Raw genomic sequence first — 144179 nt, forward strand, 5'->3', positions numbered from 1 at the left:
CTACTGTTGTTTTCTATTATATTTAATGTTAATTATTTTTGTATGTAAGTAAACACGTGGACATAGTTTTAAAAAAAGTCAAAAGGTGCTAATAGTTTATAACAATAACAGCAACGACAAAACCAGCAATCCTCTGTCCTTATCACCCTCACCTATTTCTTGTGTCTTATGGGAAACTAATTTCAACTCTTTAAGCTGTTTCTTGTTTTTACCTTAATATTTGTACCTATTATGTTTATGCTGCAATCTCTTTATTCACCAAATTTAGACATTGTCAATAAACTACCTACTGTGGTAGTTCTATTAAAATCTTCCTTTCACTTCCCTCATCCTGAAAACATAATACTATTTCAACTTTTGGTTAATTCCATATTCATTATATTGGTTTTTACGACCATACAAATGTTGTTTACTGTGGAGCCTTGTTGAACACTACTGGTATAATCCCTTTCTTATACAACCACCAACCTCCCCTTCCCCAAATAAGTTAACACTTGTTTTTTCCTCCTCTTAGTTTTCTTTGAATTTTTGGTCAAAGTTCTAGGAATTTTTACATTTAACGAATTTTTTTGATAATTTCTTCTAATAATTTTCTTTTTTTGGCCTGAGGGAAAGTGGGTGGAATTCCTATTACTCGGATGTAGAAACTTCTGAATTTGCGCTGTAGTTTTTTAAATTGTTATCCTTGATTGTAGATTTAAACAATTCTACTTCCCTGAGGATTTTCTCTACTTATCAAATGCTTTTAATTATATTTTTATTGAAATAAACTTTTTATTTTAGAATATTTTTAGACTTATGGAAAAAATACAAAGATCATAGAGAATTATCAAATGCCCCACATCTAATTTCCTCTATTGTTAACATCTCCCATTAGTATGGTACATTTGTCACAAGTAATGAATTAATATTGACATATCATTATTAAATAAACCCCACACTTTATTCATATTTCATTAGTTTTCTCCCTAATCTTATTTTTGTATTCCAGGATTTCATCCAAGATACCATATTAAATTTAATTATTATATCTCTTTAGGCTTTTCTGGGCTGTGACATTTTCTCAGATTTTCCTTATTTTTGATGACCTTGAAACCACTCGTGATGGCCTTGAGGAGTGCAGATCAAGTATTTTATAAAACGTCCCTCCATTTGGGTTTGTCTGGTGTTTTATCTCACAGTTACCCTGGAGTTAGAAATTTGGGGGAGGAGGATCACAGAAGCGAAGTACCGTTTTCCACACATCAATCACATCGAGGGTATACGTAATATGATTTATCACAATGATGCTAACCTTGATCCCCTGGCTGAGGCACAGTTTGCCATGTTTCTCTACTGTAAAGTTGCTTTCTTCTCCTTTCCATTTTATGCTTTTTGAAAGCAGGTCCCTAAGAAAAATCTCCACTCAAAGGATGGGAATTATGTTTCCCCTCTTTGAGGGAGTAGGATCTAAATACATTGTTTGGAATTCGCCGTGAGAGATTTGTTTCTTCTTCCCCATTTAGCTAAATGTTCCATCACTTATTTATATCAGTGTTGTCACATGGATGCTTATTTTATACTTGCGTTATGATCCAACAGTATATTTGGGAGTTCTTTCTGTTGACTTTGTGCCCCTTTGACATAGCCCATCATTGTGCTTTTTGGGTTGGTTGGTTGGTTTGTTTTAGCTCTTCCTTGCTTCCTGGCACTACAAGATGGTCCAGGCTCGTCTGTATATTGGTTCCCCTGCCCTAGAATCTGCCAGTTCTCCAAGAAGCCTTTATCCCTTTTATTGGAGAATAGTATTAAAAAAACCACACTGGAGCACTGGGTGTGTTCACTGTTACTAGGGTGTCATGGCTTCTAGGTCCTCTCAGCAGACGGAGCTAGGAAATACGTGTATATATACTGACCACGTAGACACATATATCTACAATTATTTCTATATCCATCCATCAGTGTCCATTTTAAGCTAAAATGAGCTCACACTGATGTCTCGGACTCTAATCCTGCACTGCATGTTTGGTTATAGACTCCCCTCATCCTTGCTTAACTGTAAATTCCTGCTTTAACATTAAGAAACAAGGAGCCCCCATCTGCCATTCATTTACTTATTTGTTCAATTCTGATGTACATTTATAGCAGTTTAAGAACCGTTAACTCGCACCTCCATGAGAAATAACTTTATCAGCAGAATACAACGCTTATGTATAGTTCCTTAGTCTTTAGTCTTGTAGTTGTTGGTCATTTTCCAAGTTACTTAGGTTACTTTTTACCCACTTCCATCAGCAGGATTGTGTCATGCATTTGTAATACAATTAGATTCTTTTGTCACCGTGTTTATTACATCCTGGGATCCTCCACCCTCTTAGCTGAATTTTATTTTAATTTGAATTCATATAGATTCATTCACTGAAATTTACATTTTTTAAAAATTTTATTATGAAGAACACTTACTATGAGATCCACCTTCTTAAATTTTTAAGCGTGCAATACATTATTGTTGACTATAGGTGCAACGTTGTACAGCAGATCTCTAGAGCTTATTCATCTTGCTTCACTGCAATACACTCATTGATTAGTAACTCTCCATTTTCCTCTTCCCCGAGCCCTTGGCAACCCCTATACCACTTTGTGAGTCTATGAATTTGACTATTTAGATTCGTCACATAAGTGGAATCCTGCAGTATTTGTCTTTCGTGACTGGCTTATTTCATTTAGCACAATGTCTTCAAGGTTTATCTATATTGTTATATATTCCAGAATCAAACAGTTTGATTTCTTTTATATTTGGCTTCTTTCATTCAAAATTATGTTTATGAGATTCATCTATATCATTGTCTCTATAGTAATAGTCTATTTATTAGTACTTTGGTATAGGATTCCATTTTACTTATATGTCACAAACATCTATTCTATTTGTAGATACTTGCATTGTTTTCACTTGGAAACTACCATGAAGAATGCCTCTATGCACATTATTCTACATGTCTTTTGGTCAACATATGTATGCATTTGTGTTTGGAATAAACTTACAAGTGGAATTGCTGGGTAATAGGATAAATTTATGTTCAGATTTAGTAAATAATGCCAAACAGTTCCAAAGTGATTGAACCAATTTACACTTCCATGAGTAGTCAGAATATGAACACATCCCACCCATTGATATTGTCTGCTGTTTTAAATATTAGCCATTCTGGTTTGTGGGTTTGTGTTTATGTGTGTATGTTTACCTAATTGTGGCTTTAATTTGTGTTTATCTGGTAACAGAAGAGATTAAACACCTTTTCTAATGCTTACTGGACACATGGTTATCTCTTTTGTGAAAAGATGTTCAATGTATTGGATTTTTCTGAAGTTTCTTATTGAGTCTTAAGAATTCTATATGTATTTTGCAAAAAATCTCTTGATGGGTATATACATTGCAAATGGCTTCCATTTATGGCTTATTTTCAGGCTCTTTTTTCTTGGTGATTTTTGATGAATAGAAGTTTTTAATTTTAATAGAGTCTGTTATATCTATTGTTTCGTAAATAGTTAATGCCTATTTGAGGTTCTGCTTAAGAAATCGACTTACTAATAAAGTTTCCAGAAACTTTACAGTATTATCTTTCCTATTTCGATCTATCTGAAATTTACTTTTGTATGATATCAGAGAGGAGCAAGTTTATATTTCTTTTTATATGGAAATCCAATTAATCCAGTATTCTTTATTAATTAGATCACATTTTCTCACATCATCATATGACACTTTGCCATACATCTGGTTAACATGTATGTAAGGGTCTGTTCTCCATCACCTTTGCTCTTCCATTGGATGAGTTGTTTAGGCTTGTGCCGATACTGTAGCTTTATTAAAAAATAATATCTCGATATCTCTCAGTACAAATATTTCAACTTTGTCTTTTCTATCTAAGAATTTCCATATAAATTCCATATATTGCCCATATAAATTTTAAAAAGAGCTCATCACTTTCCTTTAAAAAAACTGCTTGGATTTATTTGAAATGCCTTTGAATATATAGATTGGTTGGGGAAGAACTGGCACCTGTATAATCTTGTTTGTTCTAATCTATAAGCACTTTATTCCTGCATTCACTTGTCATCTTTAATTTCTCTCTATAATGTTTTTAGCTTTATGTATAGAGATCTTCAATACCTTCATTGCATTTATTACTGTTTGATGTTTCTTTCATGCTCTTGTAAACAGTACAGCTTTTATTTTATGTCAAAATTGATTTTTGCTTATATGGAAGAAAATACAATTGGTATTTTTGTTTTGACCTTGCATTTTGATACCTTGTTTAATTCGCATTGAAATTCCATAGGCTATCTGCAGATTATTTTTGAATGTCTGATGCATAATGTTATCTGCCTATAATGACAATTTTTGTTTTTCTTTCCCAATGCTTAAACTTTCTATTTATTTATTTGTGTGTGTGTGTGTGTGCCTTATACTGACTAGAACCATAATTACCATGGTGAATAGGATTGGGGATAGCAATCTTTATCCAGTCTCAACAGGAAAGAATTCTAAAAATAATTTTTACGTCTAGTATTTGTTGTAAATTTTTTTAAAAAAATAATCTTTATCATGTTAAGAAATAGCTCTCTTATTTTCCTAAAAATGCTGAGTGGTTGCATTTTTTTGTAATCATGAATTGAGGTTGGATTCTATCAAATACTTTCTTTGTATTTATTAAGAAGATCATGTGTTTTTCTTTTATATGCTATTAATGTGGTGAATTATACTGATTGAATTTTTAATGTTGAAATAATTTTGCATCTCTGGAATAAACTTCACTTGGATAGATATGATATCTTAGTTTTGAATTTGATTTGTAAACATTCTGTTTAGAATTTTTTTCAACTATACTCATAGAATAAATTGCGTCTATTTTTTTCTTAAATATTTCTGTCAATGTTGGTGTTCTTTAAAGTCGTCTGATATCTTTTGAAATGACTTTTAAAAATTGTGTTGGGAAATGTTCTCTATCAGTTCTCTGCAAGACTTTATGAAAGATGGGTGTTATTTCCTCTGCTAAATTTTGAAAGAATTTGCTAGTGAAACCATCTGGGCCTGAAATTTTCCTTATGGGAAAGAATTTAATTAGAGATCAATTTCTATAGTACTTATAGGAACATTCAATTTTTCTATTTCTTGTGTCAGTTGCTCTTTATTAGGAATTTACTCATTTATTTTAAATTTTCAAATTTATTGACACAAATAGATTCAGATTATCTTCTTATTTACTTTGAATGTCTATAGATCAATAGTGATATTGACACTAATAATATGTGTTTTACCTCTTTTTCTTGGTCAATCTCACTGAGTTTTATTATTTTTATTGGTCTTTTCAAGGAATTAACTTTTAACTTTTTTGATGTTTTTTATCCTATATTTGTTTTTTATTAAATTGAATTTTGCTCTTATTTTTATTATTTTTTTCTTCTAGTTTAGTTGGTTTCAATTTGCTCTTTTATTTCCACTTTCTTTATATAATGCCTACATTATTGATTTTCAGTTTTTTCTCTTTTCTAATATATACCTTTAAGGCTGTAAACTTCTCTCTAAGCACAGCTTTAGCTGCATTTCAGAGGTTTTGCTACATGTAATTTTCATTATCATTCAGTTCAAAGTAGCTTCTAATTTATATTATGACTTGGAAATGTATTTTTTAATTTCCAAGCATTTGGAGATTTTCTGGTGAACATTTTGCTCATGATTCGTAGCTTACTTCCACTGTGATAAAAGAATATGCTATATGATATCAATGCTTTGAAATTTTCACACATGATTTATGGCTCAATATATGGTCTGTTTTGGAACACATCCTGTGCACACTTTAAAAATATGGAGTCTGCAGTTGTTGGGTGTGGTGTTCTATCTTTGTCAGTTAGAGTAATTTTGTGAATATGTATGCAAATCTCATTTAGGCTTACTGATTTTTATATGAGCTTTTAATTAGGAAGTAAGAGAAATGTGTTAAAATCTTCAGCTATGATTTTTGATTTGTTCATCTCTTCTTTCTGTGCATTCACTTTTGCTTTATACATTTTTAGGCTATGTTCTTGGATATATGCAAGTTAAAAATGCTATTTTCCCATGTAGAGTGAACTCTATATCACCATGAAATGTCTTTCTTTATGTTTAGTAATACTTCTTTCCCTACAATCTAATTATCTGCTATTAGATTAGTTACATGTGTGGGGTTTTGAGGGGAGGAGGTTAGTGTTTGCATGGAACATTGTCCATTCTTTTATTTACAATCTTCTCATCCTTTATATATTAAAGTCTACCTAATATTTATTCTTCACTTTTCATAATCTAAATATTTTATAACACTTTATTTCCCTATTGACTTTTATGCTATGTTTTCATGTGTTTTAATTCTTACCTATGCTAAACCTCACAGGACATTTTTTACTATAGTTTTAAATAGTTAATAGTCACTTAGCATTAATCAAATATTCACCATTTTCTCTTCTTCATTAATGATATCCAACTGAGATCATTTTTCTTCTGCACAAAATCCTCTTTTAAGAATTTGTTTCTCTGTAGATATGCTGGTGGTAAACTCTCGGAGTTTTTAATTTTCTAAGAAGTCTTATTTTGCCTTTATTTCTGAAATTTATTTTCACTGTGTATAGAATTCCACATTGATAATTATACTTTTTAGCATTTATAATATCATTACATTGTCCTCTGATTCCCATTTTTTATTGAAAAAGGAGCTGCCAGTCTTATAGTTTCTCCTTTGAAGGTAATATATTCTTTTCCTCTGGTTGGTTTTAAGATTTTCTCTTTTTCCTTGGTTTTCAGAAGTTATACTATGATATTCCTACATGTGATAGTCTTTATACTTTTACATTTGGGGCTTTAATAGATCTTCTTGAATCTGTTGCTTGATATTTTAAAAATCAGATTTGAAAATGTTCTAATCAGAGTCTCTTAAAATATTGCTTTCTCCCTTTTTTAGTCTCTCTTTTCATTTTGATACACAAATTACATGTGTTAGAATTTTTCATTATCTCTCACTTGGCTCTTATGCTTTTTTCTGTATTGATTACATTTTTGTCTCTTTTTCTGTCTTCTTATCCTTTTTGAAAAATGAAAAAATTTCTTCTCTTATCTTTCTGAGAATTATTACAAACAATTCCCAACTTAGAATGGTTCAACTTACAATTTTTTTTACTTTATTATGGTGCAAAAGTGATACACATTCAGTAGAAACCCTACTTTGAATTTTGATCTCTTCCCGTGCTAGCAATATGTGGTTCGATACTCTTGTGATGTTGAGCAGTGGCAGCAAGTCGCAGCTCCCAGTCAGCCCTGCCATCAGGAGGGTAAACAACCAATGATACATTTACAACCATTCTATACCCAGACAACCATTCTTTTTCACTTTGTCTAGTATTCAATAAATTAGATGAGATAGTCAACACTGTATTATAAAATACACTTTATATTAGATGATTTAGCCCAATCGTAGACTAATGTCAATGTTCTGAGCATGTTGATGTTCAGTAGGTTAGATGTATTGAATGTATTTTTGACTTACAATACTTTCAACTTAGGATGAGTTTATCAGGATGAAACCCCATCGTACGTACGTTGAGGAAGATCTGTATAGGAGGTTTTTTTTTTTTATATGTATATAATTTCCTTCTACTCCATGTCTTATCTCTCTTACCTTCAAATTTATTTTTCCTTTTTATTTTGCTCTTCTTTTTTTCTTGTTAGAAGCTTTTGTCAACTGGTGACTTTTAGTGGATTAACGAATGGATGAATAGATGGATAGATGATAGAAAGACATTTTAGAGTGAAATACTAAAATGTAGATTGGAGACAGAATGGATGTTAGAACGTATGTCTTATAGGGGAATGTCTTGTGGACTTGTGAGCATCATTGCAGAGTGGCAACTGGGTGTCCAACTTTTTCTTTTTTAATGAAATGCTCCCACATATCAATATCTATAGCTCATTTCTTAGAAATTTTCAGTTTATCAGAAAATATCCTCTTGCTTCTTTTTGTGTAGGAAGGAGGTATGTACATATCTTGTGGTTAGTATTCTGGAGCTGCTTGAGGAAGGGTAATGTTGTTATCTCCATTTAGAATACAATTTTAATTTAATGACTCTGTTCTTTCAAGAACCTCACACCTGTCTCCTGTGTTTGCTGTCCTTAGACCTGAAGCCATTTTGGCTTAATTGCTCTGGAGTGAATACTTCCCAACTCCTATGAGATTGATAAAAGAGTAGTTGTCTCTTTTTGCTGTGTAGATCTGGTACCTGGGAGCTTTGAAGCACCTTCTATAGATCTTTAAGTAAGCCTTCTTTCCATCTCTACTATTTATCTCACCCTCATTTTCCTTGGTAAATTTTGCCTCTAATTTTTGATCCCATACAGGGTGCCACAGGGAAATCGACTTGCTATTGTTAGTCCGTGTCTTTGTAGGCACTTAGTTTCAATCTTTCTCCACTTTGCTAAGTCATTTATCATTCTTCCATCTACAGAATACAATAATAGGAAGTGTAAGAAATTCCCATTATTTAGAACCAAGGTCCTTGGAGATATTGCTTTCCTCTAATCTAATTAGAGCAAGAGTGCCACAGCCATGCCAGCCCCATAGATGCCCATGGGGTTTTCTTCTGTAGTTCATTCCTGACTATCCCCCAGCTTTCCCTGTGCTGCCTTCTGACTAGTCCTGGGTATTGTATTTTTGGTTCTTGAACAGACTCCAGATAGGGGATGGAGGTGGACCTGAGGTTGGTTTTTCATATCAGGCAGTTTGAGAATCCTTGAAGGTCAGAGACTCTATAACATAAACCTGCAAATATAAAAAAAATTAACTTTATTATTAATCATACCCAGTAAGACTTGTACTTGGTATCTACTAATTTCTGACACTGAATATAATAAAAGGTAAGATAATCATATTAAAAAATTTTTATAGATTCAAACTGTATTTCCTTCACTTAGCTAAATTAGTGAGTTTCTTCATTAATCATACATGTTTATTGGGCACTTTCTGTGTGGTGGGCACTGGACATATAAGGAAGAATAAAAGAGGTGTGGTTCTTGCCATTATATTGAGGGACATTGGTGGATTAAAAAATATTACATATGGATTGTAAGTGTGTTCTGAAACAATATTTTTCTCCTAAATTTTCAAACGAAATGAGGACTCACCAAAAACTTTCCTAAGAGATTATAGGATTGTTCTGTTTCTGTGTTCATCACTCATCTAGCTTTACTTTCATGTGGTGATTTGCAAACACACAGAACTCGGGTGATACACACTTGCGTTGTCAAAACTTTTAGTTTTCACTCTCAATTTGCTTTGTTTGTGTTTCATATATTTCTGAGGTTGGAGTGAGAAAGCATTTTAAATAAAAGTATTTCTGCAATAAATGATTAATTGCTTTTTAAAAAATAAACAAAGAAGAGTGAATAGTAAATGGTAAGTAGTTTCGCCTTAGTATGCCAATGGTCCTGAAATAAAAGCCTTAAATTAAATTTGATGGTCAACAATTACATCAGCAACTAATATTCAGAAATTGGCTAAGAGATAAGTTAATCTAGAAAGCATGGCAAATATTCAGTTGTAAATTATATTTCAATATCCCAAATACTTAAACTAAGAAGAAAATTACCTTTGATAATGCAGATTTATCATTTGTGATTGACAGTCAATCCTGTTCCCATTCTGGGCACAGTGGTGATGGGGTGTGGTAGTGAGAGTAGGGAGCCTGAGATAAGCTTTCTTGTGATATTATTCATGTTGAATAATAAATAGTCACTACTTCATGAAAAAAATACAAATAATATCAATTTTATGTACGTATATACATACACACATATATCACTCTTAGTAGTGTTTCTAGAAGTGTGGTCCACAAATGACCTGTATCAAAATAGCTGGGATGCTTGATAAATACTGATTCCTAGGCTTCACCCCCAACTGACCCAGTCAGAATCTCTGAGCCTGAGGCCAAGAAATCTGCCTTTAGACAACTATCCTGAGTAGTTCTTATGGGCAATATCATTTGAAAACCACCTGTGGGATAGGATAGAGGAGGACGGGTGAGCTCATCAATAGAATTGCTCTATTTGCTGAAGTAAAAAAATCCTGAGAAAGTGAATACGGAACATGCAAATCCCTATAGTGCATCTGGTAGACAAATTGTAATCTCTTTCCTATTCACACCTCGTTTTCTTTCTCAACAATGCTTTCTGCGGTAATCAGGAACCATTCACAGAGCTATTCCTTCTATTATTTATTTATTTGTGCCTATCAGCTAGATGGATAGAGGAGCTGGCTTGGGAGCACACCCATGACCTACTTTGCCATGCTAGTCTCTCTTGCCTTCACTTTCCCCCATGGGAGATCTGCAGTGGACCATTGATTTTGAGTTGGTTTAGACTAGAGATGGCAAAATTAGCCTTACTTTAGCCTGTAAAATTGTATTCACTACCAATGAGAAAGGGCATTGTGAAATACAAATATGTTTATCTTCACATTCTCCTATTACACTAAAGATTTCAGGTTACCAAGAAATAGGAGAAAATATACTCTTCCTGCTCTACTCTCCACAACACGGACAACCAACATCCTTGAACTTGAGTTAATTTTCCTTAGAGAACTTTACTTTTCCTCCTCTTATTTTTAGCTTCTGCCTTGTGGCCTTTATTATTGAACTTGTGAATTATAGTCTTCTGAAGCAACGGGAGCTTTAGGTCTGCACTGAGAGTTTCCTTATGGCTTTTACAGACATCTAGTCTCACTAAACCCTGCTCCTCACATTTCTAGAGCAAGCGATGTCTGTCCTCTTCTCAGCACTTTCCTGCCTCCCTGGATATATGCATCACCTGAGCTCATCACATCCTAGCCTCAGGGTGTATTTCCTAATGAAACTGTAAAATGGACAGGCCATTCTATTGTGGTTAAGAAACCAAAATGAGTTTTTACATTTGTGTGAAGAACACCAAAGCTCTTCTGTAGTGCTGACAGAAGGAGGGGTGGAGATGGATGGCAGGGGATGCTGTTTCATAAGTGGATAGAGGCAGAGGTGAGATAAGTTGGGTTTAACTCAATTTTAGGCACAGTTTAGAAAAAGCAGCAGGGCTGGATAGAGGACTAACTGCCTACTGAGACTGTAGGCATCTAAAAATAAGTCCTCTTTGCCCTTGTAATTGAACCTGCAGTAGAGGCAGTGAAGTAGAATCACTAAGAATTTGGACTCTAGCATCAGATTACCGAGGTTTAAGATTCTGACTTGACCATTTACAAGTTGTGGCCCTTTGGTCTGTGGTTTTATATCTTTGTTTCTCAGTTTCCTCCTCCATGATATAAGAGGGGTTGATTTCACTGATTTACAAGGGTGTTGGGGGATTAACTGAGATAGTGAGTTTCAGCATCTGGCACCTAATAAATGCTCAATCAGCAATACCAATCATACTTATTAATGAGCGAGAATTACACACACAACTTGATGCCAATAACAAAGCCTTATACCTCATTTGTTTTGCTTGATTTAGAATTTGGATAATAGTTTCTTTTAAATATATTTAGGTTGGGCTATACGAAATTGCTGATATTAAGTGATTCTGACCAGAAAAATTGTGACGTCATTTGGTTCAACAAATAGTTAAAGCTACATATATATCAGTCTTGGTATATAGTTCTTTTAAGAGCTCTGTTAGGTAAATATTATAATTTTTAATTTAGAAAGTAAAGCTCAGTGAAGTGACTTCCCCAGTGACACAAGATAGCAAGGGGGAGAGAATCTTGCTTCTAACTTCAGTCTTTGGATTCAAATCCTACTTTCTTTTTACCACATAAAGAACTTCTTAAATAGTATGAAGAAACTATTGAATTGAAAGATATATATTACTGAAATTTAATTTTGCTGAGATAAATATTTTCCCCTTGCCCAGAGTATATTTTGTCATGTATTAAGAGTTATACAGAGAAACAGAAACAATAAGATGTATATATATATATATATACAGAGAGAGAGACAAAGACTTATAAGGAATAGGCCCATGTGATTACAGAGGCTGACTCATATGAGCCTGTAGGCTAAAGACCCAGGAGGGCCAATGGTGTAGCTCCAGTTTGAAGGCATAGCCTGGAGACCCAGGAAAGCTGAAGGTACAGATGGAGTCTAAAGGCAGTCTGCTGGATAATTCCCTCTTGCTCAGTGAGTCAGTCTTTTTGTTTTATCCAGGCCTTCAACTGATTGGACGAAGTCCACTCACATTATGGAGGGCTATCTGCTTTACTCAAAATCCATCAATTTAAATGTTAAACTCATCCAAAAACATCCCCCAAGTTGACATATAAAATTAACCATCAGAAGTCCACCCCTTGTCAACTTAGCACCTGTATACATCTCCTTGAATCATATGTAATCTCCATGTAAAGAAAATAACAAGGTCATACTTCTGCTTAACAGGACAAACTATCCTGCATACAACTGAAAAAATACAAGCTCTTTCCCCAGAAGAATCTTTGTTTACTCTTTTCCTTGATATTTCATAACTTAAATACTATGATGTAAAGTTAACAATACTTAACTACCTTACGTCAAAACATCTTATATTACACGATAAAGGGATAAGAGAGGGAAGAAAAAGATATTTGATACATATGCACAAATATTCATAATGAAATAAGTAGGACATATTCATGACAATTGCAGTCATCATTGCCATAACTGGTCACATGGTCACAACTGATATTTATAGCTATCCTCTTCCACTATCTATTCCACATTCCCTTTGCCTTCAGCAAGCACCTCAGCTGGTCATGCTTCTTTACTTAGTGGGATGAGCCAAACCTTCATTTCTGAAGAGTCTGGGCAATTAGTAGTCCTGCCTGAATTAGGCAGTTGTAGTTTTCCAGACTTCAATTACAGGACATAGTAATACTAAGAGATAGCCAAGGGTATCTTATTCTCTATTCTGGACATACTCTTCCTTACCTTCATTGTAGGGTAGCAATTCAATTTCCCCTTGGTAGTCAGGATCAATCACCCTAGCCAGCACAGTAACTCCCTCCTACCCCTACTGATTCAGAGGCATGTGGAGTCCAAAGTGGCCAGGCCACAATCTTAATTTCCAGTTCAATGGAATCATTGTTGTGTCTCCTGGTGGAAGCATTCCACCCTTTGGAACTAAGACCTCTAGGCCAACAGAGCATAAGGTTCCCAGGATAGGAAATGAAAATTTTGCTGGTAGGTCACTAGGAGTAATGGTGAATGTTGCTGCTCTCATTTTTACCCCTAGATTCGTGGACCCACAAATCTTGGCTAGAAGAGAAAGAGCATCACATATTGGGTGCTGATTCAGAGCATACAGAGACACCTGGAGAACCTTGCCCAAGCCCTGAAACCCATATTGGCACCAGCTGGCACTGTAACTGAGTTGTCAAAAGTGCATTCCATTGTTCTGTTAATTCCATCTGCTTCCAGATTGTGAGGAACATGTTAAGACCAGTGAATTCCACAAGCATGGGCCCATTGCCACACTTCTTTTGCTCTGAAGTGATTTTATTGATCAGAAGCAATGCTGTGCGGATTACTAAATTGTAGATAACATATTCTGTAACTCCATGAATGGTTGTCTTGGCAGAAACATTGCATGCAGGGAAGGCAAATCCATATCCAGAGTAAGTGTCTATCCCAACAAGAACGAAACATTGTTCCTTCCATGATAGAAGCAATCCACTGTAATTAACCTGCCACCAAGTCACTGACTGATCACCCAGGAGAGTGGTGCCACCTCAGGAACATAGTTTTGGTCTCTGCTGCTGGTATATCAGGCACTTTGCAGTGGCTGTACCTGGGTTGGCCTTGGTGAGTGGAAGGCCACGTTGCTAAGCCTATGTGTAACTTCCATCCCTGCTACCATGGCCACTTTGTTTGTGAGTTATGTCTGTCTTTGGACAAGGGCAGAGATGGCTGAGTAAAGAGGCTGACTGCTCTCCATACAAAGGTCATCCTATCCACTTAACATTAAAATCCTTCTCTGCTGAGGTCACACTTAGGTGGGCATTGACAGAGGATGCAAATATCTTTACATTTTTCAACCGTTCAGAGAGATCTATCCACCTACCTCTTCCCAAGACTTTTTTGTCACCAATTTTCTAATCACGATCCTTTCAAGTCCCTACCTATCTTGCCAAACCATTGACTATAGCCCATGAATCAGTATGTAATTCCACATCTGGTCATTTCTCCTTCCAAGCAAAATGAACAACCAGGTGCACCACTTGAGATTCTACTCACCTAGGATTTCCTTTCACCACTATCCTTCAGGGATGTCCCAGAAAGGAACTATAGTCCTGTAGCTGTCCACTCTCAGGTGGTGCCTGTATATAGTACAGAACTATCTGTAAACCATGCCTGAGTTTTCTCTTCCTCTGTCAATTGATCATAGGGATCACCTCATGAGGCCATCGATGGAGGCTGGGAGAGAGAAAGCAGTGTGGTAGGAGTGGGGATCATGGGCATTTGGGCCACTTCTTCATGTAACTTACTTGTTACTTTAGGGCCTATCCAGGCCCAGTCTCATATACACCATTCTGTTTGATGATGGAGTGCTGCCGTGCATGCCCAACTGTATGGCTTGATGGGTCAGATAATCCCCAGTTCATGATGGGAAGCTCAGGTCTCATGGTAATTTGATGACCCATGGTTAAGTGTTTAGTCTCTACTAAGGCTCAGTCGCACACCAAGAGCTTTTCCTCAAAAAGAGAATAGTTACCTAAAGAAGATGGCAGGGCCTCGCTCCCAAATCCTAACGTCCTGTGCTATGATTCACTTACAGGGGCGTGTCAAAAGCTTCAAACAACATTATCTGCCACTGCCATGTCATCTACCATTGGATCTTCTGGATCATATGGCCCAAGCGGCAAAGCAGCTTGAACATCACTGTAGACCTGTTGCAGAGCCTTCTCTTGTTCTGGGTCCCACTCAAAACAGAAGCTTTCTGGGTCACTCAGTAAATGGGCCAAAGTAACTTACCCAAATGAGAAATGTGTTGCTTCCAAAATCCAAAAAGGTCCATTTGATGCTGTGGCTCTGTTTTTGTTGTAGGAGGGACTAGAGGCATCACCTTATCCTTCAGCTTAGAAGGGGTGTCTCAACATGCCTCATACCACTGGATCCCTAGAAATTTTTTTGAGGTAGAATTCCCCTGAATTTTTGTTGGATTTATTTCCCACCTCTTGGCATGTAAACATCTTACCAATACATCTAGAGTGGCTGCTGCTTACTGCTCACTAGGTCCAATTAACATAATGTCATCAGTGTAACAGATCAGTGTGATATCTTGTGGAAAGGAAAAGTGGTCAAGACCCATGCAAACTAAATTATGACATGGGACTGGGGAGTTGCTATACCCCTCAGGTAGAACAGTGAGTGTATTACTGGCCTTGCCAATTGAAAGCAAACTGCTTCTGATGGTCCTTATTGACAAGTATAGGGGAAAAATATTTGCCGGATCAATAGCTGCATACAAGGTACGAGGGGATATGTTAATTTACTCAAGCAATGAAACCACATTTGACACAGCAGTTGCAATTGGAGTCATCGCCTGATAAAGCTTATTAAAATCCACTGCCATTCTCCAAGATCCATCTGCCTTCAGCACAGGCCATATAGACAAGTTGAACATGGATATGGTGGGAATCACCATCCCTGTAGCTTTCAAGGCTATGATGGTGGCACTAATCTCTACAATCCCTCCAAGAATGCCATGTTGCTTTTAGCTTACTATTTTTCTAAGTAGAGGCAGTTCTAGTGGCTTCTAGTTGGACTTCCCTATCGTGATAGCCGTCACTCCTCAGGTCAGGAAACAATGTGGGAATTCTGCCAGATGCTGAGTATATCTATTCCAATTTTGTATTCTGGAACTGGGGAAATAACCACTGGAAGGGTTCAGGGACCCACTGGACTCACTGAGAGACAGACCTGAGCTAAAACTCCATTGACCACCTGACCTCTATAAGCCTTTACTCTGACTGGGGGACCATGGTGACATTTTAGGTCTCCTGGCATTAATCTCAGATCAGAGTCAGGGTCCAGTAATTTCTGAAAGGTCTGATTATTTCCTTTAATCCAGTGAACAGTTACCCTGGTAAAAGATCACAAGTCCCTTTGGGGAAGACAAGAAGAAAGATTAACAATATAAATTTGGGGCAATGTACACAGGCCTTCCTCAAGGGGACTCAGTCTCACCTTCATTCAAGGAGTTCTAGGTTTGTAAACTGGCTCAAGTCTGGGAATTAACTGAAGGGCTATGACTCTCTGCTTTTATGATTCAGGTTAGACTTTCTTCACTCTGCTTAAAACTTTTCTGCTTAGATAGATTAAGTAAGAATTTAGTAGGTTTCCTGTTTATTTCACTTCTAGGAATACCATAATTAACTAGCCAAGCCCTAGTTCTGGGCAATTCAGACTATTCTGATTGCTGTTTTGACTCTGCTGTCCATTACAGTAACTATACCTACCTTGCTTTTGGCAGTCGAGGTTGCCACTTGCCCTCTGCCACTCCAGGGTCCCATTACTCTCATTGCATTTAGGTTTCCTAGTTCAGTGGCCACAGTTCCCACTGTGAGGTCTGGTCTACAGAGAAGAGCAATCACAGAGCTCTTCAAGGATGGGCGCTCCCCTCACAAATTTATTTCTCACAGTCTTGGTGAAAGTTGTGTCTCTGGACCCTCCCTCGGTGGGTGAGTAGGTCTTAAGTGACAAATCCCTTCTAAGATTCCAGTCTCCCTAAGCCATTAAATTCCTTCCTCTACAGGGAACTAAGGCAGGTCTGGCATTTCTGGCTCACTCACTGTGGGCTCATTTTGGCCCATGTTTCAGCCAGTTAGCTAAACCGTTGGAGCTGTTTCTAACTCTTCAAGCTGCAACATTAAATGCAGAATCTCTGCTTGGTGAGCCCATATCAATAAATTCAACCTGATCCAATAGTTCCTTCTGGTATTATCCTGCACACTTTGTATCCACTCCCACATGTGTTCCCTGGACTTCTGTCTGTATAATTAGAACACTCAAGTAGTTCTTTTGGAGTGTGGTACACCTCCTTGTGGGTCACACTTTGTGCCTTACCTTTAGGGGCCTGCTGGGACCAGAGTATAGTTACAGGTCCAGAAGCAAAGAGGGTTGGTGGGGGTGGGTCCTGAGGAGAATTGGCATTGTCTTGCATGACAACTGCCTCAGGGCAGGCCACTGCAGGTTCCTCAGTCAATGCAGGGTTTATCCTCTCAGAAGGGATGGAGAGCCAGAGCCACTACCACCAGAGGTGGGAAGGCCACTTCCACTCATCAGAGTAAGACTCATCAGAATTTGGGGGCTTAATGTCCCCAGCATCATCAGGGTCTCCCCACATATTCCGATTCCAACTTTCAGGACCCCGTTCTTTCCCAATCAGTGCCTTCACTTTGACAGTAGACAGACCGTGAGGCTGAGAATTCAATTTGCTTTGTAAGGCAGCCACTCGCAGGATGAAATTCGGGGCTTGGTTCTCAACAATCAGCTCTGCAGCTACAGAAAATAAGGGTTTCTTTCAAGACAGACACGGAGGCTTTAGATCATTTATGTGGTGCTTGAGGTAGAAATTCGAATCTCTAAGCTCATCTTTTTCCTTCACCACTTTGTCCAGTGACGTTATGAGCAACCGGCCAATCTCATTATACTTGTTAATTTGCCACAAACGTTTGAAAGTATTATATACATGGTCACTCAGATCCTCGTATCTTATGCATTTGATCAGAGTATCTCTATGGATGGATCATGCCTTGGACTATCAGGACTCTCTTAACTACTTCTGGAAATAGAGTCATTAGCTTCTTTATATCTAATTAGATTAGAGAGCTAATTCCAGAAATCCGAGAACCAATTCAGGAAATCCATCCTTCAGATTCCATTCCTCCAGAACCACTCTCAGTACCACGATTTGTGTTAGCCTGCTAGGGCTGCCATCACAAAATACCAGACTAGGTGGCTTAAATAATGCAAACTTATTTTCTCATAGATTAGGGTGCCAGCTGGATTGTTTCCTGATGAAGCCTCTCTCTTTGTCTTTCAAATGTCTGCCTTTTAGCTTTATCCTCACGTGACTTTTTCTCTGTGTGTGTGCGCTTCTGGTATGTCTTCCTCTTCTTATAAGGACAACAGTCCCATTGGATTAGGGACCCACCCTTAGAACTTACTTTAACCTTAATTACCTCCTTAAAGGCAGTATATCTAAATATAGTCACATTGGCAGTTGGGGCCTTAGCATACAAATTTGGGGGAGACACATTCAGTCTACAACATGTCTACATGGAGCAAATGTTCTGTAAATAATAGAAGAGATAGTGGGTAAAATCCCTTTTCAAGAAATCAGAGGTCTGGAAATATTTACATCTCTTTGTTCTCAAGTATAGCTCAGGCATAGTTGAGGCCTCCTCATTTGCTTAGACTCCCTGAGAATTGCAATTCTAACAGTTGAGTAATACTAACACTAATAATAATATGGTGATAACCATTATAGTCACTTGTTGTTGTTTAGATTATTACTTTTTTTATTGTGGTCATAATAGCTTATAACATAGAGAGATTTCAGTTGTATGTTATTATTTGTAATACAGCATATAAGTATGCCCATTCTCCCCTTGTGCTCACCCTCCACCCCCTTCCCCCAGTAACCGTTAATTTGTTCTCTTTGTCCGCAAGTTTGTTTATATTGCACATATGAGTGAAATCTTATGGTGTTTGTCTTTCTCTGTCTGGCTTCTTTTGCTTAACATGATGCCCTCAAGCTTCATCCATATGGTTGCAAATGGGACGATTTCATATTTTTTATGGCTGAATAGTATTCCATTGTATATATATAGCACATCTTCTTTATCCATTCATCAGTCAATGGGTACTTGGGTAGCTTGCACATCTTAGCTATTGTGAATAATGCTGCGGTGAACATAGTGGGGTACATAAGGCCCTTTGAATTGTTGATTTCAAGTTCTTTGGGTAGATAGTAGTGAGATAGCTGGGTCATATGGTATTTCTATTTTTAATTTTTTGAGAAATCTCCATACTGTTTTCCATAGTGGCTGCACCAGTTTGCATTCCCCCTAGCAGTGGATGAGGTTTCCATTTTCTCCACAACCTCTCCAACATTTGCTGTTTTTTGTCTTGGTGATTATAGGCATTCTAACAGGTGTAAGATGATATCTAAGTGTAGTTTTGATTTGCATGTCCCTGATGATTAGTGATGTTGAGCATCTTTTCATGTACATATTGGCCATCTGTATATCTTCTTTGGAAAAACGTTTGCTCATGTCTTCTGCCTACTTTTTGATTAGATTGTTTGTTTTTCTGTAGTTCATTTGTGTGAGTTCTTTATATAGTATGGAGATTAACCTCTTATTGGATATATGATTTGCAAATATTTTGTCCCACTTGGTGGGTTGTATTTAATTTTGGTCTTGGATTCCTTTGCCTTCCAGAATCTCTTTAGTTTGATGAAGTCCCACTTCTTTTTCTGGTCTGAATAAATGTGGTATTTGAAAAGATCCTTTTAAGTCTGATGTCAAAGAGTGTACTGCCTATACCCTCGTCCAGAAGTTTTATGGTTTCAGGTCTTAGCTTCAAGTCTTTGGTCCATTTGGGTCTATTTTTGTGCATGGGGAAAGATAATGGTCTACTTTCATTCTTTTGCATGTGGCTGTCCAGTTTCCCAGCCCCATGTATTGAGGAGGCTTTCCTTTCTCTATAGTATGTTCTTGGCTCCTTTGTCAAAGATTAGCTGTCCAAAGATGTGTGGTTTTATTTCTGGGCTTTCAATTCTGTTCCATTGATCTGCGTGTCTGTTCTTGTACCAGTACCATGCTGTTTTGATTCCTGTAGCTTTGCAATATATTTTGAAGTCAGGGATTGCAATGCCACCAACTTTGTTCTTGTTTTTCAGGATTGCTTTGGCTGTTCGGAATCTTTTCTTGCCCCAGATGAATTTTAAGTTCCTTTTGTCTATTTCTGTGAAGAATGTCATTGGGATTCTGATTGGAATTGCACTGAATCTGTAGATTGCTTTAGGTAGCATGGACATTTTAACTATGCTGATTCTTCCAATTTGAGTGCATGGAATATCTTTCCATTTCTTTATGGCCTTATCGATTTCTTTCAGTACTGTCGTATAGTTTTCTTTGTATAGGTCTTTCACCTCCTTGGTTAAATTTATTCCTAAATATTTTACTCTTTTTGTTGCGATTGTAAATGGGATTGTATTCTTGAGTTCTTCTTCTGTTAGCTTGTTATTTGAGTATAGCAAAGCTACTGATTTTTGTAAGTTGACTTTGTACACTGCAACTTTACTGTAGTTGTTGATTATTTCTAATAGTCTTCTGATGGATTCTTCAGGGTTTCCTATGTATAAGATCATGTCATCTGCAAACAGTGAGAGTTTCACTTCTTCATTGACTATTTGGATTTCTTTTTCTTGCCTAATTGCTCTGGCCAAAACCTCTAGTACTATGTTGAATAAGAGTGGTGAGAGTAGGCACCCTTGTCTTATTCCTGTTCTCAGAGGAATGGCTTTCAGGTTTTCCCCACTGAGTATGATATTGGCTGTAGGTTTGTCATATATGGCCTTTATCATGTTGAAGTACCTTCCTTCTATACTTATTTTATTGAGAGTTTTTATCATGAATGGATGTTGGATCTTGTCAAATGCTTCCCTGCATCTGTGAAGATTATCATGTAGTTTATGTTTCTCATTTTGTTAATGTGGTGTACCACACTGATTGATTTGCCAATGTTGAACCATACCTGTGTCTCTGGTATGAATCCCACTTGATCATGGTGTATGATCTTTTTAATGTATTGCTGTATTTGATTTGCCAATATTTTGTTCAGGATTTTTGCATCTATGTCCATCAGCGATATTGGCTTGTAATTTTCTTTCTGTGTGTTGTCCTTGTCTGGCTTTGGTATCATGGTGATGTTGGCCTTGTAGAATATGTAGGTATATTTCTGTCTTCCTCAATTTTTTGGAATAGTTTGAGAAGAATAGGTAATAAATCTTCTTTGAATGTTTGGTAGAATTCTCTTGAGAAGCGATCTGGTCCTGGATTTTTGTTTTGGGGGTTGTTTTTGATAACTGTTTCAATCTCTTTACTTGTTATTGGTCTATTCAGATTCTCTATTTCTTCTTGAGTCAGTCTTGGGAGGTTGTAAGAGTCTAAGAATCTGTCCATTTCTTCTAGATTGTTCAGTTTGTTGGCATATAGATTTTAATAATATTTTCTTATAATCTTTTGTCTTTCTGTGGTGTCCATTGTAATTTCTCCTCTTTCATTTCTAATTTTATTTATTTGAGCCTTCTCTCTGTTTTTCTTGGTGAGTCTGGCTAAGGGTGTGTCAGTTTTGTTTATCTTCTCAAAGAACCAACTCCTTGTTTCATTGATCCTTTTTAAAGTCGGTTTTGTTTCAATTTTGTTTACTTCTGCTCTAATTTTTATTATTTCTCTCTTTCTGCTGAATTTGGGCTTTGTTTTTTCTTCTTCTTCTAATTTTGTTAGGTGTAGTTTAAGATTGTTTATTTGAGCTTTTTCTTGTTTGTTAACATGGGCCTGTATTGCTCTAAATTTTCCTCTTAGGACTGCTTTCGCTGCAGCCCATATGTGTTGGTATGGTGTGTTTTCGTTTTCATTTGTCTCCAAATAGTTTTTGATTTCTCCTTTTATTTCTTCGACAACCACTGGTTGTTCAGTAGAATGTTGTTTAGTCTCCAACTTTTTGTTCCTTTCCCTGCTTTTTCTTGTAGTTGATTTCTAGTTTCATAGCATTATGGTCGGAGAAGATAGTAGATATGATTTCAATCTTCTTAAATCTTTTGAGGTTTGCCTTGTTTGCCAGTATACGGTCTATCCTTGAGAATGTTCCATGTGCACTTGAGAAGAATATATACTCTGCTGTTTTGGGATGGAGTACTCTCTCTATACATCTATTAAGTTCATCTGGTCTAGTTTTTCATTTAATTCCACAGTCTCCTTGTTGACTTTTTGTCTGGATGGATCTATCCATTGAAGTAAGTGGGGTGTTGAGGTCCCCTACTGTTATTATGTTGTTGGTGATATCTCCTTTTAGGTTTGTTAATAGTTGCTTTATGTACTTTGGTGCTCCTGTGTTGGGTGCATATACGTTTATAAGTGTTATGTCTTCTTGATGGAGAGTTGCTTTTATCATATATACTGCCCCTCTATGTCTCTCTTTACTTGTTTCATCTTGAAGTCTACTTTGTCTGATGTAAGTTTGGCAACACCTGCTTTCTTTTGTTTGCCATTAGCTTGGAGTATTGTCTTCCACCCCTTCTCTCTGAGCCTGTTTGTCTTTGGAGCTGAGATGGGTTTCCTGGAGGCAGCATATTGTTGGGTCTTGTTCTTTAATCCATCCTGCCATTCTGTGTCTTTTGATTGGAGAATTCAGTCCATTTACATTTAGAGTGATTATTGATATATGAGGGCTTACTACTTCCATCTTATTGCATGTTTCCCAGTTCTTCTGCATTTCCTTTGTTTCTTGTCCTGTGTATATCAGACTACTGATTTGCTTAGGTAGTTTTCTATGTTGGTTTTCTTCATTTTCTCCTTGTTTATTGTATACGTCTCTGTTCTAATTATTTGTTTAGTGGTTACCATTAGGTTTGTATAAATAGTATCACAGATGAGATAGTCCATTTTCTGATTGCCTCTTATTTCCTTAGACTATACTGATTCCGTCCCTTTACTCTTCCTCTTCTAAGTTATTTTTGTTATACTTATTCCATCTTGTGTTGTGAGTTTGTGGTTAAGGTGATGATATAATTTTTATTTTGCTGTTTTCCTCTTCTTTATCCTTGATGTAAGAGTTAAGTGCTTACCAACATTATTTGATAGAGAGCTGTTGATTTCTGATTGTTGCATACCTACCTATTCATCTCCTTGCTCGGGGCTTTGTAGTCCCTTTCCTGTTTTTTTTTTTTTTTCTTTTCAGGTATGAGGGCCTTCTTGAGGATTTCTTATAGAAGGGGGTCTTGTGGTGATGAACTCCCCTAGCTTTTGCTTATCTGGTTAAGTTTTTATTTCTCCATCATATCTGAAAGAGATTTTCACTGGATAGAGTATTCTTGGCTGGAAGTTTTTGTCTTTCAGGATTTTCAATATATCATTCTACTCTATCCTAGCCTGTAAAGCTTCTGCTGAGAAATCTGCTGAAAGCCTGATAGGGGTTCCTTTGTAAGTTATTTTCTTCTGCCTTGCTGCCCATAATATTTTCTCTTTGTCATTGACTTTTGGCAGCTTTGCTACTATATGCCTTGCAGTAGATCTTTTTACATTAACATAGTTGAGAGGTCTGGTGGTCTCTTTTATGTGGGTTTCCACTTCCTTCCCCAGGTTTGGGAAATTCTCTGCTATTATTTCTTCGAACAAGCTTTCTGCTCTATTCTCCTTCTCTTTCCCCTCTGTAATACCTATAATCCTTATGTCACATTTCCTAATTGAGTCAGATATTTCTCTGAGAGCCTCTTCACTTCTTTTCAGTCTTGATTCTCTCTTCTCCTCCCTCTGGAGCATCTCTGTATTATTTGTCCTATAAATTGCTAATTCAGTCTTCCACGTTATCGGTTTTGTTGTTTAGGGATTCCAGATTATTTTAAATCTCATCTACCATGTTTTTCATCTCCAACAATTCTGACTGGCTTCTTTAAAGTTTCAATTCCTTTTGTAAAGGAGCTCCTGAATTTGTTCATTTGTGTTTCTGTGTTTTCTTCTAACTCATTGAGTTTTTTATAATGGCTATTTTTGAATTCTTTATCATTTAGGTTATGGATTTCTGTGTCTTCAGGGTTGGTTTCTGGGTACTTATCATTTTCTTTCTTGTCTGGAGATTTAATATACTTTCTCATACTGTTTTATGATGTGGATTTTTGCATCCATGTGGCATTATTATCTGGTCACAGCTGCCACCTCTCTCCACTGGGTGAGAGTCAGGTGCTGTGTAGTCTAGCCCTAGCATGACCAGGAGTTCCAAAGCTCTGGCCACAGGCTGCATTTCTCACAGTGCAGTGCTCTCGCCAATGGCAGATCTAGAACACTGGGCAGGAGGAGGGGTGCTCTCCTTCCTCTCTGCTTCCCTCAGCCTCCATTTCTCACTCTGTGCTGAGCTCTGGGCAATAGCAGAACTGGAGTGCCAGGCGTGGTAAGGAGCACTCTCTTATACCTGCTTGCCTCCCCCAACCAATGCCTCTCTCTCTGCATGGTGCTCTGGACATTCATGGGGCTCCATCTGCCACTGCTTTTCTCTCCGTGTGGTTCTCCCAGAGATCATGGGGCTGGAGGGTGGACCTAGAGCACTGGGTGGGTACAGGGCAACCTCTCCCCAGCTGTGCACCTCCCCCAGCCTATCCCACTCTCACTGTGCTGCTTTCCTGGCAAATGTGGGGCTGGAATGTGGGACAGGAGCACCAGGTGGGAACAGGGCACCTCTCCCCAGCTGTGCACCTCCCCAAGTCTGCCCCCCCTCACTGTGCGCTATGCCTTGGGCAATCATGGGGTTGGAGATCTGGATGGGGACTGGACATATCTCCCCAGCTGTGCACCTCCCTTAACAGGCTCCCTCTCTCACTGTGCCACTCTACCAGTGAATGTGGGGCTGAAGCACCAGGCAGGAACAGAGTACCTCTCCGCAGCTGTACCCTTCCCCCAGCCAACCCCCTCTCACTACACTGCTCTCCCAGCCAATATGGGGCTGGAGCATTGGGCAGTAACAGAGCACCTCTCCCCAGCTGTGCACCTCTCCTAATCAGCCCCTCTCTCACTATGCCACTTTCCCTGCGAACATGGGGCTGGCGTGCTGGACAGGGACAGGTACCTCTCCTCAGTTGCTCCCCTCTCCAAGCTGTGGCCCCTCTCTCTCCACAGAGCTCCTGCCCAGCAGCTTCAACTTCTTCCAGAGGTTCCAGCCACACCACCACTTTCAGGTTTATGGCTGCGTGTGTCTCCCAAATGTCTCCTGTGGTGTATGTGTGTCCTCTGTTGGTGTTTGAATGTCCTTTTGCTTGTATTTTAGAAGGGAGAGTCCAAGGGAAGAGCTCACTCTGCTATGGTGCTGACATCACTCCTCTCAATATAGCCACTTCATACTCAGGTTTTATTTTGTGCCACACATGAGGCCAGGAATGAACAAGTAGAATTTGAAATTAAAAATACAATATCACTTACATTAACACTCTAAAATGTGAAATGCTTAAGTATAAATTGAATAAAATATGTACAAGATCAATATAAGGAATACTAAAAAGTTCTGATGGAAGAAATCAAAGAAGAATTAAATAAATGGAGAGATATTCCATCTTCATGGATAGGAAAAATCAATATTATCAAGATATCCATTCTTCACAACTTGATCCATAGATTCAATGTAATCCCAATCAAAAGCCCAGCATGTTATTTGGTGATACTTACAAACTGATTCTAAAGTTTAAATGGAGAGACAAAAGAAGCAAAATGACCAACATAAAATTGAAGGAGAAGAAAGAACAAAGTTGAAAGACTAATACTACCTGACTTCAGGACTTACTACAAAGCTATGATAATCAAGACAGTGTGGTATTGGCAGAAGAATAAACAAATAGATTGATGGAACAGAATAGAGGGCCTTGAAATAGACCACATAAATATAATCAACTTATCTTTGACAATGGAGTAAAGCCACTACAACAGAGGAAAAAAATACCCTTTTTAACAAATGATACTAGAACTGAATATCCCATGAAAAAAATTGAATCTAAACACATACCTTACACACTTCACAAAATTTAACTCAAAATGGATCACATACCTAAATTTAAAATGCAAAATTTTGGAAGTCCTGGAAGATAACATAGGAGACACCCTAGATATCCTTGGTTTTGGCAATGACTTTTTAGATATGATACCAAAAGCAGGATTAATAAAAAAATTGATAAGCTAGATTGTGTTTTTCTTTTCTTTTTTATTTTATTTTAAAGATTGGCACCTGCACTAACATTTGTTGCCCATCTTTTTTTTATTTTTTAATTTTCTTCTTCTCTCTAAAGCCCCCAGTACATAGCTGTATATTCTAGCTATGAGTGTCTCTGGTTGGGCTATACGGGATACCACCTCAACATGACCTGATGAGCAGTACCATGTCCACAACCAGGATCTGAACTGGCAATACCCTGGGCTGCCAAAGCAGAGTTTGTGAACTTAACCACTCAGCCACAGGGTTGGACGCTAGACTTTATTAAAATTAAAAATTTCTGTTCTGCAAAAGACACTGTCAAGAGAATGAAGAACAAGCCACAGACTGGAAGAAAATACTTGCAAAAAGTCACATTTGTTAAGAACTGATACCTAAAATAAACAAAGAACACTTAAAATTCAACAGTGAGAAAACAAACATACTGATTAAACAATGAATAAAAGATTAGAACAGACGTCTCACCAAAGAAGATATACAGATGGAAAATAAGTTTATGGAAAGATGTTTAACATCATATATCATCAGGAAAATGCAAATTAAAACAACAATGAAATATCACAACACACCTATTAGAATGGCAAAAATCCAGAACAGACAACACCAAATGTGGGCAAGAATATGGAGCACCAGGAACTCTCACTCATTTCTGGGAGGAGTGCAAAATGGTACAGCTACTTTGGAAGACAGTTTGGCAGTTTCTTACAAAGCTAAGCATACTCAGCATATAATCGAGCAATCACACTTTTCAGTATTTACCCAAAGGAGTTGAAAACTATGTCCACATAAAAATTTTCATGTAGATATTTATAGCAGCTTTATTCATAATTGCCAAAACTCTGAATCAACCAAGATGTCTTTCAGTAGATGAATGGATGAATAAAGTATGGTACATCCAGACAATGGGATATTACTTATCACTAAAAAGAAATGAGATATCAAGCCATGAAAAGACGTGGAGAAAACTTAAATGCGTATTACTAAGTGAAAGAAGCTAATTTGGAAAGGCTACATGCTATATGATTCCAACTATATGACATTCTGAGAAAGGCAAAGCCATGGAGGAAAAAATGAGTGATTGCCAGGGATGTGTGGGGAGAAGGGTAAAGGGGTGAATAGGTGGAGCACAGAGGGTTTCTAGGGTAATGAAAATACTCTGTATGGTACTATAACAATAGACACCTGCCATTATACATTTGTCCAAACCCATAAAATGTACGAGACTAACAGTGGACCTTAGTGTAAACTATGGAATTTGTATGATAATGACACATCAATGTAGTTCCATTAACTGTAACAAAGGTGCCACTCTGGTGGGGGATGTTGATAATGGAGGAGGCTGTGCACGTGTGGGAGAAGGGGGCAAATGAGAAATCTCTGTACTTTCTCCCCAATTTTGCTGTGAACCTACAACAGCTCTAAAAAATGAAGTCTTAAAAACAAAAAACAAACAAAAAAAAAAGTGAGGCTTGGCGAGCTTAAATAACTTGCCCAAAACCAAATACTCCTCAAAGTTGACATGTGAAACAAATCCAGATTTGACTGAGGCCAAATCCTAGGATTTACAACTGGCTGTATTCCCTGATCTGTGCAATGGATCCTTAAAAGACCAAGAGCATTTTTCCCCCACACATTTCCATTGATTTCAAAAAATAAAACTCACATTTTATTCCTTTTATATGATACTTAGAACCCAAAGATCTCCCCATACTTAAGCAGACCTGCCTACAAAACTTTTACGAGCATAGACTGTATCCCAATAAATGTTTACAAATTTAAACAAGATCAACCTAAACTTCTGAGATGAAGACATATCCCACTTGCCTACAAATTGTTGAATATTTTATGCATATTTTTATATTTTTCTTTCAAGTCTTTAAAGAGAGGCATGTCTTTCTAAAAATCACTATCAGCAATGAATTGAAAGCTCTAGAGGAATTGGACAGTCAGTAAAATTTTAGGAAATATTGCCTCCAGCTTGTATTGCAACCACTTTACTGTTCTGCAAATCTTTTTTAGACTAGATTCCAAGCCTTTTTGATTATACAACTCTCTAAAAAAATATGCACACACAGCTTCACAACCTATACTGTTTATTTATGATTCTTGGTGCAAGCCACCACCATCTCTTGCCCTGCTCTGCAGTAGCCTCCCTGCTTCGCGATCTCCTTGCTCCTCCCTCCTGCAGACTGCTGTCTATCAGAAGCCAGAGTAAGCTTTCTGAAACATAAACCAGATCATGTGGTCAAATCCCTCTGACGGCCTCTCTTCACTTAGAATAAGATCAAATTCCTTGCTGAGGCCTACCAGCCCCTACATAACCTGGCTCCCGTTGCCTCTCTGAATCTATCACCTACTAATCATCACCTTATTACTCTGCTCTAGCCACATGCTCCCTTGCTTTTCCTCACATGTCCAAGCTAGTCCTGCCTCAAGGCCTTGTAGTCAGTGTTCTCTTCTTAGATCTTTGCCTGATATAAACATGGATATAAACAGTGGTACATCCAGACAATGGAATATTACTCAGTGCTAAAAAGAAATGAGCTATCAAACCGTGAAAAGACATGGAGGAAACTTAAATGCATATTATTAAGTGAAAGAAGGCAATCTGAAAGAGTTACATACTATGTGATTCCAACTATATGATTTTCTAAGAAAGGCTAACCTGTGGAGAAAAAAAAAAAAATCAGTGGTTTCCAAGGGTTAAGGAGGAAAGAGAGATGAATAGGCAGATAGGTGGAGCAGAGAGAATTTTTAAGGTAATGAAAATATTATGTATAGTACTATAACGTTGCAAACATGTCATTATATATTTGTTCAAACCTATAGAATATACAACACTAAGAGTAAACCTAATGTAAACTAAGGCTTTTGAGTGATAAGGACATGTCAATGTAGGTTCATCAGTTGTAACAAATGTACCACTCCAGTTGAGTGTACCGCTCTGGGGTGTTGATAATGGGGGAGGCTTCTCCAATTGTGGATCACATCTGATGTGTGGACCACATCGTCTGTATTCTGGTCCACACGCCACCTCTTCAAAGAGACTGGATGCAACATCCCTTCCTAGTGCAGCTTCCTCCCTTCAGTCAGGATCTAGCCCTGTTCTGTTTGTTTGTATGACTGACTGCTTCTGAGGTTTTGAAAAATTCTATATCATTACCTGATGTATATTTACATGTTCCTTTGGTTATTGTCTGTCTCACCCCGTTTGGCCTCCATGAGAGCAGAGATTTTGCCATTTTTGCTCATGTTTATAACTTCAGGGCTAAAATAGCAAAATAGTCTTTGACACATAAAAGGGATTCAGTATGGTTAAGCAGATGAATGAATAAATGAATGAGTATATTTACTACGAGTTACAAATTACATGTATTATAAACTTTACACAAAATAGAAATTCTTTTAAAAAGATGCCGTAAAAATAAATAAAATAAAAATTCTAATAATTCCTTCTGTACCCTAATGTAGTGTTTTGCCACCTCTAGGTGCTCTGTAAAACAGAGATGTCAACATGGAAAAAGGAGAATCACCAACCTCGTGTCTGCCCTTTGCAGTACTGAATGACCATTTTTAATAGCATTCAGTTTGTATTATACAACTATTCAGTTTAGCTTCCTCTTGATAAAGCATTCTTTATCTCTGTCTCATGAAAACTTAGAACTAAAAGTAAAGCCACGGGTTGTTTAAAACCTTGGAGATCATTTGGGTCTGCCCTCACCTCTCACCCTGTGAATCTGGTTGACCCTTCTACACATCTTGGTAGGTCTGACACCTATAAATCAGCCTCAGATAACAGAATTTGACTTACTGGGCCAATTTACTTTCAAACTGAAGCACTTTCTGTCTTTCTAACCTTCTAATATCTGTTTTATTAAACTGACTTTCACCATCTAATTCTGCTCTCTTGAATTTAGTTCTGTCCTGGTTTTGTTCAACCTGATATCTTAGTGGAATGTATTTCTCTGAATACTGAGTCCCCACACTCCAGGGAGGGGTCCTTTCCATCATCCAGGCTAGATTGACCAAATTTCCTGGACCAATTACTAGTCCTACTAATGAGAAGACATTGGAAAAAAATATATATTTTATTCTTTCATTTTATAGATTAAAAAATTCAAACCAAATGGAAAACAAGATTAGAGCAAAGTCAGAAAACAAATGAACACTAGATCCACTATTATTTTTATTTTACTATGTCTCAGAAAAACATAAAAATGCATTTTAAAGGGTAAATTTTTATGCACAGAAGATCATTAATCATGCTATAAGACTGATCTTGATGTGTTACTAAAACTACACTTTCTGATTTAAAAATTCTTGAGTCAAATATTTGATTTCTGTTCCCTGCAATATGATGGACTAGATATCTAGAGAAAACTTCTCTAGATAAAACATCAAAAGTGATTACAGGGGCTGGCTCCATGGCCGAGTGGTTAAGTTCGCCCGCTCCACTGCGGAGGCCCAGGGTTCGGATCCTGGGCGTGGACATGGCACCACCCATCAGGCTATGTTGAGGCGGCATCCCACATCCCACAACTAGGAGGACCTGCAACTAAGATATACAACTGTGTACAGGGTGGGTTTGGGGAGATAAAGCAGGAAAAAAAAAAAAAAAGATTGGCATCAGTTGTTAGCCCAGATGCCAATCCTTAAAAAAAAAAAAAAGATTGGCAACAGTTGTTAGCCCAGGTGCCAATCTTTAAAAAAAAAAAAGCGATTACAACGTGTATGTATGTGTGTGCATATTTAAAGGAAATCTTTAGGAGTCAATATTGTATTATCAAACAGAAATTCAACAAAGTAAGCCACTTCTTTACCAGTGTGTGTTCTGAGTGCATCCTGCAGTTGCTGGTGGCTTAGAGCTCTGAATTTAATGGACTACATGTCCTGGGAACAGGAGACAACTTGCCCAAGTTGGGTTGACTGGAGAACTCAGACAGTTTTACCCACAATAGGTGAAAACATAAACCTGGCCACTAGAGGGCGATGTGGGGATGCCTTTCTGCTTTGGATTTGGGTTAGGACAGAAGGCAGAAACTGGGGAGAGGCGGGGAGGGACCAAAAACTCCTAACCACAAGCTCTTACTTACTAAGTCACTTCCGGAATTCAAAAAAACGTCTTACCAAAATTTTAATCTGAAATCGTTCTGTGTTGGGAATGGCCTCTGTTTCTGGAAGAAATAAAAATAAATCCTCTCTAGTGAAACTGTGCTTTAAACATCGGCTTTAAAATTTCAAATAGATCAAATTCCGGGAAAGGGGATACAATCAAAAATCATAAAATACTTAAGGAATGAAGCCACACTGAAAAGGAGCCAACAAAAACACCAGATCACTAAACCAGATATGCAAGACTAGAATATTCAGAAAACAGCTATAGGAGGTTATATATGTTAACAGAAATGAAAAGACTATTAAAATATGCTAGAGAAAAATGGATCATTAAAATAGACTGGCATACTTGATAAAGAAAAAAAGACAAAAGCTAGAGAGGAAAAATATAATTACTGAAATAAAAATTTTCTGACCTAGCTAAGTAGCAGATTAGTGAATTAGTAAACCAGAATATGGAGCTAAAGAAATAATTCAAAATAGAGCATATAGAAAAAAGCAATGAAATGTATGAAAGAGAAATTGAGACATGGAGGATAGGGTGCTTAAGTCTTAGGAAATAATGGAAAAATTGGAAAGAAACAATATCTGAAGAGAAAATGACAAGAAAATTTTCATGCTTAATTAAGTATATAGGAAGACTAATGGATCACACTCCAAAAGTTGTAGAGAAACCCATTACCGTAGCCTTTAATTTGAAAATATAGAATAGAAAAATAAATCTTGGAAATCTGAAATGCATTTGTAAGAAAAGACATTCTCTCCAAAGGGATGAGGATATACTGGTGGCTCACTCTCAATAGCAATAGTGGAAGCCAGAAAAGAGTGAGATATCATTTTCAAAATGTTGAGATAAAAATAAGGGCAAAATAAAGATATTTTAAGATAAAAATTGAGTTTACCAAGAACAGACTATTTAAGGAATTTTAAGTAATTTACTTCAGAAAGAAGGAATAGGATGCTAGAAAAAAGGTATGGCTGCAAAGAGAATGGTAAGTAAGCAAATAGTGAACATACACATTGAGGTAAACAACAATAACCAAGCAGCAATTGTAGGGGTAAAATAAAAGTAATGTGCTAGAGAGAAACCAGATATTTGGTTGAGGTAAATACATTTGTTAAGATTTCTAGGGTAACCACTAAAAAAGTAAACACCAAGTGTGTAATTTCCAAACAAGAAAGAAAAACTAAAACAAAAACAAACAAACAAAATCACTCCATCCAGATGACAGCAATAGTTAAGGGAGAGAAAAGAAACCTACAAAAAGAAGTATAAATATAAAGAACAGAATAAGACAATAAAACTTGTTCTAAATCTATTCATAATCACATTAATGTAAGATCTTGTACTGATTTCAAGGGTAGAAATACAGAAATCCTTCAGGTGGAGGAGGAGAGAGAACTAAGAGTTTTAAAAAATGAAGAAATTCTTTGAGAAATATCTGACTCAGTTAGGAAATGCAACATAAGGATTCCAGAGGGAGAAAAGCCAGAGAAAGGATCATAGAGCTTGTTCAAAGAAATAATAGGTGAGAACTTCCCAAACCTGAGGAAAGAACTGGACTTACATGTGCATGAAGTCAATAGAACGCCTATCTACATCAATGCAAAAGGACCTTCTCCAAGGCATATAATACTAAAACCAGCAAAAGTCAACGACAAAGAAAAAATATTAAGGGCAGAAAAGCAGAAGAAAATAACCTACAAAGAAACCCCTATCAGGCTTTCAGTGGATTTCTCAGCAGAAAACTTACAGGCTAGAAGAGAATAGAATGATATATTCAAAATACTGAAAGACAAAAACTTTCAGCCAAGAATACTCTATCCAGCAAAACTATCCTTCAGATACAATGGAAAAATAAAAGTTGCCCCAGATAAACAAAAGCTGAGGGAGTTCATGGCCACTAAACCTTTCTTACAAGAAATGAAGGATGTCCTCATACCTGAAACAAAAAGGTCAAGGTTTACAAAGCTTTGAGCAAGGAGATAAATAGTCAGACAAAATTAGAAAATTTCAGCTGTCTATCAGAACAGGTCAGCAGTCACTTAATTACAACAACATAAAAGATAAAGGGAAGGAAAGCATCAAAATAACTATAAACACTTCAATTTAGCTACAAACTCAAGCACAAAACAGAATAATTTGTGACAACAATAGCTCAGAAGGGGAAGAGGAAAGTGATGTAACCTGCTTAGGTTAATGGAAATAAGAAGCTATCAAAAAATGGACTATCTCAGCTATGAGATCTTTTATGCAAACCTGATGGTAACCACTACACAAAAAATCAGAGCAAAGCTACAATTCATAACTAAAGAGAACACTGAGAAATGCATCACAGAAAACCACCAAACTGAAATGGCAGTCAGAAATATAAGGGAAGAAAAACAATGGAAACATAGAATCATTGGAAGAAATAAAATGGCAGTACTAAGCCCTCATATATCGATAATAACTCTAAATGTAAAGAATTGAATTCCCCAATCAAAAAGACACAGAGTAGCCAGCTGGATTAAAAAACAAGACCCAAAAATATGCTGCCTCCAGGAAAGACATCTCAGTTCTAAAGACAAAGATAGGCTGGGAGTGAAGGATGGAACACGATACTCCAAGCAAATGACAAACAAAGAAAGCAGGAATTTCCATACTAATATCAGACAAAGCAGACTTGAAGATAAAAAAGACAATGAGAGATAAAGCGGGACAGTATATAATGATAAAAGGGACATTCCACCAAGAGGACATAACACTTATGAATATATATGCAGTTAACACAGTAGCACCAAAATAAATAAAGCAAATATTAACATACCTAAAGGGAGAAATTAACACAATAATAGTAGGGGACTTCAGCTCCCCACTTACATCAATGGATAGATCATCCAGACAGAAAGTCAACAAGGAAATAGTGGATTTAAATGAAACACTTGATCAGGTGGAATTAATAGATATACATAGAACATTCCATCCAAAAACAGCAGAATACACCTTCTTCTCAAATGCACATGGAACATTCTCAAAGATAAGACCACATGTTGGGAAACAAGGCAAGTGTCAATAATTTTAAGAAGATTGAAATCATATCAAGCATCTTTTCTGACAACAATGCTATAAAACTAGAAATCAACTACAAGAAAAAAGCTGGCAAAGTCACAAATATGTGGAGATTAAACAATATGCAACAACTGATACAATGAACAATTATTGCATCAATGAAGAAATCAAAGGAGAAATAAAAAAAAAAATACCAGAGACAAATGAAAATGAAAATACAACATACCAACTCTTACAGGATGCAGCAAAAATAGTTCTAAGAGGGAAGTAATAGTAATACAGGCTCACCTTAACAAACAAGAAAAATCTCAAATAAATAATCTTAAACTTCACCTAACAGAACTAAAAAAAGAACAAACAAAGCCCAAAGTCAGCAGGGGAGGGAAATAATAAAAATTAGACAAGAAATAAAGGAAATACAGACTAAAAAAACAGTAGAAAGTATCAACGAAGCTAACAGCTGATTATTTGAGAAGATAAACAAAATAGACAAACTCTTAGCCAGACTCACTAAGAAACAAAGAAAGAAGGCTCAAATAAATAAAATTAGAAATGAAAGAGGAGAAATTACAATGGATACCACAGAAATACAAAGGATTATAGGAGAATACTATGAAAAACTATATGCACACAAATTGGATAACCTAGAAGAAATGGATAAATTCTGAGACTTGTACAATCTCCCAAAACTGAATCATAATAAACAGAGAATGTGAATAGACAAATCAGAAGTAAAGAGATTGAAACTAATCAAAAACCTCCCAAAATATAAAAGTCCAAGATCAGATGGCTTCTCAGGAGAAATCTACCAAACATTCAAAGAAGACTTAAGACCTATCCTTCTCAAACTCTTCCAAAAAATTTAAGAAGATAGAATGCTTCCTAACTCATTCTATGAGGCCAACATTACCTTGATACCAAAACCAGACAAAGACAACACAAAGAAGGAAAATTACAGGCCAATATCAATGATGAACGTAAATGCAAAAATCCTAAACAAAATATTGGCAAACCAAATACAGCAATATATTAAAAGGATCATAGACCATGATCATTGGGATTTATACCAGGGATGCAAGGATGGTTCAACGTCTGCAAATTACTCAATGTGATACACCACATTAACTAAATCAGGAATGAAAATCACATGATCATCTCAACAGACACAGATAAAGTATTTGAAAAGATCCAACAGCAATTTATGATAAAAACTCTAGATAAAATGGCTATAGAAGGAAAGTACCTTAACATAATAAAGGTCATATATGACAAACCCACAGCCAACATCATATTCAACAGGGAAAAATTGAAAGCCATCCCTCTGAGCACAGGAACAAGACAAAGGTGTCCACTCTCACCACTTTTATTCAGTATAGTACTGGAGGTTTTTGCCAGAGCAATTAGGCAAGAAAAAGAAATACAAGAGATCCAAATTGGAAAGAAAGAAGTGAAACTCTCACTGTTTGCAGACAACATGATTTTATATATGGAAAACCATAAAGAATCCAAAATTGAAAACTATTAGAAGCAATCAACAACTACAGAAAAGTTGGTACAAAATCAACTTACAAACATCAGTTGCATTCTATACTCTAATAATGAACTAACATAAAGAGAAGACAAGAACACAATTCCATTTACAATCACAACCAAAAGAACAAAATATTTAGGAATAAATTTAACCATGGAAGTGAAAGACCTATACAATGAAAACTATAAGACATTATTGAAAAAAATTGATGATGACATAAAGAAATGGAAAGATATTCCATGTTCTTTGGAAGAATAACGATAGTTAAAATGTCCAAATTACAGAAAGCAGATTCAATGCAAACTAATCAGAATCCCAGTGACATTTTTCATGGAACTAGAACAAAGAATCCTTAAATTTATATGGAACAACAAAAGACCCTGAATAGCCAAAGCAATCCTGAAGAAAAAGAAGTTGGAGGCATCACAATCCCTGACTTCAAAATATACTACAAAGCTACAGTAATCAAGACAGCATGGTACCAGGAGAAAAACAGACACACATATCAATGGAACAGAATTGAAAGCCCAGAAATAAAACCCCACACCTATGGACAGCTAATCTTCTACAAAGGAGCCAAAAAACATACAATAGAGAAATGAAAGTCTCCTCAATAATTGGTGTTGGAAAAACTAGACAGCCACATGCAGCAGAATGAAAGTAGACCATTATCTTACACCATACACAAAAATTAATTCAGAATATATTGAAGACTTGAAAGTAAGAACTGAAACCATAAAACTCCTGGAAGAAAATATAGGCAGTACACTCTTTGAAATCAGTCTTATCAGCATCTTTTTGAATATCTTGTCTACTCAGACAAGGGAAACCAAAGGAAAAATAAACAAATGTGACTACATCAGACTAGAAAGCTTCTGCAAGGCAAAGGAACCCAGGAACAAAATGAAAAGACAACCCACCAGATGGGAGAAAATATTTGCAAATCATATATCCAACAAGGGGTTAATTTCCAAAATATGTAAAGAACTCATACAACTCAACAACAAAAAACAACCTGATCAAAAATGGTCAGAGGATATGAACAGACATTTTTCCAAAGAAGATATGCTGATGGGCAACAGGCACATGAAAAGATGTTCAACATCACTAATCATTAGGGAAAAGCAAATCAAAACTACAATGAGATATCACCTCATACCTGTCAGAATGGCTATAATCAACAAGACAAAAAATAACAAACGTTGGAGAAGATGTGGAGAAAAGGGAACCCTCATACCATGCTGGTGGGAACGCAAACTCGTTCAGCCACTATGGAAAACAGTATGGAGATTTCTCAAAAAATTAAAAATAGGGCCTGGCCCCATGGCCCAGTGGTTAAGTTTAGCACACTCTACTTTGGCAGCCCAGGTTCGGTTCCTGTACATGGACCTATACCACTCCTCAGGTGCCATGATGTGGTGGTGACCCATGTAGAAAACAGAGGAAGATTGGCACATATATTAGCTCAGGGAGAATCTTCTCCAAGAAAAAAGAGGAAGATTGGCAACAAATGTTAGCTTAGGGTGAATCTTCCTCAGCAAAAACAATAAATAAAATAAAAATAGAAATACAATATGATCCAGCTATCCCACTACTGAGTATTTATCCAAAGAACTGGAAATCAACAATTCAAAGAGATTTATGCACCCCTATGTTGATGGCAGCATTATTCACAATAGCCAAGATATGGAAGCAACCCAAGTGCCCATCAACAGACAAAAGGATAAAGAAGATGTGGTATATATATACACAAAGGAATACTACTCAGTCATGAAAAAGAAGAAATCATCCCATTTGCAACAATATGGATGGACCATGAGGTATGATGTTAAGTAAAACAAGCCAGACAGAGAAAGACAAACACAGCATGATTTTATTCATATGTAGAAGACAAACAAACACATGGATAAAGAGAACAGATTAATGGTTACCAGAGGGGAAGGGGGTTGTAGAGTGGGTGAAAGGGGTAAAGGCGCACATACGTATGGTGACAAGTAAAAATTAGACTATTGGCAGTGAGCACAACACAGTCTATACAGAAACTGATAAATAATAATGTACACCTGAAATTACGCTATGTTATAAACCATTATGACCTCAATAAAATTATTGAAAAACAAAATGCCAGAAATTAACAAAATTGAAAATAAGGATAAAATAGATATGGCTTACATAGCCAAGATTTGGCCCTTTGCAAAGTCCAGCAGGACTGATCAAGAGATAAAGAAAGAAGACATAAATGACCAGTAGTAGAAATTTTTAAAAGGGCCTTCAGGACAAATGTAGCAGAAATTATAGACAAATAATATTATGCAGAGCTATGTGCAAAAAATAGAAAATGTGGATACAATGGGAAAATTCTTAATAGAAAATTACCAAAATAAGTTGAGACTAAATAAAATGTGAATGCAAATACATTGATCAAGAATAAGAAAAAACCTTCCCACAAAAGAAAATACTGATAATTCTAATTAGTTTCAAATTCTTTAAAGAACAGGAAAAAAGAGAACATCTATTTTCTGAGATAAATTTCAAAGCCTGGAAAAACATCACTTAAGGAAAAAAAAAAACTTACAGACCAATCTCATTCAACAACATAGATTCAAAAATCCTCAACACAATATTAGCAAACCAAATATAGCATTGCATAAAAGAAAGGAAGTTGGCTTTTTCTTTTTTTAGATTGGCACCTGGGCTAATATGCTGCCAATCTTCTTTTTGTGTTTTTTTTCCTTCTTCTTCTCCCCAAAGCCCCCTAGTACGTAGTTGTATATTCTAGTTGTGAGTGCCTCTGGTTGTGCTATGTGGGATGCCACCTCATTATGGCCTGATGAGCTGTGCCATATCCACGCCCAGGATCCAAACCACGGAAACCCTGGGCCACTGAAGCAGAGGGCACAAACTAAACCACTCGGCCATGAAGAATGCAATGCCAACTCCACTTTAGACATTCTATCAATACTATTGACCAGATTCATAGATGATAGGAGAAAAACCACATGATGATTTCAAAAGATGAACAAAAACATGAGACAAAATCAACATCAATTCATGATTTTAAAAAAATTAGCAACTAAGAATTAATTGATTAAAGGTATTTACTTTTTAAATTTTTTTTTTTAAAAAAATCACATTTGGTGGTGAAACATTGAAAACATTCTCTTGAAATGCAGGAAGAAGATAAGAATGTCCAGTGTTATCACTTCTATTTAACACTGTAAAAACCTTTTAATATACAAAAGAAACCATTTAAAAAGTTAGGAGTTAAAAGGGGGAAAAACAGCTGCCATTATTTTTAAATGGTATGATTGTCAAAGAAAACTAAAACAAAACAAAAAAACAGAAAACAGATAATTTGAATTAATAAAATAATGGGGCAATTTTGGCATATTTACATTTAACAGCAAAATAATCATCCATATGTCATTTCATATTAAGAAAAAAAATTACAAAAGGTAAGAAAACTAAGAGTAAATCTAATAAATATATTTGAGATTATTGTGATATAGGAAATCATAAATCTTAGTAAAAGGTATTCATGAAGTCCTAAGCAAGGGGAGAGATACATTAATAGAAAAAGGCAATATCATAAAAATATAACTTCACCTCATACTGACTCATAGATTAAATTCAATTCCAACCAAAAAAACCTGCAAGATTTTTATGAAACCTACAAGGTGATTCTAAAATTTATTTGAAAAATGAAGTGCCAAGACTTAATTCTGAAGAAGAAAAATAGTGGTTTTTCCCCCTACAATTCATCAAGATCTATTAAGAATATAGACAAGTTGGCCAATGGAAGAGAATAGAGAAACAGACCTATGCTTATATGAAAACCTAAAATATGATGGCGATGACAATGCAGAACTTAAAATATGATGAGATTGCATCCAGAGATGGAATATTTAATTATTTTTTTAATCCAGATGAACTGAGGACTGCAACGTAAAAGGCAAAGCTGTAAAAATTTAGGAGACAAACATAGGGGATATTTTAATGATCTCATATAGATAGGGTATTGTAAGCAATTTCCTAAAACACTAAGCCTGAGAGAACATTGATAAATTAACTACATTCAAGGGTAAGAACTTCTTTTGATCAAAATATACTGTAAAGAGAGTGAAAAGGTAAGTCAAAAACTAAGAAGAAATATTTTCCACACATGTCAGTGACAAATGATTCATATCTAGAACTTGTAAGTAATTTCTCAGAGTAAGTTTTTAAAAGGCAAGCACCCCAACACAAAAGTGAGCTAAGAATATAAAATGTTGTTCTTAGAAGATCAAACTCAAATAGTCAGTAATGCTAAACTGCATTAGTAAAATAAAGAAAAGCTAATTCAAACTATAAGAAGTTAACCATTTTGAAAACAGATATCCACCAAAGATTAGTCTCCCAGTTCCAATATTGGTGACATTGAAGAGAAATATGGAATCTATTACACTGCTGGCGGAAGTGTAATCAGCTACAACTATTTGAAAAGCAGTTTGAATCATCAATGTTGGAGGATGATTGCATACATCCTACAATCTAGCAATTGTACTACCACATGCTTATCTTAGAGAAAACCTTGCACATGTACGAGAATAATATACAGGGATAGCTATAGCAGCATTATTTACAATCAGAAAATAAAAGGAAAATAAAATGTCCATTAACAACTGTTCTGTGGATAATTTTGGTGACTTCATACAGGAGAAATATTATGCAACACCGAAAATTAATTACTTATGCACAAATATAGACACACCAGTCAGCACTCTACCACACTCAACCTGGGTAATGTGAGGATGGGACAGAATAATACGGAAAGTATTTAAATTAGGGTATTTACAAAGGATGGGTAGGATGTGTATTACACTAAGGCTAGTGATGATGTGGGCTGCAATCTCCCTTAGACCCAAAGGGATGAGGGAAAGAAGCTATTGCCACAACCCACAGAGGGCTGCCGTGTGAAGGGGGTCACCTGGCTGGATCTGTGGCCTCCAGCCTAGGGAAGCAGCAGCCCTGAGGAGACTCTACACGGAGGGGTATAGAACAAATTCTCCTTCCTCCTATGGCTTGCTGGCAGATGTATACTCTCCAAAAACAAAAGTCCTAAATTACAGCATTTGCGAAATGGCATAAATACTCCCCCTTCCCCAGGGCTGATGAGACAGGATGAGCTCGCCGGGGGGTGTTCTTGTGAAATGAAGAGGAGTTCAAGGATGAGATGTGAGGGCCTCTAGGTTGGAGGTTGGGGAGGTGGGAAGGAGGAGACTACGCTGTAGGAGAACGAATAAGAGAGAATCGGGTCCTGGAAGTCAGGTGAAGATGCTTTCCAAGTTTGGAGTCAGCAGCTGGGTCAACGGCTGCGGATTGGCCAGGGAGACGAGGAGCGACTCAGAAGTGACCACTGCATTCACCTACCTGAGATCCTTGGTGACCCTGAAGGGGCTGCTCCGTAGAGAGGTGGGGTGAAATCTGATGGGAATTCATTGGAGAGAGGAAAGGAGAGACATCAGCACAGCAGTTTCTTTTGAAATAGTTCTTTGGAGGAGCGTTCTTTCACTGGCACAGGGGAGCAGTGGCTGGAAGAAGATGTGGAGTAAAAGGAAAGTTTTGTGTTTTTATTCTTTTTCTTTTTAAGAAAGAAGATATTATGTCATTTGTTCATGGATGTGAATTATCAAAATGTATTATATAACATGTTTTTTGATGCTTGGAAAAATAAATATTTGGGAATACTTTTTGTAGCTTGTTTTCAAAGATTAGAAATAATTTTTCTTTCTTTTGAGAGTAGTCAGCACCATATTTTCTTTCACTGATATTATTTTGTGTTTTTCACATATAGGTATTCCTTTCTGTGAAATTAAAAGATACTACACTAAAATAATTCCAAAGAAAGAGAACTCTCTGTTGTACCTTTTTTCCAACTATGATATAAACATTGTTTAAAATATATAAACTGGATATTGCTCTCAAAGGAAAAGTCATTGGAAAGCTTGTGCCCAAGAAAGGGCCACAGATAGCCTTGTTCAATTCATATTCATCTTCACTTATTTAATCTTTCTGAACTTTCCTGGTAGAGAAAGAGTCATTAAACATTCTCTACTGATGGAAAGGTTCCTACTAAAGCACAATGATTGCTATTTTACCCAAACACACAGAGTTCTGCAAGCGTGTGTGTGTATATATGCATATGTGTATTCATATACATATACATATGAATCAATACATATGTTTGTGTGTCTGTGTATCACTCTGTGTTCATGTGAACATGTATGTATGTATGTGTACCATATTTCTGTATAGTTATTGATGCGGGGTCGGAGAGCCGAGGAGTCGAAAGAAAGATTTCTTAGACTCTCAAGATCTGGCAGTAGTGCTCTTTTATTTAGAGAATAGTATAGAATAGCATGGGGACAGGACCCATGGGCAGTCAGAGCTTCTGCTGCCGCCGCTTCTGCTGCCCCCGCTGGCATGGGGACAGAGCCCATGGGCAGGCAGAGCCACTGCTGCTGCCCCCGCTGGCATGGGGACAGGACCCATGGGCAGGCAGAGCTGGTGCGTGGGGACAGGACCCACGGGCAGTCAGAGCTCCTGCTGCTGCCCCGAGTTGAGGGTTAGGGCTAATTTTATAAGGCATAGGTATATGATTCATCTCTTTACAAGACAAAGGAAAGAACATGAAAAAAGTTAAAATGGTATCAGTGCGGGTGGGGTCTGGTCATTGAGTGATCCCATGACTTTTAGACAAGAATCAAATCGGATTAAGTAAAGGTTAGAAAGGTTAGACACCACCACCCTAAACCAGTTACATGAGATTGCCAGACAGCAACCAACTTAAGTTCTTGCCTCTGGCATTGACCAAGAGCCTCTAGAGATAAGACCATCCCCCCTTCTTCCTGGCACAGAGAGGGAGGCATCTTCACAGATAGAGGTTTCCCTTAGAAATGTAAATGTTTCCCAACAAAGGGGCAAACAAATTCCACTCCTTGGAGCCTGAATCTCATCTCTAGTTTTAAAACTAACCAGCCTAAAAATCCTCATCATAAGCCATTTTAAAATTAAGCAGCCTAAAAATCCTCATCAGTTATGGCTTTCGAAATAAGGTTTACTAAATTTTGGTGAATCTATCCTGAGTAGCCTACATGCCCAAAGAAACAGATATATAAATGTCAACTGGATTTTGCTCTCAAAGGAAAAGTCATACAGAGCCTGATTAGTCCTCCAAGGAAGGGCTGCAGATAGCTTTGTTCAGGTCACATTCATCTTGGTTTGTTGAATCCTTCTGAATTTTCCTGGTAGAGAGTCATTAAACATTCTCTATCCAAGGAAAAGTTCCTATTAAAGCACAATGAGAGAGAGAGATTTATTATAAGGACTGGCTCATGTGATTGTGGAGACTGAGAAGTCCCATGATTTACCACCTGCAAGTTGGAGACCCAGGAAAGCTATCCTGTGAACCAGGGGAGCTGATGGTGTAAATCGCAGTTCTAGTGCAGAAGACTAGGCCTGATTCAACCAGTTAGGCCAAGAAGGGCTTAGTTCTCTTCTCCCCAGCCTTTGTTCTAGTCAGGCCGTCAATAGATTAGATAAGTTGCATGCACACTGGGGAGGGCCATGGGCTTCATTGAGGCCACTGATTCAAATGCGAATCTCACCTGGAAACACCCTCACAGACACACCCAGAAATAATGTTGACCCAAAGATCTGGGCACTCCTGACCCAGTCAAGTTGACAGATAAAATCAACCGTCATAGTCTTTAAGTAGTGTAACATCTAAAAAACTAGATGAAACATTTATATAAATGGTGCTTTGTTTTGGTTTGTCACTTTTATTTGTTTTTGAGATAGAAAGTATAATATCTCCTAAAAGAGGAAGAACGTGGACTTCTGTAGTTTGAAGGAGGGGGTCTAAACACCCTGGGGTAGAACTGGAAAACCATTGTGGTTGCAGTAACAGCTGACTTGAGCCTTAGAGGACTGTACGTTTTGGTCACACAGAAATGGGGGTTGGGGAGGAGGCATCGGGCAGGAGGAAGTGGATTCACATCCAGAAAGGTCAACAGAGAGGTCCAGCAGGCCATGAGCAGACACAGGGAGAACCTCCAGAGGCAGCTTTATCTGCTTCCATAGATGAAGATCTGATCACCGGAAGTTTAAAGATTTAATGTTAGCAGTCAATATCGAAGGTAATAGATTCTTTTTACGTCTAAGCCCATATAGAGATACATTTTTTACTTTGAAAATTTTAACAGTAATAATATCTTTAAAGCAACTGTATAACTGTATTTGTACACCTGTGTATGTGTGTGTGTATATAAATATAAATTAAAGTATGAAGTTGGTTTAAAAAATAATAGACAGGTATACAATGAAAAGAAAATTCTCCTGCCCAAACTTCTCCATGCTTAGTCTAATAGCTCTGAGATAACCACTTTTGACTCTTTCTACTTTTGGTTCTAGAACTTTTTGCCACACCTACAAATATAATTTTTTTCCTTCTTATTTCAATTTATCAGATTCCTTCATTGGCATAAAAGATGAGAATTTTAGCCTGTGTGCATTAGCCTCCCTCAAACACCTCTTGTTTCTTCTTCCAATGTTAGTTATTGGACTTAAAATTTTCTCAATAATCACTTTAATATTTTTTATTAGAACCTCTTCTTTACTGAATAATGAATAAAACCGAAAAAAATGTGTGAAAATATCTGAAATGTATAAGTATATGTACAATTTTTAAATCTCCTGTATGTCCATTCCCCAATCCCACACCCTCTCTGATCCCTTCAGAAGTAACTCCTATTCTGCACTATACATTGTTTATCTTTCTCTGCTTGGTTTGTAATCCTACCAAATATCTGTGCTTCTAGATAATATAATCTGTATCAGCTTTTGAACTTTATGTGCGTGGACTTACCCTGAATGCATTTCTCTGCAGCTTGCGTTTGCTGCTCAACTTGTCTCTGAGCTTCACCTAGATGGTTATAATTCTTTCATTTTTCCTACTGTATAGAAGTACCTTTTTTTTTTACAACTTTATTGAGGTATAATTGACAAATAAAACTGGAAGATATTTAAAATGTACATCATGGGGGTTTGATATACATATATTCATTGTGAAAGGATGCCCACCATCTAGTTAATTAACACAGCCATCACCTTGCATATTTACCTTTTTTTAATGTGAACATTTAAGTTCTACTTCCTTATGATTTTTTTCTGGATGACGTGTCCGTTGTTGAAGGCGGGGTATTGACGTCACCTATTTTTGCATTGCTGTCTACTTCTCCCATCAGGTCTGTTAATATTTACTTTATACACTTAGGTATTTCTTTGTTGGGTGCATAGATATTTAAAAATGTTACATCCTCTTCTTGGGTTGAATCTTTTCTTTGTCTCCTCTTATACTCTTTGGCTTCAAGTCTATTGCGTCTAATATAAATGTAGCTACCTCTGCTTTTATTGGGTTTCCATTTGCATGGAATATCTTTTTCCATTCCTTCACTTTAAGTCTGTGGGTGTCCTTAAAACTGAAATGAACCTCTTGTAGGCAGCGTATAGTTGGGTCTTGTTTTTTAATCTATTCTGCCACTATGTCTTTTGATTGGAGAATTTAGGACATTTATTTTTAAAGTAATTATTGCTAGATATGGACTTACTATTGCCATTTTGTTAATTATTTTCTGGCTGTTTTATAACTCCTTTGATCCTTTCTTCTTCTCTTTGCTTCTTTCTTTGTGATTTGATGATATTCTGTAGTGGTATGCTTAGATTCCTTTTTCTTTATCTTTTGTGTATCTATTATTGGTTTTTGCCTTATGGTTACCATGAGGATTATATACAACTTCTTACATTTATAACAGTCTATTTTAAGGTCATAAGAACTTAAGTTTGAATGTATATGAAAGCTCTATATTTTTAGTCATCCTGCTCCCCACATTTTATGTTTTTGATGTCATAATTTACATCTTTTTACCTTATGCGTCCATTAACAAATTATTGTAGCTGTAGTTATTTTTACTACTTTTGTCTTTTAATCTTTATACTACATTTATAAGTGATTTACTCACCACTGTTACACTGGAGTATTCTGACTTTAGCGATATGTTTAGTTTTATCACTAAGACATACTTTCATATGCTTTCCTATTACTAATTAGTTTTGTTTCAGTTGAAGAAGTCCCTTTAATATTTCTTGCAAGGCTGGTCTAGTGGTGATGAAGTCCTTCAGTTTTTTTCTTCTCTGGAAAACTCTTTATCTTGTCTTCAATTCTAAAGGACAACTTGACCAGGTGGAGTATCCTTGATTGGTGGTGTTCTTCTTTCAGCACTTTGGATGTATCATGCCTCATCTGTTTGGCCCGCAAAGTTTCTGATGAAAAATCTGCACATCGTCTTATGGGAGTTCCCTTGTATGTAACAAGTTGTTTTTCTCTTGCTACTTGTAAGATTCTCATTTTGTCTTTAACTTTTGACATGTTAATCGTAATGTGTCTCCAGCAGGTCTCTTTAGTCTATTTTATTTGAAACTCTCAGGGGTTCCTGAATCTGGATATCTGTTTCTTTCCACATGTTAGAAAAGTTTGAATACGTTATTTCTTAAAGTGAAAGAAATTCTTCATTTCTTTATATGAACTTCAGAATTTCTTTATATGATTAAAACAATGTATATATCCATTCTGTTATACATGCTCATTTGAATTATTTCCAATGTTTACAAAAACAAATTATGATTGACTGTATATTCTTGAGCATGTCTCCTTGCCCACACATCCAAGAGTTTCTCTAAGGCAGAAGTTGAAAAACTTTTTCTGTAAAGAACCAGATTGTAAATATCTTAGGCTTTGCAGGCAACACATTGTCTCTGTCACATATGCTTGCTTGTTTTTTGTTTATTGGATTTTTACAACCATTTACAAATGTAAAATACATCCTTAGCCCCTGGGTCATGCAACAACAGTTCCCAGGTTGGGTTTGACCCCAGACCATAGTTTTCTAACCCCTTCTCTGGGGCCAATGTTTTCAGTCATCTCAAAATGACTCACAGTAAGTAAAACATTTTATATCACAATGCCATTATATGCATACACACACACAAATTAAACCGTATCTATGCTCAATACATGTGATGTTGCTATTCTATCCTTTAGAAGAAAATATGGGTTATTACCCGTTCAATTAATTTTGCAACCCACAAAAACATCCAGACATGTAGTTGGAAAAACGTTGCTTCAGGAGTAAAATTCTTGGATCCTAAGGTATTTACATCCTCTTTACCAAATAATGGCAAATTACTCTCCAAAGTAGACATAGCAGTTTGTACTCCCATCAGAAGTATATGAGTTCCCTGTTGCAAGTAATTTTGTCCAAATTTTATAGTGTGCCTTTCTGTTAGAATATCAAGGTATCTCATCTTAATTTTAATGAAAAAATTTTTAATTGTGATAAAACATATGTAACATAAAATTTACCATCTTAACCACTTATAAGCATATTAATTACATTCACATTTTTGTGGAACCATCATCATTATCCTCCTTCAGAATTATTTTCATCTTCCAAAACTAAAACTCTTGTCAAGTTCAAAAGCAAATTTGCCTATTATTTTATCTCAAAATGAGTTTATTCAGGAATAGCAATATGGGATATTCATGCTATAGCAATCCATAGGCAAACACAGAAAACAAAGGAAGGGAAGTGCCTTTATAGAGATAAAGGGGGAGTAGGGAGGGGCTGTTCTAAATGAAAGTTCATTGGGGGAAAGTAACAGTTCAGGGCAGCATGGCCTTCTCATTGGCCGAGCTGCAGCTTTTCTCATTGACTGGGTGGGGAGAGAAATCTTCCTTCAGTAGTAAAATAGTTTTAGTTCTTGTTGAGGATGCAAGTGTTCAGCTCCTCCTGTTTGGTGTAATTGATGATGTATGATAGGGCGTGAGAGTTCTCCCTACAAGTCTTCCCAACTCCAGTTTAGTTAAGTGTTCTTTTATTGATTTCCCCACTCTATGTAGATTAAACAATAACTCCCTGTTCCTCCCTCCTTGCAGACCCTGGAAACCATTATTGTACTTTCTGTCTCTATGCATTTAATGATTTGGGGTATTTTACATAAATGGAATCATACAGTATTCATTCTTTTGTGACTGGCTTATTTCACTTAACAGAATGTTTTTAAGGTTCATTCATGTTGTGGCATAAATCTTAAATTCTTATCTTCCTGAATTATAATAATATCAATAATCTTTTAATATATTTATTTGCTATTTACATTTCCTTTCTGTGATGTCTTTTCCTGTTTCTTTGATTTTTCTTTTCTTTCTATTTTAAGAAGTTACTTTTACACATTTTGTGCTCTAATCTTTGTTTCACTTCTTTTGAACTCAAATATCATCTCCTAGTTGTGGCTAACATTGGTTGAAGGTGGTTTTGCAAGGTAAATGGAAACACTACCAACTTGGGACCCTTCTAAATTCTCAGCTCAACTTTTTTTTTTTGACCACTCACACCTTTAAGGAGAGCAGTTTGATATTATGACTTACCAAGAAAATATAGTTTATCAAGGAAGTCCTCTGGTAGTTTATCACTAATTCTCCCAAACTACGTAGACTTAAGCTAGAGGAAGCTCTTTTATGAAGCCAATAAAGCTTAAGTTTCAGACTCCCTTACTTGCATAGGACCAACCTTATATTTGTAAATATGTATTCTTTTTCTTAAAAGCACACTTAAAAATTGTATAAGCTTAGCAAAACCCAGAACTGCCTAGGTCCAGCCCTTTGGGTATGTTTCTTCATAGTCCCCACTTTCCTTGGCTCTAGTCTCTGTACATTTTCCTCTGTATCTTGCCTGGCTGAAATGGTATAGCCCAAGTTCACCTGTTTTAACAAATACTTTAAGGCAAAAGTCAGCTTCAGTGTTCTGATTTCCTCTGTTAGATTCTTTTATTTAGTTTTCAGGCTCTAAGTATTTATTTTCTTCCCTACTTATTGATACATTTAAAAATATTTTTAAAAGTATATTTTATTCAGCATGTTTAATGGTTCAGATGGATGATTTGTCAGATTATCTAAACTGATTTTGCTGAAAATGGGAGACTATTGTAATGTAGTTTAGCTTATATTTTTTGATTGATTACCCGATAAAAATTATCTTGACTCCCAATTAGACTAAATGAGAGCTGTTGCATCCCTAACCTTTTCTCTAACTGACCTTTCTCATCCATCATTCAATTTCTGTGAGAGAGAGCTTACACTGTCTGTTTATAACATTTATACTGTCGTTAGATCATCCGTGTTTTGTCTTTAAGTTAATTTTAACATTAAAAAAGCCAATAAATGGTATTTACAACACTATATTTTATAAACGTTATTAATTACAAAATTAAATATCATAATTTGAGCTGCAAAAGGAGTAAATGTTGTCCAGTAACACTCAAATCATATAGTTCATCAAGTGTGCAACACCATTCTATATCAAAGCTTGAGCCAAACTAGTTTGCAAAAACACACACACATAGACACACACAGGCTATCCTCATTATTTGCAAATTTCATATTTGTGAATTCACCTACTTGCCAAAATTTCTTTGTAACCCCCAAATCAATAGTTGGAGCACTTCCTGATTCATTCACAGCTATACCAGAGCAACAGAAACTTCGAGTTGCCCTTCGGGCATTTCCCAGCTAAGGTCAAACAAGGCAGTGCCTGCCTTCCCATTAAGCTCTTACACTGTAGACTAGCATCCTTTCTGCTTCCTATTTAAAGTCACGTTTTTCACATTTTTGTGCTTTTTCTTTGATGATTTTGCTGTTTAAATGCTGATTTTACTGTTTAAAATGGCTTCCAGGAGCAGTACTGGAGTACCGTCTGGGGTCCTAAATGCAGGAAGACTGATGTACCTTACAGCGAACAAAAACGTGGCTTAGATGAGTTCCATTCATGCATAAGTTATAATGCTGTTGGTTGTGAGTTCAATGTTAATGAATCAAAAATATGGTACATCCAAAAAAGGAAGAGGAAATTTACGGATCTGTACATGAGGCTGCTCTGAAAAGTGCTTAAGTTAACATCTATAGGGTGTGATGAAGCGCTGGAAAAGTGGCTAAATTTGTGGATTCATGAGATGATGACAGATAAGAAAAGTTGAGGGGGCAGCATTGTAATGAGGCCAGGAATCAAAGATATTTGCAGCTATGTTACCCTGGGTCAGGAAAACCTAAAACCCTTCTCAGCTAGTATGGCCTGGCTTGCACTTTTCAAAAGATAATGTGGCGTGAAAAATGTTAAACTTGCAGGACAGGCAGGCTCTGTGATCAGAAGGCAGCAGAAGAACTTACAAAAATACCTTCTAAGTGTTACAAAGAAAAAGAGTTATGTATAGAAAGGCAGGTTTTAAACACTACCGAGACTGGCTTGTTTTATAAGGACACTGGCAAACAAACCAATACTATGCAAATGGTGGTAAATGTTGTGACCAGAGGCTCCAGCAAAAGCAATAGTTCAGTGTTTGCTAAGTCAGTGTTCATGGTGACTTTATAGAGCATAACTACCATGAAAAATGAGAATTGACATAGATATAGAGAGATATAGATATTTAGATGAAAGAGATATAGACATACGTGTTGGAACAATTGGCAAAAATTTTATATTGATGTGGTATTAGATTAAAGGAAGAAATTATTCATTTCTAGGAGTAATAAATTTTTGGCTATGTTGAAAAATGCTCTTGTTTTGGAAATAAATAGTGAAATACATAGTGGTGGTTTGTCAGAATGCCTATAGCTTATTTTAAAATACTCAAACATAAAAATTAAAGCAATTAAAATGATTAAAAATTGACGTCTCTCTCCAGCCTAGGAAATTATATTCTACCTTTACATTGATTAACGTCATTCCTCCATTCATTTGCTCTTCATTATTCCCCTTCTCTTTCTCTTTCTCTCTCTCCCTCTCTCCCTCCCTCCCTCCCATTCTCTCTTTTTCTCAAACTCTTTGAAGATCCTACACTGACTCTGTGTATCTTAAATATTATTTCATTTTTGCCATCTTCTCTTTTCTTTTGGGTCTCCTTTTAGCTCTATATCCTGGAGATTTTTCTTTACTTCAACTTCCAGCCTTTCTACTGACTTTTTTGTTTTTAATTTAAGCAATCACATTTCACATTTTCAACACTTTGTTATTTTTTTCCATTGGTCCTTTTCTGTAGTAGCCTGTTCTTGTTTTACAGATATAATATATTTTTGAAAATATCTGAAGTTAATAATTACAGATGTATATTTCTGCATAAAGTAGATGCTGCTGTGTGCTTCATTGTTCCATGAATGGGGACAGGCCATGTTGACTGGTGTGTTAGAGTGTGTAGACACAGGGAAGGCAGGCTGGTTGTGCCCCACATTTACCTCAAATACCAATATAAGGCGATTTTATTCTGGATTGCTAACCTCTATACACTAATTATTTTTCTTTTGAATATATTGTCAATATTATTTTTAAGTAACATACATTCTCTCATCAGGACACCAGTGAGATTGGATTAGAGCTCACCCATCTGACCTCGTTAATCTTAATTACTTTCTGAGAGGTCCCATCTCCAAATACAGCTGCATTTGGAGGTACCGGGGGAGAGGGCTTCAACATAGGAATTTCGGAGGGACACAATTCAGTCCAGGCACACCAACCAGCATTAACAAACTGACACACTTCTCTTATTACTCTATTTATTCATACATATTGCTGCTTTCTCCTTCCTGACCATTTGGGAGTAAGTTGCCAGTGTGGATCCTCATTACATCTTGGTGCTTCAGTGTGCATTTCCTAAAAAGAAGGATACACTCCTAGAAAGCCATGGTGTTATCATTCAAATCAGAAAATCAACACTGAGATAATACTACCTTCTAATTCAAAGACCCATTCAAATTTTGCTGTTTGTCCTCAAAATCTTTTTGACAGATTGATGATTCTATCCAAATTCCTGTGTGTTTGTTGTCTAATTTCTTTGATAGCCTTCGCTTTGGAAAATACTTTCAGTCTTTTGCTTGTTTTCTATGACCTTGACCCTTTGGAATAGTACGGAGCAGTTACGTCACAGAATAGCTTGCAATCTAGATTTGTGTGAAGCTCCTCACGGTCAGATTCAGGTTGTAAAACTTTGGTAGGCATACCACAACAGGGCTGCTGGTTGACCCCACTGGAAGATTCTCAGGGACACTGTGCCTCATTACTGGTGATATTAATTTTATCACATGGTTAAGATGTTATCTGCAAGGTTTTTTCACTCTAATGCTAATTGGTAAGTATTTTTACTTATTAATATTATTTGACATTTTACTGTGTGGTAGACTTTTACTTTCTCCCTTATTTATTTCCTTATTTATTCATATCAGTGCAAGCTCATGCATTCCTACTTTACTCAATATGTTATAATCTGTTTCAATAATTATTTTAATGTTCAAATTGTTCTGTCTTTGGCCTTCACATCCTTTTGATATGTCTACTTTATTCTATGGGGCAAGTAGATTGTTGCTTGTTTCACTGTATGGACAGAGATTGAGGGGGAAGGAGGAGAAAACGTAGGGAAATGGTCCAAATATTTCATATAGTGGAATCTTTATAATTAATGTTTTTCTGACCCACAGCCCAGTCATGCTCCCCACACCTGCCAGGGTAGAACTCAGAGCATCCCTGGAACTCTGCCTGGAAGAATAGCTCTCACCCCTGCAGCCATCTGTTTTTGTTTTCTGCTGACGTCCCTTCCCTCCACTCTGATTTCATCCCTCCTTGAGAACACTTTTGCGTTCTGTCTTCTGGAATATTTCTGTTTTTCTCCTGCAGAAGATCTCTACTCCACTTTTTATTGAAAGTAAAAACAATCCCTACTTTTGAAGCATGTTTACTGTTATGATTGATATACAATATTGCATCATAACTTCATATTCACACAGCATGTTTTACAGTTTACAAAGGGAAATCTTTTAATCTGTCTTTATGCTCTGATGAAAGAAGGATAAGAATTATTATCCTTAAATTTAGAAAACAAAGATTTTTGAGATTAAATGTAATCATTGTATTTCTAAGTTCATAAAGTAAGCAAATGATGCAGCCAGGGGCTAAAATCAATGGCTTCTGCCTTTGACCTCTCTGGGCTTCAGTTTCTTTATTTTTTGGAAGGTAAAGTCAGTGTATTGTCAGCACTTTGAGATTTTATGTCTGAATGAGTTCTTAGCCAGCTCTGTTCCTCTTATGTTAGTCATTCTTACCTTCATTTTTTGTAAAGAAAGTTGGGAATATTAAGTATCCTTGGTAACGCATAGAAATTATTAGCCAAATATTATGTGTTTGTTGTGGAGTAAGGCAAATTTAATAATTTGAATGTGGAAAATCAAATCAAGATTTTGTAAGAATAAAATAACTCATGGTCAGTGATCTCTTTTGTCATTTTCTTTATAGGAGGAAAGGTGATAGAAATACCTGTGTACCTCCTGAGAATGGCCTTGGCACACCCTAATATTTGTAAAGTGCTTCAAAGTAACAGAGGGCTGACTTAATGGTGGGGCAGATTGGGGAAATACAAGAAGTACTCTACTGCGATAGCAATAGTCTCCTAATGACAAATCAGAGAGTGGTTTGTCAGGCTCTGTATCCTTGCTGGATTATTAAGAACTGGAATAGCTCTCTGCTCAAATGTTTGCAATCACAACCAAAGGCAAGGGGAGTTGAGCCTGAAGCAGCTGAGATTAGTTCGATGGCTCGCAATCATCTAGTCCTCTAACACCAGCGGAATGAAATTAAGTATTTTTTTAACATTGAAAACAATTTTATCTAATAGGAAAAAGCCACACTGGTGTGGCTGGACTGTGGGTATTAAATATATTGTCCAAGTTTAAATGATGCTATTTATTATCAATGATTATTCTACTGGTGCGTTTGGGACGGGGGAAATGAAAGTGGTTTTTATCTCATTAGCATGTCTCCACCGCTAACGGTTCGTAATATTAGCTCCCTTTGATCTTCCTTTTGATTACAGTGCACAAGCTGATATAATCTGTTATTATTTCCATTAATAACTAAGTATCTCTTGTGGTTGACAAGGCAATTTGTTATTATCAGGCTGCCTTTGTGCACGGCAAAGAGGTTTCCACCCTCTCCCCCGCCCAGCCCGGTAAAACAACAGGCGTTTATCTGCTCTCAGCAGCGTCGGGATGTTGTCCTCTTCAAAGGGGCTCTGTGAGCACTGCTGGACAAAGACAGGAAGCGCCTTGACAGTTAGATAGAAAACAGAGGGTGGAGATTCTAATCTAGACACAATTTCTACCTCAGAGGCTTCAGCAAATTGGGCAATCTAACCCCAAGCATATGCTGCTGACCCGGGTTTGTTTTCTTGAGGGTTAAGTTGGGCAGAGAAGAGGAGTTAAGGATGGTAGTGAGATGGTGGTGGTGAAGCTGAAGTTTCTCTTGCAGCAAGTAAAGTCTATTTTCATTGTCACGTCCTCAGGTTTCAGGTCTCCAAAATTTGAGTTTTGGCAGATTATGAAGGTGAAAGATTCGCCACTCAAGAGGCATTATTGTCAAGTTTCTATATTTGTCTTAAATTTAATGTCTGCCATCCTCATTCCCAGAGATTTTGAGATATTTGACAAACTTTGACACGTACAAGGATAATTTTCTTCCACTTCCAAAATGACTCCACCTCTAAGAATAATACAGTGGTTGATTCATTAAGAGAGAAAAGATCGTGAGTGGAGTTGAGTTCAGGATATGACAACTCCATATCTTTTAAGTAGAATGGAAGGACTTCAAAACACAAACTTTTTCTAATGGATTGAGTTGACACCCTGACTCTGTCATCTACCAGCAGAAGTTTCGTTTCTTCTAAATCTATTGGTTTGCAGGGCAGATTATATTCTTGGAAGCCTCACTATCCTATGAATTTAACCAAACTGCCTCTAACAACAGCACAAAGAAGGCGAGGGAGCTATTTAAAGTGGCAAAGTCACTTGGAGGCAGCTGTTGACGACTGCTGGCATTCTCCAAGGTAATGTTTTGTCTGTGGATGTATGTTCTGCTGCATTGATGATCTTTGCACGTGGTCATGAAAAACTATGCCCCTATGCTTGAATGCCTTAGAAAGAATAGAGATAAAAGAATGAATTAGTTAAGTCAGACAGTCCAGTCAGGTCCTTTCGAGCCCGTGTTGACCTCTGAGATAGTTGAGGTGCTTTTGAACGTGCTTTTGACTTTAGAGGTTACTGAGTTCATGGCAGAGACGCCTAGTGGTCACAAGGATAAATGCAATTTCAGCAGGTCTTCACCCTACAAATTCCAGCTCTTTAATAGATCCACCCAGATCATGTTGCAGTTGGTGGTGCGTCCTCTGGGCTAGGTTTTGAAGGTGCTGTCGAATTGATTCTCACTCCTAGTGACCATGTGTACAGCAAAGCTGAACCCTGCCTGGTCTTTTTGCACCATCCTCTCATCTTCTGACTGTATCAGCCAATGCTCCACTGCTTTTCATATGGTTTTCATGGCAAAAGTGGGTGACCAACTCTTTCTTCCTAGTCTGTCTTAGTCTGGAATCTCTGCTGAAACCAGTCCACCACAGGTGATCCTACTGGTATTTGAAATACCAGTGGCATAGTTTTCAGCATCACAGCAACACACAGCCACCAGAGTTTGACAACCAACAGACAGGCAGTGTGGTTACCTGATCAGGAAAGAAACCTGGGTCACAGGGGTAAGCATGCTGAATCTTAACCACTAGGGCTGGCTCTAGGCTAGCTTACAGCAAGCTCAACTCCCTTCCTGCTAAGGACTTAGTGACATAGTGAGAGCCCCTTTTAACTAGAATGACTGGCCAGTTAGATGGTACCTATCTATCCTGAGAAGGGTTCACTCACCTCCATATTAGTAGAAAGCAACTACCTTTACCTTAATGCCTAATTATCGGCCTTCACTAAGTTAGGAGGTGCGCACGTTACTTCTGTTTTCAGTTTACGCCATAATTCCGGATGATTCTTGTATTCTTGGTGTTCTAAAACAAGCAATAAGGCAGACATTTTGGGACTCTAAGAGTTGAAACAAAGTGTTTTTCTTGTGATTCTTTGTTGTCTGCACAAAATAGGATTAAACAACATTTAGATTTTACATAGATTTTACATTGATTTCAGTCCCTCTGCTTGTGAGATTGTTCTCTATCAAACATCCAAGCACTTCCAGGCCATCCACTTTTTTTGGTGGGGGCGGGGCGGGTACAGACATTGAGCTTTGTCCAAACTAGGGGACTGCTCCTCCATGAGATATCCTGACTTCTATTATTATCTGCCTGGGTACAGAAATGATTGGCAGCCTCAGGGCTCCTTCATGACTTCTTCCCCTTTATCTCAGGGCAGTCAGCTGGCGGAGCCCTTGATTACAAAGAAACAACATTAAGCACTATGCAGGAACTGCATGTTCCACTTGTTGCAAAGTGTGGAATTTATCTTCTGGGAAAGCCACGCTGAGGTCTTGGTGTGACTCACTTTAACATAATAGAAATCAGTCATGATTTGTTAATTTCATTTGTCCCTCCACAGAAAAGAAAAATCATTAATTGTGTGGTGTTGGCAGATGTTTTCCAGGCCATAAACTGAAATTTGACCAATGTTTTTGCAGAATACATCCTTAGGAAGTAGATGCCATCGTTCAAACTTGAAAAATAAAGGAACTATTTCAGAGAAACTGAGTAACTTCGCCAAAGTTATTCAATTTCTAGAGGTAGAAACACTTTTTGAAACTGAAGCTAAGATTTTTCACACCAGTAGTATTTTTTCCCCTATTAATTTCTTTCTTGAAAGAGGAGATGAAAAAAGCTACAAAATTTGGAGTGAATTAGCTCGGTGATTTTTGGAGTAATGGGCTTTTTGACATGAATTATCTAACTTTTATCAGGTTGAATCATAACCCCCATAGGAGGTGTCAAAGAGACTGTGGAAGACCAAGGCTATTAGGTGTAATTATTTTGTTGAGCTGTTATTATTATAACTGCACATTAGAGAACATTATTTAAAATCTATTTCAGTATACAATTTATATAAATTGTTTGATATGACTTTATTGTTTATCTATATAAAAAACTCATTTTTAGCTTTGAGACATGTATGCCTTCATCTTTACAAAATCTGAAGAATATAGGCTCTTAGGAAGTATCATCTCTTGGAACTGTTTAAATTTGAGCTCCCCAGCCTCAGTTTACCATGTCCCACTCATAGATGTCTTGAAGGAGCAGGCTGATGGCCCTTAAAATGCACTGTGAACAGCCTGGGTTGAGTGCATTGGACTTGGAGTCAGCTAGAAGTTTGACAAAATGACCTTGGGCGACTCATACATCCTCTCCAAGTTCCAGTTTCCTCAGAAGCCAAATCTTAAAGGGATACTGGCATATATACGTGAATGAGTCTAACAATGTTTTCCCTAAATAATAGGTGCCTGGTAAATGTTAGTTGAATCTGAATCTATTTGCAAAGCAAAATTAAGTATGTGAACATTTTTTCTGCTGATTAGGAAAGCTTTCTGGTGTTTCGTCACTTGGCAACCAGATTACATTGGTTAGAGTACAACTGCCTTGAGGTTTAAGAAAAGCACAAAGGCTGCATGCATTTGTGTGACAGCCCCGCTCTGAGAGGACAGATGCGAAATCATAAAACACTGAAGAATAATGTATTCTGGCTAAGCAAGACCTATATAGCCTTCCTGGAGCTCCTGTTATTAGCCAGGCTTGTCAAGAACTAATCAGTAGCTTTCAAGTTTTGTAAAGCTACTCTGAAGGTTTACTTTAACCTTACCATACACAAAAATGTTTGTATTGCTACCCACTGATAAGAAAACTATTAGCATTCATTAAGTACAGCCATGAAGCTCTCCCCTTGGAAGAGCAATAATGCAGCCTTCCAGCTGCCATAATGAATGCAGTGTTTAATCTCTCCTTGGGAGACTGTCCTAACTTCAGATCTCTACTAGAGTTAGACACGCTGGGAAAAGCATGGCACTCTGGGAATGAGACTGATGACAGAAGGGTTATACTCTTGCTTGATTTTAGATCCAGAAAGTCTCCAAGTTATAATTAAAGCAGAAACTTTAATTTTAAAAGGAAAAGGAAAAGCGACTTGTTTAGGAAGGTGGAGAATTAACATTTATTTAGTGCCTACTACAAAAGACAGGCACTATAGAAGGGATCTTTAATCTATATTAGCTACTTTTCTCCTCATAACTACCCTCCAGGTTATCGTTCTACTAATGTTACAGAGGAGAAGAGAGAGACTCACAGAGATTGATTAATTGATTTAGCAGTCCAAAATCAGAGATAGAATGTAGCATAAGCATAGTAATAATTTGAATTTAGTTATCTCTGACTCCAGAGCCCAGAGCATTTTGTGCTACTAGAAGCTGTCCCTAAGAGCAGCACCTTATCTCTTATTTTTAGAAACCAGACTTCTCTGGGTAAGGAGCATATGACCTTCATGGTAGAACATGGAGAGCTGGAATCTTGTTTCTATTTTAGAGAACATTTGTAGCATATAATGTGAGGTCTTCTCTGTCTCACTTTGCTGACACATTGTCCTAGGATTTCTATTGAAGAACAGCATCCCTGGGTTGCAATATTCTTCAACACACTTCCTCTGTGAGCTCTGCCTTCTACTTCCAAGTTCCTTGAGTGGAAAATACCTGGTGTTGCATGTCGTCTGTTGTAGCTGCACAGCCAAACTAGGAAGCACCAGCACCAATGACCCAGGGACCAGGAAGGGTCCCTTTCTCTAAGGACCCATATGAAAGGTAACATCTGATGCTGGGCTAAACTATCAAGGCCTAGGCAGTTGAATAGCCCCTTGTCTTCCCCCTCCGTAAGTTTCTTCCACAGGAATCTAGATTTTCAACATTTTATGACCTCTGAGTTTCTTGAGCAGGTGGCAATGAATGATCTGCATTACCAAGGGGACCTGAAAGGAAAGAAAAAACAACTATTCCAGTCTGAAAAGATAGCCTACTCATAGGCCTGCCACGTAGTGACCACCTCACGATGATGTTCTAAGCCCTTTCACCCATGAGAGAAGATGAAATATGGAGACTGGGATTGTTGGGCATCACGGAATGCTGCTTTGATGATTTCATCTGGAAAAGTTGAAGCTTACCTTAAACATAAGCTTCAGAGCCTAGGACAGCACAGTATACAAAAAGTGGTGGGCATCTGCCTTTTAGTTCAACAACAAGGGAAACCAAAACCAAAAGCAAATTAAAACAAACAAATAACATGGCTTAATATTTTGGAAAGCTAAATTGAAATTGGTACTGATAAACTTACTGATAAATCACGTTAGAAGATGGAGATCGTCTCTAAGGTAGGCATGCGGTGCACAGATTGGGCTGTCCTTCCAGCTGCGCGATGATTCCAATGCACTGTGAGGTGGAATCTACCAGCTCAGTTTTGTTTCAGTGGTCATTCATGCCTGTTTGGGTCAATTCATAAACATTGTACTGAAATATCAGCTTTAAACATGCTTCATATGTGATTGCTAGAGCTTAACGCTTTATTTAACTGTACTTGTTTAGCTTGCTTGAATTCACTTGCACAAACCTTCTTTTCTATAAGAGATAGAAAAAGAAATGAGAGACTCCTGGTTAAAAGGAATCATTCTTGTAATTATTTCATTCTCTCTTCAATTTTTAAGTCTCTAACTTGGCTATGAGTCCTACTTGTATAATTTCAGTCCTGTAAGAACAAAATAATAAGGATATCCATGCAATATAAAATGTGTGTGTGAGAGAGAGAGAGGGAGAGAGAGGCAAGAAAGGAGGAGGATGAAAATCTCTCTTTAAATGAATTAAAAATAAAATCTGTGTGATATTATCATGCTTAATAAACTGTGGAAATGGTATTTTAGTCTCAGTAGGAGTTTAACTATTTGCATGTGTTTTCAGTTCCCTTAAGGCACTTCAAAAAATAAATAAACAAAGGAAGATTATGAGTTTCCTCTCTAGGAGAGAGCTCCATCGCTTCCACAGTTTAGGATGAAAGAACGCTGAAAGGTCTGTGGTTGGAAAGGGGCCAGAAACAGGTTCAGGTTTCAGGTTTCTTTTCAGGTCTGAGGCCTGGTGTAGGGAGGGCCCTTCTATTCTGTGGCTTGTATTCCTGCTTCTTTATTGATATGAAACATATAGTAGAAAAGAAAGGTACTCAGTTTCCTCCTACGTCCTGAGATATTGGGAGCATTGTTCATCTTTGGGAGTGGCCACATCATTGTAAACTTGGTCAAAAAAAAATTTCTTACTGATTTCTATTATACAAGTAAAGATTTTTGTTGAGGTTTGCGGGGGCCAGAAGAATAGAGGAGTAAGAGTGATCAGCAGGAGACAGGGAGTTTCCCAGTCGACAGAGTCTACTGAGCACTAGGAGTAACATGGATTATGGCAGCCAGCCCCAGGGAGTGCTGGGAATTGCTCCTAATAGAATTAGGCTGCGGATTGATATTCATCAGGGAGCAGTAGTCATCTGACATTTAGTTGTGCTCGGACCTCAAAATGCCTCCAATCTGGTGTTTTACTTTTTGTTTTGTTAATCCAATTAGTTAAAAATTCTGAATATCATTTTATTTGTGCATTTGCACATAGAGCAAAGGGAGTCTGTAGTCAAACATCATTGATTTGATTTTAGTTCATTCAAAATATTGCCTAAATTATCTAAGAGTTGTCTCAAGTCAACCAGCTAGATTTTCCTTATTTACGTTAAGTTGATCTAATGTATGGATGATGGTGAAGTTGAAGGAAAAACTATATCCCTTGAATACTTCTCACATTTGCTTCATAATTAAAAGTGGCAAACCAGATTTGTGAATCAATATGGTGACTTCATAATAGAAATAAGAAAAATCTCGGATTAGAAATAAAGCTTTTTTCCCAGCCTCTCTTTATTCTTCCCTCAAGTTTTATTAAAAACTTTAAAAATCATTATTAAAGGTTAAAATAACTATTAAAAATGAGAAACAGTATGTGCTATGGCATCTGTTCTTTTGTATCAAAATCACAGAACAAATACTTCAATTCATGCTCTTTCAGAGATATTTATTTACTTACCTGAATTTACTTGGTACAAAATATTCCAAGCCTGCAATTCTGCTGATAAACTTATATGTTTGCCACTGTTGTTTCTCTTTAAACAGCTTTATTGAGGTATAACTGATACGTAAAACTTGCTCAAGCTTAAAATGTACAATTTGATAAGTTGAGACAAACATATACATACCCCTCAAAACTATCACAACAGTCAAGATAATGAAATATCCATCACTTCAAAAATATCCTTGAGCCCCTTTGTAATCTTTCCCTTCTGCCCATCTTCTCTTCACCTGCTCATCTCCAGGCAACTATTGATCTGCTTGCTGTTCCTACAGATTTGTTTACGTTTCTATTGGTTTATATGAATGGAATTACACGTTGTGTACTCATCCTGTCCATTTGTTTTATTGAAGAGTATTAATATATTATTCAGTTTACCCCAGTCCGTTAATCCAGTCACTTCTTGTTGGACTTTTGATTTGTGTTCAGATTTTGTCAATTATATCTAAAGCTGATATGAACATTGTTCAACAAGTCTTTGCATGGACATATGATTTCATTTCTCTTGTGTAAACACCTAGGATTTTAATGGTTGGATCATATGTTAGGTGAATGTTTAACTTTTTAAAGAAAATATTGAGCCGTTTTCCAAAGTGTTTGTACCATTTTACATTTATATCAGCAGTGTATAAGAGTTCCAGTAACACCACATCCTCTCCTACATCTGGTATGGTCAGTGTTTTAAATTTTAGACACTCTAAGAGATGTGTAGGAGTATGTCATTGTGGACTTAAAAAACATTTCTCCATTGACTACTGAGATTAAGCATATTTACATGCACACATTTATGATCTGTATATCTTCTTTGGTAAAGTGTCTGTTCAAATACTTTGCTATTTTTATTGAGTTGTTTGTTTTCTTATTATTGAATTTTGAGAACTCTTTACATAGTCTGGATACAAGGTCTTTATTGTTTATGTGATATGCAAATATTTTCTCCTAGTCTATAGTTTTTATTTTCATTCTCTTAATAATGTGTTACAAAGAGAGAGTTCTTAATTTTGATAAAATCCAATTTATAAATCTTTCATTTACAAATTGTGCTTTTGATGTTATATATAAGAATTCTTTGGCTACCTCAAAGTTGTAATGGTTTTCTTCCATTTTTTTCTAGATGTTTAAGAGTTTTAGGTTTTACATTTAGATCTATAATCTGTCTTGAGTTAATTTTTATATATGTTGTGAGATATGGATCAAACTTTATATTTTTGCATATGGATATACAATTATTCCAGCATCATTTATTGAAAAGGCAGTCATTTTGTGACTAAGTTGTTTGCATCTTATAAAAGATTAATTGATCATACATGTGTGGGTCTATTTCTGAACTTTCAATTCTGTGCTATTGATATACCAATATTATGGTGTCTTAAAGTCAGGTAGTGTAAATTATCCAACTCTGTTCTTTTTCAAAGTTGTTTTGGATATCCTGGGTCATTCGATTTAAATAATTATTTTAAAATCAGCTTCTCAATTTCCAAGAAGCCCGATAGGATTTTGATTAATATGGTATTTAATATATAGAATCAATTTGGGAGCAATTAGTATTCTAAAAATACCAAATCTTCTGGCTCATGAATATTGTTTATCCCTCCATCTATTTGGTTCTTCTTTAATTTCCCTCAAGACTGTATTTTAGTTTTCAGTGTACACTTCTTGCATATCTTGTATTGGATTTATTTCTAACAATTTTATGTTTTTGAAGCTATTGCAAGTTGTATTTATTGCTTTAATTTCAATTTCTGATTGTTCACTGCTAGTATATAGAAATATAATTGATGTATTTTCATTCAGTTCAAATCACTTCTAATTTTCCTTTTTATTTCTTTGTTGCTCCATTGGCTATTTAGAAGTGTGCTGTTTAGTTTCCAAATATTTATAAGTGTAGTATTTAGTTTCCAAATATTTGAAGATTTTCCAAAGATTTTTCTGCTTTCATTTTATAATTTTATTCCATTATGGCTAGAGAAAATACTTTGTATGACTTGAAATATGTTAAATTTGTTTAATTATTTTATGGATTAGGATATAGTCTCTCTTGGAAATGTTCACTGTAAACTTGAAAAAAATTTGTGTTCTGCTCCTCTTGGGTGGAGTGTCAATTAGGTCAAATTGGTTGATATTCAAGTGCTTAGATTCTTATTTTCTATGTAATGGTTCTATCAGTTATTGATATAATTACTTAGGGAGGGATGTTGAAATCTGACAATAATTGTGGATTAGTCTATTTCTCCTTGAGGATCTATTAGTTTTTTTGTTTTTAAGAGAAGTTTTAAGTTCATAGCAAAATTAGGCAGAAAGTCAGAGAGTTCTCATATTCCTCCATATCCTCCCATCATTCCCAGCCTCCTCCACTGTCAATGTCCCACACCAAAATGATACATTTGTTAAAATCAATGAACCTACATCAACACATCATTGTCATCCAAAATCTACAGCTTACGTAGAGGTTCCCTCCTGGTGTTGTACATTCTATGGGCTTTCACAGATATATAATGGTATGTATCCACCATTAGAGTAATTATAGTATCATACAGAAAAGTTCTAATGTCCTAAAAATACTCTGGGCTCCACCTATTTATTCCTCCTTCCCCTTAACCATTGGCAACCACCAATCTATTTTACTGTCTCCATGGGTTTATCTTTTCCAGAATGTCATAGAATTCTAATCATATAGTACATAAACTTTAAAGATTGGCTTCTTTCACTTGGTAATATGCATTTTCAGTTCCTTCATGTCTTGATAGCTCATTTTTTAGCACTGAATATATAATTCCATTATATGGATGTAACAGTTTATCCATTCACCTACTAAATCACATTGGTTGCTTGCTAGTTTTGTCGGTTGTGAATAAAAATCCATAAACATCTGTGTGCAGGTTTTGTGTGGACATAAGTTTTCAATTCCTTTGACTAAATACCAAGATGTGCAATTGCTGGATCATATGTTTATTTTTGTAAGAAACTGCAAAACTGTCCAAAGTAGACATTCAAGTTTTTATTCAAATCAGAAAAGAATGAGAGTTCCTGTTGCTTCATATTCTTGCAAGAATTTGGTGGTATCAGTGTTTTGGAGTTTTGCCATTCTGATAGGTGTGTAGGGGTATCTCATTGTTCTTTTAACCTGCAATTCTCTAATGACATATGATGTAGAGCATCTTTTTATATGACTATTTGCCATCTCTATATTTCTTCAGTGAAGTGTCTGTTCACATGTTTTGTCTGTTTTTTTAATTTGGATGTTTCTTTTCTTATTGTTGGGCTTTAAGCGTTCTTTGTATATTTTATGTGAGTCCTTTATCAGATATATCCTTGAAAATATTTTTTTCCAGTTCTGTGGTTTGTCTTATTCTATTGGCAGCATTCTTCAAAGAGCAGAAGTTTTTAACTTTAATGAAGTCCATTTTATCAAATATTTCTTTCATGGATCGTGCCTTTGGTATTGTATCTGAAAAATCATCTCCAAACCCAAGGTTATCTAAATTTTCTCCTGTGTTATCCTCTGGGAGTTTTATAGTTTGGGATTTTACATTTAACTCTATGATTCATTTTCATTTAATTTCTGTGAAGGGTGTAAGGTAGTGTCTAGACATGTATGTCCAGTTGTCCCAGCATCATTTGTTGAAGACCATTTTTCTTCATTGTATAGCCTTTACTCTTTTGTCAAAGGTCAGTTGACTATATTTATGTAGGTCTATTTTTGAACTCTCTTTATGTTTCATTGATCTATTTGTCTATTCTTTGACCAAAACCACACTTTCTTGACTACTGTAGCCTTATCGTAAGTCTTGAAGTCAGGTAGTGTCAATCTTCCAACTTGTTCTTTTTCCTTCAATTTTGCGTTGGCTATTCTGGGTCTTTTGTCTCTATAATCTTTAGAATCCATTTGTCCACATCCACCAAATAACTTGCCTGGATTTTGTTTGAGATTGCATTGAATCTATGGATGAAGTTGAGAAGAACTGATATTTTGACAATATTGAGTCTTCCTATCCATGAACATAGTGTATACCTATAGACAATAATGTCATCTGTAAACAAATATAGCTTTAAATCTCCCTTCCTAATGTGTATACTTTTTATTTTATTTTCTTGTCTTATTGTATCAGCTAGGACTTCCAGTATGATGTTGAAAAGGATTTGTGAGAGGGGATATCTTTGACTTTTCCTAATCTTAGCAAGAAAGCTTCTAGTTTCCCACCTAAACATGATGTTAGCTGTGAGCTTTTGGAGATGTTCTTTATCAAGCTGAGGACATTCCCCTCTATTTCTAGTTTTCTGAGAGAGTCCTATTAGCTTTTGCTTCATGTATTTTGAAACTACATTGTTAGGCACATAGATGTTTAAAATTTGTATTATTACCTGTTGATGAATTGACCCTTTCTCATTATGAAATTTTCATCTTAATCCCTGGTAAAATTTTTTGCTCTGAAGTCTACTTAGTCTCATATTAACGTAGCCACTTTCACTTTCTTTTGACTTTTTTTATCCTCTTTTTCTAATATATTTGTTTCTTTATATTTAAAGTGTGTTTGTAGACAACATATAGTTGGATTATACATTTTAAAACCAAAATGATAATCCTTGCCTTTTAATTGGAGTAATTAGTCTATTTACATTAAGTGGGATTATGATGTGGTTAGGTTTATGACCATCAGCTTGCCATCTGTTTACTATTTGTCCTCTTTGTACTTTGCTTCCCTTTTCTATTTCTCTGCCTTCTTTTTGATTGAATCTTTTTATGATTCAATTTTATTTTCTTTGTTTATTAGCTATAATTCATTTATTTTAGTGATTTCTTTGAAGTTATAGTATATGATTTAACTTATCAAAGTCCACCTTTAAGTGATATTATGTCACTTCACATACAGTATCAGGACTTTACAGTTGTATACTTTCATTTTTCCCCTTTGACCTTTATGCTATTATTATAAGTATTACTTATCCATATGCTATAAGCTCTACAATATAATTTTATTATTATTAAACAATTATATCTTTAAATATTTAAATAATAAGAAAAATCATATATATACTCATGCAGGTTTGGTGCTTTTTGTTGCTATATTTCTATCTAGTATTAGATTCTTCCTGTTTATAGTACTTTCCTTTATATTTCTTGTAGTGGCAGTCTTCTTCTGAAGAATTCTTTTAGCTTTGGATGTATGAAAATTCTCTGTTTTGCACTTATCTCTAAAGGATATTTTCACTGGGTATAGGATTTTGGATTAACATATTTGTTTTTCTATCAACTCTTTAAAGAAATTGTTCCACTGTCTTCTCATTTGCACTTTTTCCTACAAGAAATCTGGCACCACTTGCTTATTTTTCCCTCTGTGCAATCTATTTCTTTTTTTCTTCACTGCTTTTAATATTTTCTCTTTTTCATTTGTGTTGTGCAATTTTATTCTCATATTCTTTAATGTAGTTTTCTTCAGAATGTAGTTTTTGTAATTTTCTTCCTTTAATGTAGTTTTCTTATGCATGGGGTTCACTGAACACTTTGATTCTGCATATTTCTCCTCCTCATGAAATTTGGAAAAGTTTTAGCTGTTATTTTTCCAAATATCTTCTCACTTGCCTTTCAGGGACTCTGATTACACGTATATGAGGCTGTGTGGATTGGACACACAGCTCAATGATGCTTTTTAATTTCTTCAGATTTTTTTTATCTCTGAGTTTTATTTTGGATAGTTTCTAATGCTGGCCAAGTTCACTAATCCTTTCTTTTACAATACCTAATCTGATTTTAATCCCATCTTGTGCATATTTCCTTTCAGACATTTTATATTTTTGTTTCAAAAAGTTTGACTTAGTCTTTTATATCTCCCATGTTTCCATTTAACTTTATGAGTATGGAGAATATAGTCATAACCACTATTTCAAGATCCTTCACTACTGATTCTAACTTCTCTAGTAATTCTGGTTCCATCTCAATTGAATGTTTTTCTCTTATTTATGGATCATATATCCTGCTAATTTTGACACCTAATAATATTTGGTTGAATGAATTTTACCTTGTTAGATGCAAGATATTTTTGTATACTTACAAATATCTTTGAGATTTATTCTGGGATGCAGTTAAATTACTTGGAAACAGTTTGATCTTTTGGATTTTTTTTTTTTTTTAAGATTTGCTATCTGGCATCAGTGTGGGCTAATTATTTCCCCCTACTGAGGCATGACCCTTCTGAGTACTCTACACAATAGCCCATGAATGATTCGATTTTGCATTCTGGTTAATGTAAACAGACTCTATCTTTAGCCCAGTGTGAGTGCCATGAATTGTTCTACTCGTCCTTCCCATGATTCTTTCCCTAGTCTCCGATAATTTCCTCACACTTATGCACAGATCAGTACTCAGCTGAATTCTTGAGAGGGATACTGGGAAGATCTATAGAGTTTCTGTTCTGAGCTCATTTCTTCTCTTTTGAAACTCTGCCCTGAAAATTCGAGCCTCCTTGACATCCTAGGACTTTCAGTTTCATCTACCTAGCTCAGATAAATGAACAGGCTTTGCTTGGGTTCTACTGTCCCGTGGCCTGAAAACTCTCTCCAGGAAGGAAGCTTGGGCCAATTGCAGTGCTAATCTTTTTTTTTCATCTTTCAGGGATCACTGTGCTTTGGTGCTTGATGCTCTATATGTTGACAGCTGTGTGTCCATATATTTTTTATTCAGTTTTTAGTTGTTTCAGTTGGGAATGTAAATCCAATTCCTATACTTCATCTTGTCTGAAGGAAGAAGTCCTTTCCTGTGGGGTTACTGTTGTCATCCTTTTACTTAAGTAGAAGAGTAACATTGGTATAAATACATTATTAGTCATCACTATATATTTATTGCTGCTTCAGTATAGGTCTACTCAGATTTTCTGTTTCTTCTTGAATTAGTTTTGGTAGTTTATGTTTTTCAAGGAATCTGACCATTTCATCAAAATTACCTAATTTATTGGCATACAATGGATCCCTGTGTCCCTTTATAATTATTTTTATTTTTCTAAGGTTGGTAGTAATGTCCCTCTTTTAATTATGCTTCCAGTAACTTGCGTCTTATTTTTTAAGCTTTCTTGAGGTATAATTGATGTGCAAAAACTTGCATATGTTTAATGTATACACGTTGAGTCTTTCTTTTTTTTCCTGATCAGAAGAGCTAAAGATTTGTCAATTTTCTTGATCTTTGCAAAGAACCAATGTTTGGTTTTATTGATTTTATCTATTTTGTTTTTCTATTCTTTAATTCATTTGTTTCCATCCTAATCTTTATTATATCCTTCTTTCTGTTTGCTTTAAGATTAGTTTGCTCTTGTTTTTCCATTGTGATAAGGTGGAAGGAAGATTATTGATTTGATTTCTTTCTTCTTTCTTAATATAAATCTTTCAATATAAATTTTAGTACAAGTCTTTGTATGCTGTGTCTTCATTTTCATTTCTCTCAAAGTGTATTTTCTAGTTCCCCTTCTGTTTTCCTCTTTGACCATCCATTATTGCGTGACATGTTGTTTAATTTCTGTATATTTTGAGCTTCCCAAATTTCTTTTTGTTATTTATTTCTAATTTCATTCTATTATGGTTGGAGAACATATTTTCTATTATTTTTATCCTTTTAAGTTTATTGAGCCTTTTGTATGACCTACCATATGGTCTATACCAGAGAATGTTCCATGTACACTTGAGAAGAATGTATATTCTGCTGTTCTTGGTGGAGTGTTCAATAGGTATCTGTTAGGGTTGGTTGGTTTATAATGTTGTTCAAGCTTTCTGTTTCCCTGTTAATTTTCTGCCTACTTGTTCTATCCAGTTTTGAAAATGAGGTATTAAAGTCTCCAAAGATTATTTAGAACTTTCTATTTCTTCCTTCGGTCTGTCAATGTTTGCATCACTTATTTTGGTTCTCTATTATTAAGTGCATATATGTTTCTAACTGTTACATCTTCCTGAGGTGTTATCTCTTTTATCATTATTAAATGTTCCCTATTATCTCTGGCAACATTTTGTTTAAAGTTTATGTTTTCTGATATTTGTCTAATTTAGTTGATAGTCATTCTGGTTTTCTTATTGTCAATGTTTGCATGATACACTAATTCCTCCCTTATTCACAGTTTTGCTTTCCACAGTTTTATAGTCAAACATGGTCCAAAAATATTAAATGGAAAATTTCAGAAATACACAATCCATACGTTTTAAATTGTGCACCATCTGAGTAGTGAGGTGAAATCTCATGCCATCTCACTCCATTCTGCCTGGAATGTGAATTATCCCTTTGTCCAGTATATCCAGTCTGTATATGCTACCCACCCATACATCACTTAGTAGCCATCTCAGTTATCAGATTGACTATTGTGGTATCACAGTTCAAGTAACCTTTATTTTACTTAACAGTGGCCACAAAGTGCAAGTGATACTGGCAATTTGGATATGCCAAAGCTGTAAAGTGTTTCCTTTAAGTGAAAAAAGCGAATGTTCTTGACTTAATAGAGAAAGAAAAAAATCATATGCTGAGGTTCCTAAGATCTATGGTAACATTTATTACAGTATCTTGTTATAATTTTTATTTTTTGTTATTGCTTATTGTTACTAATCTCTTACTGTGCCTAATTTATAAATTAAACTTTATCATAGGTATGTATGTATAGAAATAGACATAGTATATATGATATTTGGTACACTTTGTGGTTTCAGACATCCATTGAAGGGGTCTTGGAATGTATTTTCCGTGGATAAGGGGGGACTACTGTACTTCTTTTCTCATCCTCTTTCTTTCAATCTACTCTTGTATCTTTGAATCAGAAGTGTGTCTCCTTTAAATAGCATACAATTAGGTCTTACATTTTTATCCAGACTGACAGTCTCTGCCTTTTGATAGATTGTTTAAAACATTCACATTTAATGTTATTATTGATATAGTTAGATTTGCATCTACCATTTTACTTTTTTATGTTATTATTTCCTTGAACATTTTTAATATGTTATTCAACTACCATCTGGTCTCCAATGTTACTGTTGAGAAGTCAGCTCTTAATTTTACTGAGCCTGCTTTGTAAGTGTAGAGTTGTGGCTTTCAAGATCTTTTCCTTGCCTTTGGCTTTCAGCATTTTTACTATGATGTATCTGCAGATCTCTTTTCGTTTATCTTGCTTTGAGGTTGTTAAGTTTCCTGAATGTGTACATTATTGTTCTTCAATAAATTTGGGACGTTTTCAGCAATTATCTCTTCAAATATTTTTTCTGCATTTATCTCTCTCTCCTCTCTTTCTGTTACTCTCATTACATGTACGTTGGTACACTTAATTGTGCTCCACGTTTCTCTGAGGCTCTGCTCAGTTTTCTTCTTCTCTCCCTGTTCTTTGAGTTGGATAATCTCTGTTAATCTAGCTTGAAGTTTACTAATTCTTTCTTATATCAGATCAAATCCACAATTGAGTTTCTCTAGTGAGTATTCTTTTCAGTTATTATACCTTTCAGATTCAGAATTTTTATTTGATTCTTTTTTATAACTTCTGTCTCTTTATTAATTTTCTCTATTAGATACAACATTGTCATCGTAGCTTTCTTTACTTTAATCATGCTTTCTTTTAGTTCTTTGAACTTAATTACAGTGGCTACTTTGAAGGCTTTTATTGTTAAATCCAACATCTGATCACTCTCACAGGTAGTTTCTGTTTTCTGTTTTGTTTTGTCTTTTCCCAGTATATGGGTAATACATTCCTGTTTCTTTGCATACCTTGTAATTGTTTATTGAAAACTGAACATTTTAGATAATATATTATAACAACTCTATATACTGCCCCCCAGGCCTCCTCTTATAGTTCTGTTACATGCTTGTTTATTTGTTTAGTTACTGACTATTGACAAATAAAAATGGCAAGTAATAGGATATATTGGAATATATGAGGAAGCCATTTTGTGTAAACCTAATTCAGCCTGACCTTGTCTTTCCAAAAGGGCCTGACCGAGGCCATTGAGCATGCACTGTATATCTGCTTTAGAGATTCCCTATGGCAAGAGCAAAAGGCCCTTGAGATAAAGGTGCAACTTCCCTCCCCCTCCCAATGTTGGCATCTCCTTAAAGATTAAGCATCTTTCCTTAGGCTGGGAACCGATTGCAGAGCTCATCTGTGACCCCCCAGCCCAAGGCAACACACCTGCCACCCCGCGGCATTCACTGAGACAGCAGACCTATCTACTGTGTCCATCAAGTGCTGTGCCGACAGGGCAATCTTGTGACTATTGTGGGAGGAACATTTCAATCATATGTGAAACACCCTCTTTGAGGGTATGTAACCACCCTGTGTACCCCCACTTCTTTGGGGTGCTCTGTTCCTTTGTGGAAAGACTCTCCTGGGTTATAATCCTAAGATTTAAGCTCAGAATAAACTCACCCAAATTTTCATTTATAAATTGGTTATGGATTATTTTCATTGACACTATATTATTTTAATGGAGTCTTCTCTCACCTTCCACACCTAACAGTGTTATCCCTCTGATGTTGCTCCTAGGGTTCCCAGCCTCTGCTATGCTTATGGTCACCACTGATGACAGTGGTTGACTATCTCTTTAACCACTCCCTAACCACACCCAGATGTTAAGCACCACTGATTGCTGGCTGAACATTCTACTGTTTTCAACAGTGCCCTGGGGCATAAATTGCTCCACTGACTGAACCAATCAAATTTGGACTCTTTTGAAAGGGTAATTACAGAGGTGAATGTTTAAGATTTGTTTTGACCCCAGGTAGATTCTTCCCACCACTCTCTCTTCCAGGTTCTTTTAGACAAACTATCTGGCCTAGAGTCTAGCCTATATGTCCAATGAATCAATCAATCTCCTCTTAAGTGCCTTTTACCATAGCATTCTCTGTTGATATGTGCTCTTAGGCTTGAAATTCTCTATACTGTGTTGCAAATGAAATTAAATCTTTTGTAAAGAGATTAAGAACTATCTATTTTACATCCTGCTCCTCCCCTCTGGCACTATCTATGAGCTAGGGACCTGGGGCTGGTAGTTGGAACAATGTTACACTTCTCTCTGAGTGACATTCTCACTTTAGGATACAGGTGTTTGGTGGGAAAAGGGACAGTAGCCCCAGCTCTTCTTGGCTTATCTTTCCTAGTGTGGAATCACTGCCTTAAAAGTAGGGTGGTCAAGGCCCCAGTACTCTCAGTGGAACTATGCCAAAGATAGGGCCTCCATCCCATGAGTGGGGCTGAGTGGAAGAATAGAATCCTCACTTCTTGAATGTGCCTGGAACAGATAACTGGAGAAAGGTCGAGAAATGCTGATGTCCCAGCAGGCCAGGAAGACAGATGTCCAGTTTGGAGCTTGTGGGAGAGGCGGCCATGTATTCTTGTCTGACCCAGTCTGGAGTGACATTTCCATCTTGCTGAGTTGGGAGGCAGAGAGAGGCAATGGCTTTCAGCTCAAATAACACAGAGTCTCACTATTCTTACTGAATTTTAGTTGATTTTTTTAAAAATAACTGTTTCTTCATTTGTGATATGTCCTTGGAATCATTTCCAGAGACTTTAAATGGTTTTGCTTTTAAAATATACACTAGTTTCATTGGGGAGTGGATCCACAGAATTTCCATTTTGTTATACTGGATTTTGTATTGTTTTTCAACTTTATATAATGGTATTTTTTTATGGTAATAGATATGAATTTTCTCTTCCATATTTTGCTTTTTTCACTCAATAATATATTTGTGATTAATTCATAACTCTAGTAGTGGTTGATTTAGTTTTACTATTGTTCCTATTCTAGTGTATAAATATATCACATTGTTTAAATCCACTCTAGATTTCATGCATATTTGTGGTTTTTTGTTCATTTGTTTTTTGATTGTTATGAAACATGGCACTATGGACATTCACTTTTAGTTCATATAGTATTTTTCAGGGATATATGTTAAGATTATGTACCAAAAGTATTTCAGAATGAATGATACCAATTTATACCATAAGCAACATTGTATGAGAGTTATGGTGGTCCCGCATACTCTCTAAAACACAGCATTTCCTGTTTTGTTATTTTAGCCGTTCTGGTGGGCTTATAGTGGTATTGCATTGTAGAAATGCAATGTGGGAATTTACATTCATTTGATGATTTATAAAGCAAATGATCTTTTTATACATTAATTAGTGTCGATGCAAAATAACCGATAACTATAGATAAGAGAAGTAAGGTGAGTTTTAGCCCAGCCAGAGTGAGGATTATAACCCAGGAAGGACTTTTCTGGAAAAGAAGACAGCATTCCAGAAAAACTTGGTTTTCTTTACAGTCTTATATCTTTTTAGAACAAAGAACGTATGTTAAACACACCCAGGTTGCATTTTCTTCAAAGTTTCAAAGAGGTATTTAGTTGCAAATTGGCAGGTCAACATGACCTTGGTGTTGGGAAAGGGAACTTGTTTTATAAGTACTAATACAGGCGTCACCAATAGGGTGTTCCCATTAGGACTAGGAGGGGAACTATGCATTCTTATCTTAAGAGAGTGCATTCGTCACTTTAATCGTTAAACAGATGTACATCTGTGTTTGATAGGCCATAAGCCAGGCTTCTTTAGTTCAAGCTAAATCAGTTTTGAACCCAAACAGTTACCCCATATACCTCAATATGTGAAAATCTCTTGTCAATTAGCAACTTTGATTTACTCTTTCACGAATTACCTGTTCAAATATTTGCTCATTTTCTATTGGGTTATCTTCCTTCTTTTTTGAGGAAGATTAGCCCTGAGCTGACATCTGCTGCCAATCCTCCTCTTTTTGCTGAGGAAGACTGGCCCTGAGCTAACATCTGTGCCCATCTTCCTCTACTGTATGTGGGATGCCTGCCACAGCATGGCTTGCCAAGTGGTGCCATGTCCACACCCGGGATCTGAACTGGTGAACCCTGGGCCGCCGAAGAGGAACATGCAAACTTAACCACTGTGCCACCAGGCTGGCTCTGGGTTATCTTTTTTCTTTTGATTTTTAAGTGTTTTGCACATAAACTCTGAATGTGAATCCTTTGTCAGACTGGTTTTACAATTGCCTTATCCCACCCTTTAGCTTGAATGCCACTCTGTTAATGGCTTATTTTGATAATCTGAAGGTCTTATTTTTAATGTAGTATAATTTATTAATCTTTAGATTTATTGTTAGTGCATTTGTGTTCTGTTTAAGGAATCTTTACCACCTATCCTGAATTCATGAAGATATTTTCTTATGAGCTTTATTGATTTATATTTCATATTTTGGCTATAACAGTATTTGGTATATAATTTATTTTTATTTTAAAATAAAGAATCTTTATTTTTTATATTTCATACTTTATTTTATAATCCATCTGGAATAGATTTTTCTTCTCAAATAGATGTCTAGTTGATCCAGCACCACTTATGAAACATATCATGCTTTCCACATTTTTCTACAATAACAACTTTGCTCTAAGCCACATTCTTATATGTGTTGGGGGTGTGTGCTTGTGCCTGTGTGTTTCAGGACTTTATATTCTAATCAACCAGTCTATATTTCCACAATTGAGGCAATATTGTGTTGTCTTAATTATCTCAAGAGTTCTGTAGAAACTCTTGACAACCTGTGTTGTAAGTGATGCAGTCCTCTTCAAGACTATCTTTGGCTCTTCTTAGCCAATGTCTCCTGTGTATTTTCATCTTGGGTGTTATAAATAGAATAGATTTTTAAATTTAATCTTTCAAATTGTTTGTTTCTATACAGAGAAACACAATTGCTTTTATATATTGACCTTGTAGCCAACCCTTGATAAATTTACTTCTTGATTATAGTAGTTTATATCTATGCTGATTTTGCAATTTTTTACATCTACAATTATAACATCTGTGAATAACTGTTGTTTTATATTTTTGGTTCCCATCCTTCCTTCTTTCCATGCCTTATGCACTCAGTGGGAACTCTCTTACAGTGATGAATAAAAATTGGAATAATTGACAGCCTTGTCTTGGTTCTAATTTCAAAGGGAAAAGTTTTAATATCTGCGTGTAGAAAGTGTGTTACTTCTTTCCAAGTGTTTGTGTCTTCATTTATTTTTCTTGCCTTACTGTATTATCTAGGACCTCCATGATAATAATTAATAGAATTATTGAAGCAGAATTACTGCTTTTCTTCTGCTTGATCTTAGCTAGAAATTATTTAGTCACCCACCACTAAGTATAATGTTAGCTGAAAGTTTATCAGAGTAATCCTTTGTCAGTCTGAGAAAATTCTCCTCTATTCTTAGTTTTCTGAGAGTTCATGCGAGTATTGACTTTAGTCAAGTGACTTTCATGCATCTATTGATATGATTATTTGATTTTCCTTTTTATTTTGTTAATGTAGGGAATTAGAATGATTTATTCTTGATTCTTTGCCTTCCTTTTATAAACTTCTCTCCATACATCTCCCTAGTTTTCAATGAGCCACCTTGAACATTCCAGACTCACCAGCTGCCCTGAATACTGATTTTTGCTTTCTCAACTCTTAAGGACTACCATGTTTTATTCTAGCTCACTTTGCTATAGTTGGAAAATGGAGCTGAAGTAAAGAATCATTGCAGTCATCAGGCACAACTCATGAGTTTCCTTTTTCTTAAGGATTGTCTATGTGCTTTGTGTTGTCAAATAATTTCAAACAGTTCTCATATATTTTGTCCAGTTTACAGTTGTTTACAACAGGGGAGCCAGTCTTATGCCAGTGACTCCATCATATCAAGCAGCAGAAAGTCACCTTTAAGATACTGAATGATGTTCTTGCTGACTTGTAGATTGGCCATTAATTTTTTTAACCTTATAATAAATATAACTTATTTCTGGCTAAATGAAAATTGTTGATCTTATTCTTACTTATTGAGGGTGATACGTCTCTTTTTCTCTGACTGTTTTCAGTGTGTTTTATTTGCCTTTGGCATTCAGCAGTTTAACAATAAAATGCCTAGGTGTGGTTTTATTTTGTAAGTTTTATGTATGGAATTCATAGAATTCTTTAAATATGTGTCCTTATTTCTTTCATCAGTTTTCGACAATTCTCAGCAACTATTTCTTCAAATATTGTATCTTTTTCTCCTTTTTCTGTTTCAATTACACATATGTTAAACTTTTGATGTGTCTTGTAAGGTTCTACCATTCCCTGTGCTTTTGTCTGAATATTTTCTACTTATCTATCTTCTGATTTACAATCTTCTCTTTTATTTTGTCTAATCTACTGATATATCTATCTATTGAAGTCTTATTTTAGTAATTATATTTTTATTTCTAATGCTTTATTTCAGTGTACTTTTCATAGATTATAGTTCTCTGGGGGAATCCTATATCTTTCCATTGGTTTGTTGAATATTTTAAAGGTAGTTATTTTAAAGTCTATGTCAAATAACTCCTATATTTAGGAATGTTTATGATTCTCTTCAAATTATTCTTTTTTCCTTTTTACTAGTTTTTAGTCACTTGTTCCTACATCCTGTATAATGTATTGGACATTATGTATGGGAAATTGTGTAGCCTTTGAATGATGTTTCTTCCTCCAGAGAGGACGTAATTTTCTTCTGACTAGCAGTTTGAGAAGAAGTGCATCAACTTTATTTACTGAGAGACTGAGATGATAAAATGCTAAATTTCAGGCTTTTGATAGTGGGCTTATTTCTAGTTTGCCTTTAATTCTAAGACCTAACACTTCGTGCATCTTCAATAAAAGCTGGGGATATTTCCAGAGATCATCCTCCATGAAGGACTCTGAATTATATTTTTTGATTCCTCGGCTCTATTACACTGACAAAAGATTTACTTAGCTTTTTATCTTCCTGGCAACCACTTTCTTCTTGTTTTCCTTACTCCTATATAACTAGGATACAGCAGAGCTTTGAGAACAAAAGTCACACAGAATGTTTATCTCACATCTTTGTAGTGTCCTTTTCACCATGTTCTTGGCTCCACAAGTCATGACTAACTTCTTAGCCATGATCCTTAACAGTTTTTCTCTGTCCCAGGCCATTTCCAAAAGGTTTTGTCTGTTGTGTTCTCTTTTCTCTTTGTGCCTCATGCTATGCTTTGGAAAGTCCCCAAGTGGAAGAAACAGTAAAGAAATTTTTTCTCAGCTAAATATTGTCCCCTCTCTCTGGTCCTTCTAATCCTAATTAGATAACTATAACTAATAACTATATAACTATAACTAATTATAGTTATTCTCAGCTGATGGATTTACCTAATACAAACTACTCCACAATATCCCAAAACAAATCTGACATCCTTTCTTTTTAATGCCATTTGCTTTTCTCAGCTTCCCTGAAAGAAACCATGTATTGTTTGTTTTTTATTTGATTGTTATGATGACCTCGAATCTCTGAATCTTTATCTAGCTGCCTACTGTTTTGAGACCTAGAAGACAATACATTCAGAAAGAAGCTATTTCTAAACTCCTGAAAACTCTGGTCTCCATAAGGTTCCAGGCATATCTGAGCAGTCTTACATATGCCTCCTTTTCCCAATTCCTCATCCTAGTTATCCCTTGACCTCACAAAGAGAGATTCATCCAAGATAGAGGCACATTTGCTTTTAAAAATTAGCTGCAAGGAATTTATAAGAAGATTCTCTTCAGAGCGGTAAGGGTTCTAATAAAGAGAAAACAATAAGAGCACATATAATTCATTTTAGAATTTTAAACCCGTTAAATTTTTCATCATATGTAAGGCCTTCTCCAATGCATTAAACTCAAAAGTATCTTGAATCATGCATCTATGAAAATTCTTCTTCTCCTTCCTCTGACTCCTTTTCTTTCTTTCTTATATTGCCATTGAATAATCTTTATTAGGAATCCATGTACGTGTGGCTGTCTAAATGTAATACAGGATAACATTCCTGCTCTTGGGTAGCATTTGGACTGAAAGCGGATGTGAGATTTTGGATAAGGACTCATTCACATACACAGGAAATGGAACAATTAGAGAGAAGATGCAACAGCAAGATTCAAGCCTGTGATTAAATGAAATAATTCATTGTACTGGTAATAAATTCAGTGTTCTGGCTTCATGCTGAGAAATTGAGTAGGCCTAGATGGAGATGTAAATCTTCTCATTGGGAAAGGCTTCCTACTGCTCAAGACATAGGCATGAGTCAGCCTTGAAAATATGTTTCAAGACTCAGATGGTGTCTTCCTATTTCTTAGTACTCAGTCTCTTTTCCTCCCAGTCCATCCACAGATCTCTCTACTCTTCCCCACTTTAAAGCATGCACTCAAATCCTTCTGCCCATTCTATAATTACATTACTAAGTACAAAGAGCCATTAAATATTAGAACTGGAAGAGGGCTTATATATCATATTGTCCAGGGATGAGAGCTAGGTTTTATCTCATATACAGGCTTCAATCAATCAAAAGAGATTACATGGAAAGCTAAGTTAAGAAGATTGTAATTCTATGTTCAAAGTCAGTATAAAAGAGTGGGTAATGATTTATAAGAAGAATATAGACTAGGGGATTAGCATCATGTTAACTATGTATTTGCCCTCCAAGATTTAACCCAACCCTTTCATTTTTCAAATGAGTAAAATGGAGCCCAGAGGGTCAAATGACTTCCCCACATCATACAATTAATGGTACTGTTGAAACTCACATCCATGTTTTCTTCTCAGTTTCAGAGTACAATACTCATTCTTCTTTGATCCAGCACCTTTTAAAATACTAGAGTAAAAGCAAGAGTAGAAACTGGTTTTAAAATCTAATCTATCCTGCTATGTGTAAACTATTGTTGCTGAAAACCAATGGAAACCTAATTGCTCAAGTTTGGGACCCAGTTCTGACACTTTCTTACCTAATAATACCATAATTTCTTTATCTAGAAATTGAGTTTATTGTGTGAGTAAAATTCAAAGTACTTGAGCCAGAACGTGCCTTGTAGTAAGTGCCCAATAAATGTTTAGCCCTAGTTTTCAATGGCTGTGATAATATACTTATTCAAGGTGATACATTTCAAAATAAATTGAGTCTAAAATCATTGCAATATCATCTGTTCTTCCACTATGGAGGTCCTTTAATCTGTAAGCCTTCACACAAAAAATAAACCCATTAGGCTCACTAAAGTTGTAACAGAAAAGTGGGAACAATCAGCATGGAAACAAGAGAAACTTCAAAATCTAGCTAATATTTGTATTTATTCAGATGTTTTACCTGCTTTGAATACATGCTGTCCCTTGGAGCCCAATAAATTTTTCTTACAAAGAAAATAGTTATCATTAGCTAGAAATCATTGGCTCTGTTAATCTTGTATAATTTGCTCTTATGCAGTTCAGGGGAACTGTGTTGTGTACTGTTAATGAGAAAGAGAATAAAAAAATATATATGTACAGTTATGCATCACTTAATGACAGGGATACATTCTGAGAAATGCATCATTAGGTGATTCCATTATTGTGCGAACATCATAGAGTGTCCTTACACAAACCTAGATAGTAGAGCCTTCTACACACCTAGGCTATATGGTACCAATCTAACGGGACCACCATCGTATCTGTGGTTCGTCATTGACTGATATGTTATGCAGTGCATGAGTAATATCAGAATCATAGAACCCATTCATAAGATACCCAAAGCTTCAGATCAGGAGTGACACCTGATAATTTTAAATATTAATATTTAAATATTTTTAAGTATTTAAATATTAATAGTATAATATTAGTAAAATATTAATAGTATAAGAATTCCCTCCTTTACTGCTAGAATTATTGAAGCTTCTAAAAGATTCTGCAAGTCATTGGCTGATCTCAAGGGCACTCACACCTGTGCAAGGTGTTGACATGGCTCCTCTGTGACTCCTTCCCTCCTACTGCGAATAGCCTGTGTGCTGTGGGAAGCACACCTGCTCTAAAGAGACCTGGAGTGGCAGATCTGAGGAAACACAGAAGCCCACCTGGAGAGAGCATTGCTTCACTAATGTCTCAGTGCCAGGGAGTCTGAGCACCTTGGTAATCACCATAATTGGAACTCTGCCTGTGTACTTCATGAAGAAGAAGTCCCACCTGGGGACGGGAAAACTGCAGGTGTTTGCCAGGGTTTTGAGACCAGAGGAATGCTAGACATTTAACATAAGATCACATTGCTACAGTGCGGTAATTGATTTAGAATTTGTGAAAAAAATGTTAATTCTCTCATTGATGATGCTATTAAGTCATCACTTGTGTACTGAGCTTCTTCAGTACTGTTTTAAAATTAAGTTACAGTATCCTAAGCATCATGGTTTATTGAGTTACAGACCCATCAGGCATTTTCCTTCTGATTAGTGAACACTTTACTCATGTTGTATGTTTAACAATCATGTGAAATCCCAGGCATGATTTCTGAGAGTAAATTTTCTAAGCAACAGCTTTGTAAAGTCATTTAAGAAATATGGAGAAAGTTAGGCTGTTTTCCCTGGTGACAAGCATCCTCATCAGATGCTCTTAAAATTTCAATTGATAATGTAATATTTGTATTAGTTATAGGGCAGTGATTCTCAAAATTGTGTGTTCCAAGAACCATTTTAAAGAAATTTATTTCTCTCAGACCTCAAGAATATAGCCACGAATCTCAGTTTGGGAAACATGGACTTAAGAAAACAAGGTCTGATACTTTGAAAATGCCTTTTGATAGAAAATTATCATTGTAAAATCGTTTTGTGGAGTAAAAATAAATTTTTACATTCTATAAAAAATAAATTTTGTAAGATTATCTTTGAAATACGTCTCAAAACAAAACAAAGATTAGAGTGGGTCTTTGAGTGTATGTCCGTGAACCTCAGTTTGAGAAATCTTGTCACGGTGCTTTAAGGTTTACCAAGTACAGTCACATTTCTACCATCTCACGTAATTCTTAGATCAATCCTGTGTAATATGTAATATTATCTTTCCAGAATCAACTGCATGATCATTGGTAGTACTGGCATTTTAGCTCTGATGTTATAACTTCAAGCATCACTAATATCAAACTGCCTTTCTAAGAATAAGTAATAATTTCACATTGCTTAAAATTTCATAAATCTGTGTTATATAATACGTCGCATGTGGACTTCATAAAAATCATCAAGATAACAGGCTGGATATTATTTCTATGAGCAACATGAAGGTAAGGTTCACATTGTCATTTTGTTTTTTTTTTTGTCCTAGTCCCTTCTTTCATTAGGAAGAATCTCTTTTACACCATCATTCATTTTCAGCTATTTGATTATTTTTTTTAACAAAATGCAGTCTCATCCTAAATAAATAAATCAGTAGGTGTCTAATAAATCCTATTATATGTTTAATTCTGAATAATACTCAAATGTGCTAACATAGCATTTCCCAGAGTAAGATTCCAAAGAAAATTAGTCATTCAGATGCCTTGCAAACACAGAGAAAGAGGGAAAGAAATTGGTTTAAAATGAAAACTGTCTATCAACTTTTTGAAGATTCACAAGAGTACCTTAAGAGTTATGAGAAGTTCTGCAATATATATCTATTTCACCCAGTGTTTCTTAAACTACCCCCTTGTATGTGTGTGTGTATGTCAGTCTAGGAGTATATGTCATGTCTGTAGGCATCGTGACTAATTTTTAGTGACTCAAGAACGTCCTACTTGAAGGTTGGTGTGACACTACCTCAAAGTATCCTTCTGAAGCCTCTGATGGCCCAAACTCTTCCATTACCTGAGATGTGTCTCTTCCCAATTTTAGTGTCTCTTGTCTACTGAAGCTGAGAGATTGAGAGATAATTTCTAACAATGATCTTTCTTCGGGCAAGAGCAACCTAAACAAGGATTTGTGTTCCTCCATTTAATGCAATATATTATCATGCGTTTTCATCTCATTGAACGTTAAATTTAGTGCCACTCAACAGGCAATGTAACAACCAGGTATTTTGAGTCAACCAATGAGTCATCTAGCCTTGCAAAATATTGCACGACAGGCTTCTGCACAATGTGTTAAATAGATCTTAGCCATTATTATTATTATTCTTATTTATAATCTATAACAATGTTAACCTCATTGTGTGCAATGCAGGAGTTTTGAGCATTTGAATGCATATTATATTTCCACAAATGAAACAGGTTTAAAGACTGTAGTGAAGTTGAATACTAAAAGGAACCACAGCTAAAACTTTTACAAAATTAAATGATTATAATCCCCACACCAATCAAATATATATTTTTTTCTATTACTTTAGGTATTCTGAAAATAGGGGGATAAGAGAATTATGATAGGTCTTCCATATGTGATGCATCAAGTTCAAAATGGAAAAAGTATCAATGGATAACTTGCTCCAAAGTGACAGAATTTTCTAGAGAATATGAGAAGTAACTATGACTATAAGAGGAACATCAACACATTTTGAAGTTGTTTCCCTTCAGGAAAATCTCCTGAAATTTTGTAGCATGTTTTGTTGTTGAGGTGTTTACTCAGTAAAATATTTCCCATGTCCTATGTTCTGGATATCCACGCTCTGGGTTTTGAAAAGGTTTTTACATGCATGTTATATGCTGATGACATTTTCATCCTGGAAATGCATTGTCTTCATAACTGAACACCTGCCACAAGGCACAACTTTAGACTCAGAACGTGCATTCAAATATCCTAGAGTCAATATATTAGAAGTTATCAGAACATATTGCTCAAAAACAGAAAAATTAATCAAAATGTCTTATTTTAGCTTTGCTAGTAACAGCAGGGCACAACAGACTGCAGAACTGATTAGTTACTTATTAAATAAGAACAGTGGTGACAGAGTTTTAAAATATCAAATTAGCCTAACAGAGCTCCCAGCAAAATAGAAAAACCTAAGTACATGTTGGGCTGTAGACACAGCAGGGGACCATCTATGAAAAATGGAAATGGCAAAAGCTTTTGCTGATGTTGCCTCCTGAAAAACTTCATACTCTTGGGCTTCAGGAGTTGCTCTGGCTTGTTCTACTTTCTGGGATCTTCTTCCTTGGGCAAACTTACCCACTTGGTCTGAGATGATACCAGGGAAATCAAGGACTCTCGGGACTTTATACCGGGTCCAGAAAATGCTCCTCTATCTGGAACAGACTTGGATACTGAGAAACTGAAGAGGCACCCAATCTTGACCGCAAGGAAAGCCATTGGGTAGCATCACCAGATGATGGTTACTAGCCTGTTTATACCAGAGAAGTAAACAAAAGTTTTAAATAGAAGTGATCACATATCCTACATGCATCTTACATGTATCACTAGTCATGACTAATAGTTAGCAACTATCTGACAAAGTTGGATGAGTAGTTTCCAGGAGTTAGATAGTATGAGCTAAGGATCTTTGCAGCTAGCTGTCTTCTCTTGTGAGATGAGACCTCATCTATATGGGATGCTTTCTGTGAACCCTGAAAACTGGTATTCAATTTTAAAAGGAGATTATTGAAGAGGTAGTATACACAACTTCCTCTAGAGTTTAGCCTCATCCCAATCTTGGAACTAAATATATAATGGATGTTTAATGCCTCTCAATTTATCATCCATCATTTCTTTCTTGAGCATTTTGAAGAATCAACATCTGTCTATTGGCATCAAGGTGAGTCTGACAAGGTAAACAAAGAAGAAAAACCATCAGCAAAAGAATTAAAGAGAAAGTGTGAAGTCCATAATTTCCCTCTGTGCTGGTAATTCCTCTGATTGGATGCATCATTTTACACAGAATTCATCCCCTCGTTCCCACATGCCCTAGAAGAGGTTGGATGTCTTTCTAAAGCCTTTCAACTACTTAAGGTGTTCATTATGAGTTTCAGTTTGGGAAATGAAGGCTGTTTGTATCTCAGATTACCTTCTAGTCAAGCTCTTCTCCACAACTAATTTGCATGACCTTGGGTGTTTCTGCCCTTGAATATCTTTGATATCCATGTGCTATGAAGATGAATCAGTTATTTAGGTAGCAATCAGCTTCCCTGGTTTAGCCAAAGTATGTCCATTTCTCTTCAGGCCTATTAAGCTGGGAACGAACTTTCAAGCTAATGCACAAGGCAATCTACTCTGGAGATGCCAGACACCTAAATATTTTGTACTCACTAATGAAAAACTTCTTTCTAAAATAAGAGGGATAGAAAGAAGGAAGGTGGAGGGACATGGGGGAAAAAGTCAATAAAGACCTTGAGATTCAATTAAGAGTTTAGGTTTCTGCCAGCTTTTATTAGCTCCAACTTTGACTTATGCAGCTGAGGTCAGCAGTGGTCAGTGTGGAGGCATGTAGGGAGTGCCAAGGAATTGCATCGGGGTCTTGGATACAAGGAGCACCGAGTTTCCTATATGGGCAGCAAGAAACGATAGGCCCCAATTTCGTAAAAATCACCGTTTATTCTAGGGAAAGAATAAATTTCTCTGCAACCCTCTAGCCAGCGTGAGGGAATGTCCCATCTCCCACTGCTACTTGGCATGTCAGACTTACCATTCAGATCCTTACAGGTGACTGCTCCCTCTCCCCAGCTGCACACATCCCAATCCTTAAAGAAAGAAAAGATTTGTTGCTCATGCTTGGCTAAAATAAGACATGTAATCTGAGGTATTTTGAGTTTGTATTTAGTTAGAAAGTATGAAACAGTATCCGTTCATTTTGAATGTGATCTTTGTTCACTAGGAGAGGAAAACAAATATATGTTTTAAGACATACTAGGCACGAGAATTTGTCCATATGCATTGACATACGTTATCCCAGAACGTCCGCAGAGCCTCATCTTTGGGCAAATATCATAGCTGATGTTTTAGAGATAAAGAAATGGAGGCTCAGTGGGATGACGACTTGCTTGAAGCAATCCAGCTGTTGTCACTTCACATCAGTTCCTCTGATTTTACAGAATACTCCAGTCACTACACATCCATGCATGAGACAAACATTTCTTGAGCACTTACTATATGACAGTTGGTGTTGTTGATACAGAGGATTCAACAGTGGACAGAACAGGCAAACATCCTTGGCTTTATGGATCTAACATTCTACAAGGTTTCCCATGTCCTGTTTATTTTTCTTCTTAACACTTGAGGACAATAGATTAGTGGCATTGTTTGGTTTGCTTGCTTGCTTGTTTCCTATGTCAAGATTTCTTCTTGATTACTCTGGGTCACGATGTGCTCAAGAGAGTCACATTGATTTGGTTTCATCCAACTATTTACTTTTAAATACCTATTATCTGTTAGTGACTAGACCAGGCACTGGCCATGCGTAAAGAAAACTATGACAGTGGGAGTTGAAAAGGAGGATGCCTTATAGAGATTTTAAGGAAGGAATAGGGATTCTCATTTAACCTGGTGGATTGAACAAGGATTTTCCACACCTCCTTTTGAAACATCATTATTTTGAAATAAAAGGGATATAAAAGCATAAGGTCACAAGCACAAAGTTAACAAGATAGAGAACAATAGAAGACAAAAGATGGGTTTATAGGTATGCAGACAGAAAATAGTTGGATGAGAGAAAACTGATGATCTTATAGGGGAAAGCTGAAAGCTCAGTGCCTCTGGAGTGGGTGGTTACTCGGTGACAATAAGCAGGCTAATTTGTGTTTCAGAACCCTGGAAAGGCTCGAGAGTTGAAGGGTAAAGCAGGTCAGAAAGCAGTGTGACTGGCGGGACAATGACCAGGAGGATTATTGAAAGTCTGTATAAGATGCATTTTATTCCTAAATCTTATCCCCCACCCCACACAGCAGATGACCCTACCTCCCTGCCCTCTGTAGAATACTGGTATTTTACTCTCTGGAGGAGTTGAATTAGAGAGATTTTTGTTTTGGGGACACTGAACATAGCTACAAGTGAAGGACAATATTGAAATCATGTGAATTAAATAGCAGTCTCCCTTGCATCCCTTCCCCACACAGCTCCACTCCTTGACTAGACTCCACAGTGGGCAGCTCCTGGCATGGCACTCAATATTCTCCCCTTTCTACTATCCAAGCCCCGTGTCACTCCCTCTCTAGAGTGTGGGCTGGGCCTCAGGACTTGCTTCAAATGAATAGGATTTGACAAAGCGAGGGGATATCATCTCCATGATTAGTTGACAAAACCTGTAACTTCTATCTTGCTCGCATTCTTGCTGGTGCTTTTTTGACTTCTTGCTTGCTCAGTCTGATGAAGCAAGCTCTGTGGAGAGGCCCCCTTAGAAAGAAACTAAGGGAGGCTTCCATCCAACAGCCCGTGAGAAACTGAATCCTTTCAACAACTACGCAAGTGAGCTAGAAACATAGCCTTCCCAGTGAGCTCTAAGATGACGGAAGGCTTGTAGGGTGACCAAATGTCCTAGTTTTCTCAGGACTGAGGGGTTTCTTGGGCTACAAGACTTTCAGGACTAAGACTAGAAGAGTCCTGGGCAAACCAGATGGTTGTTCATCTGCTCATGAGAGATCCAAATCCAAGAGTCCCAGCTAGGCTGCACCCAGACCCAGACCACAGAAGCTGTAAGACAATGTGTTGTTATTGTAAGCTACTAATTTGGGGGCTAATTGTTAGGCAGGAATAGATATGAAACAGACTCCCAGGACACTGACAGCCAGAGTTACATCAGCAAGGCAGGAGATCTGACTACTTCTCTCTGGTGAAATCCTGACCATAAGAGAAGAGATCTATCATTATTTACAGTCGGTGGGTTTCCTAATATAATTCTAAGATTCCTACCCAATCATTCCGTGATGATGTCTACCTCTTGTCCAGACCTGCCTGTGCATACACAGCCTCCTCAAAACATTTTAACGTTTCACTTTTGAGGAAATTAACTACCAAGATTAAAATGAAATTTTAAAGAAATCTTCTAATATAAAGGTCAAAAAACAAAGAAAATGTGCAGAAAAAAAATTAAATGCAAGAGAAAGTGCAGAGAGCAAAAGAAAACTTCACCAGAATCACTATGTACCCAGGAGTATACTCAAAATGTAAAAGAAGAGACTGCAGTCATAAAATCAGAATAAATGCTATAAAAAGGAGCATCAGTAGAATAAATAATCTTGGAAATGGAGACTATGAAAGATATTAAATCTTCACAGAAGTGTTAAAAGATAAAGGCAACTTTCTCAGAAAATTGAATAAAAAGACAGAATTGAAGTTATAAAAGAGGAAAAAGAATTAGATTAAAGGATCAGTCTAATAAGAATTCTAGAAAATTAGAGAACTAGATAATTGAGAAAACAGATAGAAGAAAATTATCCAACAATTGTTAAAAATTTAACTTGAAAGGGGCCACTAAGCACCAAAAACAATAAATTTAAGAAAACTCACACTATGAAAAAACAAAAACTGATATCACAAAATGTTAGGAGACTAGGAATAAAGACAATAACCTTAAAAAAATTGGAGAGAAAAAAATCATATACAACAGATCAAGAAGCAGAATCGCATCAAATTTCTCAACCGCATCATTGGATTCTGGAATATAATGGAGCAACACTTTAACAATTCTCAAAGGAAATTATTACCAACTAGAATTCTGTCTCCAGAAAAGACAAGATGGTAGTTTGTCAGGAAGGAAACGCAGGTGGTACATTGCAGACCACTGTTGGAAGCAATTTACTAGGAAGCGTGGGAGACACCTGTGTAGGGTGAGGAAGGGGTGGGCATTTGTGGGAGGTTAGAAGTACTCACCAATATTTTGAGAACCTCTCCCATTCTAGGCCCACAATCAGATTGCCCTCTCTGATTCCCCTTGAATTTAGACATGGCCAAATGACTTCTTTGGCCATAAAATAAAACAGGAAATGAGATGTTACTTTTGGGCAGAATCATTTAGAATAAGTGCACGAATCTCCACGCTCTCCTTGTCTGCAGCATTAAACCCCAAAGCCTCATATTAAAATGGTGACGCCTCTGTCATCATCAGTCTCTGAAAGACTAGGATGAGTAGAGCTTAGGGACTACTAGCAACGGACATGTGGCATGATAGGAAGTAAATCCTGTTTGTTTTAAAACATTAAGGTGTTTGAGCTATTTTCAAAGCACAAATTAGCTGCCCTGAGTGCTGCTGAATGTGGTGTGTTGTCTGCGTGCTTATGTTTAACGTGGGAGATGGTTTTATACATTTGTATGATAGAAAAAAGCAGCTAAAGAGGCAGAGGAAGAACATCCCAGGCAGGAAGACTCACAATAAAGATACAGAAGAGAGAATGTCTGGAGGATCACGGACTAATGGAAGAATTAACCTTCAAAGGGAAGAGAAATACCCCATCCTTTGCAATGAAAGAGAATGAGCTGAAATGGAATATAAATGCACGTATGATAATCGACATGAGGCATGGAGTTTTTCCGTATACCTCTGTTTTCTTCTCTGATAAGTGGGAAGTGAGATTATTCCTTGTGGATTGTTGAAATTATTGGGGGGGGGTGGATGGTGGAATGATAATCTATCAGTTGGATTTAATCGGGAAAACAAATGTTACTTTATTCATTCCAAGAATGAAGGATTTTACTTCAAGTAATTAGTGGTTTACACAAATATTGGAAATGCTGATGGAATGAAGGTCAAGTAACCAACGTGAAAAATCTCAGCCCGCAATTACAAAAGGCAAGCTTTTCAAGAGCCAGCATGGACGCTTCTAGAAGTCTCAAAAGCATTTAGAAAGATCCAATCAACTATCTTGGTCCACATGAGTAAGGTGAGTGGTTCTGCAATAGCTGCAAATCCTGTGTCTAACTGCACATTGGCAGCTAGTGCCTCCGGGGAGTAAAGGCTTCTCCTTCCCCTCCACTCACCCCACGTGAGTGCCCCCCACCAGCAGATACTAAATGGCCAGTATCACAGAGAGAAAGGCATTCTGGGAAATGTCATTTCCTGTCTGCAATTCAGTGGACATCTGTGAAGGGGCAGTGATGAGAGCATATTGACTACAAGACAAGGCATTATGGCAAGTATTTTGAACATGTGTCATTTAAGGCAGCCTCTCAAATTGTGAAGGCCCTTCTCGTATTTTGATAGTCTCTCATAGCAGAAATCCCACTTCTGCAATGGAGGACTCCCCCACAAAACTACATCCCCCAGCTCCCCTTGCTGTTAGGGATTAGACATATGTTTTAGGTTTTTAGGTCTATGAAAGACTGATTTGGGACAGAGTTATGTGGGGAAAGAGGCAGGACACAGAGCATCCAGTTTTCCCACACGGATTGCAGCAGAAGCAGCACAGTTCTGGACTCAACTGAGGTTATATGTCTCTGATTTGAAAGCTCCCCAATCATGGAAGAGGCAGCAGCTCCTTTGATGGACTAGGTCCATGATGTGATTCTGGGAGTTATTCCTGGAACCTTAGCCTAGAATCTGTTCTTCAGCCCTCCCAAAAAATACCACGAATTATTTCTAGATTTAACAACATATTATTTACTTAAATTAAGCAGTGTTTTCTGTTATCTTCAACTAAGAACACTGGCCAATACTATGTGATGAGAGAGACTGACGAAAGCTTAGAAAAGTTGCTGTGGGGATGAAAGAAGATGATTAGGAAGATCTGGAGAGGTAACCAGGATACCAGCTAATGTGTTGAATTGTTCTGTTGAACATGGTCTCAGTCTACATTATTTTTCTCTAGCAGTTCTTAGCAGCTCAGGTTATGAAGTGGAGAAGGTAGATATTTGGATTAACCCAGAGTTTTCCTGATTTTACAGTTGGAAGAATGGCAGAACTGCATGGTTGATCCATAGTCCCAGGCAAAGAAGTAATGGAAATGGGAATTGGATCCATGTTCATTAAGGTCCACAGGTAGTAATAAGTCTCTAGAGATGAGATTTTCTCTCTTCAAACGCCCTCCTTCACATCAGAAACAAAAAGCCACTCCACAGAAAAGAACTCTATCTCAATGGTTAATCAACCCTCATTGACAAATGTGGTTCCTTATGTGTATAAATATTAAAATATTTAATATGGTGCAAATTCATTTGTTGCTTAAATATTTAATGCATTGTTATCTATATTGACAGAGTTGTGGGAATCTATCAAAAATTCTCTGATCATTCTACACAGACAGCGTTAGTGAAAGTGTGTGCTGTTGTTGCTAACAGGAAATGCAATTGGGCTGTTAGGTTAAGAAACCCAGGAACTAATGTCCACAAAAGATCAAACAAACAAAATAAGTCATCATACCACATTATCAGTCCCTTATTGTATCTGAACTTGAATGTATTCAGGGAGAGATTTTAAAAAAGCAAATATGGAAGTTAAAGAATTATCTCTAAAATATAATTTTTTACTTTCATTCCCATTTCCCCATTCCTAATTCCTCTGGATCTCCTACATTATGCATCACAAATACTATTTATTAGATGTTCTGGGTGATGAGGAGGGAGTGATAAACACAGCAGAAGAAGTCCCTGCCCCAATGATGCTTGAAGTTTTGTGGAAGAAACTGACATTTAACAAATGATCAAAGGCATCAGCATCACCAATTGCTATAAGAGTGCTGCAAGACAATAAAAATTTGTACAAAAGAGCACAGAAGAGGCATTATATTTTAGATTGGAATTAATAAAACTCTTTCTGAGAAATTTATAGATTTCCTAAAACCTGAATAATGAGTAGGGATTAGTCATTTAAAGAATGAATGTCACTTCATTCTAGATAGAAGGGACCATATGTGCAAAGGTCCCGAAGCATGAAATAATATTTCAGTCCCTATACAAAAGCAATAATTTGAGACAAAAATTTGTAAAAAATGTAATCAGTTTTGACATGATTGAAAGCCAAATTCCTGTAATTGCTATAATACACACATACACACGTATACATGCACATACACATGTGTGTACAAAACACATAGACACACATGAACACAGACATGCGTACACATATACGCACACAGCACACATGCACACACAAGCACAAACACACTCTTGTACTTGCCTTGTTGTGCCGACTGAAAGCTCTCTTCTCCTAGTGCATTTGCACGGCCATATTTCGAAACTACATTTCAGGCCCAAGAATAGATATTTTTAAAACTTTACCCAATTAGAGACAGAGAGTCTATGCTGAGCTCTGGATCTGAGTAAAATGGATTTGCCAACAATTTGTTCTGAATGTGCTGTTTTCTTTCGCGGCCACCTGGTGGTTGAGCCCTCATGTTTCCGTTGCCTTGGTGTGAACTGTCTGCATGCTTGTTTCACTTCATTTCAGATCTTCCTGGCCTTGGATTAACCTTCTTTCTTGAGCCCCAGTTTTTCTAAACAGGCAATGTTACCTCAAATGACTAAAAAGGATTTGAGAGCTTGCTAAGCCTTGCTTAAGAAAGTACATTCTGAATACATGTCAAATCCACAGCCATGAATTTATTTGTCAGGGAAAGTACATTAGGCTTTCAGTGCATAAGCAGGAGAAATAAAGCACCAAATATGACACTGAAAAAAAGGTGAAACCTGGAGAATCCATTATCAAATTACGGGTTCCTGTTTAAAGAAACAAGGGGGCCTGTGGCATCTGCTGGTGAATTATAATCGACAACAAAGGAAAATAAAAATATCAAATGCTATTTCCAAAGCAGGGCTGACAGGAGAGGAGTGATGGGGTATTGAAGAAAAGAGCTAAAAAATAAATTGTGCTCAACTCAGAGAACAGGGTAGAGGTAAACTGTTCCTTTTATTTATGCCTTTGAAGAATGGTTGGAGAAATGCTAATTTTGCCATTTTTAGATTTACTTAAAGCTGAAATCAATGAAGCAAAAGCAAAAACCCACAAGACCGGCCCAGCCTTATGGTTTGGATAATGCCCATTGTGTGGTTCATTAGCTGTGTGCCTCATTCGTCATCGGTCCCCGTCCAGCGCGGTTCCCAGGAGCAGGCTGGAGGCCTCCCGCGCTGTGTGCTGAGGAATTGGAACGCGCCGCTCTGGGAGTTCAGGCTCGCGCTAGGTTTTCACCCCCGTGAAATGCAACACTTCCTCTCCATCACAGATATTTTGTAAGACCACTTTATGGCCAGAAAATGCATGTACCCATTCACACATCTGCATGCTTTACCGCAGTTTCTAGCAGAGAAGGAGAGGAGGACTTTCCAGAAAGCGGCAGTGGTTGAGAAAAACCATCAGTACTTGAAAGCCTTGGACATGATATAAAACAGAAATAAAAGAAAATTAATATATAATAACATACTAACTACACTAAAAAATCAAAATATCATATAACAAAACAAATACTTATGATTATACTACGTGAGTGCTGAGGTACAATGCCGTTAGAGTCTAGAAACAAGACCCTTGCTTCTACACGTCAAAGTGGCTTAAAAACAACAGCTCCGAGTACAAAAGCATATAGGTTCATTGTAGGTGATTCATTACTTCAAGCAGCATTGCTGTCAGCAATATAACTTTCCAAAATGGGGAATGATTCTTTTTGAAAATTCCGAACAAAACTAAGGGCAATGTTTCTTTGATTTACATAATAGGTGTGTTCCAGGGTAATTCAATATACATCAAAACTGTGCACAAAATACTTTTTTGTTTCTATGTAAAATTGAATTAGAGTCTAATTTCAGATAATTATAAGTAGCTCTCTCTCCTACACACCACAATTATAAACCTCCAGGATAGGAATATGAATACATAGGCACCAATGTATTTCTGGCTCTGGCCAGGACCTCTGCCCTGATCTCAGTACTCACATATCCAAATTCCTATGCAAATGTGTTTACTTGAAGGTCTAAAGGACACCTCAGACTTAGCCTGTAAAGTCCTCTTTCCTCCTTCACTTTCCCTCATCTCAGTAAATGTCACCTCTGTAGTTCTGGTTACTTAGGCCAAAATTCTGAACTCCTTGATCCCATTCTTTCTGTATGCCTTATATCCACTCCACCAGAAAACCCTGTAGGGTCTACTTTCAAAACTATCCAGAATCCAACAATTTTTCTATCACAGTTACCAACCTGGTCCAAGATGCTAACAACATTTGCATGCATTATTTCAACAATCTCCTAACTTGTCCTCTTCCTTTACCTCTGTCCTTGAATAGTCTACTGCAGCAGTGTTCCTTTCTTTTCTTTGCTTTGCTTTTCTTTTTTTGGTGAGGATGATTGGCCTTGAACTAACATCTGTTGCCAATCTTCATCTTTTTGCTTGAGGAATACTGTCACTGGGCTATCATCTGTGCCAATCTTCCTCTATTTTGTATGTGGGATGCCACCATAGCATGGCTTGATGAGCAGTGTGTAGGTCTGTGCTGGGGATCAGAACCCATGAACCCCGGGCCATGGAAGCCAAGCATGTGAACTTAACCACTATGCCATCAGGCAGGCTCACCAGTGATACTTTCACAACTGAAGTCTGATCATATCTTTGTCTATTCAAAGCCCCTCAACACCCTCAGTGGCTCCCATCTCACTCTGAATCCAAGTCTAAGCTCTTACCATCTTTTTCCCTGTCTCTTCCCTTACCTCTCTCACCCAACCTTCCAATCTCCCTTCACCTTGATGCCCCAGCCACACTGGCCTCCTGGCTGCCCCTCACACACAGCAGGCACACCTCTGCCACTGAGTTTTGCACTTTCTATGCACTCTGCCTGGACTGCTCTTTCCCTGGGACTATCTCTGTAGACCTCACTCGACTTTTCTCCTTCAATTTTCTGCTCAATTGATACTTCTCATTGTGTCCTGCATGGTTTGAAGAGAAAGGACATGCCAGGCATCAAAGTAAATCTGAAACCTTAGAAATGGTAGAGAAACAATGAGGAGTCCAGTTTGACTGTGGTTTAGGGGGTAGAAAGATAAATAATTCTGGAAATGTTACTGTGAGACAGATTTTGAAGAATGTTGAAACGTGGCTGAGAAGGCGTTTTAGACTTTCATCCTATAGTTAATGAAAAGTTGTAGAAGCTTTTTGAGCAGGGAGTGAAATAATTTTACAATGTTCATCTGGATAAATAGAGTGGGATGGGTCACTGGGGACAGAGATAGATATTGAACAGCTAAGCCACGGTGCTATTGCAGTTGTACAAGTCCAAAGTAATACGGCACCAATATAGAGAATTTATCATTGAATTGGATTGGACAGATTATCTGCAGAAAGATTAGCCATAAAACACGTTGATTGATTTGGAAGGCAACTGGTATTTGCTCAGATAACACCTTAGTGGAGCTTTCCCTCAACACTACATTCATTCATTCAGCATATATTATGTTACGTTATGTTATTTTATATATTAGCAATTCGCCCATATCCTTTCCCCTTTCTCTGTTTTATTTACTCCATTGCATTTTCTGCAAACTGAAGTATTATGTAGCGAGGGTCAACAGACCTTTTCTGTAAAGGACCAGATAGTAACTATTTGAAGCTTGCAGGCCACATCGTCTCTGCTGCAACTATTCAACTCTGAAATTGTAGCTTGGAATCAGCCATAGGCAATATTTAAATTAATGGGTGTGGCTGTGCTCCAACAAAATTTTATTGTCTGTAGCCACTTCTAGAATATAAGGACCGTGAGGACAGACATTTTTGTCAGTTTTGTTCATTCCTGTATCCCTAGCCCTCAAAATAGTGTGGGCACATAGTCAGCGTAAGGTCCTGTCACATGATTCCAGCCAAATGATGTTAGGTGGGATAGAAGGAAGATGGAATGCGCTCCACCCTCTTTCTAGCCACAATTTAATAGTTCTACATACTTAATAAAATAGATATATGCAAATACCTTACTTAAAAAATACATATTGGCTCTCTATTGCTCACAGATTAAATTTAAATTTCTTAGCATGGCACACAAAGTGTTGATATGAAGGAGATAGCCATGATCTGGTGTAGAGTGACCTAGAGCAAGGTCTCATCTTCCTGTTTTCAAGGATTAGAGGTGCAGTTATGAGTACATGAAAATAAAACTGAGTCAAATTTACTATACTCAGAAAAGACCAATGAACAAACTAGAATATTAATATATTAATTTACATGTGAAATATATCTATTAGATGGACTATATTTTGTGCAGATGCATCCCAGGCACCAAGAACAGAATCTGACTGTCTTCTGCTCAGCATATAGCATCCTTGTAGTCAAATCTTTGTGAAAGGAAAATGCATAATCAGAAAGTTTCACAGTGAACTGAGTTACAACAAAGAAATGTAGTTTGTTGCAAAAGTAATTACATCATTATTATAGGTGTAAAAGGAAACTGGATTCCTTGGGATCTAGGTCCTCCAAGCCTTTCTTATCTAAACAGCTCTACTTTCGTCTGTATTGCATATTGACTTTATGCATAAAATTGCACTGGGAAAAAAGATAACTTTCTATGAAAAATGCAACTCACTGATTTTCTTAGTTTGGTGACTCTACCAACAGTCTCATCATTTTCTGATATTCGGATGAGTGTTTTTGGGTCAAACATACTCTCTCCACTGAGCTGTGTTGGTTACAGAATGCAGCTGTTTGCTTCTGTTATTCTTCTCTCTGTGTAATTCTATTGTTGAAAAAATATTTGGATTGACTTTTTAAAAATATAAGTTAATATCTTTAATCGGGCTACAGTCAAGTCTTAACCTTGGAAAGAATTAGTCTATTTAAAATGGTTTTACATCTCAACCATGACCTATTTATTTCATATTTTAACATTCAGAAGTTAATCTTATCTGCATATTTCCAAATCCTCATTGTTCTCCCAGTTATTGTCCAGAAAACTTTTCATCTTGCCTGCAGCCTCTCTCTTAATATAACTTACACTTGAGTTGCACTGAAATCCTCAGTCTTGCTCAACACAAAGACTCTACATACTGATATCTTTGAGCTCCATTTTTCCTTTCATTGTATACATAATGTCCCTCAAACTCTTAATACTCTATCTAGAATTTGAATTCTAAAGCCTGGCTGGCTGAATGTGAAGTACAGCTTGGCTGCTTTCTAGCTGAATGATTATAGGCAATTTAGTTAACCTGTCTATGCCTCAGTTCCTCATCTATACAATGAGGACACTAATAATACTTGCAAGTTGCTCTGGGGCTTAAATGAGAGAATCTAGTTCCTGGCATATAATAAGTGCTCAATAAAATATAGTTCTTGGTATTTTTAAACTTGTGCTTCAAGCTCCTCATCAAATGTCACCTTGTGTGTGAAGCCTTTTCCAGGGATAGAAAAGGCAGTGTTTTGATATCATCATGACTTAACAGTTAGACTGCTATTTTGATGTAGAGGCAAATGAGACAATAATGGGAAAGCTGAAGGCTACCACTGAGAAGCACTAAGATAGAACTGAAGGAAAACAAGGTCAGTTTGGAGTTAATCTGAATCTTCTGAGACTTCTATAAGTCATAATCTATGTCTGGGTTCTTTCCTGCCTGTAAGCAGCCTTTGCCATGCTGAAACCCAAAGGCCAGGATAAAAATATCTTATTTTATTAAAGTTTTATGTTAATAAGTTGGCTAAAGAAAGATGCTGTTCCCTAAGGAAAAAGGTATTTGTTAAATCTATGGAAAGAAGAGAATATCACATAGCACAGGAATTTATGCAAAATGAACTACATGCATAAGTTTTAGGGTTTGATACAATAAATAATCATAAGAAGAAAAATTTATTCAGCTAGACATTACGCAATCTAGCTGAAGCTGCCTCTCCACAGAGTCAGGACTTCTGAAGATGACAGCATCATTCATGACTTTGTTTCTGTACTCAGATAAGCCTCCCAGGGTTTGCAGTTGGAAATAAAGCTGTTGAGGGGCTAAGAAAGAGTAATCCAACTTAGTACATGCTATTGTAAGTGTCCATGATCCTCTGACCCTTCTCCAGCCTGGAGTCTGTCAGGTAACCTTGACCTTCCAAAGATTATCAAGTATATATTAACCATGCATTCCCAACCAGTACGCCAATTTTTAATTTTATATGAAGCCTAAGGTAGATTGAAAGGGAAATTTGTTATGAAAGGGTAATAGCTCTCTGAGCTACTTGTTATAGAATAGTAAAGAAATCAATGATTCAGTGTAGACTATACTCCAGAGACATCATCCCACTGTACTTCTATACCTAAGAAAAAATAGATACTTTAAAGAAAATCAGAGATGTAATCTTACAAAGAAACCACACAGTCTGCATGTACCCTCCAAATGTTCCTTCTAATTCCCAATCTGTGTCTTTGCTCATATCTTTTCCCTACACCTGGAATTTCTTCCCTTTTTTCTTTTGTCAGACTCATATGAAATCTAACTCCTCTATGAATATTTTCTGTTTACATAAATCTAAGATTATACTCTAACGTTCTCAATTTCTACAATACTAATAGGCTATTTCCACACATGACAAAAAACATTACTAACCTTTGAGAAATTATTTTCATTTTTCACTTGAATTTTATTATTTGTTAGAACTAACTCTTCCTCCTCTATGCTAATATAGAAGTTGTCTTGTTTGAATTTGTGTTAACAATTTATGATCATAAAAGTAGCATAAGTTTATCATGGAATATTTCGAAAATGCAAAAAGAAAGACACGTGAACAATAATTTTAAAAGTACTTTTTTATAATTTTCCAATGCAAATGAGAATAGATGCCCCTTACCTCCAAAAACACAAATAAGATGAAGTGAAAGGATGGAAAAAAATATTCCATGCAAATAGTAACCAAAAGAGAGCTTGTATGGCTATTCTAATATCAGACTTTAAGTCAAAAACTTTTACAAAAGATGAATAAGAACATTACATATTGATAAAAGTGTCAGTTCATCAAGAAGATATAACAATTATAAACATATACGCACCAAACAATGGAGCCTCAAAATGTATGATGCAAACATTGACGGAATTAAAGGAAGAAATATGCTAAGCCACAAAACAATTCTCAATAAGTTTTAAAAGATTAAAATCATTCTAAACATCTTCTCTGACCACAATGGAATAAAGCTAGAAATCAATAAAAGAAGGAAAACTAGAAAATTCACAAATATCTGGAAATTAAAACCACACTCAAACAACCAATTAGTAAAAGAAGAAATCACAAAAAGAATTAGAAAATATGTAGAGATGAGTGAAAATAAAAACAGAACACACTAAAACTTACAGGATGCAGAGAAAGCAGTGCTCAGAGGGAAATTTATAGCTGTAAATACCTACATTAAAGAGGAAGAAAGATCTCAAACCAATAATCTAATGTAATATTTTGAGAAACTAAAAAAGAAGAGAAAATTAAATTCAAAACTATCAGAAGGAAATAATAAGGCTTAGAGTAGAGACAAGTGAAATAGAGAATACAAAATAGTAGAAGGACTACAATGAAACCAAAAGTTAGTTCTTTGAAAAGATCAACAAAATTGATAGACTTTAGCTAGACTGACCAGGAAAAAGGAGAGAGAAGATTTAAATAGCTAAAATCAGAAATGAAAATGGAGACATTATTACCAATCTTACAGAATTAGAAAGGATTTTAAGAGAATACTATGAACAATTGTATGGCAATAAATTGGATAACTTTGGCAAAATGAATACACTCTTAGAAACACAGAAATTACCAAAACTGACTCACGAAGTAATAGGAAATATGAATAGATTTATAAAAAGTAAGGAGATGACATCAATAATAAATATCTTCCCAACAAAAAAAGTCCAAGACCAAATGACTTCACTGGTGAACTCTACCAGTGATTTGAAGTAGAATTATCACCAATCCTTCTTAAATTTTTCCAAAAAATAGAAGAGGAGAAATCACATCCTCACTTGTTCTATGAGGCCAGCATTATCCTTATATGAAAGGCAGATAAAGACATCACCAATAAAGACAATTACAGACAAATGCCCCTTCTGAATAAAGATGCAAAAATTCTCAACAAAATACTAGTGAAAGCAAATATAACAGTATGTTAACAATATTACACACTATGACCAAGTGGGATTTATCCCAATAAAGGTGCCAACGCCATTGAATAGGGAAAGAATAATGTCTTCCAGAAATGCTGCTGGGAGAACTGGATGGTTCTACATGCTAGAGAATGAACACACACACAAATATATACACATACATGTACGTATATACACACATATACTTATGTACACACACATACGTATGCACACATCATATACATCATGTGTGTCTATATATCACATACAAAAATTAACATAAAACAGATAAACAGCTTACATATAAGAGCTAAAACCATATAACTCTTAGAAGAAAAAATAGGGGTAAATGTTTGTGACCTTGGATTTGGCAGTGGATTTTTTAGATATGACACCAAATGCATGATTAACAAAAGAAAAAATAAACTGAATTTTATCAAAATTGAAAACTGTTGTTCATCAAAGGACATTATCAAGAAAGTGAAAAGACAACCAGTAGAATGGGGGAAATTATTTGCAAACATATATCTGATAAGGATTTATCCAGAATATGTAAAGAATTTCTATAACTCAAAAACAAAAAAGACAAACAATCCAATTTAAAAAGTAGACAAAGGACAGGAATAGACATTTCTCCAAAGAAGAAATACTAATGGCCAATAAGCACATGAAAAAATGCTCAACATCACTAGTGATTAAGGAAATGTAATTTGAAATTGTACTGAGATACCACCTCACACCCATTATGAGGGGGTTATGGGTGAATTATGTCCTCCCAAAATTCCTATGTTGAAGCCCTAATCCCTTGTACTGAGAATATGACTATATTTGGAGAGAGGACCTTTCAAGAGGTAATTAAATTAAAGTGAGGCTATTAGGATAGGTTCTAATCCAATATGACTAGTGTCTTTATAAGAAGAGGAAATTTGGGCACAGAGAGAGGCACCCGGGATGGGAGAGCACAGAGGAAAGTTCACCTGGGACACAGAGAGAAGGCAGCCATCTGCAAGCCAAGGAGAGAGGCCTCCAAAGAGACCAAATCTGCTGACACCTTGATCTTGGATTTCTGGCCTTCAGAACTGTGAGAAGATAAATTTCTGTTGTTTAAGCCACACAGTTTTTGCTATTTTGATAGAGCAGCCCTAGCAAACTAGTATAGATGGTTATAATCCCCAAAATGGAAAACAAATGTTGGTGAGGATGTGGAGGAATTGGAACCCTCATGCATTATTTGTGTGAATGTAAAATGGTAGAGCCACTGTGGAAATAACTTCAGCAGTTCCTCAAAAAGTTAAATAGAACTACTCTAAGATCCAGTAATTCCACTGGTAGGTATATACCCAACAGAAATCAAAACAGGGGCTTAGACAGATACTCATATGTGACTGTTCATTGCAGCACTATTCACAGTAGCAAAAGGTATTCAACAGAAGGATGTATAAACAAAATATGATATATATGTACAATGGAATATTATTCAGCCAGAAAAAAGGAATGACGTTTTTATACATGGTACAATAAGGATGAACCTTGAGAACATTATACTAAGTGAAATAAGCCAGACACAAAAAGACAACTATTGTAGAATTTCACTTGTATAACAAATCTAGAATAGGCAAATTCATAGAGAAAGAAAGTAGATTAGAGATTACCATCATCTAAGGGAGGGAGAAGTGAGGAATTATTGTTTAACGCCTGGAGAGCTTCTGTTTGGGGTGATGAAAAGTTTCGAGAGTAAATAGTGGTGTACTTGCATAACATTGTGAATGTAAAGGAGGTCACTTAATTCTACACTTAAAAATGTTTGAAATTGCATATTTTATATTCTATCACAATAAAAGAAATACCACCTATCTCCTACGTCGCATTAATAGAATTAGAACTTTTAGATCTGGAGGCTGGCTACTGTTTGTTATAATTGTTGTTTATTTCTTAACCTCTCCAGGTGATGATCCTAATGGGTAGCCAGAGGTGAGTTTATTTTTAGTTGTTTTAGCATTTTTTGTTGTTCTTATTGTTGGTTTTGCTACTGCTGCTGTTTTAAGTGAATCTCTCTTTCATTTTATCTTCTAACTGGGTGTTGTTTATACATGTCAAGTCTGTCTATTTCTATATATTTATTTTGTACCAAGCTACCGCATTGATTTTCGTATTGTTTGTAATGATTTTTCAACTGATATCTTGTATTTTCTATGTGTATAATTTTATTCAACTTAATAAAAAGAAATGAAGTCTTGATATGTGCACCAACATGGATGAGTCTCAAAAACACTATCCTAAGTTAAGCCTTACACAAAAGGCGACACGTATAATTCCATTTGTGTGACACACATTCAGAATAGATTCATAGGGACGCAGTGCAGATTGGCGTCCGACAGGTGCTTGGATGGGAAGTGGGAATGGGGAGAAATCCCTTAATGGGTAAAGGGCTTTGCTTTGAAGTAATGGAAATGTTTTAGAATTAGAGATGGTGGCTGCACAGTATTATTAATGTGCTAAATGCCATTGAATTGTTCCCTTTAAAATAGTTAATCTTATGTGAATTTCACCTGATACATTATTAAAAAAATTCGAGTTAAAAGGCTAATTTTCAGGTAAAATGAAAACTGTCAAAGGCCAAAAATATCAATTGCCATATTTATATGGATCTATAACTGAACTCTGCATTCTGTTCCATTTTTTCTGTCTATTCATTCACCAATACTACAATGTTTTGGTTCCTGGGGCTGTATAGCAGGTCTTAAATTTGGACAGTGTGAGTCATCTTTGTTATTCATTTAAAAATTGGATTAGATATGTCCACATAAATTTAGAATGGGCTTGTACATCTCTAGTTGAAAATAAATTCAGCTGGGATTTTGATTGGGATTGCATTAAAACTATAGATTAATTTTGGTAGAATTGGCTTTTTAACTGTATTGAATCTTCTCATCCATGAACACATTTTTCCCTGTATTTAGATGTTTTACTTTCATTGGAATTTTGTAGTTTTCATTATACAGATCCTGCATATATGTTGTGAGACTTATACTGAAGTAAGTCATTTTATTGGAGTGGTTGAATATTGTTCTTTGTTGTGAAAGACTTTGGAATCATATAGAAGTTGGAAAAATATTACTGAGAATTCGTTTATCTTTCACTCAGCCTCGTTCAATGATAATAAATTATATAACCATAGCACAATGCTTAAAACCTAGAAAGTGATATTAGTACAGTACTATTAAGTAAACTACAGACTTTATTTGGATTTTATCAGATTTTTCATGCAATTGTATGTGTGTGTATGGTTCCATGAAGTTTCATCACCTATATAGATTCATGTAACCACTGCCACAATCAGGATACAAAATTGTTCCACCAGGTTTGAAATTACAATTTCCCTCCAGCCCTAAAGCCCAGGCGATCACTGAGCTGTTGTTCTCCATTGCTGTAATTTTGATATTGTTATATCAATTGAATCATATATTATGTGACTTTGGACACTGGCCTTTTTTCTGCTTAGTGTAAGTCCCTTGAGATCCATCCAGGTTGTTGCACATATCAAAACTTTCTTCCTTTTATTGCCAAGCAGCATTCCATTGTATGGATGTCCCACAGTTCAGCTCCAGGACTTCTCAGCTGTTGCCAGTTCTTGGTTATTACAACTAAAGCTGCTATGAACATTCATGTACAGGTATTTATGTGAACATTATTTTTATTTTTAATTTTTTCTGAATTAAATACCTAACAGTGTGATTGCTGGATCAAGAAATTGCCCAACTATTTCCCAGAGTGCCTGTATTATTTTTCGTTCCCACCAGCTTTGGATTCAGTTGTACTGCATCCTTACAAGACCTCAAGATTGCCAGCATTTTTAATTTTAGTCATTCTAATAGATGTGTAGTGGTATCTCAGCATAGGTTTAATTTACATTTCCCTAATGGTTAATGACGTTGAACATCCTTTCATGTGCTTATTTGCCATCCATATCTACTCCTTGGTTAAATGTCTGCTCAAGATTCTTTTTGTATTCTAGATAGAGGTCTTGTGTCCAACAAGAGATGTGAAAATGTTTTTTGAAACCGTAGCTTGTCTTTTTATTTTCTCAACAGTTTTCTTTGTATATAACATATTTTAAATTTTGATAGAATTACCAACTTATCAGTTTCTTCTTTTATGGATGGTGCTTTTGGTATCAACTTTAAGAACTCTTTGCCTAACCCTAGATCACATAAATATTCTCCCATGTTTTCTTCTTAAAGTTTTATTATTTTAAAAGATTTAGATCTATGATTCATTTCGAGGTGTTTTTTTTCTTTTTTTTTTTGTATAATATGTGAAATTTAGGTTGAGGGTTTTTTTAGTATTTTTTTTTTTTTTTTTTTTTGGTAAATGGAGTCCAATTGTTCCAACACCATTTGCTGAAAGAGACTATATTTCTCCATTGAATGGCTTTTTTACCTTTGCCAAAAACCGTTTGTTGGTATTTGTACGGGTTTGTTTCTGCATTGCCTATTGAGTTCCATTTATCTATGTGAGTATTCTTCCGTCAATACCAGACTGCCTTGATTACCATGATTTGCTAATATTTTGTTGAAAATTTTTATGTAGAAGTTCATGAGGGGTATTGGTGTTTAGCTTTCTTTTCTTCTGTTGTTTTTGTTTCATCTTGATATCAAGGTTATCCTGACCTCGTAAGATGAAAGGAAAAGTTTCTTCCTTTTCTATTTTCCAGAAGAGATTGTGTGAAATTGGTGTTATTTTTTTTCTTAGATTTTTAAAAGGATTTGTCCCTGAATTATATAAGGGTGTGTAATTTTCTCCTCAGGAATTGTAAGTATGACTTAATTTATTTAATAGATTTATTCAATTTGTTTAATAGATTCTAGCGATCAATTGTTCTCATGTGAATTTTGATATTTATGCCTTTCAAGAAACTGGTCCATTTCATCTGAGTTGTCAAATTTTGGAGGGTTACATTCTTTGCAGTGTGATGTTATTATCCTTTTCCTGTATATGGGGCTGTACCTGGGGATCTTCTGTTCCACTGTGGTAATATGAGTAATATGTGTTTACTCTGTTTTGATTTTTGGTCTGTCAAAAGGTTTACCAATTTTATTTATCTTTACAAAGAAAAAGCTTTGGTTTCATTGATATTGTCATTTGTTTTTCTGATTTTAATTTGATTTTTTTCTATTTTCTGTAACATTTGCTTACTTCTGCTTGATATGAGTTTGCTTTTCTTTTCTAGTTTTGTAAGGTAGAAGCTTGGATTTTTTATTTGAGACTCTTCTTTTCCTATAAAGTATCTAATGCTATATGTTTCTCTCTGAGCACTGTTTTAACAACATCCCCCAGATTTTTTATGTTGTATTTTTTAATTTTCATTCAGTTCAAAATATGTTCTAGAGGGGATGGCCCGGTGGCATAGTGGTTGAGTTCATGCACTCCACTTCCACAGCCCGAGTTTGCAGGTTTGGATCCAGGCGCCAAACTACACCACTCATCAAGCCATGCTGTGGCAGCATCAAAAAAAAAATAGAGGAAGATGGGTATAGGTGTTAGCTCAGGGCCACACTTCCTCAGCAAAAAAGAGGAAGATTGGCAACAGGTGTTAGCTCAGGGCCAATCTTCCTCAAGAACAGCAACTATATGTATATATATATATTTTTTATATATTCCAATTTATAGATTTATAGACAATAACTATATATATATTCTAATTTATCTTGAGACTCTTAGACTTCATCTTTGAGCCATTAAATATTTAGAAGTGTGTTTTTTAAGATCTTTCAACTTTTAACATGTCTATATCACTATACTTACAGTAAGATTTTTGTAGATATCTTATAGCTGAGTCTGTTTTTAAAAAATAAATCTAATGATTAGTGATGTAGAGCATCTTTTTCAGGTGCTTGTTGGCCAACTGTATGTCTTCTTTGGAAAAATGTCTACTCAGGTCCTCTGGCCATTTTTTAATCAGATTATTTGTTTTGTTTGCTATTGAGTTGTATAAGTTCTTTATATATTTTTAACATTAATCCCTTATTGGATATATCCTTTGCAAATATCTTCTTCCATTTAGTAGGTTGCCTTTTCATTTTGTTGATTATTTTCTTCACTGTGCAAAAGGTTTTTAGTTTGATGTAGTCTCATCTGTTTATTTTTGCTTTTATTGCCCTTGTCTGAGGAGACAGACCCAAAACAGTGTTGCTAAAATTGTTGTCAAAGAGCTTACTGCCTGTTTTCTTCTAGGAGTTTTATGGTTTCAGGTCTCACATTCAAATCTTGAATCCATTTTGAGTTTATTTTTGTATGTGGAATAAGGAAGTGGTCTAGTTTCGTTCTTTTGCACATGGCTATCCAGTCTTCTCAACATTATTTATTGGAGAGACTACTCTTTTCCCACTGTGCATTCTTGGCTCCTTGACCATATATGCATGGGTTTATTTCTGGGCTCTCTATTTTGTTCCATTGATCGATGTGTCTGTTTTTGTGCTGGTACCATGCTGTCTTGATTACTATAGTTTGTAGTATAGTTTGAAATCAGGGAGTGTCATCCCTCCAGTATACAGATGTCAAATTATAAAGCTGTACAGATGAAACTTATACAATAAAAAAATCACAAGCAAATAAATAAATAAAAATAAAATTTGGAAATCTACATCTGTTAATTGGTGTGGTTTGACTGTTTGCATTTAACATAATTACAGCTAATAGTTGAATTTCGTTCTACCATTTAATCCTTAATTTTCTCTTTGCTCTCTCTGTTTTTCTTCTCCTATTTTCCTTTGTTTGCTTTTTTATTTGAATATTTTTAAATATTCCTTTTATGTTTCGCATTGTGGAGCTATCTATCTATCTATCTATCTATCTATCATCTATCTATCTGTATTTGCACTTGGGATACCTGAATTTTCATATTCAACTCAGAGTTAGTTTTACCACTTCTCATAAAATATGGAAACCTTACAGTATTGGTCCACTTGCCCTTCTCCCCTTATGTTGTAGTTGTCATTATTATTGCGGTGAATACATTGAAATATCTATCAATGTTGTAATTTTACTTTTGACAGTCTTAAGAGAAAAGAAGTAGTCTATTATATTTGCTCTGGTGTTTACTATTTCTGATGCTTTTCCTTTACTCCTGAAGTTCTAGTTTTTTTCTTTCATCATTTTCCTTCCACATGAAGAACTTCTTTTAGCATCTCTTTTAAAACAAGTCTTTGTTTGTATTTGAAAGTACTTTTATTTCACCCTCATTCATGAAGAATGTCTTCACTGGATCTAGTATTCCAGACTGATAGTCCTTTTCTTTCAGGCTGTCTTCTGACCTCCATGACTTCTACTGAGAAATCTGTCATCGTTTGAATCATTGTTCCTTTATATGTAATGTGGCATTTATCTCTGGGTTTGTACAATATTTTTTTCTTTATCTTTAATTTTCAGCTGTGTGATTATATTATGTTTGGATTTTTCTTTCTTTCTTTTTATTGTATCCTATTTTGGGTTTTGCTGAGTTTCTTTGATTTGTAAATTCATGTCTTTCACCAAATTTGGAAAGTTTTTGGCCATTATATCGTCAAAATTATTTTAAACTAATCTCTTTCCCTTCTCCTTCTGGGACTCCAATATCATGGATGCGAGGCCTTTTCCCATTGTATAGTAGATCTCTGTTAATTTTGTTTTAATATCCTTTATTTTTATTGTTTAGATGGAATTATTTTTATTGATCTGCCTTCAGGTTTACTAACTTGCAGTTCACAAGTTCCTCTGTCATTTCCTTTCTTCTAGTGCACCCATCTGATGATTTTTTTAAATTTCAGATACTGTATTTTCTTAGTTCTAAAATTTCCACTTTGTTCCTTTCATAGTTTCTATTTCTGGACTGAAAACTCCTATCTTTTTATTCATTTAAAGAATCTTTTCCTTCACTTCATAGAGCACAGTTCTAAAAGCTGCTTTAAAATCTTTGTCTAAGAGTTCCAATATCCGGGGCATCTGTTGATTTTACTTTCTCTTCAGAATTGGTCACATTTTCCTGGTTCTTTGTATGCCAAGAAGTATTTTATTTTATCCTTGACATTGTGACTGTTATGTCCTGAAAACCCTGGGTGCTGTTATAATCTGCTAGCGCAGGGGTTGGCAGACACTTTCATTCAGGCACAGTAAGTAAATATTTTAGGTTGTTGGCTGTGCAGTCTCCATGTGACTTCTTAGCTCTGCTACTGTAGAGCAAAAGCAGCCATAAAATGATACATAAATAAATGGATATAGCTGTGTTCAACCAAAATTTTATTTATGAAAAAGGTGCTTGGCCAGATTTGGCCTGCAGGCTGCAGTCTGCCAGCCAGTTCTGTAGAGAATTTTCGTTTTTGCTGTGGTTGTTTGCTTGTTTTAGCAGGCAGTCAATTCAGCAATGTTCAATTCAAGATCTGTTTCACTTTCTGTGGGCAGTGGTTCAAATCTTGGTTCTGTTCTCAAAGATTTTGCAATGCTGCCTGATCCTTGTGTGGATTCATACACAGAGTTAAGGGACAGCTTCTCTCCGCTAGGATTCTCTTGTACTCTTTAGCACCCCGGACTTTTTGTTTTCTGTTTCCTTTGGCCAGAAAGACAGAATTTCTATTGAAATTTTACTCAACCACACTACCACCACTGCCTCCATGTTTGGGAACTTGGGGCAAAACTGCAAGAGAGAAAAACCAGAAAACAAAAAACAAAGAGGAAACTCATCCTGTTGTTCTTCTTCAGTTTTGATTTCACTCCACAATCCACCCATTTTTTTAAAACTCCAGAGTCTCCAGCGACTTGGTTTTTGTATTTTCTCTGGAGTTTTTAGTGGTAATAAGTGAGAAGGGTGGGCAGTAGTGGGATTAAACTAGTAAAGAGGAATGAGATTTAATCAATTCAGTTTTCATGTATAGATCTATTTTTGCAACTAAATTGTAAGTACCTTGAGGACAGGAGCCTTCTTCGTTGTATTTCTCTCACCGCAAAGAAAAGGACTTGAAATATTAGATCTTATGAAATACCAGGTAATTGATAAATTGACTCCTAAGGTACTCCTGGGTGTTAGAAGCAAATTTAAAAGTCATCTATTCTAATCTACCAGTTTTACCAGTGAGCTCCAGAAAGACAAGCTGAGTCACTCAAATTTGCACAGCTAGTGAAAATAGCAGTGGTAGGACTAGAAGGGCCTCTGAGTCGCAGTTTTCCATAGGCCATGCTATCTCTCTTTCTAATGCTTATTATTTCATCAAGTGACAAGCATAACAGAACCGATGATGAGCTTGCCTGTGAAAGAATAGACAGATGGAAAAGAAAATTGACTAAAAGAATGAGTGAAAAGTATTTGGCTTGGAAAGAAATTAATGAGAGATGCTAAGTCTTTTGGGACTCTTCAGTATTAGAAAAGGATAGTGGTTTCTCACCAGACTCTGTACCAATCACCAGCATTTTCTTTTCAAGATTATATAAAACCTACAAAAGGTACTCAATTAATTAAAAAATGTGAATCAGTGGCAAAATCCCAGGCAGAGGGAATGGTAGTGGGTCATAATCAGAAGGAAGTGAAAGGAAAGTACCTGATCAGGGGCTGAGGAAATGGAACAGTCTGTACATGCAGAGAAAGTTGAGACAGGTGCATCGAGTCGTCTCGAAGTGTGTAGTGGAGGCCATGAGAGTCTCTGCACACACCAGAGGAGGGAGGAATTTAGGAGGAGGGATAGAGATGTGTTATCAGCTTTTCTGCTTCTTTTTCCCAAACTTGGCTAGCTGGAAGGTGACTTTGTTCTTGGAAAATGATGGAAACTGACTGTTGTAATGTGGTAATCTCTAAGTACCTCAATTCTGAAAATCTGAAATACATGACCAATTGGGATGTTTCTGATACTGGGGCCATCACTACAGTTGGGATGCCTAGTAACAGCTAATAAAAATGCAAATGTCATGAGCAATGTGTTACCATGGTCTAGGATGCTGGGCTACTGTGTGTATTTGTGTCTGTGATATGGGGTTGTTTTATGAGTATTTGTGTGTGGTAGTGGGTGGGGGAAGTGCAGTGGGGAGAGGTTCCAGGAAAAACTGCCTGTAGAAATTTGAAATTTAGGACAGATGAAAGAAGGCATTGCCTTTCACAATGGACAACATAATTATAAAATTAATTTCACTGAAAATGACAATATATAGCGCTTTTTAAAATTACGTCAAGCACATTTCTCAGCACTTTTACATACATTCTCTTACTCTACATTATGTCTATGAGATTTATTATTTTTCCATTTTAAATATAAGAAACTAAGATATAGCAATGTTAATTATTTTTTTCACAGCTCTCCCAGGTGATTTCAATGTGCAGCCAAGGTTGAGAAATACTACTTTTTTACTGTCGCTCATTATATATGAGATATACTGAAAAGATGTGTGATTATCCAGTTTCCCCAACACCGTTTGTTGAAGGAACTATCTTTTCCCATTGAATATTCTTGGCTCCCTTGTAAAACATTAGTGGACAATATATGTGGGAGTTTATTTCTGGGTTCTCGACTGTGTTCCATTGGTCCATGTGAATATTTTTATGCCAGTATAATACTGTTTTGATTACTATAGCTTTGTAGTATAGCTTGAAATCAGGGAGTGTGATGCCTCTGGCTTTATTTTGCTTTCTCAGGATTGCTTTGGCTATTCAAGGTCTTCTGTGGTTCCATATAAATTTTAGAATTTTTTTTCTATTTTTGCAAAAAGTACCATTGGAATTTTTAAAGGGATTACTTTGAATCTATAGATAGATGTGGGTAATATGGACATTTTAACCATGTTCATTCTTCCCATCCGTGTACAAGGGATATATTTCCATTTGTCTGTGTCTTCTTCAATTTTTTTCATCAAAGACATACAGTTTTCATTGTACTGATCTTTTACTTCCTTGGTTAAATTTCTTCCTAAATGTTGTATTGTTTTTGATGCTATTGGGAATAGGACTGTTTTCTTTATTCCTCTTTCAGGTATTTCATTATTAGTGTATAGAAACACAACTGATTTCTGTATGTTGATTTTCTACCCTGCAACTTTACTGAATTTGTTGATTTACTCCAACTGTTTTTTGGTTGAGCTTTAGGATTTTTTATATATAAGATCATATCATCAGAAAAATGAAATTGGACCCCTATCTTATACAACTCACAAATATTAGTCAAGATGTATTAAAGATTTGAATGTAATATCTGAAATTGTAAACCTCCTAGAAGAAAACTTGGGGAAAAAGATCCTTGACATTAGTCTTGGCAACATCTTTTTGGATATGACACCAAAAACACAAGCAACAAAAGCAAAAATCAACAAGTAGGACTACATCAAACTAAAAAGCTTCTACATAGCAAAAGAAAAAAACAGCAAAATGAAAAGTCAACTTACAGAATGAGAAAAAATATTTGCAATCCATTTATCTGATTATATAATATCCAAAATATATAAAGAACACATATGACTCAATAACAGAAACCAAACAATCCAATAAAAAATGAGCAGAGGAACTGAATAGACATTTTTCCAAAGAAGACATCAAATGGCCAACAGGTACATGAAAAATGCTCCACATCGCTAACTATCAGGGAAATGTAAATAAAAGCCACAATGAGGTATCACCTCACATCTGTTAGAATGTCTGTTATCAAGAAGACAAGAGGTAACAAGTGTTGGTGAGGATGTGGAGAAAAGGGAACCCTTGTGCTTTGTTAGTGGGAATGTAAATTGATTCTGGCAGTATGGACAACAGTTAAAATTTTAAAATAAAATTTTAAGTTAAAAATAGAACTATCATATGATCCAGCAATCCTACTTTTGGGTATATAACCAAAGTAAAGGAAACTAGGATGTCAAAAAGATACCTGCAGTCCCATGTTTATCGCAGCATTTTTCACAGTTGCCAAGATATAGAAACAACCTAAGTGTCTGTCAATGGATAAATGGATAAAGAAGATGTGAAATATATAGGGGAATTGGGACATGTTAGTCAAAGGGTACAAAATTGCAGTGAGAAGATGAATAAGTTCTGGAGATCTAAGGCACACCATTGTGATTATAGTCAAAAATACCATATTATATACTTCAAAGTTGCTAGGAGACTAGATCTTAAGAGTCTTCACCAAACAAAAAATAATAATAATAATAACAATTATGTGACATGATGGAAGACTTAGCTAATGTTATAATGGTAAATTGTATTACAATATGAAAATGTATCAAATCAGCACATTCTATACCTAAAACTCACACGATGTTGTATGTCAGTTATATCTCCATTGAAAAAAAAGATGTGTGATTCTTCATGGTAGAAAGGCAAGGCTAGTTACAGGGTAACTATGGTAAATTTCTTGGAATTGGAATTAGGAAGGGCAACAAATTACACCTCCCTACATAGCATATAAAATGGTTATCTGGAACAGAGACAGAGGAAAGGGATATAAAGAAAGCCACAGTAGAGGATGGGATGTGGAACCGACCAGCTTGAACTAATCTGGACTCCAGACGTGGCCCCACTGTTAGCATAATTGGTTAGCCATTTTACCTCTTTGTGCTACCATTTCTAAACCTGAGAAATGAAGGAGCTGTGCTCCTCAGTGTACCTTAGTACCACTGTTCCAAGAATGGATGGATCATACATGTGACCCAGCATTACATTTGTTTTATTCTTATTCTAATAGAATGCAAACTTCACAATACCAAGGAATGTCTCTGTTGTCCTCACCACTTTTAATCTTATGCCTAGAACAGAACTCAATTCTTAGTGCAAGCATGAATGAATGAATTTGACCTTCTTTAAAATAGTGGCTATATTTTACTCATTCATCTGCATCCCATACAGCTCTTAACTCAGTGTCTGGTATATGCCCAATGTTCATTTGTTTTCTTCTGAATTGTGAATTTGACTACTCAAGTCAAATTTAGATTTTATTGCTGTTTTGTTTATCAACTCTCATATTTTCTGGTTCACTGGCCCTTTGATCTGCATGAATAATTGAGAAGTGACTTGTAAGAAAAACATCTTAGCAGCTCAACCCCATTACAGGAGTTTATACATCATAAAATGTATGCAGTCATCATCCTTTGCTTTTCACTGATGTTGCATCATTACTTATCTAGGGTCATAACTGAGATTTCCAATCTGGCTGCTCTTTAGTCTCTGATCCCACCCCAAAGCAATTAAATAAAATTGTTTAGGGGTAAAGATAGGGTATAGATATGTTTTAAAAGATCTTCAGGTTGTAATAATGTTCAGCCAAAATTGAGAATTGTGGATGTGTTCCAGTTATGATATTGCCGTCATATTCTTTCGCTTCTTTCTGGCCAGGGCTTGGGCTATCTAATACTTGTGTTTACATCGAATTGATACTACAGCTAGTTCAGGGGCCAGTTTCACTAGTAAATAACAAAGGGCACTCTTGATATGTGTTTGCAGCTTCAAACCAGTTATTCCAAGACCCAGTTCTTTGTTCTAAGAATTTGCTCAGACCTATATAGTTGGTTAAGATCCATAATCAAAGAACAGCAGCGATGGGACATGTGCTACATGGAGGGGAAAATTACGGCAGGAGTGCTCAACGCAGCATAGGCGAGTCTCCTGCAATCTGTAAAAGCCTTACTCCACCCTATTTGGAGGACAGAGAACAAAGGACCATTAGATGATATTAACAAACAGAACACTGGTAATAGGTAAAATAAACACTTCACTTTGCACTTTCCTCAGTCCCCAAAATATTTGGCTAAGATAGGCCCACGTGAGCCCAATGGCATAGGCAGATTCCTAAAGGATCTCAGGAAATCTTTGTGAGAATATCGTCAATGCTTATTTAGATATGATCATCAAATCAGCCATTCTGGAATGTGAATTGATTACTTATAACTTCTATCCATGCACAATCTTAGTTCTAACAGTTGATGTGAGGTGGACCATAGTGCCTTGATCTGAGGAGGGCAGCTGGAAGTAATAGTATCTTTTCCCTCTTCCTCTTCCTTTTCTTCTTTTTTCCCCCCAGTTTAGCAAGTATGAAAATTCAGTTATCTGAAACTTTAAGGAAAATCTTGCCATCTCTTCAGAACTCTCTCTCCATCTTATCTATAGGCTTGAAGAAGCAAAAGAGGGAACTGGCAGGTGGCATTCCCAGTGTGAAGCCAGATGGGAGGTGTTAGAGCTGGGATTTTTCCTCTGAGGGGCAATGCCAAAAACAACCCACTTCTCCCTAAAGTCACTGCTTGGGATTTTGAAATTCTACATGGTGGGTATCCATTTGTTTCAAGAGCATCCTGCTTTTGTCCCCCATCCCTGCCCTCTGCCTTTAACCTAGACATACACACCAAACAAACTGCTTCAAAAGTCTTTCTGGAAATCTCTGTAAAGGGGAAGTCCCTTGACCTGCTACTAATGGTTTTCCTGAAGCTGAGAATGAACCCCAGTCTCCCTTTTATTTTAAGAAAGCCAGTCAGTTTTCAACACCCCCAGCCCCTTCCTCCTTGCTTTCTTCACCCGGTCCCCCTCAGGTCTCCCCACCTTGTCCTGCATCTTCAGTGCTGTCTCAGCCTCCTCGGAAAACCCCAGAGAAGGAAAGGCTTTTACTCTGGTCACAGGCTTACAAGTTCCATTGTTACTTCCCCTAACAGTAACCTCAGCTAATGCTGGATTAAGAGGCACTAAGGAGATAAATTTGTCCAGATAAAAACTGCAAGGCTAGAGATTCTCTCTGGGGCTACTGAAGTCCCAATCTTGACCCACTTTGTGTAAAACTGTTCTGTTGTGTTGTGCTCCCCCACCCCCGAGAGTGTTACTTAGGTAAACAAGCTGATAGAAATTTCTGTATGTGTTGAATAAGATTAGGCCCTGGGTAAATATGTATTCTGATGATGGGATAGTGGAATCTTTGTCTGTTTATTTTGCTTTATATTTATGTCCAAATGTCAGTTATTGCTTGCACATCTTGCCAGCTGCCTAGGTGCTAACTTCTCACAGCATAGGCAGTGTTCCTTCCACAGTCACGTCCACGCAGTGGTGGGGGCTGAGAAAAACTACACATTGGAAAACAAATAAACAAATAAACAAACAAAAAAAACCCAACTTCATCCATGTTAGAGATTTTCTAAACTCTGTACTGTGGTTTAAAGTGTTTCCTAATCCTCTGTTAAAGTAAAAGAAAGTAACCTCCCTCCCTTCTTTCCTCCTTACCTCCCTTCCTGCCTCCCAACCCCCCTTCCTTCTTTCCTTCCTTTCCTCCTTCCTTCCATAAAAAGTGCGTAATTACAACATGCAAGACACTTGGTAGGTGCTGGGGGAGAAAACACATGTCAGTCTTAGATTCTATGATGCTTCATATGTCTTGACTATTTTGAGTTAACTTTTCTGAAAACAAATAAAAATGCTTGTTTTATTTTGCAAAAGTGTGTGTGTGTGTGTGTGCATATTTTGTATGTATGTACATGTATAAATATATATGTGTATAAATACGTGAGTATATGTATGCGTGTATATATGTGCTGTGTGTATATATGTATGTCTATGTACATATATGTATATAAGGTTTTCCTACTAAAAATAACTCATTCTTGGGCCTGCCCTGGTGGCCTAGTAGTTAAGTTCAGCACACTCTGCTTCAGCAGCCTGAGTTTAGCCCCAGGAGTGGACCTATACCACTTGTCTGTAGTGGCCATGCTGTGGCAGTGGCTCACATACAAAACAGAGGAAGATTGGCAACAGATGTTAGCTGAAGGTGAATCTTCCTCAGCAAAATAATAATAATAATAACAGTAATAATAATTAAGTCTTATTATAGAAACAAGAACAATAGATAAAGCAAAGGAAAAATAAAAATCACCCGTGGCTCCATCACACACAGCTAAAGCATTAGTGTATTTCCTTCTGGCATTCAATTACTCTAAGTTTTTCTTTTTACTTATTATTATAGGTTAAGCAAAAATACTTTATTTCAGATCTTTTTCAGTTAAGGGTCAAGTCTCAGACTGAGGTATGAGAATGGGATTGGAATCTCATTCTGTAACCCCAGCTTGACCATAGACCTTGCCAAACACAAATCTCTTGGAATGTGAGTTCCCTTGAGAAGAGTTGGGCTCCCTCTTTTTATGATGGACCCTATAAATATGGAATGCAAAGGGGTAGTGTTTGTATCTCTCAAGTACTTTCTAACATAGAAAGTGTGTAACAGCACATCATTAAGAACTCAGGGGAAACATTTCAGAGCATTCCATGCCCACCAGATTAAAACTGAAACCTTGAGAATCCCCCTCTCTGTAGGACATGACTAATCTCTCTCATGCAGACGTAGCAGGCAAAGCCTGCATGGGAGGAATTACTGTATATTGCTGTGCCTGATACAAAATTGCATTGAACGTTTTCAATATTTGGCAGGATATTGGAAGTGCATTAATAATTTTCTTTGAATAGAGAATTTTTTCTCTCCTTATGAGCTGGCAATCGTTTCTCCTTCTTTTTACCTATTTTGGCTCAATAGCATGATCTTTTTTTTCTTTTCTGGATTGTACCAGGTCACAACAGAGAGGAAATGCAGAGTCCAAATAGTCTTCTATGCATTTCCAGGGCATTCTAGCTGCTCCGCCTCATTTTACAAATGTGATTAGCTGTGTTACCTCCCTCTAAATCTTGGTAAGCCACTTTTCCCTCTCAGCCTTTGGTTGGCAATGAGGGTAGCTGTAAATATCATACACCAGTTTCCCAGCCTCCTCAGTGTTCAGTCTCTTCTCAAAGCCTCCCCTCTTTGCCTGGCTGCTGGTGTTTTCCCACAAGCTTCCCAAATCCCTGACGTCTGACACAACTGTTGGCTGATTACCCCTAAGGTCAGCTTTATGGGTACGCAACCAGAGCAATTACACAGGGCCTTGTTCACATTTGGGTTTAATACTCTACAGTCACCATCTTAAAACTTAACAATTTTCTCTTAATTTGTGCTTTGAAGTAGAGTAGCTGAGACAATGGAGGATGCACCAAGACATGGAGTTTTGGCTCCTACATTCCTGCCTCCAGCTGCCTCCTAATTTTCCTGGGTTGGGTTCTCAGCTGTCTGCTCCCTGTTCCTTGGTTCTCCCTGACCGATGACTCCTGATACTCTCTGCTCTCCAAGTTGGGGTTGGGGGAAGTTTCACTGTCAGCCTTGCCTTCTGCCCCGAGTTGGGTCTTGGATGTGGATGTGGGAGGGTCAGGTTTGGACATGTACTCTGCAGCCTTTTGGGGTGGAGCAAGGTGGAGACCATCCCTGCCCTGAGCTGGCAATGCCACCGGGTGTTTGATAACCCATTGAAGGGGATGGGGGGTGACATCTCAGGTAGTCCAATGCCAGTGCAAGGTGATGGCTCCTTGGGGTTTGCCCCACTGCCATAGGTTAGAGAGGGTGACTTCCCTGAATTTTTCACTGGCCCCAGAAATTATGTAGTCAGCCCAGGCTACCTGGCATCCACTTCCCTCTTCTTCCTTAAAAGAATGGTGCTTTCCCAAGTCTAGGCAACCATGTGCCTCAGGAGAGTCTGACTCTGATCATGGCTACAAGAGGGAGTCTGAGTTTCCCAAATGTAACCCTATCTCTGTTGCCATGATTATGGGTCCAAGAATAGATGTGTGATGCAATTCTGAGCACAGGGATTTGAGAGAATGCCTTTTGAGAAATTTTAGAGGATTTTTGTTTTTTTAAGACACAGCCACAGAAAAGAGAGACCACTCTCTCCTCTTCCCTTGGATGTTGCTGGGTTCAAACGTTATGCCTGGGCCTGATGCAGCCACAATGACAATAGCCAGAGGATGAAGCCATACGTGGAAGGGCAGAGCTGAGAGATGCAAAGAACCTGGCTTCTCAAGCATGATATGGAATTGCTAAACTTACCCTACATCTAGACTACTGGTGCTTAAGACATATTGCGTTGGGGTTACTTTTACTTGGAGCTAAAATTACCCTATCTTATAACACCTTTTCTTTCTCTTTCCCTCTAACTTCTACTTTTAGTCAGCCAATACCATTTTTTTCTGTTGCAAAGTGAGTTCTCAATTAGGTTTATAGAAAGCTATACGAGAAATACAATGCATGTTTTTGTTTTGTTTTTTAATTTGAATGATTGGCAGTCTCACCATAAAAGCAGCAGGAAACACACCTGGAAAAGATGAAAATACATACTCCTAAAATAAATATGTCAGTCAATTTTCTTATACCTCCTCTTCTCTTGTTCACATAAGCCAATGTAAATATAAACCAAATGTTTGGTGTTTTTGGCACCAAACTTCTACCACCTAAAAAGAACCTCTAGGAAGAAAGAACATAATAATTTGTAAGTCTATACATACAAGTTCTCCCTTGATGGATTCTGTCTATATGGGGAGGAGGCTGATTGAGAGTGAGGAGGTGATGCTTACATATATGGTCTGCGATATTTACTTCTCTCTTTTTTAAACTCTTTATACATCTTCTTTTCCCTACTAAGTGTGATGTCATTGAAGGCAGAAATAATACCTTTTTCATCTTTGAAACCCCAGTACTCAAGAGAAGTTAGTGCATAGAAAGTATCCAGCAAGGACTTTTTGGCTAAATGGATGAATTCATGGATAAATGAGTGAATAAAAGAAATAACAAATGAATAAATACATATTGCAGTTACTGTTCATAGGTATGATTTAACATTTTATTTCATAATGACATTTTCTACAGCTAAGTTGTAAGTCTCCAATAAATTCTAGGTTTTTTGAGGGAGAAGAAAATTTTGTAATTTTTCTATATCACTCACTTAGGACAACTTATCAAGTTCTTACTGTTATGTCAAATATTTGGGGCATGTGGTATTTCTTAATGATTAGAAGCTTTAAGAAAACTGATAATTCTATATTTATTAGTTTCACTAAATATAGGGTCCAGCATATTATCATGACAATTTAGTTAACAGATTTTTATTTTGCACCCACTTTATACCAGGTACTCTTCTAGATTCTGGAGATAAAATGATGAGCTAAATGTACAAGGTCTCTATTCTCTAGAAAACTATAATCTACTGTGGGCCAACAGACAATAGATAAAGAAATAAAAACATGAACAGGATAATTTCAGATCAATTGGTTTCTAGTTTCTGATTGATATAATGACAAAATCAAGAGTATGACCAAGACCAGAGGCAGGCTTGGGGGTGTAGTGAAGGAAAAATACTGTGGAAGCAAGTGAGTAAAGGGCCTAAAGGACAGAGAGTAGGAGAGGGAATCCATATGGATGTTGAAGTCCTCTATAATGGTAATGAGAATAAGGGAGTTGAAAAAGATAGTGAGCCAACACGAGAACTTCAATGAATGAAAGCAGTGATGGGAGTTTTGGTAAGTGACAGACACAAGTGGGGTAGGAATGGCTTAAATTTCAAAGGAGCTAAAATATTTGAAGGAAAAATGTGAAAGGCTTGTTTGGAAGCGGCAATGAGGAACAAGACAAACTTACTCTAATCATCTGGTCCAGAAGTCTGTGTCATTTGAAGGGAACTAGCATTCTCAGGTAAGAATCTTTATTTAGGGGGCCAGCCCTGTGGCCAAGTGGTTAAGTTTGTGTGCTCTGCTTCAGAGACCCAAGGTTTTGCCAGTTCAGATCCTGAGAGTGGACCTAGGACTGCTCATCAAATCATGCCGAGGTGGCCTCCTACAGTGCAGAACCAGATAGACCTACAACTAGGATATACCACTCTGTACTGGGGGGCTATGGGGAGAAGAGGGAGAAGAAGGAAAAAAAGAATCTTTATTTAGGACAAGAGTGAGAAGAACATTTAGGGAGGGGTTGAGGATATTAGAGAGTTTGCCGGTGAAAACTATGAATTCCACAGGCACACTGGAAGGACCTGGGAGTATGTGAGGGTGGACAGCTGGGTCAGTTTCACAGATGTTCAGCATGGAGATGAATGTCCTGGTGATGGTGATGATGTGGAGGGTCTGGGTTTCTGATGGTAACCTCGGATGACAGGGATGTAAGGCAAGATAGCTTAATTCTGAACATGGTTTCGAGGGAGTGTGGCTATTGGTGTAAGCTGGAAGATTTGAGGAGACTGGGCAACTGATTCAGATTTTGTATTCATAACTATAATTTCACATCTAATTCAAATTTATCTCTGCTTTGTTGTGAAGCAGAGTGGCGCAGTAGAAAGACTGCTAATGTGGAAAGATTCAGAAATTTGAATTCCAATTCCAGTTCTATTAACTAGCTGTATGTACTTTGTGACATCACCTAACTTCTCTCGGCCTCAATTTCTTCACCTGTAAAATGAGCAAGTTGGACTATCTTGGAGGAACCAAACTGGAAAATTGGTTGCCTTGGATTCTAAAGTAAATGGCTCTCTTTGAACGTAAATGTATTTTTTGTGTGTGTGAAAAGCATATACTCATTATGAGTGTTGGGTCGGTAGTTAGATGAAGCTGGATTTTTATCTCAAGTCCACAATACTAGTTATGAGACCCAACTCTCTAAATTTTATCTAAATTTTAATTTTCTCATTTGTAAAGTAAGCTATAGTAACAGTCTCAAATGGTTATTGTGAAAATTAAATGGCACAGTGCTTGACAAATATTAAAGACCTAACACATTTTAGTTATTTATTATTAAATGTGAGAAAGGTTTCTTCATTCTATGTATTTAAGCATTGAAAGTATATGGCACTTCCCTTATGCTTTAATATGTTAAAATACTACAACTTCAGTATAATGCTGACACGATCAATGGCCTCTGGTGCTTCTGGCCTTTTCAGGAGAAGAGGAGAGTCACATCTAAGTCAGGACGAAAGAAGCTCTTCAAAGATGGAAACCTCATGACTAACACTAAGTTTTTTTCTGTTTGGTCTTTACTTTGTAAAATTAATCATATTAATAGAAATGTGAAAAAATCAGTTGTCCCTACCACTCATTTTTTTCTGGTTTTCTGTATTTCAGAAATAAATTTCAACATGCCACTTTCTGGAATTATCCATGGGTCAAAATACAGTACATCTTTTACAATGTGTCAGTGGTAGTGGGACAAGATGGATTCTTCCAGTATTTATTTTGGTTTGGACTTTGACTCTCCACAGGAACACAAGACCTATTATAAAAATAAACTAGGGAGGGTGAATAGGAAGATAGAGCACGTTTGCACTATAATAGGAGGGCTTAATTATTCATCGTTTTCCAAAACAGTGAAATGGGGATCATGGTATTTTTCCTCCTTCCCACTAGTTACCCATCAATTCATACATACCACAGAGACATGGGGGGTAGCGGTAAATTTTAAGAAGCTTGAGAAGTTTCTAGAGAAAAAAGTAAAAACAAAAATAAAATATTTATCATAAAATGTCTGCTAGGCCCATCTACCCTTGAAAAAATAAGAATAGAGCCATTCTCTCCTTATAGAGATAGATAGATATAGACATAGATATATAAATATCATATATAATATATTATCATAATAATATACATCATATATATCACATATATATCATACACACGGCTTTTTGTTTTTCCTTTTCTCCCTAGTATTTTGATGTTTTCACAAAGACACAAGCATATAGATGTTTTTAGAGAGTAGTAACTTGGTTCGGTGTCAATTGTGTTCAAAGAACCATGCCCATCACCTATCTCCTTGATTGCCTGCTGATGCATGAATAACCCACCCACATTCACCAGAAAGCCTTGTCTTCCCTACCTCAGCCTGTGCCTTTAATGCTGATGTCTATCTCACAGAATGTGGACACTTTAATACCAGAAGAAGAAGAAGCATAAGCCCATCACTACTCTTGTTCTAAATGAGTCGTTCTAAACTCACCATTCATGTCCTAAAGAGGAGTGCCAGGGAAATTCGTATGTGTATAGAAATGTGATGTTATTAGATCAGGACATGGGCAGACTGAATATTAATGTTTTGAATGGAAAATTTGGAGAAAAAGCTGATCGTTGTTTGTTCATTCAATATTCCTTTGGTGCTTTCTGTGGCTATGCACAGGGAACTTGGTTATGAACAATATGACATGATCTTTGACCTTTCTTGGTATGTGTGACCTTGTGAGGGTGTGATTTAGTTTTAGAAGATAGATTGCATGTGTGCGTATGTATGTGGTGTGTTTGTGTTTGCGAAAGACAATTAGATTGGAAATTAGGAGAACTAGGTTGCTAGTCCCTGCTCTGTTACTAAATAACTCTATAAACTGGGGCTATAGATACTCTATCTCTGATTAGTCTCTGCGTCTGTAGAATGAAGGGCATGAACTAGTTGATCTATAAATCCTTTTAGGATCTCCACCAGTCTTTGAGTCTCTGATTACAGCTATTTCTTCAGTAGCCCCAGGAATATACGAATACACGACTAGAGTAGGTCATTTTTCTCCTGCCCCTCTGGAGCAGTGAGCTCTTCCAAATACATAAAAAGAGTTCAGGAAGACGGAGTTTGGGACACAAGGGGCACCAAAAGCAGCCCCATGAGCACAGCCCCTCAGGCACACCCTCAAAAGTCATATTTCAGCCAAACAATGGAGAAACATGGCAGTTCTCCTTTGATAGATACAGTTGATGTGATATGGGAAAAAAGCAGAGTCATTATCAATATGCTGTGAAATATTAATGAACGTAATTTTGGAAATAAGATTTTTAAGTGGTGTTATACACATCAAAGCTTTTCAATATCTAATCAACAGCAAAATCTTTTGAAATAAAAGTTAAAGAGAGAAAAGGAGACCAGAGAAATAAGCAAACAGTATTGGGATAACATTATTTCATTACATAAATCAATACTGTGATTTGATTTGATTTTGTGTTTTCAAAACTCATTCTATTTGTGTGTTTACACAAGTGTGTGTGTTTGTGCATGTAAGTATGTGGCTTAGTTTTTAAAAAGATTCTTCAAAAATTAAAATAGTAACATAGGGATGCCTAGAGAATTAGTGTGATCAAGGTCATAACCCCAGGCTTCTGTGCAGTTCAAGGTCTTTGGTGCTCCTACAGATGCCTACAGGCAAATGTGAGTCCTGCAAGGTGGAGGCACTGGAAAGGTGATAGGAAACAGCAGAAAATCTCCTGCTTTGTAGCCCATACAGTGGATTTTCTTTTAAAAAGCTAAGTGCAATTCATCATTAATGCTTTCCAAGGCATAGATACACTCTGTTGTTTATCTAGATTGATGCTTATGTTTAAATGGATCTTTTAAATGCAGATTCTGATTTAGTAGGTGCTGGGTAGAACCCAAGAATTTGCATTTTTAAGCAGCTACCATGTGATGCCAAAACTGCTGATCTATGGGCACACTTAAGAAACAAGAATCCTTACAAGTCCTGCTTGTAGGCAGGATTGCTTTAAGACACTTCCTTAATGCTCTCTTGGGGAATTTTTATTTTTTAATTACATTTTTCTCATTTCTTCTAGAACCTCATAAACTTTACAGAAAGGAATTTCTTATACCTAACATGAAGTTTTCATACTATATTTGGTCACATTTCTTCCCATGTCTTTCTCAGCAAAGAAAGGCTGGTTTTCTTTGTCTTTTTAGTTTAGATTGAGGATTGTCACAATACCACCCTGCCCATGCTTTGCTTGATTTCATACCTCAAGTTTCCTTCCTTCCTCCCTTCTTTCCTTCCTTCCTCCCTTCCTACCTTTCTTTCTCTCCTCCTTTCTCTCTCTCTTTCTCTCTCTCTCTTTCATTCTCTCTCTCTCTCTCTTTGAGTTCAGTACATTTCCAAATTGATCTGGAGAGATATTTCTTGAATGTTTTTCCTCCAGACTTCCCAAATCAGTTGTTTTTCACTGTTTATCTATTGCCTTTCTTGGATGCAAGACTTTCCACCACTGGGGAGCCTCCCTGGTGGACAATAACACAAATATGCATCCCCAAGCAACTACCATTTAGGGACATAAACATAGGAAGATATGGAGTTTCATTTATTTATTAAGGGCACTGGGAAAATGCCAACATAAGCATGCACTGTGGTAGCTTTCTCCAGATGTTGAGAAGTCTGGTTTGGTTTGGGGGCCACTGGTGACCATTTTCTCTTCTAATGTAGTCATAGCACCTGAAGGGAATCTTGGGACCCCAAGCATGAAAGATGCAAAGAAATGGTGAATTGAAAGACCCCTGTGGATACAAGTTTAAGTTGACTGACTGACTGTGACACTGCCAGTGCTGAAGTCATGGTGAGACAGAGAGCAGAAGTTAATTGCCTCAGTGAAAAGGTCCCTGTGTTAATTGTCACGTTAAAGTTCACATTGCATTATAGCTTTGAGCTCAGGTTCATCCTAGCAGCTGGGCTCAGGGGAGCCATGGAATCTCGTGTTTGTACATAATGACTCTTCTCCAGAGAAACTTTCCACTTCCATTGAGACTGGAATGGAAAAACATTTAGCTTGAACTATAGTTTGAAAACCTCAGCAGGTCCAGGAAGACTGGAGAGAGAGGAAACTGGATATTGTCAGAGGAGGTGAGGTTTGAGTGAGATATACCAGGAAGGACTAGCCCCCAGGACACACAGATTCAGGTAGGTTCAAGTGACTGACAAAGATGGTCCTGAGTTATGTAATCAACTCACCACATTTGAACTGATGGCAACCATACCCAGCTTAACAGGGAAACCATGGGTAATGCCAATGTTTGATTAGTTGTCTGGGTGGGTAAAGGACTTGAAAGCAGGAAGCTGCCAATAGCATTAATAACTTGGGAGTGGTAGAGAAAAGTAATCCTTTTTGTAAGAGCACCTAGCCTACCAGTGACATTCCCACCTTCCCCACAATCTATATCCTTCATTCTTTACATCAATATTACATTTATAAGGCAAATCCACAGAGTGAAAAGTCACTGAAAGTGCTGCCACATAACCTTGGCTCCTCTCATGAGCTCAAGTTAATTATTTAACATCACCATGTGATCTTGGACAAATCATATAGTATCTTTGAGCTCAGTTTTCCCTTCTTTAATGTCGAAACAATATTATACATCTTGCAACTTAAACATTTATTTTTATTATTTTTTTGGTATTAAATGAAAAATTGTGTGTAAAGCTATTTTTAACACCATGTAGATGGTAGGTGCTCAGCAGTTTTGGAAATCTGATACAACTCTATTTGATCCAACATCTTAATTCATTTCCTCAGAGTGCTCCTAATCTGAAGTTGCTTGACTGTGCCCTGTTGAGGTTTTTCTATTTTGTTCTAAGTGTAGATGAGGTTTGTCTACCAAATAAGAAAGACAAGTCCTTAAGGAATGATTATATTGTCTGTTGCTTTAAATTTCTGCCAGATACCCAGATAGTTCTGTTCAGTTCAATTCAGTTTACATTTATTAAGCTTCTGCTAGTGCTAGGCATCCTCCTGGGCACTGCCAAGTGCACAAAAATGAACAGGACATAGGAACTGTCACAAGGAAATATAGTATTTATTAGGGAACTAGCTAATTATATTAAATGGAGACTGTGATAAACACCATAGAAAAGATGAGATTAGTATCCAATGAAAGTAATGAGGAAGGAAAAAATTAATCCCTTCTCATGAGTTTGGGGAAGGCTTTTAGAAGAGGTGACGTTTATGCCAGACCTTAAAGGAAATGTTTCAGACCTCAGTTTCAACCTTCAGTCCTTCTGTAAGAGTTAGAAGGCAATAGTTCTTTGAATCACACTGAATTGCTGGTAGTCAAGGGTGAAACCAGTGCATAGCATTGGATCCTAGTTTCTATATCATCACAGGATGGAAAGAGTATTGGACAGTCACTTAATCCACAATCCTGTTTCCATGCAAGGCATTCAATCTTTCAACACAAGTAGTTGTTATTTGATTTTATACCTCCTCGCAACTTCTCACCCTCTGCTGTAATTTAAGACCAATTTTCTCTCATTCAGTAGAAGGTTATTACCCACTATAACCCTAATATTCCAGAAGAAAATAAGCTTTTATTATTTTTTTGATGTAGTTAATCACATTTTCTTTCACCTAACCTTTTAAAAAAATACATTCTATTTTCTATTCATTATTCATCCGTGAGTGTCTTCCCTAACCCCCCTCAGCTCATCCATATCTTCCATAAATTGAAGCATACAAAACAGGACCTTGGCCACTGGGGAGACTGCAGCCAGGATTTAGAACAAAGAAACTGATTGCCTTCAGCTCCACTTTACTCAAAGCCTACCCATTGTTCCATCTGAACACACAAGATACAAGTTACCCTAACAAAAGTATGACGCCATAGACTTACAGTCAGTTGACCTAATTTCCAAGTTGTTTCATTGGGAAAATGAAGGAATTTGCATTGGCATTTGGGATTAAAAACAATAAAACTGGCTTTTCTGTGTTTCTCTAGGTCCCAAGATTGTGTCTGAATGGACCATCCAGCCTTCTGTGCCTCACTTGACCCCTCAGTGGATAGTGTAGTATTGGCTCTCTGCATCGAGCTAGCTGAGAAGTAAATCATACTCTGCTTGCTTTCTGCAGGATTTCTCCCTCCTGGGTTAAATGCACTTAACCTTTGGAATAAAGCAATATGATATTCAAACATCTCCTAATGAGGCTCTTCGACTTAGGTCTTTGAGGTTTTATTCACATGAGTGGCTTCCTTTAAGCCTGTGGAAAAGACAATTGCTAGGTTTAAGAAACCAGAAACCAAGGCCGTTAGTCCATGAAGACGCTACGATCGCGTTAGTGCTTTGGCCACATGAAAGCGTAGACATGTTGCTTCTCGGGCTCATCTGGGTTGCAGTCCAGGTTAACATCACTGACAGTATCACAGCCCCTCATAGTCTCTAACAAGAACTACTTCCTGAATGTGCAGAGGGAAGTGTAAGATTATTATCTCTGTTCATAGGTAATATTTCATCATATTTCTTTATGACTGTTACAGGCGTGGGAAAATCAACCACCGGAAATTAATCTTTCCTAAATAACTTCTTAGGAACAAGGTTATGTCTTAGGGTAAAGGCTAAGGGGAAAAAGCATCCTGGATCTGGGGAAAATGTCCTGGGCTGGGAATCAAGAGACCTGCTATTAAGCAGCTAAATAAAGTCTAGTTGGGTCATGCCACCCACGTGGGTGTTAGTTTTCTTTTCTATGAGAAGGAACACTGATCTCTCTCCTCCCTAGGAATCAAAGATATAGTGAGTATTATATAACAAAAAAGATGTGAAAAGTCTTTGAATATAAAAGTACTAGGAGATAATGATGTGTTTCCTTTTTCTCTGTTGCCCTGATGGAGTGAACAAGACACATCCCTCCATCAGCTTCTCTGAACCCACATAAAGGTTCTTCAGGTTTGAAGATACCAGGTAGACCTGGAGGCCTCCTAGTTTGGAAGTATAGTAATGCTCAGAAAATCACTAGGCTGAGGATCCTGGGCTTGGGGCGAGGACGGTCTGGGTGCTCCTGCTAACTATTAATGTCTCAAGGGATGTTGTAGCACTAAAAAGACAGGAAGAAACAATCATATCACATCCTTAAGCCAAAGGAGACTTATATAGATGCAAGTCTCTACAATAAATCACGGGGATTGTGAAATAACCAAGTGGGTCCAGTGTGAGGGGGCTGAGACAAGTATACCTGCAAAAAGATGATGAAGGTGCTGGTAGAATTCAGTTCAGTGCTGTCAGTAGGAAGTATAAAAGCTCCTGACCCCTAACTTGACAAAAAAATGAGCACTATTTTTGGTCTTCAGCTTGAGCCATATTTGGAGCAGAGAAAGGAGCATAATCAATGTTTCCTCAGAGGCTGGGAATTCATTGGGCCTGGTTTCAGAAATCCCTGCAGACAGTTTGGCTTGACAATTGGTCTTGTTAAATCCTCCTACAGAGGCATGTTCAGATGATGCACAGCTGGCCAGGAGTTCACTGGTGTCTTAGAGCAAGACTGTGACTTTCATTCTGGTTTCCATCTGATCGGAATCTCAACCTGCAGAGTTCCTGATCAGATATGGGTCTTTCACACTACAGAATTCAAAAAGAGACAGTGGGCTTTAAATAGAATAGAGAATAGAGCCTGGGCTTTGGAGTCAGACAGATGTGGGATCAAACCACAGTTCTACCAGTTATCTAGCAAACTACTTGTTCTCTGTGCTGTGCTGTCTTGTTCTGTCGATTGGTGATAATCACACCTTCCCTCTGCGCATGTTGTAAGGATTAAAAACACCCCAGCACACCTTCTGGCTTAACTAGGAGTTTCTGAGTGATAGTTCACTTGTCCCTCATGCAATCTTCATGACCAGCTGGCACACAGCAGGCACCTTGCTAGGGGGAACAAGGGCTATAGCTACATTCGCATAGGTTCAAGAGAAAACATAATTTGTGCTTAATAAAATGACAGCTTAGACTATTCCTAAAGGAGCAGGAACCAGAATTTTCTAAACATGGCCAGCATATTATTAAGCAACTTTTGGGAAGCCACAACTTTGTTTTTTCGTCTTTGTTCTTTTTTGTTTGCTTGCTTGCCTGTTTATTTTTCCAGCTGCTAAAATAAACATAGTGTTGGCATTATTATTTGGAAAACTTTATTTACAGCCGTGGCAAATATCTCCTAAGCATCTAAGTAAGCCCTAGGTCTTTCAGGAAGTGTTGTGTGTTTAATCAGCTCCAAACTATTTGAGATGAGCCAGAGTATGAACAGTTAAGGTAACAGCAGAACCTGGGAAAGCATTACATCTTCCTGGCAAAATCCCCCCATTTTTAAAATTAGAAAATGAGGATAATGAACTGGATCTGCAGTCCCTGTGCTTACTGGCCTGGGGGTGGTAAGGAGGTGGATTGCCACAGGTGACTACAGCCCAGAACACATCTTTCCTGGCAACTCCTTCTCATTCTCAGCCCTAGAGTTTCATTCTCCCCTCTCGCTCCCCGACTGTGCCTCCTCAACCCTACCACCAGTCAAGTGCACTCACTCCTTCCTCCTTTGTTGATGAACAAGCTCTAAGGGCTTAACCAGAAAGGCTAAGGTCTCTCAGCTGGGCAAAGTTGAAGGTCTCTGTCAGCTTTCAGATGACAAATTAGTCTAAACATCAAGAGCCAGCACAGGTGACTCTCACACACAAGTTAATGAGATAGTTTGAGGAGTAGAAAGAACAAGGGTTCTAGCCTGGGTCAGACTTGAATTTGAATTCTCTTTCTGCTGTTTAATGGTTGTGTGGCTTTGGACAAGTCATTTAAGCCTTTGACACTCAGTTTCTCACTTCATTTTTAATGTGGAGATCAAAACAGCAGCATGATTACAATTATATATATGTAATATATATATGTATAATAATATATACAATAATATACATATATAATATATAAAATAATATAATATATATATTCCATTGTGGTATCCCTCACAGCAAGCCTTTGCTATGTCATAGTGTGTTGTTCTCTTAATTAATTAATCCAATTAATATTTTTTATTACATGTGAGTATCTATTGCTAGCAGTTGGAACGGAAAATATGGAATAATAGAAATTCTACTGAAGGAGGGAGTTGCAATGGTGGTAGAGTCTAAGAAATCCTGAAATATTCCAAAAAGGAAGACAGTAGTTATGGATGGAGAGACTGACATGAGAGAATGCTCACCACCAAGGTTTCAAGAAGGAACAGTGTACATGTGAAAGTTCAGTGACTGTACCGTTTTCAGGAGCTGGCAAGTTCTACAGACAGCACCGAGCCTCTGTCTCCTTCCAGACCTAAAGTCCTGAGAGAGTTTGAGACATGGTCTCGTAAGACTCAGATGTGAAGTAAAACTCTACTGGTTGTCCACTCTCTTTCAGAAGCCCTGCTGGTCTCATCTCTAGAGACCTTCCAGGATGACATATCAGTTACAAATCCTCTTGGATTCTGATCTGTCAGATCCTTTGATTGGGTGGTGAGCTGAGAGAGGAAGGAGGGAGTACAAATGGAAATTAGACTTGATGGGACTTCAGTGAAAGCTCACTTTACTACAAGTCCCAGTATCAAAGTAAGTCCTCTGATTTCCCCAGAGACAGACACACATGTTGTCTCCAGGCAGCTCTGAGGGCTTGGGAAGGCCTCACTGTACCCTGAGAAACAGAGAGAGAATTTGAAGAATTTGCATAGCTCCTAATAAGTCTTCTTAGAGATAAGATAAGCGTTCCTTACAGATAGACATACCTGGGTTCCAATCCCAGCTCTGCCCCTTGCCAACTGTGTGACATTATACAAATTTATTTAATGTCTTACAGATATTTTTCTTACCATAAAATGGAGATAATGGTCAATAACACATTGGATTTTTGAGATGCACAAAGGAGATAATACCTTTAGCATACTCAAGTTCCTGACAGTACATGGACGCTATTATGATTACTATTCATTTGTTATTAGTTGGTCAGTTGTCTTCAGTCTGGATCTATTAAGGAAGCAGCCCATTTTATAGATTAAATCTATTAAAGAGGAACAGAAACTGAAAAGTGTAATGGGGGAGGAGAAAGGAAGGCTTGAAAAGCTGAGTGAGGTAAGCTAGCCTGGTAGAGTTGGCGAAAGGACTTAATGCTAAGAGGGAGGGGTTAAATACTGGCACATTTGGTGGCAAGTGGCACAACAAGGCTTGCAGGATGAAGGAAAGAGATGTGTTTAAAACAACAAGCAGAAACGATGCCTTTATCATTTCATACCTTCCTGGTCTCAGTGGAATTGGGAGAATTAATGAACTAATATCTACAAAGTACTCAGAGACTATCAAAGGAAAGAACCATAGAAATCCAAAGTAGTGTTATAATTTTATTAAACATTTATTGAACATGGTACAGAATATATAGGTAACTATACTTTCTACCCAGAGGGTTTGGAATATGATTGCAGTGTTTTTATTAATCATTTTGAGGCTAGAGGGAACTCTAGCTAAAGAATAATTTTGAAATGTCCCTGAAGAATTCAGATGGATATTGCATCTGGTCATCATAATTTTCTCCCTGAATTTCTAGAACACAATTGTGTTGTCATTATGCAATACTAATACAGATACTGATACTAATGATAATAATATAAGCCAAAGAAATAATGGGCCAGACGTTCTGGTAGATACTCCATTTATGTTATCTCTCACGCTGACAATGAATCCTGAGAGACAGGATTAATATCCCCATTATACAGATGAGTAAATTGAGCCTCAGGGAAGTAATCCAATATTACACAGCTAGGAAGTGATGTATTCAACTCTATAAGCAAGCAAAGACTAGCTCCTCCACCATGTTTATTCCATCATAATTTGAGTTGGATCGTCTGAGAGTATACAAGGATTAATCTAAAAGTTCTTAACATAGACTCCATAGACCCTCTAAAATGTTCATCAAATGCTATGAAATTCTTTAAAAACTTGTATATCTAATGTGTTTATACATTTTTCTGGGGAGTAGGTCTAGAAACTTTATCAGATTCTTGAAGGAATTCATAATCCAAATAAGGGTAAGATACACTCTGCCCATCTTGAGACAGGTCTATGTATTGGACAGGGTCCAGACATACGCTTAGCATGAGCCTAATCCTTAGCTACTTAGCTCAGACATCAGGGTGGTCAGGGATATGTGTGTGTGTGGAGTGCAGGGCTGGGGAGGGATGGCAGATTCAGGATCTTTCTTTCTTGCAGCTTTCCTCAATTGACTCCTATACTCTCTGTTTTTCAGTCTTCTCTTGTGAGCCAGAGATATTGGAGAAACTACCAAGGTTCTGTACCCAGCCTAGTCCCAGGCCCGTCTCAAATACTAGCTCTTCTGTTATATGTTCCCTGAGTCTCAAAGAAGAGTTAACTACACCCTAATGTGTGTACATCTCAGTATAAACCCCTATTCGAGACATTATGTTGCACAGTAACTATTCGTTTATGTGTTTATGTGTTCATCCCCTTCATCAGACTTTGCATTTTCCTTGGGCAAGAACTATATCATATTTTCACTTTTTTTTTTTTTTTTTTTTTTTGCTGAGAAAGATTTGCCCTGAGCTAACATCTGCTACCAATCTTCCTCTTTTTGTATGTGGGCTGCCCCCACAGCATGGCCACTGACAGAAGAGTGGTATAGGTCCATGCCTGAGATCTGAACCCAGGCCAAAGCAGAGCACGCCAAACTTAGCCACTAGCTAGCCATCTTTTAAGATGCTAGCCCCATCTTTTTATTTCATATATATAGCATAGTGCCTAGAATATAGTCAGTGCTCAACCAAAAGCTTAATAAATAGATAATTTATTGGCTAGATAGATGGAGAGATGGATGGACTGACAAGATGGATGGACTGACTACTTGCTATAGTCTTGAAATCGAAGACATTGAAGAGCATGTATTAGTAGATAAGAAGTCACTAATTTTAGGCTAGGTTATACTCAAACTTATGTTAGTAAGATTGGTGATGAGTATGGGAAAGGAATACATACCACACATGGACTGGTGCTTCCCTTCTGCTAATAGGTATAGAAGGACGATTTGAGTATAATAGAATTTTGCAAAGGGTATAGCTTTTTTATTTAGGAGAATAAATTTAGGTGATTGGAAAGCCATAGGGTGCTGCAAAACTTATATCAGTTTTCCAGCCCTCTGCAAAAAGCACACCGTAGCTGACTTTTCAGCTTCTGCTTTATGCAATTTGGCTTAATAGAAAGTGAAAGATTTGCATGCTCACAAAAGCCTAATATTAGCACCTCAGTAATGTATTCAAGTTGCCATCTACCCCCATGGCTACAGATCCTTGGAGGTGCCTAATAGGACAGGAGAATCCCTGCTCTTTTAGAGTGCCTGTGACAGTGGAGAGGATAATAATCTTAAATCACCTATCAGACTTATGTTTAGTGAAAATTCCTGGTTTGTTACCCTCGCTAATCTTCGAGTTATCTGTGTTTGAACAGAAAATGCTGCTCTCTCTCATCCCATCTCCTCCTGTGGGGAGCAATGGGACTGGACTCACTGCTGGAGCCAGTCCTGATGTTATCATCCTCGTCACCATGGGAATGCTGTCCCCTTGCAAAGATGACAGTTAAGTCCACCCTACAAAAGTCCAAGGGCTCTCTTCAAGTATAATCAAAATTCACCAGGGAGATTTAGGTATAATCCATGAGGGATGACATGAAAGAATAAGCATTTCTGAATTTTACTGAAAGCCCCCTGAATTCCAAGATTTAAAAAAGAAAATCCAATCTTCAAATAAAGAGATAAAAGGAATAGACTTTTTCACAGGCAGTTGAGGATTTACCCAGTAGGATAATCTGTGTTTTCACGCCTTCCAGGTACACTAGAATATCCGTCCAACCTCCAGTAAGCCTCTTCGCCTGGCATCTCAGGAGAATAAAACCCTAGAAAAGAGAAAAGGGGTCTGGACTACTTTGGTAGAACTCACTTGATCCTTCAGGCTGTAAAACAGAGTTGTACATTTGCTGCTCTTTGGTAAAGCACACTGACTTCATGAATATGTGGCTCATTTTTTCCCATTTGTTCAGTGAGGATTATAGTAGGATAGTTCTGAGAGTTTCACCTAGAGAAAAGAAAAGGTTTTTGTGTCACAAAAGATAACTCTTTAGTTCTTAAATGGACATGTTACACATACCTTGAATCCAGTGGACTCTAGAGAAAACCCTGTCTGTGTCAATATTGAGGCTACAAAGGTAATGGTTTGGTTTTTTTAGACATTAATCTATCACTAAAGTTTTACATCTGTGGGAGACTATTTGTCTTGTTTTTTCCGTAATGTCAGAAGCCATGGATAAGCCCATGGGAACCTGTCAGTATTGACATCATCTTTTTTTCTATTTTTTGCTTCCCAAGAAATTTCCCTGCTGGTGGTTTCGGCAGCCAATGGAACCCTGACAAAGCAGGCAGAGTTCCTTGAAGGAGGAGGCCAGTGGCTCTGCTGTGGAAGCTGAAGAAGACGGGAGGACAGAGGTCTAAAGTCACACCTTCTAGTTAGGGGCCCCCGACTCTAAGTCAAGCATCGGGGAAAGCTGACAGATTAAGGAAATAAAGGCACTTTTAAAGGGCATTTCTCTTTTATGTCTGGGACCAATGTTCCCCAGACTCAGGCTCAGAAAAGTGTAGTAACTTTCTTAAGATCACAGAACTAATGGCTGATGGAACTGGATGCAACCCTGAAGTCTAAGCTCCACGCTACAAAATTTCTGTCCTTTTTAGCAAAAAGCTGAGAAGCTGTATAGAGCTGTTCTTGAATTTTACCCAGATATCATTCTAGTCTGTGAGTTGCTTACTACATTTCCTTTGTCCCCCCCAACCTCACCATGTTGTACTCTAATCTTCACAAAGGGCATTGCAACGTCAATGAAGTGAAAGTGCATCTTTGCTTTGCCAACATTAGTAAGAGACAGGAAAGAGCAGTAAAGGTATATCTAGAAAACCCTATCTTTAGAAAATCTTAACTTCAACAGTGAATTCAGTGTAACTTTTAAAACCAACTAATTTTGGGAAGCTTTTGAAATTTTGCACTTACTTGAAGATTATGGGAAATTGAATTAAGAGGCTCTTTGACCCTCTGCCAGCTGGGATATAGATCAGGGCTCAGACTGGCTGATGCCTTATGTTGGCAAAGTAATTGGGCAATTCATGCGCAGCCTGCCTTTTGATCTGTGACTTAGAAGGAAGAACTCATGATTGGTTTAGCCTCATTGATTGGGTGCTCAGGTGCTTGTGGGAACTAGAATGCTTAGATATTGTAGACACAGTTCAATCCCTGGTCCACAGGGTTGCTAAAAAAAAATCTTTCTAAAATGCAAAACCTGATCATTACCCCAACCTAATACCCTTTAGTGACTTCCTTTTCCCATTAGAACAATGCCAAACTTCTGTTTCTGACAGTCAGGCTGGCCACAATTTGGTTCCTCTTCAGACCCATCTCCTACCCTTCCTACTGCAGAGACCAGCATTTGCCCCTTAAACACTGATCCTTTGCAAATGCTAGACTCTCCATCTGGGACTTCATCCTTCTAACTCCTGTGCTTTCAGGGTCAACAACTCCCTGTCTGCTTAAGACTATGTTAGAGGCTTATCCTATACTATCGTAGCACCTTTTTTATGGCACTCACCCATTCTATTGGGATCAGTGATTTTCTTATGCATACCACCATTATTCTAAGAGCTTTGTGAGAGCAGGGATGTTTCCCTTTCAATTATGTATTCCAAATATCTACCCTGGCATATAGTAAAACAGTAAGTGGATACTCAGTGTTTATACTTTAAGAAGAAATTGCGAATACAAAATATATTAATTGACTTACTTTTCATAATCTTGCAATTTTTTTTTTCTTGAGGAAGATTTGCCCTGAGCTAGCATCTGCCAATCCTCCTCTTTTTGCTGAGGAAAACTGGCCCTGAGCTAACATCCATGCTCATCTTGCTCTACATTATATGTGGGACACCTGCCACAGCATGACTTGACTTGACGTAGGTCTGCACCCAGGATCCGAACCAGCAAACCCCAGGCTGCCAGAGGAGAACGTGTGAACTTAACTACTGCACCATCGGGTCAGCCCCTACAATCTTAGAATTTTTTAATCTCAGTTTTTGAAATCTAAGAAACCTATATGCCATGCAAAAAAATGCACATTTACTCCAGGCATATTTTGTGACTTTTGAAATTTGTATGCTGGCATTTGTGGTTCATTTTGGGTACAAACTGAACGCACAGGTGCTGAGCTGTGGCAAGGATGAAGGTGAATAAAAAAGAATGGGCAGCTGAGTATGGACTCTAGAAGGTAGCATGTAAAATTCAAAAGGCTTCAGCTGGTAAGCTAGTAAGTGGGGACTGATGTCCAGGAAACCAGTTCAGTGTCAGTACCAGCACGTTAGGGAATAATAGAGGGAGCCACACTGTTTATTGAGAAAATATCCACATAGGAAACCTCCACATAGGGGGAAATTGAGCATATTGTAGAAACTTATAGAAAAGTCATAGGTATATAAGGCATACTTTTCATCTCCAAAAATTGGCTCATTTATTTTTCCCACAAATCACTTCCTTCTCCAGACTTTACTATTCTTCAGCATACTGCTGCCTCCCAGTCACCTAAAAATATGAAACTTTCAGACTTTGGAGCTTTGTGTACTCCTTTATTTCCAATCATTAGTGATAATAAAAATAATTAATGAGATTGATAGCCCCATTTTAAAAATGAGAAAACTGAAGTAATGAGACACTAAGTAACTTTCCCAAGGTCACATGCTTAACAAAGAGTGGAGCCAGGGTTTGTACCCAGGCTGTCTGTTTCTAGAAGTCATATTCTTAACCACCAATTCCTATTTATTTTAATGCTAAAATATATGTCGTTTCTTTTCAGAAGCTGACATCCCCACATCCACTGATTTTGTTACAGCCCTGCCAGCCAACCTCTGGGTGAGTCTCCTTACCTCAGTCCCCCTCTGTTCTGGGTCATCCCTTACCCCTGAGGGATTAGGAAGACAATATGGCATTGGTGGATAGAAATGGGCTTGAGAATCATACAAACCTAGATTTTACTGTCAGATTATTATCCATCAAATTATTTCTGAGATATTCCTTTCAATTTACTCTATTCCATAGCTTTGCTTACAAAATTTTCTCTATGTAGGATGCATTCTCTTTAAATTCAATTAAAATTCCAGCTGTTCTTCAAAGTTTATATTCTTCTTTAATTATTACATTTGAGCATAATGGTGGCCTTCTGAATCTAAATATCTCCAAACATTGTCCCTGAAACCCATAAGTGCAGCAAGGGCAGAAATAAAACACATAATCTACATATTTGGCATTTTTTAGGGATAAATAATTTAAATTACCTGACAATAGAAAAATTACAATTTAGTTACAAAAGAATTCCCACCATAGCCACAAGCCCATGGAAATGAAATGTGGGGGTGAGGGGAGCCTTAAGAGACGACAGGGAAAAGCAAAGAGAGGAGTGGAGGACATGGATGAATCACCTCAGACACTAAGTGCAAAAAAAATGCACATAGATCTGGGACATGGTTGTTCACAGAATTGGCTGCAGGGAAGTTGCTCATTTGTTATTGCAACCAGAAGTGATGGCTCACAGGAACATTGCTTCTTTGAGTAAAAAAGATAAACAGAGAAGAAGTGGCATCCCTTGAAAATGCAACAGCAATGTGAAAGGATGAATAAAAGGGGGAAACTGAAGGATCCTAAAGAAACGAGAGAAACAAGGTATGCCAAATCATTTTTTCTCTCCCCTCACCTCTTACGCATTATCTATGAAATTAACTGCATTTGAGTACACTCGCAAAGGAGAACAGTCTTAAACTAGAAACTTAGCCACAAAATGCCTTGGAATAAGAAAATAAATCAAATAAACTTCAACAAAGTCACTGTAAAAAATGAAGGCAGAAAATATGAATAAAAACATTTCAGCTAATGAAAACGCTTCTTTCTAAACCAAACACAAAGCAGAAGAAAACTAATGCACAATTCAAATTAAGATAAATATTCTGAAAAAAAACAGAAGATTTAAAAGAACATAAATACAGCAAGAATTAGAAATACAAATCTTAGAGCATGAATGGACAAAAAAAGGGAATAGATGAAATTAGAGTTGCTGAGTTCATTAAACCAAGGGAAAAAAAAATGGAGACAAAGACAGAACCATCTCATAAATGGAGAATAAATTACAACATACTCCGGGGGAAATATGGAAATGAAAATGTCATAAGGGACATTAACAAAAGGCATGAAAACAGCTAAAGGATTGAAAATGAAATGAAAAAAAGAAAGAAAAGCATCAGAGAGAAAGAGAACATAGAAAAGAATCAAAGAAAGTCCAATATGCACATAATTGGCATCCCTGGAAAAGATAAAATAAACCAATAGATCAAAATTAATTAAAAATATAATCCAAGACAAAAAATAAAGTGAATTTATACATGTAAAGGGCCCACTGTATACCTGATAACATTGACCAAGAACAATTAAATCTGAGGATAACTTGCAAAATTATTGGGCTTTAGCAGCAAAGAAGAAAATAATGTTTCCCACACAAAAAATATCCATTCCTTATAAGGATGAAAGGAAATGAGGCAGGCATTAGACTTCTCAAGAGCAACATAGAAAGCAAGGCAACAGTGAAGGAGCATTTTTAAGAAACTCAAGGAAAATGTTTGTGTCAAGATTTTTTATTCAGCCACGTCATCCCTTGTGTATAAAAGCTATGAAAATCAGATTTGAGAATGCAGTAACTCCATCAAAGAACTCTATCTGAGAATTCATGAGCACTTCCTAAGATTTCTACTAAAGGATGAACTTCACTCAAACAAAAGATAACTGAGGAAATTTCAATGAAAGAATACATGGTAATGTATGCGTGTGTGTTGTGTGTATACATATACACACACAGACACACATATATGATATATGCACCAAGGTTCATTGTAGCATTATTCATGGATATAACATTTTCTTTATCCATTCATCAGTTGATGCACACTTAGGTTGTTTCTATGTCTTGGCTATGATGAATACACACAATGGAATATTAATCATATATAAAAAAGAAGGAAATCCTGCCATTTGCAACAATATGGATAAATCTTGAGAGCATAATGCTAAGTGAAATAAATCAGACAGAGAAAGACAAACATTGCACGATTTCATGTATATGTGGAATTTAAAAAGCTGAACTCATAGAAACAGAGTGTAGATTGATGGTTGCCAGTGATTTGGGAGTGGAGAGATGTTGGTTAAAGGGTATAACTGTCCAGTTATATGATGAATAAGTTTTTGGGATCTAATGTACAACACAGTGACTATAATTAACAATACTGTATTGTATACTTGAAGGTTGCTATGAGCGTAAATCTTAAATGTTCTCCCTACACACAAACACAATTGTAATTACATGAGGTGATGGATGTGTTAACTAATCTTATTGCGGTAAACATTTTGCAACATATACATGTATAAAATTATATTGTACACCTTAACATTATACAATATCATGAGTCAATTATGTTTCAATAAAGCTTGAAGAAAAAAACAAAGCAATTTCTTTATAAATGTCAACAATGATTTGACAATCCTTTAGCTCAACTTACCAAACACTACAGGATACATTTAAAGTAATTATCAGAAAAAAATTCGTAGTCTTAAACATCAACATTAATAAAAATGGATGAATGAAAATAAATGAATTATATTCTCAATTCCAAAGCAGGAAGAAGAACAAAAAAGTAAAAAAAAGGGAAAGTACATTGACGTTAATAAGAACAAGGGGGAAAAAAGAACAGTAGATAAAAGTAACATAAAAATCTTGGTTCTTGGAAAAAAATTAACAAAGTATTTTTAAATCTTAAAAAATGCTGATTTAATCAAGATAAACCTAAGCTTCATAAATATACAATATCAGGGGTAAATAATCTTTGATATAGATGTAACCTAAAAAACTGTCAGGGACTACTTTCATACTTCTATGCAAATAAATTTTAAAATTTAGATACAATAAATAATTTCTTAGAAAATAGTTTTCTAAAGTTGAGCTACTATATCCATAGAGTGAATAGTGAAAATATCAAGAAACTACTCTATTAAAATTCACAGATAGTCCCAATGCTAACTAAAGTGTTTCTGAGCATAGAAAATGAATAGGAACATCCAAATGCTTTTTATGAATGTGTTACAATATATCCTAAACCATTAAAGATAGCAAAAAATAAGAAAATTATAGATTAATATAATTTATGAATATTGATAAAAATCCTAAATAAAAAAATGTGTATATAATGTTTATATACCATTACTAAATGGGGTTTATAATAGGGATATGAGGATGATTTAATACTAGGAAGTCCATTAAGATAATTCGCCATATTAGTAGGTGTAATGAGTAAAATCATATGATTATCTACATATGCTGAAAAATCCTATGACAAAATACAACACCCATTGTTAAGAAAAAGCTCTTGAGAAAATAGGAAAAACACTAGAGGCATTAACACTTAGGTAGGAAGAATGCAAAGCATACCTAAAATTTGCACTACTGTATAATATTTTATTGGAGGTGTTAAGTCAACATTGGACAAGAGAAAATAACTAGAGGCATAAGAATTGGGGGTGGGGGATGGGAGTACTATCTCTATTTGCAGATAACATGATAGAATTTCTGCAAAACCCTGGAAAATCAAGGACAAAACTCAAATGGTTAAAAATTCTCAAAGCAGCAAGATATAAAATTAGCAATAAAAAATTAATAGCTTTTGCATATACAAATAATGTTAGAAAATATGAGAGAGAAATTTCATTTACGATAACAGAAATATAAAGATAAATAGGATAAATCAATAAGAAATGTTCAAAACTTCTGTGCAGAAGACTGTTACGCACTCCTGAATGACACAAAGGTGGACTTGAGGAAATGAAAAGACATCAATCTTTCATGGTTTGTATGTCTCAACATCAAGATGTCATTTCTTGAAAGAGGAGAGATTACAATGGACACCTCAGAAATACAAAAAGTAATAAGAGAATACTATGAAAAGCTATATGCCAACAAATTGAATAATCTAGAAGAAATGGATAAATTCTTAGAAACATAAAACCTTCCAAAACTGGACCAAGAAGAAGTAGAGAATTTGAATAGACCAATCATGAGTAAGGAGATCAAAACAGCAATCAAAAACCTCCCCCAAAATAAAAGCCCAGGACCAGATGGCTTCCCTGGCGAATTCTACCAAACATTCAAGAAGACTTAATACCTATCCTTCTCAAACTCTTCCAAAAAATTGGAGGAGGGGAGGCTTCCTAACTCCTTCTACAAGGTCAACAATATCCTGATACCAAAAATAGACAAGGACAACACAAAAAAATAAAATTACAGGTCAATATCACTGATGAATATCAATGCAAAAATCCTCAACAAAATACTAGCAAATTGAATACAACAATACATTAAAAGGATCATGATCAAGTGGGTTTCCTTCCAGGGATGCAGGGATGGTTCAACATCCGCAAATCTATCAATGTGATACACCACATTAACAAAATGAAGAATAAAAATCACATGATCATCTCAATAGATGCAGAGAAAGCATTTGACAAGATACAGCATCCATTTATGATAAAAACTCTAAATAAATTGAGTATAGAAGGAAAATACCTCAACATAATAAAGGCCATATATGACAAACCCAAGCAAATATCATTCTCAATGGAGAAAAACTGAAAGCTATCCCTCTAAGAACAGGAACCAGACAAGGATGCCCACTGTCACCACTCTTATTTAACATAGTATTGGAAGTCCTAGCCAGAGCAATCAGGCAAGGAAAAGAAATAAAAGAGATCCATATTGTAAAAGAAGAAGTGAAACTGTCACTCTTTGCAGAAGACATGATTTTATATCTAGAAAACACTAAAGAATCCACTAAAAAACTTTTAGAAACGATAAAGGAATACAGTCAAGTCGCAGGATACAACATCAACATACAAAAATTGGTTGCGTTTCTATACACTAACAATGAAGTAGCAGAAAGAGAAATTAAGAATACAATCCCATTTACAATTGCAACAAAAAGAACAAAATACCTAGGAATAAACTTAACCGAAGAAGTGAAAGCTCTGTACACTGAAAAGTATAAAACATTGTTGAAAGAAATCGAAGAAAACACAAAGAAATGGAAAGATATTCTGTGTTCTTGGATTGGAAGAATTAACATCATTAAAATGTCCATACATCCTAAAGCAATCTATAGATTCAATGCAATCCCTATTAAAGTTCCAACAACATTTTTCACAGGAATAGAATAAAGAATCCTAAAATTTATATGGAACAACAAAAGACCCCGAATAGCCAAAGGATTCCTGAGAAAAAAGAACAAAGCTGGAGGTATAACACTCCCTGATTTCAAAATATACTTCAAAGCCATAGTAACCAAAACAGCTTAGTACTGGCACAAAAACAGACACAGATCAATGGAACAGAATCAAGAGCCCAGAAGGAAACCCACACATGTACGGACAGCTAATATTTGACAAGGTAGCCAAGAGCTACGATGGAGAAAGGAGAGTCTCTTCAATAAATGGTGTTGCAAAAACTGGACAGCCACATGCAAAAAAATGAAAGTAGACCATTCCCTTACACAATGCACAAAAATCAACTCAAAATGGATTAAAGACTTGAATGTAAGACCTGAAACCATGAAACTTCTAGAAGAAAACATAGGCAGTAAGCTCTTTGACATCAGTCTTAGCAGCACATTTTCAAGTCCCATGTCTGACTGGGCAAGAGAAACAAAAGAAAAAATGAACAAATGGGACTACATCAAACTAAAAAGCTTCTGCACAGCAAAAGAAACCATCAACAAAACGAAAAGACAACCTAACAATTGGGAGAAGATATTTGCAAACCGTATATCAGATAAGGGGGTAATATCCAAAATATACAAAGAACTCATACACCTCAACAACAAAAAACAACAACCCAAATAAAAAATGGGCAAAAGATCTGAACAGAGATTTCTTCAAAGGAGATATACAGATGGCCAACAGGCATACGAAAAGATGCTCAACATCATTAGCCATCAGGGAAATGCAAATCAAAACTACTCTGAGGTATCACCTCACTCCAGTCAGAATGGCTATAAGTAACAAGACAGGAAACAACAAATGTTGGAGAGGATGTGGAGAGAAGGGAACCCTTGTACACTGCTGGTGGGAGTTCAAACTGGTGCAACCACTATGGAAAGCAGTATGGAGTATCCTCAGAAAGTTAAGAATAGATCTACCATATGATCCAGCTATCCCACTGCTGGGTATTTATCCAAAGAACTTGAAAACACAAAGGCATAAAGATACATGCACCCCTATGTCCAATGCAGAATTAGTCACAATAGCCAAGACTTGGAAGCAACCTAGGTGCCCATCAAGGGACGAATGGATAAAGATGTGGTATTTACACATGATGGAATACTACTCAGCCGTAAGAAATGATGAAATCCAGCCATTTTTGACAACATGGATGGTCCTTGAGGGTATTATGCTGAGTGAAATTAGTCAGAGGGAGAAAGTCAAATACCATATGATCTCAATCATAAGTAGAAGATAAAAACAATGACAAACAAACACATAGCAATAGAAATTGGTTTGGTGGTTACCATAGGGGAAGGTGGGGGGAGGGTAAAAGGGGTGATTAGGCTCACATGTGAGGTGATGGACTATAGTTAGTTTTTGGGTGGTGAACATGATGTAATCCACACAAAATTTGAAATATATTATGATGTACATCTGAAAATAACAACAAAAAATTTTAAAATATATCATTTCTTTCTAAGTAAGTGTATAAACTTAGTACAATCTTCATTTTAGAGAGAGTTTTTCTGGAGTGAATCAAGTTGATACTAAAGGCTGTATGAAGAAAAGAAACATGCAAAATAACATAACTAGGGAAACACTTGAAAAGAAGAGCTGTGAAGGGAACGAGCCCTAACAGATGAAAAAAACATATTATAATGTCCCTATAATTAAAACGTGTTATTGGCACACAAATAGTCAGGCATAAGAATCAAATTGAACAAAAGTCCAGAAATACACACAACCACATGTAAAACTCTAATATGATAAAGATGCATCTCAAATCACTGAATGGACTTTGGGATAAAAGGTATTGATATGACAGGAGAGCCATTTTAATAAAGATAAAATATAGATCCAGTTGTCAAATCATACACAAGAAAAAATTCCAAATGAGTTACGCATCTCCACGTAAAACAATGAAATAAGACAAGGACTCGAAGAAAACATGAGGGAATAATCTATAATTTATAACCTGGCTGTAGGGAAAAGCTTTATAAAAATGATTCAAAATATAGATTCACTAGGTTGAGAATATGACAAAAAGGCAAAAAACATATCATGCATTATTAAAAAATCACATCAAGCAGTCAAAGACAAGTGAAAAATGAGGAGAATATATTTGTAACATGCATTACAGATATAGGGCTAATATCCCTAATACGTTCAGATCTTCTAAAATTTGAAGGAAAATGATCAAAATTGTAGAAGTATGGGCAAAATATAGAAATAATCTACAAAAAAACTCGTGTATACATGTCTATGTGTACGCATATATGCCTTAGCCATATGAAAAATGTGACTTCACTCATAATTTAAAAATTGTAAATTAAAAGTACACAGAGATACCATTTATTATCCATCAGATTAACAGAAGTTCAAAGACTTAGCAATACAATTTGATGGTGGGTTTGTGGGGAAATATACTCTCGTACAATGCTGATGAGAATGCAAAATACTTTAATAACTATGGGGGGCTGTCTGTATCTAATAAACCTACAAATGCATTTTACTTTTGAACTAAAAATCCCACTTCTAGGAATTTACCATAAAATATGCATCTAACAATAAAACATATGCATATCTGATATTATCTATTGCAGTTTATTTGTAACTACAAAATAATTGGAAACTATGTATGTGCTCAAACAGGAAATTGTTTGAATAAACTTTGGCTTATAGACACAGTGGTGTATTATGCAGCTTCAAAAAAGAATTAGGAAGGTCTCTATGAAATGATAGAAAATTATGTTTGGGATATATGTTAACTGAAAAAAGCAAAGTGCTTATTTTTGCAAAAAGAAACAGAAAACAGTAAAATTGATTATCCACAAGCGGGTCAGAAGCGGAGGAGGAGTAGTAGGGAGCTGTCCAGGGTGGAAGGGAGAAGAGAGCATTGACATTTTTCTGAATATAATTTATTGTACAGTTTTGACTTTTGGAAGCATATTAATATTATCTACATATTCAAACAAGTTAAATCAAGACGGGAGTTAACAAAAGAAAAATCTAAAGCTAAATGCCAACATAGAAATAAAACCCACTGAATTTCAAATAAATAACACAACCACACTGAAAAGTGAGAAAAAAATGGCTAAACCAAGTAATTTTTGAACATGGAATTTTGACTACGTACACTTAGTGTGGAGGTCGGGGAAACGGAGTGCAAACACATCTTGAATTCGTTTTCACAGGCTAGGGTTTTTCTAGTGGTATGGAGAGAGCAATACTGAACATTATTTGACATGTTGAACAAATTGTAGAATTGAACAAATGCATGAGTCTGTTAATAGCGTTAGAATCCAGAGTTTTTCTGTGAAAGAAAGATAAAAATACAGAATAGCAGATGACAAGGGATAATGGGGTTGAATTAGCATTGGAGGTTGTGATGTGGAAAGAGCCCTGGGCATCATATTTTGAGAAATTTTGCCTTGCTGGGGATGTTTTAGTATGTTCCATAATAACTTTTAAGTATATTTGTTCAACTAGTCCTCAAAGATTCCAATTCTTCCTTATTCCTCAGACATACCTAGATGACCATGTATTTTATCTTCCAAATCTGGACTCTCTGAAAAACGTAAGAGTCATCATAATAGTTACTCTGGATCTGTCCCAGGCAAATTGGGATATATGGTCACCCTACAGGTACTCCTTGAATGCATGTGGTCATTTTTGATCTTTATCTCCCCTGTAGCAACGTTTACCTTGTAAATACATTGAGAGTAAGGAAATGCAAGCCTGAACTGGGTCCCTTATATGCCCCTGAAAATGGTACTTTCTTTTCAGGACTAGCAATCACAGGATGCTTAAGTTATCCTGGAACTTTGGATTGGTTAAAATCCAATGCCCATCATTAACAGGTCAGTGACTCATTTTTCTCATTTGTAAATGTGGAGAATAATAGTTAGCTTATCGGTTGCTGTAGAATTAAAC

The 144179-nt window shown here is 36.6% G+C and overlaps 1 long non-coding RNA gene across 2 annotated transcripts; it reads right to left on the reverse strand.

Moving 5' to 3' along the window:
• Positions 1-7724: 7724 nt before the first annotated feature.
• Positions 7725-90957, reverse strand: LOC111774255 (uncharacterized). 2 transcript variants are annotated; one of them, XR_002809139.2, is made up of 6 exons: positions 90636-90793; positions 84219-84273; positions 82769-82940; positions 59031-59175; positions 41130-41290; positions 7725-8813 (listed from the first exon to the last, which is right to left on the reverse strand). It is a non-coding gene; the product is annotated as an uncharacterized lncRNA (long non-coding RNA). The 2 variants fall into 2 exon arrangements; XR_002809138.2 differs by lacking the exons at positions 7725-8813; positions 41130-41290 and adding an exon at positions 52023-58668 and having other exon boundaries at positions 90636-90957.
• Between the last annotated feature and the right edge of the window lie 53222 nt (positions 90958-144179).

The sequence above is a fragment of the Equus caballus genome, chromosome 7 (assembly GCF_041296265.1).
Source record: "Equus caballus isolate H_3958 breed thoroughbred chromosome 7, TB-T2T, whole genome shotgun sequence".
NCBI lineage: Eukaryota > Metazoa > Chordata > Mammalia > Perissodactyla > Equidae > Equus > Equus caballus.